At 39.2% G+C, this 144,179-nt stretch overlaps 4 protein-coding genes and 1 long non-coding RNA gene across 6 annotated transcripts; 2 read left to right on the forward strand and 3 right to left on the reverse strand.

Moving 5' to 3' along the window:
• The first annotated feature begins 537 nt into the window (after positions 1 to 537).
• mtbp (MDM2 binding protein) lies at positions 538 to 42,576 on the forward strand. Its single transcript, XM_023287334.3, has 23 exons — positions 538 to 702; positions 1,049 to 1,132; positions 2,459 to 2,532; positions 3,176 to 3,315; positions 3,573 to 3,631; positions 4,424 to 4,568; positions 5,065 to 5,179; positions 11,476 to 11,592; positions 18,600 to 18,694; positions 19,892 to 19,958; positions 20,087 to 20,204; positions 20,925 to 21,104; positions 24,445 to 24,558; positions 27,350 to 27,505; positions 30,660 to 30,753; positions 30,849 to 31,007; positions 31,429 to 31,524; positions 31,688 to 31,951; positions 32,331 to 32,491; positions 34,763 to 34,875; positions 37,020 to 37,133; positions 38,463 to 38,528; positions 38,610 to 42,576. Exons 1-23 carry the CDS (start codon positions 636 to 638, stop codon positions 38,646 to 38,648), a joined length of 2,637 nt encoding a protein of 878 aa, XP_023143102.2. The 5' UTR covers positions 538 to 635; the 3' UTR covers positions 38,649 to 42,576.
• Positions 42,577 to 45,828: 3,252 nt separating this feature from the next.
• On the reverse strand, positions 45,829 to 48,771 carry LOC129349640 (uncharacterized). Its single transcript, XR_008602711.1, has 3 exons — positions 48,638 to 48,771; positions 47,873 to 48,031; positions 45,829 to 46,936 (listed from the first exon to the last, which is right to left on the reverse strand). It is a non-coding gene; the product is annotated as an uncharacterized LOC129349640 (long non-coding RNA).
• Positions 48,772 to 57,743: 8,972 nt separating this feature from the next.
• On the reverse strand, positions 57,744 to 105,858 carry sntb1 (syntrophin, basic 1). 2 transcript variants are annotated; one of them, XM_023287333.3, is made up of 8 exons: positions 105,149 to 105,858; positions 90,932 to 91,184; positions 81,703 to 81,820; positions 81,501 to 81,590; positions 78,396 to 78,532; positions 76,576 to 76,772; positions 65,045 to 65,274; positions 57,744 to 60,752 (listed from the first exon to the last, which is right to left on the reverse strand). In XM_023287333.3, the coding sequence occupies exons 1-8, from the start codon at positions 105,681 to 105,683 to the stop codon at positions 60,663 to 60,665; spliced, it is 1,650 nt and encodes a 549-aa protein (XP_023143101.2). In that variant the 5' UTR covers positions 105,684 to 105,858; the 3' UTR covers positions 57,744 to 60,662. The 2 variants fall into 2 exon arrangements, with proteins under 2 accessions (XP_023143101.2, XP_023143100.2); XM_023287332.3 differs by having other exon boundaries at positions 57,744 to 60,755; positions 105,149 to 105,857.
• A 5,472-nt stretch (positions 105,859 to 111,330) lies between these two features.
• On the forward strand, positions 111,331 to 113,875 carry LOC111579840 (tripartite motif-containing protein 26-like). The gene is made up of 2 exons (XM_023287338.3): positions 111,331 to 111,402; positions 111,779 to 113,875. The coding sequence occupies exon 2, from the start codon at positions 111,781 to 111,783 to the stop codon at positions 112,990 to 112,992; it is 1,212 nt and encodes a 403-aa protein (XP_023143106.3). The 5' UTR covers positions 111,331 to 111,402; positions 111,779 to 111,780; the 3' UTR covers positions 112,993 to 113,875.
• A 16,457-nt stretch (positions 113,876 to 130,332) lies between these two features.
• ccn3 (cellular communication network factor 3) lies at positions 130,333 to 133,523 on the reverse strand. The gene is made up of 5 exons (XM_023294308.3): positions 133,350 to 133,523; positions 132,748 to 132,976; positions 132,410 to 132,664; positions 130,856 to 131,079; positions 130,333 to 130,755 (listed from the first exon to the last, which is right to left on the reverse strand). Exons 1-5 carry the CDS (start codon positions 133,398 to 133,400, stop codon positions 130,462 to 130,464), a joined length of 1,053 nt encoding a protein of 350 aa, XP_023150076.1. The 5' UTR covers positions 133,401 to 133,523; the 3' UTR covers positions 130,333 to 130,461.
• Between the last annotated feature and the right edge of the window lie 10,656 nt (positions 133,524 to 144,179).

Genomic DNA, 144,179 nt, shown 5'->3' on the forward strand with positions numbered 1-144,179 from the left:
AAGCAATGCAGTTAAGACCTTGCAGTATTATTGAGTTATTTTTCAGATTGTGGACGAAAACCTACAAAAATATATAAAATACTACTTTACTACACTATCGTAAATAATATGGCTTATGTAGAATAACCTAACGTAATAATAATTCCAGACACTACCGTATTATATGATGGAACTGACTACTTACTGACTAAAGAACTACTGATCATCTGTTGATAATTTATGGTTTGATTTATAGCTATGTAAGAAACCTAGAGATTGCCTGGACCGCTTGGACTGGAATAAAAGCTGCATTTTCTCAAAAGATTCAAAAACAATTTCAAGGGGTGGGCATGATTATAGATATGACATTTTTAATAATAAAATGAAAGAGTAATAATTAAAAACTAAAATTTTTAAAAATATATAACTATCAAAATTTGGCATGGGTATGAATAATTGTGGGCTCTGCTGTATGCTGTAGTTCAGTGTCTGTCCAGCAGGGGGCGGCGGCGCACTTTGGTATCTCTGAACTCCAGTTCCTAACTTTGTAGAGAAGAAGAAGAACTGGTGGGAAATTTGACAGAGCGGAGACTCGTAATCTCCGAAATATCTCCACAAATTCATAAAAACCGTGAATTCACGAATGTTTACCCGACATGGACCGATATGTGTTGGTTATTTCCTTTTGCCAAACTGATGAGGAGACGACGGACTGTTTGAAATGTGAGTTTTAATCGACATCCAAAACTTAGTTTGCTAAAGTCAACGCAGCTAAACCCAGTGTAGTTAGCTGTTAGTTTAGACAATGTGTAGCCTTAAAATAACTCGTTTTCTTGTAAACATTTCAGGTTGTTCTCATGTCAGACGTTTCTAAAGTAACACAAACAGTGTTTAGTTAAAGTGTTAACTGACAGGACTTTGGAGAATATGAGTTGTTAGCATCATGCACTGCTGTTTTCAGCATGGATGTTTAGCTTTCTCATGCTAACACTAAAAGTGCTGTTGATGTATATTTCAGTCCTAATTAAATCTGTTTTAAGAAGACTCACAGCTCAGTTGTTGTTTGCAGGTTTGGAGCCACTAAAGCAGATTTATGACAAACTTGTGGACATCTCAGCTCAGGAGTCAGTGAGAAACATCTCTGTGTTTCCAGGTACAGTAACTTATCACAGGAGGAGTCACAATTAAGTTTGTTGTTTTCGCAGAGTTATAATGAGCTTACATATGCATTATCAGTCTCTGTACCAAGGTGCAACCCTGATATACTGACAATATCTGCACAATATGAAAAGCAAAAATTAAGAATCATAAAAATTGTTTTACCAGGCTAAAGTGTGAAATATTTATTGTGATTCTTTCCTTGGAACCTAACATGTCCTCAACTTTTTGGCGCAAATAATGAGGTTTCCTGCACCAGTCTCCCGGTGTGTTATTGTACATTATGTTGAAAGGTTTTTATGATTCCGAGTTTGGTCTTAGCCCATGCTATTTGATGTTGAGCATGACATATGGTAAGAGATTAACTCACTAGAATCTTACCAATTTCTAAAATCAAGTTTTAGTCAAATCATTTCATTCCAAATTTTAGAGATTATACGATGTGACAGACGGAAAAACATAATTTTGCATCAGCACAACCTCTCTCGGCAAACATACCGGATAACATGTGGTATTCAAGCTCAATCTGCAGAGGTGAAGGATAAAAACAGGGTAGAAGGCCAAGAAAACTGTCAGTGTCTGATGAGAAGCTTTTTAGAGTTTGTTCTTTGAGAGGGTGAAAGTCTAGAAAAGAACTTTTTCAACATCTAGCAGTTTCATCTTGATGCCCAGTTTATCCCAAATTAACTCAGTAGAAGGACAGCAAAGACTGTAATGAAGGTCAATGGAAATGAGTCCTGTGGAGCAATGAATCAAAGTAGGAAGTGTTCTGAACCAGCTGTCAACAATATGTGAGAAGAGAGTTACAAGAAAGAGTGCCTATAACTCACTGACAGGGGTGGACTGAACTTCGGAGTCCACACCTGAATATTCTAGAAACTGTATGGGATCATCTGGACAAAGGAAAAATAACACACAAAGTCCAAAGAAGAACTGCTGATAGAAGATTTCTATAATTTACCAATAAGTTACTTAAGAAAACTATGAGGCAGTCAACCCAAGAGAGTTGAAGATGTGTTAAGAGCAAAAGAAGGTCAATCTAAATGCTGATCTAAGCCTGTAGAGGTCTTTTTGTTCTGAATTGTTTAATATTGTGTGCATATTCCTGTATTTTCTTGTTGGATCTTAACAAAGAGACTTAAAATACACAAGTGTGCTCATTACAAGCTGACTAAACCAGTAAACCTAATGGGGCCCAAGACTTTTGCAAAATACTGTATAACTAGGAATAATTGTGGACATCCTTTGTCAGTCTGGCTCCCACACAGATGCTGTTGTTATTCCAAACTTTACTAACCTGTTTCTCACTGTGTGTTTCCAGCTTGTTCTCTCAGCGGCAGCCCGGCAGCTCAGAGGTGGTACTTTGCTGTTCAGGCTTGTCTTGGAGTAACACAGGTGAGAAGATTCAACACAGCTTTGACATGAATATGGTGTTTGTGCTTACAGCCTTATTACATGTGTGATGCCACAGGTGACTATAGATAAGAAAAGTCTTCCCAGATCTGAAAATGATTTTTAAGTTTTGAATAAAATACTAATTAACTATGCAGTTGTCTAGTTGTGGTTTCTAGTGAAATAGAACACACTTCCTCAGCTTTACACAAATAAAATGATATATATAAGCCAGTGTTGTTGTTGCCTTTGTGTTTTCAGTCATTCTGATAATACACCACTGCAAATCTGCTTGTTCATCTTTGTCCTTGAACAGTGATGAGTCAAGTGTCAATGTTTTTTTCCTCAAAGCTACCAAAGTCATGATGTACTGCAAACTGCCTGCAAAATGACAAGACACACACCTTCACAGAAAGCTTCCAACACGCTATAAACACTGTTCCTCATCCATCACATCTGTATATCAATGAGGTGTTTAATCCACTTTGACTCTCATGTTCACCCTTTTTAACTGACTTGGGCTAATAGATGCAGCATCTAATAAACAAATGTACAAGGATTTGACAATTGAAACTATTTATACATGTATAAAGAAGAACAAGCTTAAATTCTGTTTTTACACCTAAATGCATGTGGTGTTTTGTAGTTTTGCAGCTCAGACTGGGAAGAGCTGGGACCAGGACATCAGAGAAGTGACAGTGAGGAGGAGAAACCTTCTGCTGTGGAGGAATGTCTCAGTAATCTGGAGGCATCGGACCAAAAGGTCGATCAGGCTGCTCTGATAGAGTAAGTGACTGATGATGTTTCTCCACCTGATGCCAAGATCAACCTCTAATTACATCTTAAAACAGCAGATTTATGTTTAATCTAATATATTGTTATTGTAGCTGAATCAGGAGGTTGATATTTGTGATAATTTTGCTAATGCATGTTTTTGACAGTCAAAAAGATACCATGAAGAACGTATCATTCATGCGTCCCAAACAACCAAAGTCTAAATGTGCCAGTTCAAATGACTTCCTGTGAATATCTTCATTGAACAGGCTGTTGGAGGAGGCTGCAGAAGGTCTACATCTGCTGTCAGACAAGCTGCCACCTCCAGGTACATCTCATTAATCCATAGCTGGCACTTCTTTACATTCAGTAGCTTCGTGTTATCATTGTATTGCTGGTGTTAACTGTGGGCTCATCAGGGCTGTTACAAAACTCATTTCAGTTTATTTGAATTACATGACTTTTATCTCTTTTGTGCTGAATCCTAAATGCTGCCAAACACTACTTCTGATAGAATTCCTGTTTTTATGCTCATCTGTATAGCACAGCTCGTCTGTTGCTTCCATTTTAACAAGCAGAGCAGCGATTGTCCAGTTTACTGGTAGAGAAATGTTTAGAGCACAGAGCAGTCTCTCAAGAGAGAATTTTGTCTTAGCAGTAAGCTGCCAATAAGAAGGATATTAAAACTTCTCCACTGTGTTGTAAGAGCCTGATTTCAAGCAATTAGTTTCTGAAAATCCCCCTGCTGTGTAGAAAAAGTTTCTGTACTTCTGTGCTGCATAAATATGCACTCACCACTGAGAAAATGCTCCAACTTCTTTTTGAACAAGTCTCCCACCTGAAGTGATGTTTCACTTTGTTTAAAGAACTTTTCTTGGCTCACCACCTCCACAGGGAGCAGTTACTCTACAACATTAGGTGGCCTGAGGAGCTGGTGCCACCACTGACTGAAAGTTTGAGTTGAAAACAAGCGATTCTACCGACTTGTTAAAAAGGTGGTGTTGATGTGTTGACCAGCTGACTCCTCTTGAAATCCTACAGAGATGAATGTGGGGAAAAAAGCTGGAGGGGGAGGACCGAAACTCTAATTAAGTCCTCTTTGGTTTGTTCCCTCCCTCAGGTAAAGCCTTGTTGGACGTTCTGGTGCTGGGCTCTGCTGAACAGCCTCCTCCTGTTAAAGACCTGCTGCCTCTGCTGGGAGCCTTAAAACACATGTCCTGCTGGCACGCTGCTAACATCACCATAGTCACACAGCACACTGCCAGGTGTCATGAAAAATACACGTGTTATTACGATTTTAATGATCTTTAATATACTACGGACTAAGTTATTTAATTAATAGTATATTAGTTTGTTCAGTGGAGATAGTCAAAGTATTTATATGAAGAGCACACATACATTCAAGTTTTACGTACTTTTATTTACATTTGTTTTGAACAGTGTTTTGTTTATCCTAAAAAAATAGTGCAGTTTTGTGTGAATTGTCAGTTTTCATTGAAATGCTTCCAGTTTCCCACTAGGGGGAGTTAGATGAATAAATATGAGCCTGCGTCCACTTGAAGTAATGGATGAGAACTCTGAGTAACATTTATACAGAAGCAGGCTTAATGACAAAATAACAACAGAACACAATCCCTCAGGTTTTTATTGCTGCTGTACTGTATTTTTTTGTGGCTAAACTGAAGATTCATGGCATGAATCAGAGCTCAGGGAATAAAGTCACCTCAGGTCACTGAAACATCCTTGTTTTTCTTCTTTCAGATGGCAGAAAGTAGCTTCCTCCCTGAGCGCTGGTGTGGTCGAACCTGACGGCCTTGACAGCTGCATCGACCGCAGGGAGATGTGGAGGGGAGGCCTGGTCATCAGAGAGAGGAAGGTAAGGGTTCGGTCTGAATATCTTTGCAGTGGGGCTGCAACAAATAATTCATCAGTTGTTTACTATGAAACTAATTGTCAGCTGTTTTGATAATTAATCATGTTGAGTAAATGCTTTGAGAAAATGAAGTCTAGTAATATAATAATAATTCTCTAATACAGCTTCTATAATTTGCATATTTTCTTTTTTTTCCTCTTCTATGATAGTATAATTGAATATATTTTGGTTTCAGGCAAAACAACACATTGGAAAATGTCACTGTTTGACATTTTCCGAATTTCTTGTCAATTTATAGACCAAACAACTAATGGACTAATTGAGTCCAATAAAATAATCACCAGGTTAATTGACAGTGAAAATAATCATTAATTTCAGTCCTGCTCCCAGACAAGTCGCTTGCTGTTTCGCACTCAGATGTACACATGAAAGTGACAGAATGGATTGTGCCAGAAAAAACGGCTCTAAAGAGAGACATTCACACTCTGGGAATGACCGAGTAAGTGTCGGATTGTCACTTCCAGAAATGTATTATTAATGAAATTGTGCACTGCATTCCTCTAATCCAGAGGAGAAAGGTGCAGAGATGAAGCGTTCCTAAAGCTATTTGACTGTTTGACGAATAGGGCTTCATCTGAGTGCTAAACAAGAAATGTTCTGCGGGAGAACAAGGCTGATTTTCAGGCTCGATTGTTTTCTCAATTAGTTGTTTGATCCATCAAATACCAGAAAATGGTCAGGTTTTCCTAAAGCTCAAGATGACATCATGGAGGAGCAAAAAAAACAGAACATAGTCAAATTTAAGAAGCTGCAATTAGAGAATTTTGACATTTTTTTCTCCAACTGATTAATTGATTAGCAAAATATTGAAGTTGACAATTAATTAATCGATTATTTATTGCAGCTCCATTGATAAAACATACCAGCAGGAAATGGCGGAGTGTGGAAGCAACGTTCAGGAAATGGTTGTTTTTGCATAATTTATTTCACATTTTTCTTCTGTGCTTAGTGTAGAAAGATGAAGACGGATACAAACAAGAAACTTTACCTAAACTCTCAGCCTCGTGTACAGTAAACATGACCTGCCCAGCAGTGTTAGTTTCTGCTGCAAAAAACTATGTAATTGGTACAGATGCAGCAGAGTTGGTCTTCTGACATACACAGACTGTGGGGGTCCCGAAGGTTCCAGCTTATTAGGGAGAAGAAGAATAAGGATTTTAAGATGGTTGTGTGGACAGACTGTGCAGCCTCCAGTAGAATGATAGCAGCAGTTTTTCAGCTCCACCAATATTAAGACATTTAGAGAAGTGGGTATGTGGGAGCTGGTTTTCCTGCCAAGGAGAAGACAGCAGACATTTATCCAAAAGTCTTTGTGCAACAGTGAAGGAAACAGCCATGTTTGGTAAAGCTGTGGAGAGAAACAGCTGATTTAGTGTTATCAGCTTTGAGACCAGTACTGTAGAGGGCATGAGAAAGATTGCTGTGTCCTTTTGAACTTACCAGCTTGCTTGCCCAGAGCTTTTTATTATGAGCAGTGTTTTCTGTAGGCTGCAGGACATAGCTAGTGTTTCCTTAAGAAGCCTCTCTGGCTAATCATGGTTTGGAGACTGGATTCATGCCTCAGCGTTTGTTCTCTGATCCTTTTCATATGAAATTACTCATGCAGTGCACACAAGGCCACAGGGTACATTTTTTTAAAACGTATTTCCTTTTAATTTGAGTGAATCTTTGACTCACTTTGGAATAAGTTCTCCTCTGCTGCTGAATGAATCTGGAAGAATCACTGCAGGTCATTGAGGGGTTATGGGAATGTCTCCGTCCTGCTGGCATCTCCTTGGCAGAGCTGACCCAGCATCACTCCCTATGAAGTTGGCTGCCATCGATTATTGGGCCTCAGTTATGCCTCCAGTTTCAGTCTGTACTTACTGACATGCAGGTACAGCACTGATCTGTACTTAATTATAAAGTCCATGTCAAGTAAATTCAAAGATTTGTTCCTAAACACGTTTTACATTTTAGAATATAATTGCTGAAGACATGAAAAGATTGTAAAAAAAATAACCACAACATATTTCGCAGGAGTGAGTGTTTTACCTTCACTGTGGGTGCACAAAAATACAAAAGCTGCTGGTTCAGGATTTAGCACTAACTAGAAGGATGGAGAAGAAATTTTAAAAAGATTTTACAATGCAAATTCAGTTCAAGGCTAATCTGACATTTGGATACATTTACCAGATGTCACTGACAAAAACAGAGGAAAACTAGACTTTGTTACACCGTCATGCCAACGAATGCATTTAAAATAGGCTCAAATCTGACCTCTGGGTCGACACGTGCAGTCCTTCAAAGTTAAAGCACTTCTTCCTTCACATATTAAACAAGATACTACTGAGAAATGTATGAAATGTGTTCTTACTGCCATGAAATATCACATTTTTATGAATGTAATTTTGGAATTATAATTCTGCCATGTTATTACTGAAAGGCTTGCATTTCTTTATTAATACTACACAGTATAACTACATGTTTTGAGTGGAGCATGCATTGTGAGACTGGACAGTAATTGTGGGATTAAGAAAACAGAACCACACAGGGTTCTAAAATGTGGCGCTGGGTCGTGGCGTTAAGCTCTTTTTCATCATTTTTGTCTTCAGGGTGTTTTAACTGGCCTACAACCGCTGCTTGGTGACACATCGGAATCATACTTTACATGACTCCTCCCTTAACTCAGTAACAATATAAAAAACTGGAACACACATCAGTAGCTCTCTAAGTTTCTACAGCCAACAGTTTGATAGCTCAAATTCTTGAGAACGATAACATGAGGATGATGAGGATTGAGTCTGTGAAGAGACAACACAATGCAGACACACCAACGACTTGTTTGACATGTTGTCACGTAGTTCTGAGTTCTGAATCTGAGTAAACTTCCACTAAAAGTAAAACCCAGCAGTCTCCATCAGGTTGCATGACATCGGAGTTGTGAAAACATGGGAGTATTTGCAGATAGTCTTTTCCTCCCACTGCCAGAAGCAATGGATTCATAATAGAAGTCTGTTTTTCCTTATGAACATAACAGTGCCGACTGGACAAACTCATTGATCTTATGAGAGCAAATCAACCAGTCAGTCAAGGCCTATTTATTATAATAGATAACTTAATCCACAGCAGCACAATGATTAAATAATTTCATATCTGCAGTGCACATTTGTGGTTTCGCATCTAACCTGTTTGGTTAAAACAAATTCAGGCTAATACGCTTCAATTGGTCTGAAAGCTGAAAGAGAATGCTGCTTTTTTTTCTTTGTTTTTTTAAGCACACTTGGATATATATTTTTTTATTATTAGTTTATTTAAAAATGGACCATGTGCAATATTAAACATAAATGTTTCCGTAAAATTTGGCCCTTTAGTTAACAACACTGTTTCCTGTAGGTAGAACACATGTTTTTAATACTCCACACGGGTTTTAAGTGTAAAATTGTATTCAGATGAAAATAATGGGTTTAACAGATAGCACCTGTATGTGGGGCTGCAGTGGGTCAGGTAGACAGAGGGATGTGCACTAATTACAGGGATAGCAGCTCTACATGCTGACTGTTTTCAGGCAAGACACTAAAATAAAACTTCAATTAAGATTTTTTTTTTTAAAATTGCAATTTAGGTGCCGTCCATTTAATCCTTTTTTATTTTCTAACTTCATGGATGGGAAAGTCTGTCTGTGGCCAAAAATTGTAGATACTCGAGCCCACAAACTATGGTATTTGAGTTCAACTAAGAGAAACCTCAGTGCTATAGAGTAGACTGTATTGTCCTTCCATCTCTGTGCAGCAGTTTGGAGAGAGAGACACTTACCCAGTCCACAAAGCCAGGTCCATAAAGAAATGGTCTTACTGGTTTAGTGTAGAAGAACTCGACTGGTCTGCAAAGAACCCTGACATCAACCCCATCCAACCCAGTAATACAAATCCCTGCAGTCAGAATCCAGAATCTTGTGAGAAAACTATAAAACACACTGTTCTAACAGCAGATTAGTGCCCATTATGGAATTTGAGCTTCAAAGACCTCATATGAGTGCAATGTTCAAGTGTCCACATACCTATTTACATTCATTTACCTTAATTAGCTGCTTTACTCCAGGTAACAGCAGTTTGTTGGCAGAGTGAATATGCTGAGGTGAGATGACAGCATTTCTTTCCTCTGGAGATTACTTGATGCCCACTTGTCTTTATTTTTCATTATGTGGACAACTCTGGCAGGTGCAGTAGTTTTCCGTTTCTGGACAGAACTGGCCAATTTTGTGCTATTCTTTCATGGCTCTCTGGGGAGAATCAGCAATCTGTTTCACAGTGGCGTTTCCCTGCATGTTTCATACTGGTGGTGTTTTTTTTAATCTGGCAGAGACTTTCAATTGCCATTTTATAATGACTGTAAAAATGGATGCACAACTGAGGAATTGTGAAACTGCTGCAAAGTTCCATCTTAATGTGCAATGCTTGCTTTATAAAGAATGTCACATGAATATGTTTCATTTGCGACAGGCCAGAGTCTTGCATTTCTTTAATATTACCATTTATAGAACTAAGAAGGGCAAAGCATGTTTAACATTACTCAGAAAAAGTTTTAAGCCTTCAGGGGGTTTTGCTTTGTTTGATCCAGACCTTTTGAAATGTTTGACTGTCAGCAGTAAGAAAAACAGGAAACATGAACATGAAGTAGAGCCTGACCAGCAAATCTCCTAATATTAGCTCATCCTAGACACTCTGTTATCCATCCATGCATTAATTTTCTTCCGCTTGTTAAGATAAGATGAATTATTCAGAGTTGGGTCTTGGTGGCAGCAGGGTAAGCAGGAATTCCAACTGTCCCTCTCGTCAGCAACGTTTTCAAGTTCCTCCTGGGAGATCCCGAGGCGTTCCCAGGCCAGATAAGATATGTAATCCCCCCCTGAGTTAAGGATCTACTCAGGGTCTCCTCCCAACTGGTTAGGACCAGAAAATCTCCAAAGCAAGGTGCCCAGAAGGAATGCTAATCAAATACCCAAACCCCCTCAGCTGGGACCATCAACGCGAAGAAGCAGAGGCTCTGTTCCCTCTGGATGTCTGAGCTGCTCACCCAGTTTCTGATGCTCATCCTGGCTTCTTCACACTCGACTGCAAACCGGCCCAATGCGCCAACAGAAGCACGTCATCTGCAAAAAGTTAAGATGCGACTCTGAGGTTCCCAGTTTGGACGCCCTTCCTCTCCCCTGGCTGCTCCTTGAGATCCTGTGCATGAACAATACAAACCAGACCAGAGACAAGTGGCAACTTTGGCCGGAAATGAGTTTGACTTTGTACCGAGAACACAAACAGAAAGCTGACTTTGGCTGTACGAGGACTGGATGGTTTGTAGCAGCTACCTCTGTTCTCCTGCATAACCATCACAAGTCCTTCTCCAAGTCCACAAAACACGTGGACTTGATGGCAAATTCTTACGTCCCTTGTAGCAGCCACACAAGTGTACAGAGCTGAGCCACTGTTCTGTATGTTTGATGAGCATAAACAAATTAATGTGCACAATTGCCAAGGATGTGAGATCGTTTCTCTGTCCACCATAGAGTGATGAGAACATAATTTTTCAGCTGTAAAATGTCCCACTCAGCACTCATCTTGACCACAATTCAAATAAATTGCAACGATTCTTATCAAAAATATTTAATGTTGTCCAGATTATTATAAAAGGAAAATTTTGCTTGATTATCTGATTTTCTAATTTTGGTTTTAGCCTCAAATTTTGACTATGAAAGCTGTTGAATCATACCCCGCTGAATGTTTGTCAGAAGTTTTCTGCAGTCGTCTCTGCTCTCTGCTGAGACAAACATGCAGCTTCTCCTTCACTAAAATGACCTTTTCTGACTTGCAGCCTTCAGAAGTTACTGGGCTCCAGCAGTCAGTCAGTAGAAGCTTCACAGCTGGAGAGAGTTGGAACAAAGGAAAATGCTCAAGGAATAAAAGCTTGTCTGAGAACAACCAACACCACTTTATTTCTGCTGTGTACTGTGTGTCTAATGTGTGTGTGTTTGTGTATACCTTTAACTCAGCGGACTCGTGATAAGAACAAAAGACATCTATTTTAAGTTAATATGTGACAAATGACTCCAGATGCATGATGTGTTGTAACGTCAATATCAGTCTCAGTGAGGCTAAACACTTTCTCTGTTCTCTGAGCTCCAACATTTAACTTCTAACTGAAGTTGGACTGACTGAGAGAGTTTGTGATTAATTCATCATCTTCTCTCCTCTGTGTGTTTGTCTCAGTATGTGTCAGAGCTTCGCTTCGATGGCTTTTCTCTTCGCTCTCCGGTGCATCAGGTATCAGAGTCTGTTCTCCTGCAGACTCCCTTCACCACCACGGACCACCAGCTGCAGTCGGAGGTGAGTCCTTCACCATCTCCCAGAATCTCCATGTCACTGTACCTTTTGTTGAGTTTGCCTTCAGACCGGCTCCAGCTGAACTTATGGGAACAGTTCACACTGAATTGACAGTGTGGTTGTTGTCTCCAGTCTGTGATCAGACAGAATCACGATTTTGTTTCACTTTGTGCTTCCGAAAGTTGAATTATTCATAGTTTTGTCCTCTTTGACAAAGATTTGTCCTCCAGCTGCCTCACAGGAGCGAGCAGAGTCTACTGCCAGAGAGCTGCAGGGTTTGTCAGCGAGGACATCTTGTTTTGAAAACTAATGTGTTGGAGAGTTGTTCATTTCTATGGCTTATAAAAACAGCTATGATTAAGGCCTGTGTTTTGTCCTGGGAAGGTTCTGATTGACAGGATGAATAGATAATGACAGAATTTTTGTTTAGGTTGCAGCTGTTCTTTTATCCCCACTTACTTCCATCTTACAGCAGTAGTCTAATAGAATGAGCTCCATACAGAGAGTTTCTTTGGCTGGAAGGAGATGAGTTCAGAAGGGTCACTTCCTGGTTGGCCTTTATTCACACTGTGGAGGATGTGACAGAAGGACCATCAGTCAGATAAATCAGGTGTATTTTGTCTGCCAAATGAGTGCCGACCTCCCGTACGTCTCTCGACCTTGCAGCAAGAAAACGACATTAGAATATAGATTTATTATCTCATGAGGGTAGACCAAGAGATTCACTGCGGGGAATGTGTCACTGCTCTTTTATCAGCTTTTCATCTTTTGACAGATTTTGCATTCCATATTTTATTTAGCAGATTTTAGTGGAGTTATTTGTTTCCACGTGCTCATACTGAAAAGCTACAGTGAGATTGTAGATAGCTGTTATGACGAACACGTAAGTGGTAAAATATAGATGTATCTCAAATTAAGATTGTGGATAGGAGTAATGACGTTGTGGCTGTCTGAAATGTTCTTTCTGATTAGGAAGAATTGTCTGATGTCTGCAGTACATACCTACTGTTGCTTTTAATTGTTATTTGTGTTTGTCATACAGTCTGAGTCATTTCATTTCCAATTACAGAGCCAGGTCTCTGTACATGTGCTAGGTTTTCTTCAGCTAGCAGGCCACGAGGAGATATTCACTGCATTTGACAAAAAAGTCCATTAAATTAGAAATGCTGACTTTACCCTTTCAGCTTCAGACATAAATATTGTGACGTATAGTTACTGCAGTTGTTAGTTAGATAACAATGAGGATGTTGTTTCTCTTCTTTCTAAATTGCTGAGTTGTCCCCTACTTTTTACTTTGCCTCTGCAACAAATCAACAACTCAGAATGAATTGTATTGATAATAAGAACTTATCTATAAAAGCAGAATTAATTGAACCTTCCTAACTGTTATTGCAGTTATAATCTGAGTGTGTTTTTCTTTTCTTTGGAGAATATCTGGTAGTCGTGTGTAGTTTAAAGATGCATGTTTGCAGAGAGCCACAAGGCCTTTTATAACTGTTATTGCATTACATAGTATAGTCCAGTAATGAGTTTTCTTATGCAGATTAATATGCTCAACAATAAAACCACACAGGAGCTGCCTCCAGCAATTTATAGTCTGATATGGGCTATACATGCACCCTGGCAGCCTTTATTAACAATAATTGGATTAGCAATAAAGGCAGTTAAAAGGAGGTGTGATATACACACTAAGGAAATAAAAGAAGCATTAGCTCTTTCTGCAAGACAAATAACACAGAGTGGCTTTTTTATATTGCATATTATGTGTTGTGTGTTTGTCCTAACCATCTTCTGCTGCTTGTGGTTGGCAACAGATAGTATGTTTTTGTGCTGTTGTGTGCTCATTATTCAGTTCACACTACACAGTTTCACACTTTAGGTGTGTTTGTGTTTGCTACTCATTTATGCGTCCACAGAGAGCTAGACGGGGAGACTGTGTGTGATATCATCAGATCGCTGTACAGAGAAACAGATGGCGATGATTGTTTTGGCAGAAAATGTTAAAAACAACTCAGGGGACAACAAAACTATCACATCTCTACACTGCTGGGATAAATGACAGTATAATGACTTGTACTCAGACACAAACACACAATCTGAAGTGTGCTCAGACAACAACTATTAGGACTCCTCACTGTCAGGACTGACTGACAGGATAATTACTTAGTCCCAGAATTATTCATACCCACGACAGGTTTAGATTGAAGTTTTGTTTGACCGTTGGGCTTCTTCTGGCTGGAAATGACATAAACAAGTGACAAAAGAAGATAAGAAGCTGTGTTAAACATGTACTGCTGTTGATGTTTTAGATAAAATGACATGTTCAGAATGAGTCATCTCAGTAATCAATGTCAAAGCCTTTATTTGATGATGCAGTAATCAGATGGTTCCTATAATTACTAACAAGATTTCTGCATGTCTCCTCTGGGATTTTGTTCCACTTGAGATCTTTGAGGTTTGAATCCTTCCACTTTGTCACTGTGGTCGTCAGTTTCCTCCACAGATTCTTGATTAGATTCAGGTCCGACCATTTCTTTGATGCATGTTTCAGATCATTGTCTTGTTGGAAAGTCCACTGCTGCCCAAGTCCAAGTTTTTCTGCAGACTGCTTGATATTTTCTTCGACACTCTGAATGCCGTCCTCTTTTCTCATGATGCATTTCTTTTTCTTGACCCTGCGGATGGTATTCTCGAGGATGAATGCTTCTTCTCTCTTTGACCACGTCCTTGTGACCAAACAACTCAGAAAGGTGAGCATCCTGCACCTATCTTTGAGAAATAGATTCGTGCTTGGAGATCAGCCTTGTTCGGTGTCTGCTGGAGCGTAAAAGAATTGCTCAGACTGAATAGTGTCGGTGCTGATGTCTGCATCAGCCCCGACCCTTGCAATGGCACTAAAATGCTTTCCATTGCAGGAGTCACTTTTATTTCCTGGCAGCCCTTTGAGATGGTTCCACAGTGTGGAACTCCTTGTTCTTTTTCATGATCGTTTGTGCTGTGGCCACTGACCCTTGAAAGCACTTGGATATAACTGTAGCCTTTAAATGTCTTTTGAGCAGCCACAATGTGTAGATTTCATCCTGATGGCAGCTCACTGACATCTTTTGTTTAAGCCATGACTTACATCAGCTGTTCTCAGTTTATAGTGAATTAGAATGCTCTGAAACTTTTAAAAATATGACCGAGACCATTGGAAAACAATTTCAGACATGGAATTGTTACCACCTACGTTTAGAAAAGTATAAATAGTTTAAATTTCTCATTAGTATCTCCAACACAATATCTTAACTTTAATCACAAGTTTGGCATAAATTTGGTTTGAATAATTTAGAGCTGTACATAAACTTGTTGTTAAACTTGTATCCTACGTGCAGATCAACAGCTTGGATTCATTATTGTTTGTCTGTGATGATTAAACGCAGTGACCCAAGGCAACAACAAACATCTTTAAAGCCCCCTTCAGTTATAAATGTGTTTTACTTTATGTTCCCTGACTTGAAGGTTTGGCATTTAATGTGCAAAAGGAAGTGTCCACGTCACTAATGCTGAGAATGGACTTGTCATTTTATTTCACCTGATGGTTTTGCATGAACAGGATAAAACCTTAGCTTAGTGGAGATGTCAGATAACAGAACACTGAGACAGTAACATCATTGCATAAGCAAACCATTTTCTAACTCTTTAAAAGACTCTACTGTCAGGAGGTCAAGTACGGTCTATTCATGATATGTGGGTGTTTATTCATTTGCCATTGATTTTGAACTTTAGTAAGCCAAACAGTTAGAGACATGGATTCTGCAGTGGTGGTTACAATAACAACAACATTTAAAGAGAGATGTGAGGTATGGGAAGAAAATATTGCTTAGCTAAGTGCAATGTTATAATTCCCACAGACTACACTGTCATTATTGGTGCTTTCTTCTCAAAATCAACATAATTATGCTTCTATTTGACAAATTTCAAAGTATATTTGTTGAACCCACTGGCTCCTGTCAATGAAGCCTTTAATTATATTATATTATTGTATTAAAAAAAAATTCACTGAGACAGATCCATCTGCCCTACAACATATTCAAATGGTGATATTTAATCTCTTTGTGTGTCCTTTTTAAAAGAGCCTCCACCCTGTTGGAAGAAATTAATGTGAAACTTTGAGGGTTTAAACAGTTTTCTGACCTTCAAACTTTGTAAACTCCTACATCTTTTATCCTGCAGTGAAAATGGTGGAAATGTCCTTGCAGTTAATATAAAACATTGTTTTAGTTGAGGGTCAACCGATGAGGTTTTTCAGAGCCGTTATCAATGTCAGATATTAGTAAGAGGGATATTTGGAGCTCATATGTATTTGTGTTGAAAATAAAAGTCTTGACAAAATTACAATAACACAAACTCCAACAGAAGGCTTTGCTAAAGTGCCCCTTTTTATTTATTTACTTATTTTTAATCACGTTTTTACATTTGTTTTCTAAATTTTCAGTCAGACTCACTGTCTGACTGGCAAAGGTACTTTTATTTTTTGGAAACCCTAACGTCTCGGCAATAAATGTATTTTTGCAAGTAAGATGGAACGCTGGAGTCTGATTAAAACTTTTGGATATTCCTTTTGGTTAACATCACAACGATTTTTCAGTTAAAAGAACTTTTCAACATTTATCATTTGCCTTTTGCTTTCTGTTGATGAGGCCTATCCACAAGGGGAAATTCTAAAATCTCCCGATATCCTGTGCTATGTTTCTGAACTATCTTGTTGATAAAGCTACCTTTGCAAGTTAGACATTTGATACACTCATATTGTCTTTCACGCCTGCCTCATGTAATAGATGTATGACGAGTTCCTCTGGTTTAAATTACAGCAATTTTTCATTTAAAAGAGAATTTTTAAACATGTACTCTTCAATGCTGATAAAACTAATTAATGTTCCATCATCCACACCTTTTATAACTCATCATTAAAAATCTTGACATTGAAATCATCTCTTTGGAAGTGCTTTGATTTGCTTTCCACTAGTGGGATGTTCTAAATTCTCCAGAAGTCCTGTGCACTGTCCACCCATTGTCCTCGGCAAACCTCATGGATAATAATGGACTGTACCAACAGTCCGTTGATCTGTAACTTTAGTGATGTGACGTACATTTCTGTGTTAACTTGTTAAACAGGAATGAAACATTTCCTTTTGTTTTTAAAGACATTTTTATTGATTCCCAACCAAGTCTTTACCAGTCTATACACACAATAGCTAACTTAAAGAAGAGGTGATTACAGGGGTGATAACAGTGAATTTGGAGGGTTTGTGACAGAATACAGTGCAAGAAGTCAGTGACAGCACCAAATACTCAGATGCATAAGAATACCAGAGTAAGAATACCATAGTGAATTTTCTCAGGCTTCAGACAAGACATTTTGCTCTCTTTCAAAATGTGTGGGTGGGGTAGCTAGCTTCCATCTCAACTGAGCTGTTTGTCAAGAAAAAGTTGTAAAAGCTGCGTCATTACCTAGAGTTACATTTAAATACGTTTTTGCAAAGTGTGAGAGACGTTTTAAATAGGTTCACACCTCTACAATGTTTCTAAACCATCTCTTTGATGCACATGTGAAATCTAATGCAGTCCAATACAACTATGTCTTTAGTTCTACTTTTATGAAGCGTCTCCATTTTCAGTTTTTGTTAAGTTGTCAGAGAGGTGAAGATTCAACTTCATTATTGAGGTGCTGTTGTACTAGACTACATTATATTTATGGCGGAGCAGTTTGAGACTTCACATGTGTACCTGATGATATTTCTGCTTTAGTGAAAGTAGAGTGAATGTTGAACCTCCATAGTAACCTACTCTATTTAGAGAACTCTTGTACAATCTAACAGTGAGCCAATGAACAATAGAGCTAATCATCAGTTGGGTTTTTCTCAGTAAATATCAATACAATAACAATCAGAACAAAGTCACTTTTGCCATAATTACATTGTGAATCACCAGAGTTTAATCATACAAAAGCATTTCCACCACAGGAATATGCAATTTTACATAATTACAAATTAGTTTCAAGTGGTTCTAAGTAATAAGGACAATTAAATATTGGATGTCTTAATGATCTGTGTGCCGCTTGCTGCATTAGTCACAGTCTTCACTGGGTTGGACAGGGAAGTAATAAACATTCTGTAGAAACTGGAATTTTATACAGAGATCATTAAAATGTTCATGTTACTCTGAATTCTAAACAGGTCGATGATCAATAAATTATGAAACTGAAATTTCTCGCTTTCCTCTGTGTTCTTGTAATTTTCTGTATTAACAAATGACCTGTTTTTCATGTGACACATGATTTATATATTATTGATTGCTTGTAATAAAATGAGCTCATTAAATAAGTGGGACGACTGCAGACTGTTGGAATGTAGGTCTTTTTTAAAAATGTGAGCAACAGTGTGTTGATCAGTTGATTAGCTGGACTACACAAAGTCAGCCAACGTCACTGTTTAGTCATTAATTCATCACTTTTCAAGTCCTTTATTGGAAACCTGCCAAACATTTTGTTGAATTTGGGGTTTTGCTGCTCATTTTCTCTGTTTAATGTCATTGTCAATCTTTTGTTGTTCTGGGAAGAACAAGATATCGAGTCATTCTGACTTTGGCTCAAACAGTTAAATGAAAATTAAAGCAGATGAATTGTTAAGGGAAATAAGTGTTTCTTAGTCATCCTAGTAGATGTTGTCAATTAATTGTCCTTAATGACTTATTTCTGCTCAAACCCTCCTCTTCTTCTTTTTAAAACCTGGCCATGTGCATGTACAAAAAAGTTTTTATTGTGAAGATTTGGAACAAAGATCAGATTTTGTGTTCAGTTGCATAACATCTCACTTGAATCTCCAGATCCTGAAGCTGCTGCTTTAGAAACCATTGTGATTGTTTTTTAGTTTTTAAATGCTGCTCTCTGTGTGTTACCCTCGTTGTTTGTTTCCTTCCTTGGTTCATTTATTCTCCCCGTCTCCTCTCTGTGTGTTCTGTATTTGCAGGTCTTCCATTACTTCGCTCCGGTCCTGGACTTGGTTCAGCTGGTTAATCTGTCAGAGCTGCCCAGCTTCCTGATGTCCAGCACCCAGTTTGAACTGTATCCTCAGTGTGAAGTGTGTCTATTTGCGTGCATGTGTGGGAGAGTGTGAATACTTCAAAAGAGAACCAAAGGAACACAATTTCTAGTTCAAAGTGGTAAAAATACCAATGCAGCAAAGTAAAAATACTCCATGGCGGCTTAACGTCCTGCACAAAAAATCCTACTTGAGTACGAGTACATGAATACGAGGAGCAAAATGTAGTTAAATTATTCAAGTAGAAGTAGTGATTTGGTCCCTCTGAGTGATTTATTATTATTCGCAGGATAACTTTATTAGGTTTTGAAGCTTTATAGTAAGAGACATTGCATAAATCTGAGGGTTTGTCAGATGATCCAATGGGAGAAGAAAACACAAAGTTTTGATCCACAAATGTATTTTTAGTTGTACTTTTCTCAAATCTTGGGGAGATATTGGAGGCTTTGAGCATTTATTGAAATAAAACCGTTATCGCTCTTTATTTGGTAAAACTGTCTGAAATATGACCCCGATCACCCGAAGTTTTTTATAAAAAATTTCAAAAAGGCTGGAAATCGCTGGTTTAATCTATAACAATGTGTTTTTCTTAAAAGCTTGTTGTAATAAATCATCTCTAAAGTAAACAAAGCTGTCAAATTTTTCAAAAAAAATATGAAAGGGTAATATCATCCTCTGAAGTAAAAATAAAAATATCAGAAAATGGCATTGTTCCTGTATTTGTGCAGTGCAAGAGAAATGTACTTGTGTATTTAGATTACTGGTTATTGATACTGAGGCTCAACAGTTGATCGATTTCAAATTGAAAACAGCAATTTAAATAATAATATTAGCAAATCAAAAAGACTGTAAATTCTGGCTGTTTGTTATTCAATGTTTAAACTTCATATCAAAGGTTTTACAAATTCAGCCGCACTTTTGATGGTATCTAATGTAGAAATGCTTCATCACATTTTAAATCTATTATACAATGAAAGCTGAACCAAAGCCTTAAAAATGTTATCACAAATGAAACTGCAATCACAATATCTTGTCAGAAAAATCACAGATTTTCCCCAAACTGTTCAGCCCCATACAATACAAACAAACTGCACAAAAATAAAACAGCTGAGAGTGTAAATATATATTTTACTGTTAGAAATTGCAGCTTTTTTCCCCGGTTATGTCTGAAATCTCCCATCTCTTTGTTATTGCACGGTTCCTTCACTACTAACAAACAGAGGCCTGTCTGGGAAGTCGATGAAAGCTAAACTTCTGCTGGACCAGCTAAGGTCACTGCGTGGAAAGGTACCGGCTACTAAACTGTGCTCCGGAAAGTTGTAATTTCAAATTAAGTAAATATGTGATATGACTGCACTCAAGCTTGTTCAGGATTGATAGAAGATCAGATTAGTGTTTTGTGTTTGATCCTACAGGTGGGAGCTCTGTTCAGTCTGTCCTGTATCGTCACTCCCATCGCTCAGCCTGCAGCCGGTCAGCTCAGCTCTCAGCGCTGGAGAGAGTCTCTGTCCAGGAGACCAAAGTCTTTGCTGGGTAACTGTAATTTTCATGACCTCGTTTACTGGCAGCCACATACAAGAACCACATCATCTTCTGCAGATCAATCGGTAACCAAAACCGCACTGATGTAGATAGTAAAGTCTTGGACTGAGCTGATGTGGAAAAAACATGATCAAACAAGATGAAGCTGATAAAACCACAGCCTCGAGGAGATGTTGTTGATGCAGCAAAAAGACAGATTATATACAGCGTTTAGTTCATCAACTGTTTTTAGAGATTTCATGCGATACCATCTTGCTCCCAGTAAAATACTGTCATACCTCTTTTAGGTGCAATATCAACACATTCAGAGCTGTGAATTATGAATATTTTGTGCATTGAAAAACTCTATGCCATATCAATTTTTCTACATATTCAGGAATCTGTGCAATATGAATAAAGTCTAATACTTCTGTGATAGTAGTTCTACTCATGAAAAGATCTGTGCAATACAAAAATACAATTGATGTGCAATATTATTTCCACATCCAGAGGGACTTGGACATCTAAACTAGTATTTATCTAGATTTTCTGTTTATTTTTCTACTGATGTTCCTTAAATGTTTGCACCCTCTTCTTTGCTGCTGTAACACTTCAGATTCCTCAAATGTATGCATGAAATAATATACACTAGGATGAAACCTGCCCTGAAAGCAGCAGCTGTTAAAATGTTCTGTCATGTATTAACTTCAGTTGTGTCCTGTGTCCCTGCAGCGCCTGATGTGGAGGTGAAAGGTGAGAGTTGCGTCTACTTCTTGCTGGTCCAGGGCTCAGACGGTGTTGGTTCTGGAGCCTGCCGGGTCAGGATGCTGCACTCAGACAGTCAGATCAACGGAGCCGCTGCCATGGCAACTGTCTCTGGGCTGCTGAGAGAGAAGTCGCTGTCATCACCAGGTAATTTATGTGCTGCCATTTGTGTGTTTTTTTGTGTGAGCCACTGTCACTTTTAGTCGTCTCTTTAATTTGCAGCAACTTTGGCCTGATGAGCTCTTTGAGGGAGTAAAGATGATGACCATTTTTTTTCCTGAAGTTTTCAAAGCCTGACAGTGTTGGTTCCCCATCATATATAATGAAGATAACTTTGCCTGTGTCTATTTACATATCGACATGTTGACACCAAGTATGTCACTTCACTGTCATTATCTCCACATATGATATTAATAGATAGCCACACAATAACTGAAAGACAGAAAAACTGTTCCTTAACCTCTGCTGCTGCTGCAGACGTCATCCATCTAAACATCCTCGATCTTCGGATAGATTTGAACTTGCTCTTTTGTTGATTCGGCCTCCGTGCTGTGTAGTGAAGTGAGCCTCTAAAATTTCCACCAAAATGCTCTGACCTTTTATCTGCAATTGTCAATGCTGCCTGTGTATGTCTAGAGCAGGAAAGAGGCTGAAAAATACAAATATATATATATATATATATATATATATATATATATATATATATATATATATATATATACACACTACTGTTCAAAAGTTTGGGGTTACTTAGAAATGTCCTTATTTTTGAAAGAAAAGCATTTTTTTTCAATGAAGATAACATTAAATTAATATGAAATACAGTCTAGACATTCCATTTTTAATGGAATATCTACATAGGTGTACAGAGGAACATTTCCATCAACCATCGCTTCTGTGTTCTAGTGGTACATTGTGTTAGCTAATGGTGATGAAAGGTAAATTAATGATTAGAGAACCCTTGTGCAATTCTGTTAGCACATTAATGAATGTGTGAATTTTAATGGAAAACATGAAATTGTCTGGGTGATCCCAAACTTTTGACGTGGGATACCAGTTGGTACAGGTTAAATATTATCAAGGGATCTCTGTGAAATGTTTTAGGTAATTTATGGTAGAATTTTTCTGGTGTAATGGAAGTATCATAACAATACCAAAGTAAATTGTGTTTTAAAGGATAAAATCTTTTTGCAGTAACAACATCAATCAACTCAAATTAGGGAAGAAGGAAACGCTGGAAACTACTCAAACTAATATAAACTAAAGGAGAACTTGTAACTAGAAGTTTAAAACCACACCTACATGTCCTTAAATAACTGCAAAAGAACTCAAAATTAACCCCTGCGAAGCACTTACTAACCAAACAAAAACTACAGGCAGGAGCAGCACTACCAGACCTGCCGTTTTTGCATTTATTTAACCAAATGTGTGCTTGTGACTAAGAGTAGGTTTCAAGTGCTGCACTAATCCAGTGTAGAGGCTTGCACATGCTAATTTACATACATAACTAGGACAAAGTTAATCACACAAAGTGGGCCCTCACATACCAACATGGCATGTGTGTCTCCAGTAAAACCCTGGGGAGGTGAACCACACAGTTTGCAAACCTCCTCTGTCATCAGATCTGTAATCAAATTTAAAGAGCGCTCCAGTATTTTATCAATATTTGTAGTTTTGGGAACATCTAGCAGTCATTTGTTATCTGCCACACTGCAAAGAAAAGCCCTTGAAATGCCCTGTTCTCTTAAAACAGCTCTTCCTCAGTCTGATTGGAGTAGAATTTTTTCTGGTTTCATTGTTTATCCACTTGTCTGCTTTAAAAAAAAAAACTCTCCAACACTGCCGACTGGTCTTTATTAAAAATCTTTTTCTGCCTCGTTTTCTTTGCTGGATAGTTGTGGTTCTTCTACTCATGTTTTCCTTGTCTTTAAAATATGAAAAAAAGCATGGAAGGATATTGATGATAGACTATGAGAGAGAAGGGAGGAGAAGAGGTCATGAGGAATATATTGAACAAATGCATCGATCAGTTATTGGTTGGACTTCCTAGTTATAGGTCAATAGATTGGCATCTTTTTTTGTTTGTTTTGTTCTTTAAACTAAAAGCTGCTTTTCTGATTAAAGTCCTTCATTGTTCTTGTGCTTTATATAAGATTCAGGAGACCCACTGTGATGTTTCCTACTGAGAGTTGCTGTTGTTAACATTTTATGTAACCTTCAGGAGACAGATTTTTTTTTTCTTTACCTCAGATACTTTTAAATGCAGAGTGAGACTATAAAAGGTGCCCTAACTGCTTCAATGACACGGCAGAGTTTTCAATAAAATATAAACACCTGAGGCTTTTTGCACCTGAGAAAAATCATCAAATCTGGAGTACATCTTTGTATATTATACTAAGAAAATGCTTCAGGGTGAGTTTAAAGCCCTAATGCCTGTCAAGGGTTTGCAAATTTTATTAGTCAACCATATGATTTTACTGCAGTATACTGGAGCACTGACTGGAACTTGTTCATCTTTTTGTTAGCTAATATAGTGGTTCCAAACTTTTTAAACGTACGTCTTAAAATGAAAAGTTGTCTATTTAGAACCCTTTGTGATGTGTTATATATGCATAAAGGGAAGAAAAACATTATTGTATGTCTCAGAAGTATGGTTTGTATACTTTTGTATGTTATAAATTATAGAACATTTGTACTAATCTATTAAAACAATTTTTAGATATGAAGTTAAGATAATGTTTACACATACCCGTGCCAAATTTAGTTTTTGAATTAATTTGAATGAATTGACAACAGACATGTCAGACATGATAATAATCAACATCTGCTAGTACTGTGGTCACATGAGACAGAGGAGTTGTTTGGACAGAGATTATAATTGGGTTCTGTAAGAAAACATTAGTCTGCAGAAAAACTTGACCTTGGGCAGCACTGGAGCTTCCAAGTGGCCAAGAAATGGTTAAATGTGGTCAAAAACATCGCAGAGGAGGCCCACAGAAAGCTGTTCAGCAACTACAAGAACCGTTTAAAGGCTGTGATGCCAAAAAAAACCCACTGAAATAGTATTTTCAAAAAATGTGACAAAATATAGAAATATTTTAAATTTATCATTAACATCCCACAATTCTAAACTCACAATGTCTTTGTCTTTTGTCACTCTTTTATGTCATTTCTAACCAAAGGCAACCTTGTCAAATATAAATGACCTTAAAGTTTGTCATGTGTGAATAATGTGGGACTAGACTGTAAATATTGCAAGCTTTGACTCAAGTGTTCATTAAATCCTCTCTGCCTGTTGAATCACATCATCTTTCAAGCCTCTCAGTGCAGATTTTTGACAAACATTTTGAGTAAATTGACCTTTTTATGTAAAATCTCTGGAGTGCCCCTTGAACTCCTGATACCATTAGAGAAATATCAGTATGTTCTGGGAGCTTCATCTAATCCTGTATCTTCTTTCATTCACTACTTATCTGTGTTTGATCAGGAGTAGCTGGAGGCAGCATCCTCCATCCTCTGCCGTGTCTCCAAGGAAACCGGATGCTGCAGAGGGAGAGGAACATGGCCAAGGTTCAGACTCTGGTACTCAAAGAATATCTCAGTAAGTACTACATCTGAAGAACTGCAACACGCTGTGGTTTTCAGGGAAAGAAACAACAGAGCATTGTGTAGACACTGAAGCAAAAGATTGGAGGCTGTTTTTCATCACCACTTTGTGCATTTATTAATTGCCTGCTTGCTAATAAAAATAACCCAGATTAGGCCTCAGCTGCTCACTTAAACATGTCGATCAAAACTTTTAAAGCCCCTCAGCAGGATGAAGAGAGGCCCTCTCACAGAGACAAGGTGGTATGGGAGCTTCATGGGAATTTTTCTCATATTAGACGGAAATCTCCTATTTTTTTTTTTACATAGCTAATAATTGTGGTGTATCTTAACAGCAGGAACTTTGTTTGCTGATTAAAAAGCACAAGAATTGCAGTTTTTCAGGATGATGTTTTGGCCTTTAGTTACCAACTCTTTCCTAACCTTTAAGCTTAATTAAAAAGTGCATCACATCCTTCTTTAACTGATCCCTTAGTTTTCGTCTCATCCAGATTGACACAACCTGTTCTAACATTAAATCTGAGTCGTAGAATTTATTGAGAATGGAAAGTTTTGTCCATTTATCATTCAGTACATTTACCAAGAAAAAACTAGCAACTAGTTTTATAAAATGTCTTAGTTTATCACCAAACATTTGCAGTTACTGAAATACGAACATTTAGTTCTTCTCTTTGTCTTGTGTGTAAATATAGTAAGACTGTCGTGAAGAATGAGAGATACTGTAAAACAAATTAAATACATCTTGTTGGGCTCTGGCTGATTGCAGTTTGCTAATGAACCAACAGTGAAAACAAGCAGTAGCTGCAGCTCTAGCATTTACATCTCCAAGTAATAATGTAGTAATTAAAATCTTTTCTTGAAAGCAGCAAAAGTAGGACCATCTGTGTGCTTTAGTTACTGACTGCACATGTTTGCTTCATTCAGTTACCTGCAGCTACAGAAAAATAGTGTCTAATTTAACAGGAGCCCTCAGTGTTGGCTGATAATATAATGTAATGGAGCTAAGAGACATATCAGCTGTGGAGTCCAGTCAGAGCCTCCTGAACTGTTGTCAGCCTCAAGTTTCAGCTCTCTGCAGCCCATTATTTTACAGACACACATAATGTCCCCTTGGCAGCTGCAGATAGTGAAACAGCGGCAGAGTGGAGCCAGATTAAAGGAAGTGCAGTAAAATTCTTCAGATTTGAGGGAAAGCAATGGGGTTATTCTTTGAAAAGGCCATGAGCAGAATATAGAGTCCTGACAGACCACAGGCCTTAACGAAATTCAGCACAATTTATTCTGATTTGGCATTAAATTGGGAGAAAAGCATATGTGTGTAAAGTTAGAGGCACAGTTGAAAGTTTTTCTGATTATTGGGGAGTGTTTGCACAATCACTGTTCTGACTTTTAGTCTTACGGACTGTAATCAATCTATGTCTCTGCATTCGTGTGATAAGTATGCAAGTGGATGCATGTGAGTGCCCAGGACTACATTTATCATTCTCTGCTCTGTTTCACTGCATCTCTGAAGGCCAATTCATGGTTTCTGCCCGACTATTGTGGACTTTGAAAGTGGACAACAGTCAAACATGCATTTCTATTCATATCACAATGTACATATTCATATTAATAGGTATGCAGAAGGTCACATTGCCTCTAATATTAGAGAAAAAGACTCAGAGGTCCTGTGAATGTTTCTGAAAGTCTGTCTGTACTAGTTAAAAATGGGACTGTAGCACCGTACCAGTATTTTTTGAGCAGCACAGTGGGTGGACATTACCACAGGATTTCTGGAGAACTTAAAACTTCCTGCTGTGTTTGGGCACCACCGATGGACAGCATGTACAAATCAAAGCACCTCCAAAGTCCTGCAGCGACTACTTCAATGACAAGTCTTTTAATGATGAATTATGAAGGTTTTAGTGACCAAGAACTTCACAACGCCTTTGTTTTAGCACCAACATTTGTTTTCCTGGCGCACATGCAGTCAGCGGACAGTCTGCAGCGTCACAGATTTTGGGCTGTACATGGATATTTCAGGAGGGTTCACAGACAAGCAAGATTTGACCACATGTACCTTGACAGAAACTTAGCAAACATGAACTGACCTTTAGTACAGACCTATTGTAGAATAAATAGAACCACATCTGCTGTTTAAAGTTTCCAATGGTCGTGCAAAAACCATAAACACAAAACTTCCAAAAGATCAGTTACTCCCATTTTAGAAATCTGTAGTATATTGCATCTCAGAAAATCTTAAGTTTAATAAACTTGGAATGGTTATCACTGTGTCCTCCCAGCTAGAAGGTTCTGGTTAGATTCTGGTTTTGGCCTTTATGTGCAGAGTTTCCAGGTTCTCCAGCATCCTCCCACAGTTCAAAAACATGCTGAGGTTAATCAGTGATTGTCTGTAGGTGTGAATGTGAGTGTCCTTGGTTGTCTGATGAATTGTTACCTGTTCAGGTGAACCCTCAGTCAGCTGGGATAGACTCCGCCCTCCAACACCCTACAGAGGATTAAGAGGTGTAGAGATTATGGATGGATGGACAACTTTGTTTTTGACTAAAATACGTTTATTCTATTAAGGAAGTTTTAATTTCATCAGACGTAGACGCTATAGAAATGGCCACACATAATTTCATCAGTCTAGTCTGTAAAAATTTATTTATTCAGAACTTAATTTTTAGAGGAAAATGAATCATCAAACTGCCTATTATGTAACAACACCAGCACTGTTTTATATTCTAACTTTGCCATGAAGTTGGAAACAAATGATGAAAACCATCCTGTCTTTGTGTGACCAGGACAGAAGGACGAAGCTTCACCCTCAACGTCGATACACGCCAATAACCTGAAGGCCATCTTGAATCTGGCCAGAGAACAGTATTTGAAGATGGTTGACTCCACTCTGCCCACTGCTGGCGCTTGTCTGACAGAGCGTCAGGCCTCCACAAACTCAGGTATGGACAAAGAAATGGAAATAAAGAAGCAGAGAATACTGTTGCTACAGCTGAACTAGATTCATACAAAGTGGAAAATGGGTTTTTGTAATTTACATCCTTGTGTGATGTTAAATTTATCCACTCCACCATCAGAGTCTCAAAGGCTGCCAGCAGGTTTGAAAGGCATGCTCTATTTTATTGCCAAAAGAACACCACTTATCACAGGCAGAAACTGTAAAAAAATGAAGCAATCATTCAGCTAATCATTTGCTACACACTTTCCCACCAGGAAATATGACCAAATCTAAGTTTGAAATTACGGCATTTCATGTTTCATCCCAGCTGTCTAGGGTAGCCGGACACACACACACACACACACACACACACACACACACACACACACACACACACACACACACACACACACACATACACACATATATATATGTATATATATATATATATATATATATATATATATATATATCGAGAGAGAGAGAGAGAGTGTGCACAAATACAGTCAAGAATGCTGATTTTGTTTTACAAAAACACCATAAACTATCTCACAGCAACACGTCAATATTCGCTACATGCACCTTCTTAGGATGACAGTTTTAGGAAACAATACCAGCTAATAATTCACAAATAAATTGTTGGTAATAAAACAAATCCCATCCTGGAGCTACAGCTAAATGTGCACAGTAAGGGCAACTCTGGTTCTAAAAATATAGCTGAGAGACTAATAGAGCCACGTCAGCCAGTTTTAATGTCATAAATGTTGTGACATTATTAGGAAATTATGTTTGGAGTCTCTGCACAACATTGTCCATCATTATGTTTATTGTCTAATTATCTGTGTTTGTATATTGAGGCATTGAGTCTGCAGCATGTGTGACAGTATTAACATAATCTGCAAACACCTTTAGCAGCAAAAGCACCACTTGTCTAGTTCATTAAAAGTCCACAGAATGGCCCTAATTTAGTGTGTTTCCTATTAATTTCGTACATGCATTTAGCTTTCCCAGACAGGAGGCATTTGAATTTTATGAAATGTAATTCAGCGAAGTACAGAAACACAAGTGTTGATTTGTTAAACACATGTACAGACATGCAGTCTAAAGTCCAAATCAGGTGATTTTTCCCATAATCTTTTCCCACCCTGTGCTCTGGTGATGGAAATGTATTTTACCACTCACTAAATATATTAGGTATGTCTTTTGCTTGTGTGTGTCTGCATAGCCTACAGGTGTAAATGACTCTGTGTGGGCTGTCAGATTCGCTGGCGGAGAGCTTCAGTTTCTTCATACACCTCACTTTCATCCTCAGGCCATTGCCGTGCACGAAACGCCCTCATCTCATCAGTGAACCTGCTGTATCCAGATTTATCACACTCTGTCCTCCTTGAGATAACGTACCATCACCCTGTCCAAAGCTACAGAAAAAGTGCAGAGATGCTGATATTTTGGATGCTGAGATTTCACGAGTTCAGTGTGTTGGCCTGCATCAAGTGAAAGTTCAGATGACTCCTGTAATCCGTCATGCAGTACACGGTGCTGATATAATACAGCAGACTGAGAAAATATGCTGTTGGTCTGTTTATTTACTCTGTAATGAAACAGAAACCTGCTCCGTCTCTTGGCTACGATATGCACAGCAGTCTAGAACACAATGCCACCTTTAGAATGTCTTACTGATTTTTTTTTCTTCCAGCAGCAACGATTTTATTTCCTTTAATGAGCTGTGAACGTTCATCCATCAGCATTTGAAAATGATGGATAACTCCTATTTTGTATGTTATCTGCTGCTGTGTGCCCCCACCTATTATTGAGCAGAGACAAACACTACAGCAGCATGTCTTAGTTTAACAACTCAAACTTGTATACATACAGTTCAGCCCAAAATTATACATAGCCACGCCCAATTTAGATTTTTCGTGATTTTTTTGTTTGAGTAGCGGATTTCTTCTGGCTTGAAATGATAGAAATACAAGATTCTTACAGAGGTTGATGATAAATTTGAACTATTTCTACCTTTATTTTTATCTTTTTATTAATCATACCTCTGAAAATTGTATCAAATGCTTGAAAAAAAAAATGCAGCTTACATACAATTTCATCTGGTCCTGGTAATTTCTACCATGTTCTGGGCTGTTCTAATACACCATGAATGAAGAACTGCTATTTCTCAGTGGCTGAAACCAAAGAGCTCAGTGAGCTGCTATTATGGTCAATTGCTGGGAGAAAATTGCACCTTGTAACTGCTTATCTGCTTTTACCTGCCAGTGTGTAATCAAAAAGTACAAAGAGCTATACAGTGTGAAAAATCTCAAGGGCCATAATAGGAAGTCAAAAGTGAGTGCTGTGCTTAACAATGGAATCAACATCAACACCATGTTGGTCCTCCAGCAGACTCCACAAGTCTGGTCTTCATGAACAGGAACTTTACTTGTCTAAGACAGACACATGAGAGCTCAGCTAAGGTTACAAAAGCTCACCAGGACAAAGAAGAAAGCTTTTGTCATCAATTCTGTGGTCAGATGGAACAAAAATTGAGTTGTTTGTTCACGTTTGGTAAAAAAAAAAGAAGCGGCATTCAACCCCAAACGCTTGTTAGCAACAAGAAGAACATGTTGTTTTTGTTTCCCAGCAGCTTTATTTCCTTTGAGGAGCTGTGAATGTTTATCCACCAATATCTGGGAATGATGGATAACTCTGCTTCCGTTTCTCGTCTTGTCTCCTCCTGTGTTCTTCAGCATCTGATAATCTGAGAGAGAAACAGCAGCCTGAGGCCAAGCAGTGTTTGGATTTTCAGGCATGTCCATGTCTGACAACTGAAGCCTTTCATACATGACGAAGCACATTTCTATTCAAATGAAAGCTCGTTTTCAACTTAACTGGTCTGGAACATAATATACTTTTGCCTTCATTGTTGCCTCATAATGTGAGGCATCTTCTGACTGCAGTTTTAATGGAAATCATCCAATTAAGGGTTTGATGGCGATGGAGACAATAAGTGAATTTTTCAACTGCATATTTTTCAATCATTCGGAATATTTCATGCCACTAGAATTGCTCTTAACACACATCCTTGTTGGAGGGGATTTTTAATTGAAGTGCTGCAGACAGCTCTTATCTAATTCTACCAGAGTGAGTTTTGTTATTTTCTTTCACAGGGTTTCAGACCATTTCCCAGCAGCCATCTGACTGGCCTGAGAGAAGTGTCCTTCACAACATCGAGAACCTGCAGAGGAGACGGCAGAAGAGAAGGTAAATGGGATTGCCTCTGTTTGGCCAATTTTACTCCAAGTCGATTCTCAGTTCCTTAAATATCTGATCTTAATTATATCTTTAATGTGCTTTAGGTTTGGGCTGTTGGGTCCAGCCTCCAGTGACAGTCTGCTGGGTCCTAAAGACAGTCAGAGGGGCTCCACTGCTTTACTAGATGCCAAAGAGCTTCTGAAGCACTTCACATCTGATGGTCTACCCACTGGGGAGCTGCAGCCACTGGCTATCAACAGAGGGTATAGCACCTATATATACCTACTATTCATTTGATATACATTCATTTTCAAATTTACACATCCACATGCTCTAGTCAGACAAACAGTATGTGGTTCAGCAAGTTACTTTCCAGGATGGATCTGAAAGACAAACGCCTAACGAGGCCATAATTAGGATTTGATTATGATCATTAGCCTTTTACAGAGCGCTTACAACCTTTAGAGGGAAATTATCGAGCCGGGTTAGAAAACAAACTGGAGCAGAGCAGTCATCAATTAGAGCTAATAAAAATTCTGTCAGACCAAATTGTGTGTGTTTAATTAGGTCAATTTTGTTCATGTGGTTTAATGAAGTGAATATTAAATGGAGACAGTTTGTTCATCCTCCTCTCTCTGTGTCCTCCATCTCTACTCTGTCTTTCCACTCTCTGGTTCTGTTTAGTAATAATGTGTTTCAGCTGTCACCAGACCTTTCCCCACGGAGGATCAGCCAGATGCCCTTCAACCAGGCCTCCTCCTCCCATTACCATGGCATAGAGTGAGTTCCTGTACAGTCTGCATCAGCTGCAGTAGGTGGTGTTGTACAGAACAGGAAGCTATGAAACATTAATCATGTCAGCAGATACCCAGACTCTCACTGGGACCCTCATCACTCTCCTTATTACTACAGCTTTTAATTTGAAATGTTTTCGTTCCTGTAGGTTTTGCCTGGATAACCGGCGCTCTCTGGACCGAGACCAGGCCTTCGTACGCCTCCAGTCCCGTCTGATCCGGTATGAAACCCAAACCACCTGCTCTAAGGAGCCCTGTGCCCTCCCCTTCGCCCTCAGTCCCGCCCCCTCACCTGCCGTGATGTCAGAACCAGGAAGCGTACCTGACGGAGAGACTCTGCAGAACAACGATGTGGCTCGACTCAAGCGCAGGTCCTGGGAAACCGACATCGCTGGAGGTTATCCTCGCAAGAGGTACAAATATCATCTGTCCCTGCTGGTCAGAACATAGATGATAGAAAAGATGGACTTTGTGACATCACACTTTGGTTTGGATTTTTACATTTGGAGCTCGAGTTTTGCATTTTGGCTGTCGTTATCTTGGTTAGGGATCGACTGATCTGGGTTTTCAGGGCTAATGCCGAATATTGGTAATCGGGGATGAACTATAACTAGTATTTGAAACCAATATACAATAAATGTTATATTTTACCAGCATGTGATAGCTTAACTAGGCTTCTTTATTTATAAGGAATACTATAGCTGAATATGTACGCCAACAGTAGGAGTGATGATGTCAGAGCAAAATGTGAGTAATGTTTACCATATGTGCTTCTTTATGTGTTTGTTCCAGGCTGGTGAAGTCAGAGAGCAGTGATTCTCTGTGTTCTCAGAGCAGTAACAGTAGCGGGACTCATCCTGCTATCAGGTCTTTGCGTCAGCAGCCCAACAGATCTCAGTCTACCTCCTCCTCCATCCGCACTGCTTCCTCCTCAGCCACAAGACGGACATCAGGTAATGTCCATCTTGTCATATTCTAAGACATCAATCATCACAAGACATTTTGGTCAATAATGTCTGGTCATGCATACTAAACAGTATACTAGTATTTCACAGGATTTCTTGCTTTGGCTGGTGCTGGTAAAGATGGAGAACACCTAATAATGATGACTTGACCTGACGATACTGAGCCGAACTTTGCTGTTTAATACATTAAGGCACACCAGAGTCAGGGAGACATCACTGGTGTTTTTGTCATGAAGATACACCTTTTAAAAAATATGCAATGTTTATTAATTTTAAATATATTTTAACAGTCAGCTGACTCTCTTAAAGGCAGTGTAGATTTTTAAAATGTGCTAATCTGAAGCCAGTTTTTACTTGAGGTGTCGTTACAGTGGAAGCATGACAATATTGTCTAAAAATAAAACATGTAGATGTACTTCAGGATGTGGGGCATCCCTGGGAATAATTGGTTTGGATGTAAAATAAACAGTTTTTAAAATAGGGCTTTCCAAAATGAAGTGTCATCTTGTCTCAACTTGCCCCCGGCAAGGGGTAAATTGAGCCTTTGGACAAAATATGTTGGGGTAAATTGTGTCATCAATTATGTTGTAGTAAAATTGAAAATTTCATACCTCATATAATGCAAGATTTGTCTCCATTTGTTCATCTAATCAAGACCTGGTGGGCAGATCCTGTTCTCTTGAACCCTGTTCTAGTTACTTGTGTTTTATTTTTTTTTTGTCCATGAATCGCTTCAAAATCATTTTGTTGATTTTCATCTGTCTTGCCACCTTCCCATTCCTTACTTTTCCTGCAGCTCTGTCCAAATCCTTAAGAGAAGTTGAAGCCCTGCCTGTCTGAAAAATTTACTTTGAACAGCAAAAAAAAAACCCTATTTTGTTAACTAAAATGTGCTTTCTTCTTACTCCATGTGCTCCTTCTCTTCACTGGGAGAGCAGAATAGATACAATTTCTTGCATGGTTTTCTGGAAACACAGGGCGGCTCAACTAACCCACATGTTGATCTGACCCCACTCTCCCCTACTGAGTATTTAAAAAGCTCTTAATTTTTTGTGTTTTAATGTTTTATTTATTATTTCAGTCAAATATTTTTTTTTACACTTAGACAGTGACAATAGGGTATAAGCTGTGAGGTCTACAGAAGACAAACAGTGATTCTTAGCATCTTTATTGGATCCTTTTTTGTCAAAATCTAAACTAATGATAACAGACATCTTTTAATTGTATCAACTTGAACCTACAAGATGTGAGTAAGCAACACATAACTCAAAGTCAGAATACTTTTATTTGTGTCTCTCCAGTTAAAACAGTCTCTTTCTGGCCATTCTGACCTCTGTTCTGAAAAGTTTTATTCTTAGCTGTTGTCAGATTTGCATCAGCTGTGTGCGTCACTGTGAACTCTAAATTTGGCCAAACTGAGCATCTCTGCAGCCAAACCGCTGTTCTTCAGCAAACTAATGAACATGTTGACAATAGTTGAGAACATTTTGTACTCAAACAGCACGGTGTCCAATTAAAACTTAATCTTTATACTTTCACATTTCAGTTATGCAAGTCTTTTTAAAAAAGCATTTTCAGGACCAATTATTATTTATGAAAGACATCACTCCTACACAAAACTTTCTTAAAATGTTTTTTTTCCAAATCACATTTTCAGTATATTCAATTTAAAAGAGAACTTTTCAACATGTGTTCTCCCCTGTTGATAGACTTTTCTTATGATGCGCTCTTCAAGGCCTCAGAGTAAAGACTGTGAATGGAGAGAAATGGCTGCATCAGAGCCAAATATGTGCTTTTATGAATTAATTAAATTAGTCAGGAAGCAGGGGAAAACAGTGAATATCGATAATCAGTTAATATTTATTACATACACTTGAACTGAACTCTGATACATTAAAGTTTCAGGAGACAGCACTGAATGAAACCTTATAAAAGCCAAAGAACTTTTAAAATGAATCTGAATCTGTGTTTTATTGCTGTAAAGTCGTCCTGCCCTTATTGGTACACATAGACAACAGACGTGCAGTGCTGATATTCAGGCAAAAAAACAAAATGAAGAATACCAACTTCTTTTGCTGAGATTATGCTATGACTCATAAACCAAGAAAGTCCAATCAGACACTCAGTCAGCCCATGAGAAGATCTTTAACAAAGTAGTAGAACCTAAATTCAGTCACTGTTTTCTGCCAGTTTGATATCTGTAACTCTGGTTAATGTAACTCTTGTTTTTAGTTGTTCATTACTGTTCATTTCCTGCAGGTTTGGTGACTGTTTCCTGCGCTGACAGACCTAAACCTCAGCAGCAGAAGATTCATGAAAGTCACTCAGAGGACAAACCTGCCAAAGAGTCACGATCCCAGAAACACAACAGGGTGAGTCCACATTATAGATTTTATGCTTGTTTTCTCCTTGCTGCCTTTAATACAATTACTGTCAATATTTTCCTTTTTGTAAGAACACTGATGCTGTAAAAATGGTGAGAAAGAAAAATAAAGTGAATCGAACCCACAATAATAGTAACTATGGAAACCAGTTCTCAGCAGAGCATGTGAAGTTCTCCTGTTTGTTTATTTCAAGTACGCTTCCATTCATGCAGAGGTTTACAGGAACACTGAAGAGCGCTTACTCTGGACCGCTGAGAAATAGTGTTGTAAGGTCTTCAGGTTAAAACTTGAATTAAAGTAAAATAAAAAAGTAAACAAAGTTTTCACATTATTGTGTCTTTTAGAAAAGAAAAACGTGTAAACTTGACCTTTAAAGCCAGATATCACATAACGTCCAACAGAAAAGACTTCTGTATTTACTTCTAGGTTCAGTTGCTGTTAAAGGTATAAATCACATCTTAGAGTAGTATGAGTTTGAACAAGAGACATAATACTGCATTTATCTAAACAACTGCTCAGTGGTTTGCTGTGTAGTAAAGAAAACTGTAATAAAAACTATATTTTATTAGAAGTTTTGCGTCCTCTTGCCAGTTGTTGCACACATTACATTAGGAAAGTGCTCGTTTCACATGTTCATGCAGTGATTTAGGGCTTCACTATGTGTCATCACATCAGAGACAGTGAAACATCAAGTAAAGTAAATTAACCCAAATACACGATGCTACAACTGTTTTGCTGCTTGGTACAAAAAGAAAATCCACTTGGTTCTCATTTTCTGTGACTAATCTACAAGAGAAGTCTGTTTTTTAAACATTATTAAAAGACAGGGTTTGTTGACATGCAGGTTCCACATGTACACATCAAGGAACAACAGTAATGATGAAAAGGAAGATTTGATTGCAAACAAACATGCAATAATTCAGCTTCAGTAGTACAGCATTTACTCATTAGAAGCAACAATAATGGGTTTTTTTCTTGGGTAGTTGTGAAATGTTCTGAATGTGAATAAAGTTTGAACATGAGCAGAAATCTTGCTGAAACCCATCAGAGGTTTTCAAGTCCAGAGGTTTATGAATTTATTAGAATTACTTTATTTATTGTAATGTAAAAAGATGGCAGATACGCATTTAAAGATTCCCAAACAAAAGACTACAGAGGAATAAATCATGCTTATGTGTTGACTCCATAGGGACAGTATTGGATGAGAAAGGTTGACGTACAGGAGAAAAGTAATTGGAATTCAGTACAGAATAATACCGGAGAGCTTTGCTGCTTTATATTCCATTATGTTTTCAATTGTCACCTGATGCCTGAAGTTTGTGTTTTCCTTCACATAAATGAAAACATTTCCTCCATAAATTAATGCATAAAAGGAACAATTTGTACTTTAAGAAAAATGACTAGAATGCAGGACATGAAGTGTTTGATGCTCCTCATCCCTCCTTAATGTTCACACAGAATGTCTGGCTACAGATAAATGTTTTATATTTAGCTGTGATCAATGTGAATGTGTTTGCTGCTTTATAATGTTGTGGCTGAAGCTCATTGTCATCCGTTCTGTTCTCTGTTGTATTTTACTTCTGTGTCCAGTTTGTGGCCACATGAATGTACAGCGAGCAATCTGCATCCGACCTTGACTTGTTCTGATTTCTGATTACTATGCAAACACGCTTGTCATCCAAACCCAGAGTATAGAATAGTGGGTCCTGTTCAAGAATAATGATAGTGGTTTATTCAGGACAGAGATTAAAAGCTGTCTGTCTCCTCCTCATGAGGCTGAATGGCTCCGATGATTCCTCACAATAATTTATGGCGTTTCCTCAGAACAGTCGCAGTGACAAGATTAAAGGCGGATGTATTTGTTTCAAGAAAATGTTTTCCCTGTCGACTCTTTCGGTGAAATATTTGGTACCTGTATGTTCGGGCTGTGAATGTAAAGGCTGCGTCTCGTCAAGGACGTCCCCCAAAGTCAAGGCATTTTGACATCCCTTCCTTTTAAACAGGAGCTGTGCTAAAATTAGCTTCTCTGAACCAGGATGGCATTAGGTGGTTGGGGAATAAACACAACTAGATTTAATGTTCTCATAGTTGTGCTAATACAAAGTGTGTGTGTGTGGCTTTTGTGTCCTCAGATGCTGCAGGAGGTAGTAGCTAAAACACTCAAACACCATGGGATCAGTGCCGAGCATCGCTGCTTTGAGGCCTGCAGCAAAAGACTGTTTGATATCTCCAAATTCTATCTCAAGGTTTGTCTTTTTACTGCCCTCACAGCGTCGGTGTCATCCTTTTGTCTGACAGTTTCTTTGTTTGAGTGTCTGTGCATCCAGGACGTGTGCTGTGTTGTGTTATGCACCATTGTTCCAAATTATCACAATAATAGGAGCCATTTGAAAACAGCGTTTTTCTCTTATTGCCAATACACACATTTTTGTGTTATGTCTTTTCTGCCCTCTTGTGACTCTTAATAAGGTGTTTTTGTTTGATGGAATATAAAAGAAGAGAAAAAACTGCCCCGGTTTACCTGCAGTGGTGGAAGAACTTGGATGCTTTACTTACGTGAAAGTCATGCAGAAATCTTACTTTGTGTAAAGTTGAAGGTAGAATTATTCATATACATGGAAATTTTTGATGTACTGTGAATTTTTATTAAATCAGTAGGTGTCTTTTTAGCTGAAAATGTCATAAATAAATGACATAGGATGATAAATCAGCTGGAAAACAGCCCAAAGTATAAATTTCCCACCATGTTTCACCATGAGGATGATGCTGTTGGGGTTGAGTCTTTCTCCTTTCTTTTGTCAAACTAAAGCCACGTCTCTGTTTCATTTCATCTAACAACTGATAACCAAAAGCTTCCTTTTGACCAGTTAAACTTTCTGTGTCTGTCTGGACATGTTGGTACCAGAACTGCTCACATTCATCAGGATGTTCTTGATGCTAATCTTGGATTCTTCTTGACCTCTCAGGCTACAGTTGTTGTTGGTGCAGGGCTCAGTGACTTCCTATCATGTCTTCTGAGAGTTTTCACAGTGTGGAGCTCCTTGTACTCTTCAGTGATGCTTGAAAACACTTGGATATGACTTGTCAGCTTTTTCTTTTCTTGTGAGAAGCCAGAATGTGAAACTTTCTCAGTGATGGAACCTAATAATGTGTGTTTGGTTTTAGCCATGACGTGCAGAAACCTTCTCTCTCAGTTTATAGTGTATTAAAATTCTGTAGAACATGGCAGATATTAGCAGGAGCATTTTAAATGGTATAGAAGTTGCACTTTCATGAAAAAAAATGTTGCAACAAGTTGAATAGCTCTGGACACTTTAAATGGAAAATGTATATATATATATATATATATATATGACAGTATATATGACAGTAACTGGAGCTGCAGTAGAGTAAAAAGTGCAAAATTTCCCTCTGAAATATAGTGAAGTAGAAATATAATGTAGTAAAAAATTAAAATGTATATCAACATTATATAGTAATTTAGTTCTACTATTACTTGCTTGTTATTCCTAGTTTTACCTGAAAGCAGGTGATCTCATTGAGCTAGAGTAAATATGTTCTCTGGTTGATCTCAGGATCTGAAGACGTCTCGAGGTTTGCATGAAGAGATGAAGAAGGCAGCCGGCAGCAACGTTAAACAGGTGATAACACCAAACATTGGAGCTTTTCTGCTTGATTCACTCTTCTGAATTCAGCTTTTACATCTGTGTTGTGTGCTGCAGGTCATTGACTGGGTGCTGGAGAAGACCTCAAAGAAGTGAAGGAGATAATGAAGAATCAGTGGGATAAAAGACTCTGTTTCTTTAAGAGGATTCTGCATCAAAAAAGTGCATCTTGTGTCACATTTGAACACATTCATGCATGTTTGGTTTTTAAGTCTATCTGATTGGTCTTAAACTGTTACACTAAGCCCGTTTTAATGAACTTAATCCTTTATTGAATTTAGTTGCCTTCACTTTTAAAGAGATCATTTAGCGTTTTAACGTTTTAATCTTTAATTTGTGTGTCTGAAGTCTGAAACAGAAAAACAAACCAACTCGATTCACTCTGCAGAAGCCACAGAATCCTCCATGTTGACTTCAGTTGTCTTTTCTGTGTTGTGGTGTTCAACGCGATTGTAAATTGTTTATCCTCCTTTGTTTTTTTTAAAAGTACATATTTTATCTTTTGTCATTTCCTGTCTTCAACGCAATAAATGTATTTGATATGATGTTCTGCAGAGTAAACCTCCAGCTGAGCAGGTTTCTGAAGCGAAGACGGCGTCTGAGTGGAGATGATCTGTGAGTGTGTGCTCAGTGTGTGTTGTGTCGAGGAAATATGTAATTTATTATCCCTCCTGACAGCTAATGGCCCGTCTGGATGGTGGCTGCTGTTCAGATGCTGATAGAAAGCCACGAGCGCCGCAGCACATTATGCAGCCCTGATGATAACTGACAATCAGATTGCTGCTGTTTGTTCTCAGGACAGAAGAAACCAACATTCATCATTCATCACTGTGACAGAATGCAATGATTGTGTCCACCACTGTGACTTTCTTTAAAGGATTCTGGAAACAAAAAGGCTCCGGTTGTTCCCAAGTAAACACAAAATAATCAGCCTCTTTGTGAACTTCACAACAATCTTCTTTAGACCTGGTCTAATATGTTGCCTGGTTTGAACCCAGCAGAACCTTTGAGGCTTTTTAAAGAGAAATTCAGAGCAACACGACTCCACCAACAAAGGACTTTATTACATAATAATGTCTCTGAAGAACGACAGAATGTGTCTCCAGAAATCTGTGCAACACTGGAGGAGGACAGAGTCTCCTCAAAAACAAAAGGTGATCATGTGCTGAAAAAATGAGATTTTATTCTGAGTAGTGGAAATTGTTCTGACTTATTGCATCAAGTTCCTGTTAAGGAGCCTGAATTTTTAGGACAGTAAATCCAAACTGTTAGTTTCAACTTTTTCTATAAAAGCAAATACTGTCAGAAGTAATGCATTTAATGTGAGGTGATGTTGTTTTGACCTATTTGACATTTAGGTGATATTTTGACAGAAATACTCAATGCTGATTCTGTGTATTATTATCTATTGAGGCCAAATAGTCTTATTTTGTCATGTAGAAGTTCATGAGTAGTCATAAGTCTTTTTATGTAGGTACCAACGGCTGCTAAAATTATGTTCTTCAACTTTTGATGTATCAATGAGTTGCTTACAGTTTAAGTTACATAAGATATAAGATAAGGATACAAACAATGTTCCCTGTAATTTTTCCTGAGTGTGAGCAAACACACAAACTCCCTGAGCGTCCCTTGGACCACTGTGAGCAACATCAGACATGTGCACTGTGGTCACACCAGCATCACATCCATTCAAATTACATGGTTCATTAAAAGAATCAAATTACAGCATTTACATTTCTGTTAAAACACTTTGTCAACAGGAGCCAGTTGAAGGCTGCAGTGATTTTAGTGACACTACAATGTATAAGAGTGAAGTTATTGAATATTTGTCTCTCTTTACTGTTGCAGCGGTTCTTCAAATTGCAGACGGACCCTGTTCACTCCATAGACACCAATGTTATTCCTGTAGCTTGAAAGACAGCTACTTTTGATAAAACTGGGCTTGTAGCACATTGTCTGCCTTGCAACAATGGGAAAGAGGCACCGTTTATGTTTTGACAACCTATATCTAATGAATTATTGATGCTGGAAGTCCGAATCTGTGAATATCTTTCCAACTTTACTGAACTTGGGGCCACTACCACCTAAGGAGTGATATATTTAATTTTGAAAAAAACATTTAGCCATATTTAAAGCTTTAAGTGCTTTATTAACATGAAACTAAAAATTTTGTGTTGTTTTATTATCACAGGTTCTGTCTGAAAAGAGGTGGCATCATTTTAAACAGTGAAATCAAACTAATAAAATGTAATGACCAACCAGTGAGCAATACTGGATTCTGCAAAAACATAAACAACTTTTTTAAAAATCTAAATCTTATCTTAACACAGTTAATGTATTAACTTATTTTTGTATGTATGCATGTATTTATTGATTTATTTAGTACTGTTAACATATCAGAGTTCTGAGTGAATTTTTCTTAAGATAGGCAAAGGCCATTTATTGATTACATATAGGCTATTAAATGTTTATTAAAAACTAAAAAGCATTTAAAAAAAACAACTTAGGCATTTATTGAGTCACTAAAATACTGTAGAGTACAGACCACATCAGCATGATTCTAAGCATCCTCTGGTAAATGAACAACCAGATACTGATGTCTCTCACCATATGGACTTCAGGAGATGACTGGGGGATGATAAACTGTGACCTACTGGTTGGGTTCTCTCTGTTCTCATGTTTCTTACATGTTTGTCCCCTGACAGCCGGGTCCTAATGTTTTTTGAGCAACACACCATACTATGACGTTTTTACAATGATGGTTCTACTATGGAACCAGTTTGACATGTTCAGGTGTTCTTTGTGTGAAAACTCAGAGATTTCAGGGATCAGAAGGTGGTTTTCAACTTTCTTTATTAACTTTCTGCTTCAACTTTAAATTAAATTTCCTTCACTAACCCAGCCCTCTGGACTTCCAGGAAGCTGTGTTCCTATTGGCTGTCCAGGTGGCTGCTTGGTGTCAGGAACACCTGAGCAGCTCAGGATCTTCCTGCTTTATTTAGCTGCAGACAAACATTTCCTCTGCTTCTCTTCACCACAGAACTGGGTTTGGTTCCATTGCTTTAGTCTGTTCTTTAGGCGTTGGCTTGCAGCTTCCAGCAGTAAAATAGGCTTTAATGTGTTTCTTGGTGTGTTTTAGGGCTTTGTACTGGATAGTTGTCTTGGTAAATGTGGTTCTTTAGCCACAGTTAGCACATGGTGCTAATGTGTGCAGTGATTAGTGGATTTGGTGCAGCTGAGTTGTGTCTTTATCTTGGCTGTAGTGAGTCTTTAGAGGTTTTTGGTCAGACACATTCTGTATTCTTGTTTAAGGACCAGCGTTGGTTGTCCAGAAGGTAAGAGTTCCTGTCCTGATTCTCTGTTCTCAGAGGTTCTCTGGTAGGCTGCAGGAGACTTTAGCGTTTGGGTTGTGCTAGTTTGGTTTTTGTACGATTTCATTTAGACGACTATCTTGAGGCCCCTCCATGTGGTTTAGTGAGGTTTTCTGGAACAGTTCTACAAAGCAACCTGCAGCAGAAGAGACTTTGAGAGTTTTTAGGAAGTTCTGGAGAGCAGACTTTAGAGCAGCAGAAACATTTGTCAGCAGTTTGAGCAGGAGAAGGTGAGCTTCAGAGTAGAAATTAGATGGAAACCTTCTTGACCCGTGTGGTGAGGTCCTGTACCAAGAGTTTGAGCAGGTTGTGAAGAGTCTGTAGTTCTTTAGTCTGAAAGCACAAGAAGAGTCGACTCATTAAAGGAGAAAACAGGAGATATTGTTGGTTCTTCTGTCGCTCTGCAGTTTCCTTAGACTGAATATCAAGTTTATATTTTAAATGATTTCCTATGCGAGCCCAAGAAGACTTCAATAAACTCCCTCCATCCCCTGGACACAACATATTTTATTACCATGTTAAATTTTTTTTTTTTTAAAGTGTTTTTGAGTTTTAATCCTAGTTTTAGCATAATTTTTTTTTCTCTTTGCTTGTTTAGTTTTGTCATCTGTGTAAAAGGTGCTAAACAAATAAAGTTGAACTGATAAACTGAATAACTGACTAACTCATGATTGTGACAACAGAAGTATTTTCATTGTGATTTAAGGGTTTATTTCATTTTTAAGGTTGGGGTTAAAATCTTGACAGAAAAAGAAGATTAAAGAAATAAACTACATAACAAAAAGCAATTAAATCAAAGGAAAAAAAATAATACAATAAAACTTTTAAAAAGTTTTATTAAAAAGATTTAAGAAATTTAAGATGTAATTTTCTAATTAAACATTTAATTTTTTAATTAAATGTTTTGTCTTTTAAAAGGTTTAATAATCTAATTAAATGTTTTGCATTTTTTAAAATGTTTAATATTCTTCTTGTTTAATTGTATTTTTTAAATGTTTAATTATGGAAAATATTTTATCTGTAATTTTTAATATTTGTATTTTAAAAATTTTGTTTAATTTCATAATGACGTCTATTGTATCTTGTTGAATTATCTCATTCAATATTTTGTCTGTTTAATATTATTTAATTGTATTTATTGTTTAATAGAGTTAAACAATAAATACAAAACAAAAAGGTGGTAAAACATTTAAAAAGAAAAACCTTAAAGATTTAATCGAAACATTAAATATTGGGAAAGGAAAAAAAACTCAAAGAAGCCGATAAAACATCTGAAAAAACAAACATTAAAAAGACAAAACATTTGGAAATCAAATCAGACATTAGAAAAGAATAAAAGGTGAGAAAAGAGCAAAACTAAACGTTTAAGAAGAATCAAACTAAAGACAAAACATTTGAAAAGACACCAGTTAGACTTTAGAAGATCAAATTAAACAGAAGAGACAATAAAACAATCAAAAAGAGCAAGAACAGATAAAGGACTTAACACGTTTTCTTGTCTGAAACGAAAACATCAAGTTGTTTCTTCAAACATTTCCTCTTTCTATGTTCTTGGTTTGATTGTGGACAGATTTACTAAGAACTCATTTCAGAAAACTGCTTTCCAGATAAAGTCTACTAGTAGTTGAAGGCATTGATCAAACTAATGTTACCTTCTGATCTCCACAAACTTTCCTGTTCAGTGAAGAGAATCAAAGTTTGTTCAGGATTTCTAAAAAACCCACACGTGAAGGTATGAGAAGAACTCAGATGGATGGTCTAAATGTGAAATCAAGACTCATGGTCACAAGTTTTAAGGCTTCTGTTAACCAGAAAGTGCAAACTAACAGAGAAGTACTGAGAAACTTTTAAAATTTCAGTCCTCAGACTGTCTGAAGGTTCAAACTAACAGAGAAGTACTCAGGAACTGAGAAGATTTCAGTCCTTGGACTGTCTGAAAGTTCAATCTAACAGAGAACTACTGTGGGACTTCAAAAATTTCAGCCCTCAGACTGTGTGAAAGCTCAGGTCCTGAGGACTCGGGAGGTCTGGAGGCTTGGAAAGTCTTGGAACTGAGGGTTCAACCCTCCAGCACAAAGGCTGAAGTCCAGCCTCCTGAGAAAAACGGTCGAGTCGAGACTCGAGTTAAAAAAAAATTCGAAAACGAGAAAAAATAGATGATAAATGCGCAAAAAAAAGAAGAATTAGTATCTGAGCGAGTAGCTCAGGAGGATAAGAAGAGGACTACCAAGCGGAGGGTCGCAGGTTCAAGACCCACCACTGGCAATTTTCTTTCTTTGTCTTTGTCAGGATTTTGATAAAACTTAAGAAGGGTCTGGTCTTGAACCAGCGACCTGCAGCTCCATAGGCAAATCCTTAACTCACTGAGCTACAGATCAGATACAAAGAAATAAATTCGTCGTCCCTTTGGCATCGTAGTTCATGAAGTGACCACATGGGTGGAGCCAAGGCGGAGTCTGGGTGGAGTCAGGGCGGAGAGTAGGCGGGGACGTGGGTGGCGGCCTCCCCCCTCTACTCCCCCACCTCCCCCCACCACCCACCACACCTTCCCCCGCCTGACGAGTTCTTCGAGTCTCCACGAGTTCTTCGAGTCTCCACGGGTTTTCCCCAGTTTCTGGAGTTTCCACCAGGTCTGAGGCAGAACAACTTGTCATGAAGAGGTGTTGAAGTCGGCCAGGATGGACTGACTTTTTACAGCAACTAGAAGGAAGACGACTAGAAGAGCAGGTCTTTAACCACCATCCATAAAATCCATGGAGTCGGCTCCAGAGAAATGAAAGAAGGTCAACTTTTATCAACCTCCATCCAGATGTTCAACTTGATATCTTTACTTTGACATTTTTAGCACCACAAACCTTTAGTATCACACTTTATTATCATTTATTAGGACTTTAATGGAATCCACCAGCAGATTTAGTTTTTGTTGACAAACTTTTTTCTTGTCATCGTGGGACTGCAGTATTTAAAACTGTTTCTTCTATTTAACCTCATGTTTAATAGTTTTAGTGGAGAAACTTATTTTAATTGTCCATTAGTCTCTTATAAACCAAATAATAAATTGGATTAGTCAAGAGTTTTAATTTTTTTAATTTGTCATATTTTAAATATGGCAAAAAAATATAAAAATAAAGCGTCTTGAGACAATTTGACCTGTATTTGGCGTTATATAAATAAAATTGAATTTAAATTGTATGTATCTTGTAATGTTGGAGTAATTCAGCCATATATGTTAGAAAACACATTTTCTTTGTCCATTAATCTGTTAATTGTTTTCTCCAGTAATTCATTTCTTGTTTTGGTTTATAAAATGTCAAACCCAAATATATTCAGTTTACCGTCATAAAAACCAAAAAGATTTACATTCATGATGCAGGAATCAGGCAGTTTTTCACTTTTTATCTTAGTTTAGTCAGAAAGATAGTTGATAATGTGTGAATTGTTGCAGCTTGTGAGCCGTAAAAGGTTTTAATCTTTGGGGCCGAGTGTCAAAAAACATTTAGAAACAAACATCAACAAAACACTCAACAAAGATTTGAACATCATTAAAGGGAAATCCAACTTTTGCATGACAATGTCTCATTAAAGGACATTTATTTCCAACATAAATGTGTGATATTCATCCTCTGGAGCTTTCTCTTCACATCGTCTTCCACCTGGACTGGTTTGGTCGGGAGCATGTGCAACAAACATTTGAAAAACTGCACTTTAACATCAATGAATGACACTGAAGTTTAACCTCTACATAAATGAGACTGAGTCTGGATGTGCTGCTCTGTCATTAACTCCTAAGTTTAGGGAAAGTTCAAACAAAAGAGGACAGTTCAGATAAGACTTGAGAATGAGCTTATTTTGAACAAACATCTCAGACTTTCTGAGCTTCAGCACCTACAGCAAGATATTTTAACAACAAGCAAATCAAGAGATCCAGAAGTTGGAGAGAGTTAGCTTTAGCTGAGCCAAAGAACATGTGGGATGCTAACCTAGCAAACATTTCAAACTTTTCTCTGTGAATTCAGAGAAATAATTTACTATTTAATGACAGAGCTACACATCTTAACTCAGTCTCATGAAAACAGACTCTAATTCAGTGTCATCCATCCATATTAAAGTGCAGTTACCCAAAATGTTTGTTGCATGAGCTCCAACAAAACCTGTCCAGGTAGAAGGATACTTTGACAAACAGGAAGTGGACGATTCCAAGCAGATTTATAGAAGTGGGAACCGGACTGTACTAAGTGTGGTCAAGTATAGAGGGGTGTTTTGTGGGTTTTTAAGGCTGATAATGATTATTAGTGAGACATTTGGAGTCGATATTCATTTGCAGTAAATGAAAGTATTTGAAATCTTGGAGTTAAACTTTGAAGAACACAAACTCTAACAGAAAACTTTGTTGATACGTTTTTGTTTTGTTTACAGATGTTAAGTTAAAGGAGTTTTATTCGTGACGTATAACCAATCAAATCACTCCAGAAGACAGAGCCACCACAGGTAGATTAAGGTTCAGAGCCAAAGTAGCGCCATTTTTAAATTGATTTATTACCGTAAATCAGTAAAAAATAAAATACTGATAATCAGTAAATCAGTCAGCCCACAATTACTACAATTCTACAATGTATGTCTCTTTGCTTTGACTTGTTATTTGTACAATATACGATGTATATGATGGTGTTTTTTCATCCCAAAGGCTATACTATGTTGTTTTCTAAGAGACATACGATGCTACTCTGCTTGTTCTGGCTCTGGGCTGCTGCACTCCTCCTCTGTTGTTTTCTGGATTGTACTCAGCTGCATGCCTTCATCCACCAGGCCTCCGTTGACTCGTCCCGCCTGCCGTCTCTGGAGCTGAAGCTGGATTGGAACAGACCAAAGTACAGTCCAGTCACGATGCCAGCTGCCTCTCAAAAGGCTCCTTCATCTGGCGGAACTTCTTCTGAGGGGAAGCTGAGCTGGCCCGGCAGAACTTTGGAGATGTGTTCCAGTGGCTGGTGGATGTGTGGGGAGATAGAGAGGGACCTTTGAATTGTTCAGAAAGGAAAACAGGGAACCCATTGGTAGTTTTAGTTTAGGGTGCTACTGAGGTGTGTTATTGGGTTTTAAGAGGTGAACAGGAAGAATTTCTTTTCGTATTGATTATCTTTTACTTTGTTCCTGGTTGGAATGCCCATCAATGTCAACATGAAGTTCACTTTTAGTTCTGTTGATTTATTTTTATTTTACGAACACCCATTTGTTTTTAACCCCCTCACATGTTGTGTTGTTGTAAACTTACTCTTTCAAATAAATTCTCATCTAACCCTCTGCAAACCAGCGTTTGGACTGTTTTTGTGTTGCTCCTCACCTACTGACAGCTGTGGACTAAAGGCTATACTGTGACGTTTTTAGAGCGACATGCTATACTATGATGTTTGTTGGGCGACACACTATATACTATAGGCTTTTTTAATTGACATATTACTGTGACTTTTTTTTGTTATAGTTTTTTTTTTTTTTTTTTTTTAGCAACATATAAGAATTCGAACAGTTTTAAAAGTTACTATACTTTTACTTGTGCAATGAAATTATTATTCTATGGCATTTTTTAGATGACATATTATACTCTGATGTTTTCTTGAATTACATACTATTTTGACAATATACTGCAATATGACATTTTTTGAACCACATATCATACATGACAATTTTAGGCAACATCCCATCATTTTGCACTTTTTGAACCACATAATAATCTATGTTTTGTTTTTTTTCTTGCCAACATGCTGTACTATGAACTACAGGCCATATCTTGAGTAAAGCATACTATACTTTGACATTTTCTGAACTACATCCTATACTATGGCATTATACACAGAGTGCTTTGGTTACATGTTGATTTATAATCTAGATTTTTTTTCTGTTTTGTTTTTTGATGGGATTACCACAGACCTGACTGTGAACACTGTTGACACCCACCTCAGGGAGACGCTGCCTAAGATCTCAAGGCTGCTTGGTCGTGGTCTTTCTGGCACGTACTCTTCCAAGATGAGCCGGGAAGTTTAACACTGATGGAATGACACCAGGTCTAAGCCGACAAACTTCCAATTCCTCCTCAACCCATAGTCTCTGGGAAACCTACATGGAGTAAGAAAAGTAGACAGAGAAGTAATTAAGTCTGTACACAACATATTAAAAAGAAATCATGCTAATAAATTCAGTACAAAGAAGAGAATTTGCCAATATACTGGAGACCAGAGCTATTTAATTTGATAAGTATAACCTTGTTTAGTAACATTCAATTATTTGAGAGCAGTCCTAAAGAACTGCCTGTAATCCCAATCATAAAATGGGTTTGGAGGAAGAACATAGATGGTAATCTGGATATACATGAGTTAGGCTTTATAACTACTATTGGTAGTATTGGTCGCAGTAATAGCAATGTGACTGCTAACTACTGCTGCTGATACTGGCACTGCTACTACAACTTGTAATACTATTACAAATACTGATACTACTTCTACGACTCTAACAGCTGTTTATTCTATTACTGCTGCTTGTACTTTTAGTATTACTACTACTGCTTGTACAACTATACTACAGCTACTATTAATCGTCTGGTATTTGGTTGTCAAGCTGCTAGCTCGCCTTAGCGTTTTGCTAGTGGCTAACTAGTTAGCTCTCATAGACTGGAAGCTCTCAACAAGATTTCATAATGAAAAAAGAGCCAAAAACTATTCTTACCTATGAAAAGTCATTCCAAGTTTCCTTGTCTCAATCGTACGACGCAGTATGTAACTGTATGCAGCACAGTGAGCCAGCATACTTGTTGTTTCCGTTTTCACGCCGTCCACATCAACGGAATGCACTGAAACTTTGCTCCCACTAGCTTAGCCTCGCTGTAGCACGAAGCTGAAAGGGGCGTGTCCTCTCTACTCATTCATATCTATGAGAACAATGGTGGCTGCACATAAGGACGCCTGACGTTGATTAGCTGCGTAAATACCATTATATACAGTCTATGGTAAATACGTATACGTTTAAATAGTGTGCAAAGTTATCCATATAAGATTTTGGGGTGAGGTAAGATAGAACTTTATTAACCCCAAGGGAAATTCTTGCAGACGTTCTGACAACACTGAAGATCAGTTTATAGTATTCTTGATGACGCTGTGACTGTTATAATTCGAATAGAATAATGTAGGCAGAGACACTTTGTTCAACATCTGCTGCTACTTTCTCGTCAGCTCATATCCATCAATCAGCTTTAGATGATGTTTTTCACTTTGATGATACAGAGTTAAGTGTTAAAGTGCGTCTGAGCAGCAGAGTCTGACGTATTTGGTGTGTTTTTGTGGGAACCAACCTTCACATAATAAAGTGTGTTATCTGCATGTTATGGTTGTATCGCAGTGCAGCAGCAGAGCAGATAAAACAGTTTACATTGTTCTTCCTAGATGTGCATGAGACAAACTGCTTGTAGAAAATGACCAGAAAAGGAAACACTTTGTGCAGAGCAGGAGCCACTTATCAACAGTCCTTGGTTTAAAGTGATAAGAGGAATTAAAACATGTTTTCTTTCTGCAATAGTCAAACATTAAAGCCAGGTCAGATATGTAACAGTTTGAAACAACAGACTGGAGCTGGAGGGTTTCTGTGGAACAACAATCCACAGTTAAATATTAAACCAGCAGGATCTGCTGCAATGTTGTGGTTTCTTGGTTTGAGTTTCAGGAGCCTGAATGATTTACAGACATGTTCTGTGGGAACATTAAATGAATCAGATGAGATGAGTCGGCCATCTGTTGCTGCTTGTTGAACATATAAATAAATGTTATTAATGGCCGTGAGAAGTTCTCGTTTCACTTGAAAATGAAGAAGAATGATGTGAGGAACAGACTGAATCAGATTTATGTAACTGAGGAGGTGAGAGATCTGGATATTTCTGAACCTTTTCATTAAAAACTTGCAGTGAAAATTGTTTCAGCTTCAACTCTGAGAGCAAAAGCAGTTGAAATCATTAGAAGTGTAACCATCTGTTAGTGGTCAGTTTCTTGCAGAACTCTCATTCTAGTTTCTTGTGTGTGTTGTAAACTAGACTCCAGGTTTTTCAGAAAGATTCCTCATGTCTAGGAAGTGATTTTGTCTGAGGGAAGTAGGATGCAGAGTTTCTTAGGTGGTGTTTAAAAATATATCATGAGGTTTCATTTTTTTTCAGTGAGCCAGTAGGAAAAGTTTTGTGTTCACTACTGTGTTATAAATGAGGAATAAATTTAGCAACAATGTGGCAACGTGTTTGTTTTATTGTTTAAGGTGGTCTGAGTGTATATCTGTCCTGCTCAACATTAGTGTCTGCATAGAGACTACGTTACAGGACAAGTGAAACTGGTTTGGAGCAGCAGATTAGATACTATAGTTACAACAACTGAGCATCCATCCTGTCTGCAAGGCAATCTAGTCGAGGTTTTAGTTGGTCTGGGTGTTACGGTTTATACCAGGGGGGTTGGATGGTGTTGGTCTGAGTGTATGAGTCTCACAGGTTGAAGAATGAAGCTGCTGCAGAGCTCATCTGATCCTCTAGTTCATCCTGTCAGAGGGTAGCAGGCTGAAGACGTTGGCTTCATCATGGTGCACTGAGCTTCATAGATCTGTTGTAGGGGGCAAAGAAGTACAAATGAACTTCTCAGTTCTCACCATCCATTATTTGGTCTTAAGGTCAAGGATCTTGGACTTCCCACACCAGAGAGGTGGTCAGGATGCTCTGAGTGGTTCCTCTGAACAAGGTGAGGAGGTTTGATGGAGGAAGGCAACTAAATAAAGCTGAGCTGCCTTAAAACAGACTGAATGTACCAGTGAGACCTAGATATACTGTCTCCTCCTGTAATGAGAAGGAGCTGCTGTAGTCCTTAAGGTGCCACCTGATGTTTAACCTCTTGTATGTTAATCAGTGTTGGCATGATGATTGATTCTGTCCTGTACTGGAACTGTAATAAGCTGAACAGAGTCTCAGGAGAGCCGGCTGACAGTTTGCTGTGTTTGTACATTTATACAGCACTAATTAGACTATAGGAGCCACTCTGACAGTTACTGTTCATGTGTGTTTAATTTTAAACAGTTTGTGTAGGTGGCTGATTTTAAATGGGTTTATTGGAGTGTGACGGAGCTCATTTTGGCTGCAAAAACAGTAATGCAAAGAAACATCTCACCAAATGAGACTTAAAGTGGAGCCATTTAGCTGAAATTAGTCTGATTTCTGTCCAACAAACACAATCAGTTACAAACTTTATTCCAAAAGACAGAACCAGAGTGGACCAACTGTGACCAGACAACGTGTCTCCACATCTGACACAGCTAAGAGAAAGTTCACTTCTTTTTCTTTGTTTTTTGAAAGACTGTATTTGACTTTGGTAAATATAGAAGCATGGTGGTAGTAGCATCATAATGGGAAGCATGATAATATCAGCATCATAACGTGAAGCATGGTGGTGGCAGCATGATGATGAGAAGTATAGTCGTGAAAGCATGATAATGGGAAGCATGGTGGTGGTAGCATGATGTGTGAAGTATGGTGGAGGTAGCATCATAATGGGAAGCATGGTGGTGGCAGCATCATGATGAGAAGCATGGTCGTGACAGCATGAAAATGGGAAGCATGGTGGTGGTAGCATCATGATGAGAAGCATGGTCGTGACAGCATGAAAATGGGAAGCATGGTGGTGGTAGCATCATGATGAGAAGCATGGTCGTGACAGCATGAAAATGGGAAGCATGGTGGTGGTAGCATGATGGTGTGAAGCATGGTAGGAGCAGCATCTTGATGGGAAGCATGGTGGTGGTAGCATGATGTGTGAAGTATGGTGGAGGCAGCATGATTATGGGAAGCATGGTGGTGGCAGTATCATGATGGGAAGCATGGTGGTGGCAGCATCATAATGGGAAGCATGGTGGTGGCAGCATCATGATTGTTGCCAAGAAGAATGAGGTAAAATTCCAGTGTTTAGATATCTAAAGCTCATTTTTCAAAGTTTTCTGTTTTTAACTAATTGACATTACATGGTAGGAATCAGTTTTCACTTTGACGTGAAAGAGTCTTTTTAGTAGGGGCGAATACTTTTTATAGGCACTGTACCTTTAATCAAAAAAGTATATTTTGAAGTTATGTTGTTGGGCCCTTTATCCCTGCATGTTCATCATTCACTCTTCCTTTAGCTTTGTTTTGGTGTGAACTCCTGAAGGGAAAGTCTGACTGCTAGCTGCTAGTTCTACAAACACTTCACATCACACATCGTAGTTTAATTACATTGTTGATATAAAGATTCATTAGTTCCGATTTAAAGCAGAGCTTGAATAAACCGTCTTTTCTTTCATATAAATAGTCGCCGAACTTTTGTCTGGGATTTTCCACATTAACTCTAAGCTAAATCTCCCAAAGCTGCTTTTGAAGCATATTACTGCTCTATGTCCTACCACTGCCACTATAACACTAATTATTTGCTTTGCCCAAATTCTCTTGAATGCAAACATGTTCCTACTCTTAGGTTTTCTCAGATGTTTTTTTTTTCTATCTTTGGTGGAGTCTACTCTTTCCACATTTGTTAACATGCAAATATAAACCAGAATACTGATCGTACACGAGTAAATCCAGCAGAATTCATCTCCTCTGACACCTTCATGTGGATTCTGCATGAACCCTGCTGCTCGTGTTGTCAGTAGAAGGAGATCCTGGAACCAGCTGCAGCTCTGCTCTGCTGATTATCACATCATGTTAAAAGGTTCAAACTCCTGTGTTCATGATAGCGTGTTATACCTGTGGGATCATCTGACATGTGCAGGAAACCAAAGCACATGCCTCCTCTGTTCTTCTGAGCTCAGGTTCACAGTGCTGAGAACATGAAGTATTTGTGTTGGTGTGATGGAGATGGGTGCAGTCAGGGGGAATGGAGGCTCCTGGATCCTCAAACATTCCTTTGTTTTCCACTCATGCTCCCCTTCCTCACCCCTCGTCTCTTTTATCATCGTGTTCCCACAGATTAGTACTTTGTGTGAGAAAGAGGCAGACCCAGAGAGACAGTGAAAGGTTGTGTACAATCACTGATGTTGTGGTTTCATGAGCTGAGTATGGTATAGGTTAGATGTGGGCGTTTGTTTTTGAGATTAGCGGAGCTTGAAGTGCAGCCGTGGTTAAGTGGGAGGGCCAGAGCAGAACATCAGCTACAAACATGCCTCCGTCTGCCCTCTGATGTAGTAATACTGCTGCTACTGTGTGTACATGTTGTGTAGTGTGTAATGTTTCAGGGAAGGTTACTCCTCCTGACTATACAGATAATAACAGGGACGGTGAGGAGATGACCCACATTCTTTCTCCTGCAGCGCCAACAAAGTCTGCTTTTGTCCCATGAATTCATTTCTCTCATCCAATCTGACTTAAAGCTACATTATGCAGCTATTTTTCCCTAAAATAACAGCTTCAGATTTATTTTCATGCTACAATGACTTCTAATGGGGAGTGTCTTTAATTCCTCCCAAACTCTTGTGCTGGAACTCTAACTTTTCCAGAGAAAAGTGCTTTATGACACTGTGTCATCCATCACCAACTAGCTATTACATTCATCTTCATTTCAGTTCAAACTTTTCTTTCATCTTCATGAAGGAATCAATTGGAAACTATTAAATATCAGTAGCAGTAGATGACAACAATGATTAGACACCACGTTTCTTACTAGTATTGTGTTGGGGAATACAAAAACAAGCTCAATAATATGTGCTAAGACAAAATAAAGGAAATAAAGTGGGTCAGTGAGAGCTAAAACTATCCTTTACACCAAACGATTAGCATTGATTACTCCTTTTATCTTATTTTCCTACATTTTCAAAAATGATCATGGTAATTATCATGCACCTAAAATGACTCTGAACCATAAACTGTAAAAAAGATGGTAAGATATATTATTACATCCTTCTGACTGCTTCAAACTTTAAGAATCTTAAAAGGATATGTCTTAACCTAATGAAATTAAAAATATCTTGAACTAGAATTATGACTATGTAGAAACAAATTGCAGACATCTGAAACTAGAATTACAACTAGTTATAATCCAGATGCAGATATCAGGAAATCACATTACAGATATGTGCAGCTGAATGGTAGATATCTGGAAAAAGAAACCTCGTACACGAGTGATAAAAGTGAAATCATTTGAGGAATGACATTGTGTAGAAAGAACTGAATTATGGATATCTGTAGTACATATCCAGACTAGCTATTAAATGTTAAAATGTCTTACCACAGGGGAATCTGAACTTGAAGGCATTTTGCAGCCCAGTCCGGTAACAACTTAAAGATTTTACTCTAAATAGGACCATAATTCACTAAATAATAACTTTGTGGTGTCCAGAGCAGCGATAGTCCTGCTTTTTGTCCTGAAAGATACAAAAAGTCTGGTCACATTATGGCTCAGTTTCCTTCTCTTGTTGGAGGAAAGGATCATGATCAGAGGGAATAATTTTTATCTCATTTTACTGTCCAGATTGGATTTCTGTCCCTCGGTGTATTTAGTTGAAGTTGAAGTGGAATAATAGAATTACAGAGAATCTTCCATCCTGTACTGTTCCTATAAGAGTGACATTAGTATTCATTACATTCTGCTGGTCGTAAAATCATTCAGCAGCAGGGATATGTTTATGTCCAACAAACTGGATTCCTGCTAGTTATTACTGTTGGATGATAATTTGCGTGTGTGAAGAAGCAAAGATACAAACACTCACCAGGAACTGAGATGGAGCTTCTGCCACTGTTTGTAATGAAATGATGATTGAAAAACTCCACTAAGGACAAATCTTCTCCTTTACATCCCATCTGAGCATCAACAGACTACCTCCTCTCATTGTATTAGAGCACAACAGTAGAATGCAACAGTTGTAGAATTTTCTTTCCCTAAATCATGAAAAGACACTGAATGTCACTTTTCAGCCCCTTTACAAATGATTATTCTGCTACTGATGCAGTGTAGTGAGTGTAGACAGATTTTTAACATTCAGAAAAGTCAGACAGTGTCACCTGACCATCACATCAAATTATACTTTGGTAATAATCTAAATAAAACATGCTTCCAGAAATACGGAATGACACCAGAGTCCCACACTGTAATTACCCTTAAACAGAACCCAACTCCAAAGTCATTTGGTTTGTAGAGATGAAAGCAGAAAACAGCGATCAGTAGCTCCATCATTGTTGGAGTTTTGTGTCCACTGAATCCATCATTTTGTTGAAGGCTGATGTGCAGCATCTCAAACACTAAACTGACTTTTCATGTTGTTAAAAATGTCGAGTTTTGTTCTCCTGAAGAGATTCGGTCTGGACGCCTGGGGACACATGAGGAGTTTGATGATGTTCATGAGGACTAATTAGTTCAAAACAACAGCAGTCGATAGTAGTGGTCCCTCAAAATATTAAGCAAAGACAGTCTCTTATAAAATATCTGGGGAAAAAAAATCAGTTTTACAAGTAGACATCTGGCAAGTTGACTAACAGTTTGATAGAAAACAGCTGGAAGATCAAACAGGCTTCTGTTATTCAGGCTGTCTGTGTTCTATTGTAATCTCATTGTTCCATCTGTTGATAAAATGACGCATTTGTCTTGAATTAGCCAATCATTCAGTAATTATGTAATACAGTATGTTTTGAGGAGGATCAGAGATGGTGTCTGGGCTGGTTTCAGGGTGAGATGATGAAATTAAAGTTGAACTGACAGCTAAAACTGAAATGTATAAAGACATAAAAAGAGTGGACAGCTTAGTTAACTTGAGGTTTATCAGTAGGTTGAATATGACCATGAAGGAGGCGACGGCAACTCCCTCAAACCAGTTTAAAGATGGTTCCAGTGAAGGGAAAGAATGTGAGACATGCAGGAGGCAAATTTAAAAATATTTCAGACATTATTTGCCTACCAGTAAATGCACAATCACCCATGTACAAACCTTCTTCTATCCAGGTAGAAAATTCAGCTTTAGTGTAAGAAAACAGTAAGAACTCTGTATCCTGCATACTGTGTACAAGTCTAAATGAAGATATGGAAAAACAGAATATTTTGACTTTGTTGTATTTCTGTAATGATGTCAGCAGCATCGTCCTTCTTGTCTCTGGATGTGGATGAATATAAAGTGTGTCCGGTGTCAGATGTTCAGCAACTTGATGGAGGTACATCACTGAGAAAGAGCAGATCTCTGGAGATGCTCAGATACATGGACCTGTCCAGGAACCAGCGTCTGGTTGGCACATCCATTATTCATCCACTCATGTCTGTTCATACTGTTTGTACACGAGTTAACCAGAACATCCATCTACTTTCTTCAGCTTTTCCAGAGTCACAGCAACTTTTTCCAGTTTCTCCAAAGTGTTCAAAGGCCAGATGAGATATATAATCCCTCCAGTTCTGGTGAGTTCTGGTTCCACCCTGAGATCTCCTCCCAGTTGGACGTCTTCATAAAACCTCCAAAAAAAGTCGCCCAGGAGGCGTCCCGATAAGATGCCAGAACCTCCTCAGCTGGCTTCTTCTGACATACACCAACAGAAACTGATGTCCGAGCTTCTCAAACGATCTCTTTTATCTCATTCTTCTGGTCACTACTCAGAGCACTTGGCCACAGGAGAGGGATGGAGGGGCGTAGATTGGCTGGTAAATGCAAAGTTTTACCTTCTCGCGCAGCTCCATCTTCACCACAACAGTCCAGTACAATGCCTGATGCTCACCAGCCTTTCCTTTTTGCTCTCTTATGTGTTGTTTGTCTGTTTTCTTTCTGCATGCTAACCTCTCCCTAACCAGTCAAGGCAGACGTCTACTCACCCTGAGCCTGGTTCTGCTAGAGGTATGTTCTTGTTAAAATTGAGTGTTTTTTTCCTCCCACTGCTGCTCAAAGGGAATCCTCTCTTTATAATATCATAATGGAAGGTCCTGACATGACTAATTCATTAACCTTCTCATCTACTTTGTGAAAAATGAACTTTTCCTCCCAACAAATCACCTGTAAACATTCAGTTCTGTAGTAACCTGGACCTGTCTTGACTTTCTGCTCATTCTTGTGGTACTACAGGTCACATAGTTCTATACAACCTGGAGCCAGCAGCAGTGAGGACCTGTGAGGACCTGCCACAGCAGAGGAATGCAGCCAGAGCCGGAGCCAAGAGAGAAGCTTTTCATTCAGCCTCCCACACAAACAAACAGCTCAGTGAAAAGTATTTGCATGTCAGTGACAGAACAGCCCACTGTGGACACAGACACACAGTTTATGTGTAATTGCTAATTGATCTGGATCCTTTCCAAGCCTTGAAAATGAAAAGTCTGGATCAATACGACCCTTCAGTCTCTCTGTTAGTGAGCTGCAGGTTCGTGTGTTGAAACTTGGTGTGTTTTCTGTGTCAGAGTTGCTTTGTGTTTTTACTCGCACATGATGCAACACTTGCTTTCTGCTCACCGTCCCGCTGAGGTTCGACACGACACAAAGCAGGAGGAACGGTGGGAAAAGCTGCTGCTGAATAATGTCAACCAGTAAACAGCGTGAGGAGTTACTGCTGTTAGGGCTCTGAACCATGAATGTGTCTGCAACAGGAAGGTCTCCAGCTCATCACCAGCCAACAGCGTCCAGAGTTACGCTTCTGTCCAGAGCTGCTGCAACTCTTCTCCTCCATGAATCCTTCTGCTGAGCTGCTCAATAAGACGCCTCACAAATCAGGCTGAACTCTCACTAATAAGCAGTAAATTCGCATTTCAAGCAAGGAGCTGCTGGTTTCTGAAGCCCTGGATGTGTGTTCTAGAATTAATACAGTATTAAAAATGAACCGGAGCCAGAATCATTAGCAAACAAGTCATTAACATTTTAACTTGACAGAAGTGTTGATTTGCAGTTAATGAGAAGTATGACAATAAAAAGAGACATCATGTCACTGCTGTTAAATACATGATTTATGTGCACCGCTGGATTTAAAAACTAAGCTTTTTCATTCGGAGTGACAGTACAGTAGCTGCCGAAGGCATCAGAGTTTCTACATATCAAAGCAGCTTCTCTCCTCTGACATTATCAGTGACTTCTGGATTCTCTGCTATCATTTAGTATCAACAAAACAGATTTTCTTCTACAGTGTCGAAGGATTACAAAGCATAAATCATTGTTCACAGTGTAAAATGGAAACGTCTCAGTGTGTTGATGAGATAAAGAAGAAAAAACAAAACAAAATTACTGCTGGCTGAGTGTTTCTGCACCTGTAACCCAAAGTGATGCAGCCGTCGGCGCGTCACTGCTTCATCCTGCGCTTCTAAAAACCCCAACATTTATCTTCTTCAGCCGTCTGAAGGCACAAGGAGAAACCAGAGTCCAGACAGATCTGATCAGCTGCTGCAGGAACAAACTCTGAAGGCTGCTGTGATGACAGACAGCAGCTGACGTGTGTGTGGCGTCATTTAATTTCAATGCGAACACGGTGATTTCTTACAATTACTCCTGGCAGATGTTTTCTCAGTTATTTGTAAATCATCTCGAATTAAATGAAGATGGAAGCAGTGATGTGCTGAGTTGCCTTCTTGCTGAGATTTAAATGAAAAGATGAGCTTTCATATCTGCTTTTTAAACACGAAGCCACAGCCAGCTGCTCACTTAAGCACTTGAATCAGGAGAACAGCTTGTCAGGTTATAAAATCCACCTCTAGACTCACTAATTAACACATTATGTCTCACATGTCTAGCCCTAACTATTCAAAGCCACAGCAAAGTTTGATTTATAGTGATTTTATATATGACCAACAAATTTCTTTCTGACTGGAAATGAAATACAATGTGACAAGGGAGACTAAGATGTTGTGTTTGAGATGTTAATGATGAATATTAACTACTTCAGTGTCCAAAATTATTTATTTCACACTCAGTAATAAACAGCAAAGTCTGTATTTGCCATTACACATCCATATGGTTCCTATGGTTTCCTACAAGCTCTTGGCACGTCTCCACTGCGATTTTGGACCTCAACTGTTATACCTCCATGACCTGGAGGTTGGAAAACTTCTTTGCATCACTCTGGCTTTAATTTCCTCTACAGATCCTTGATGGGATCCAGTGTGATCTTCGGCTGTATCGCTCCAAACTAAAACGCAATAGACAGCTGATTAAACTAAAATTTACCCTGGGACTTGGAGTTGACTCGTAGCTGACTAGAGATCAGTGCTACTGCATTAGTCGTTTGTATTTTAGAGTGTATTAGAACATATCGAAGATGGCATAGAAGCTGCATTCCCACAAAAACTTGCAGATTCAATGGTTTCAAGGCATCTTTAAGTAAAATATTTTTAAAAATGTGAAAAAAATTGTTAAAAATCATCATTAATATCACCAACATAATTACTTTTTTCTCTTGTTTATTTCTTTTCCAGCCAGAAGAAATCTATTGGTCAAATAAGAATTCAGTAAATATCACATTTTGCCACTGATATGAATAATTTGTGGTTACATGTCTGAATATTTGTGACAATCTTTATGCTCAGTTTCAGACTGATCTATTTGTCTGGAACCAGCTGGCCTGGCTACATCCAAAGTTAAGAAAACCCACCTCATCATTACAGTATAAACAGGACAGAACCAGAACCAGGCTACTGTAGCTGTGTAGTACTTTATAGGAACACCTGTATAATCTAATGCAATCAGGTTCAACAACTCTGCCATAAAATGTACTTTTATCATGCTTCAACTTTTTCTGTTTTCGTTTGCACTGTCAGATAATGTTTGCATGGTTGAGGTCATTGTGAGTGGTTGAGCTTAATGAGATTCTTCATCTCATTAAAGGAGGCAAAGTATCAGAAGAAACACGTCCAAATGTGTAATATATATTTATATAAAGATGTAGCGTGTGGCAGAGCTGCTGTATCGGGTCGCATTAGACCTCATTGATGAGTCTCAGCAAGAAAATGTCACATTTACCTACAAGATCAAGGCTTTAAATGACCTGGTTCAATTGTGTTTTCTAAAATCTTCTGGATAGTTTAAACATATGCATCCTTTCACTTTGCCATTGAACTCCATTCATACAGTGTCTAATACCTATCAGATACTTAAACACCTGAAGCTGCCGGTGAGTGTGCTGTTACAGAATAGGCTGGAGGAGCTGGGAGGGAATCCCTGCAGCTGGTTGGATGATGAATGCTGACGCTGCTAACAGACGTCTCTGGGGAGCCTAATAAAGACAAATGCACCAAGTTTTTCCCACAGTGTGTCAAACGTTTGGTGGAAGAAAAATGAAGAGTGAAATTCAGAACGTCCTTTCAGAGCCGGCGGTAAATAAATTATGGGATGGCTAAATGGAGGCAGTGTGCCATTAGACTGTGATTGAATTAAAATAGAATTCTTGTGAACCTGCTACAGGAGGCCGATCCTTCCAACCAGGACCTGACAGTAATGCCCAACCTGCTCTATACCTCATATATATAGATCATCCTTCTTCTTCTGTTGTTCTTCAGCCAACTTTTCAGTCCCTGTAGCCCTTCCAGGTTTCATTTACCCCCAAAAATCTGTCTGTCAAGAGAAAAGCACGACTCATCTCCATTGCTTCCTCCACTGTCTAAAAAGTCTGAGACCCCAAAAAGGTCTGTTTCCAGAGAGGCTACATTCACTCAGCTTGGGTTTCCAACTGCAGGAGTTTGAGGTGTTTTGCTGCATGCGGCTCCAGAAAAGAGGAGGAACTACGAGGATTTCTGTTCTCACAGGAGCTGAAATGTTCCTTTAGAGGCTGTCAGGCCACCAGACCGAGGCGGGAGATCTTAGCAGACAGGAAGGAGTGCAGGATGAACACGATCGGCTTCGGACACGAATGCAGGTCCAGCTGCTGGAGGAGGAAGAGAAAGGACAGAATTAAAGCAGAATAATGCAGAACATGTCAGGAAGAAAGAGAAGAGCTGAAGAGAAGGCAGAAAGAAAAAAGAAAGACAGTGTGTAAATCACATAAAACAATAAATCTATATTTGAAACTAAGTCCAGAGTCAACAGATCTCCATTTGCAGGGATCAGACTGAACCCAGCAGCAGATCGCTGAACGCCGCTCTGTTCACTGAATCAACAGCAGCGATTTCACCACGATGACTCACATCCTGCTCTGAGGCCTGCAGGGAGCTTTAACCCAGAAATCCACACTTCAGCTACTGTTCTGTCGCTCACGTTTAACTCTGAGGAACTACGTCATCTCCAGCAAACTGTGAAACACGAGCGGATTTACATATCATGACTGCGCTACAGTTACTGACACAGTTAGATAAGCAGTTTAACCCAAAGTTACTCATAGATTTAGATTTTTAGTGACGTTTTATAGAACCTAACGAAATGACAAACACGAGACAAAAAAAACATGTCCAAAATTATTCAAACTGTTGCAGGTTTTTGAGAAAATGTGGTTTCAAATGTTATTCTAATGACCTGTAAACAGAGAGCAGCTGATACAGTAGTCAGTACTACAAGTCCTGGTTAAAACTACAGAGCTGAGTGAGTTTGACATTAAGATCCATCACAGAGAGAGAATGTATACTGTGCTAGAGGCTATAAAGTCATATCTAAGTGTTTTCAAGGTCCAGTGGTCACAGTGAAACACGAAATCAAAAAGTTTCACACTGTGAAAACTCTCAAAAGGCTGCTAGGAAGACAAAAGGGATCCACGCACCAGAAGAATGATAGTTTAAGAGGTGAAGAAGAACCCAAAGAGCAGCAGCAGGAACATCCTGATGAATCGGAACAGTTCTGGTACCAACATCTGAAGACAGACACTGAACAAGGCTGATGTCTACGAACACAGACCAAAGAGGGCTTCATCAAGAGAGACAGAAAAGCTCAGCTGGACAACGAAGGAAGTTTTTGGTCTTCGGTTCTGGTTGGATGAGACAATGAAGCTGTTTGGACACAAGGACGCAGCTTTAGTTTGGAAATATAATAGATTCAACACCAAGAACATCCTCCTCAGGGTCAAATATGGTGATGGGAATGTGATGCTTTGGGATGTTTTTCAGCCATTTGCTGCCAATTCTGGAGGAAACCATCAGACAGTCTGCAGAAAAACTGGTCCTTGGACATCATTGTAGCTTCCAACAAGACAATGATCTGAAACATGCAGTCAAAGAGGTGGAGAACTGGTTTATTAGAAAATAGTGTCAACATTTTGAAGTCTAGACCTGAATCCCATCAAGAATCTGTGGAAACCTTCATCCTCAAAGACCTCGAGTGGAACAACATCCCAACAGAGACATGAAGAATGACTGTTAGTAATTAGAAGAACCGTCTGGTTGATGTGGTGGCAAAAAAAGGCTTTGACACTGAGCAGGGGTATGAATAATTCTGGATATTTTCACTACAAATCTAAAGGGAAAAAAGAAACCTAAAAATTCCCTATAAATCAAAGTTTGGCATGTGAATGAATAATTGGAGGCTTAACTGTACATCGTTCTGCCAAGTTGACAGTAAAGTCGATACTGTGGAATAAAAACAGAGCAGCTGATTCCACTTTCACATAATGAGCCACCAGCTGGGATTTAATAAAACCTCGTCGAGAACCGAGCTGGGATTCAGAACCGCTACAAACCAAATCTGTCCTGCAAACGAAGCCAACAGACAAGTCTGGAGTCAGAGCTGGAAACTCTTTGGTTGTTTGCCGTCAGCGTAAACGACGAATCAAACATGAGTGAATCTGGCAGGAGTTTTAAACAGAGCTGCATGTGGATTATAGAAAAATCCTCAGTTTAAAACTCCTAAACTCTGTAAGCCTGCACGGTTCATGTTAGTTTCCACTGTAACTCTTCTGCTCCAGCAGTAAATCACAGTTTTTTTGGTTTTATGAAGGAGGAAACAGCAATTTGGTGGTTTTCTGTATCAGGGCTGAGGAGGTAATAAATGAGCTGCTAGAACATTAATATTCATATCAGCAGCGTCAAATAAAACCCTAAACAGCCTCTCAGGACAGAGATGGAGGCGGTGGGTTTTATCACAGGCTCTTCCAGGTATGAACATGGATCGGTTCTGATCTGTTGAGCTGCGGGACCCGCAGTAAACAGATTAAAACTCTTACAGTAAGCGACGGGTTATTTTTAAAGGAAAACGCCGTCAGCCTGTTGGAGCTGAGTGGAGTTCATTTCATTTCTGGTGTGATGGAGTGCAGTAATCTACTCTCCCTCTTCCTGTCTCACTCTGCAGTTTGTGTTTCGCTTCATTTCCCAGAAGGCCTCATGAATCCCCCGAGAGCAGCTATGAACTTGTTCTATTTACTGTGAGCTGCTCATGACCACAGAGAACTCAGTCTCATACTGGATATAGTTTTATTCTCAGTATGAACACAAACGCACAAAGCACATCTGAACAGTTCATTTTAAATGGCTATTGATGGAGATTAAAGCTGGAAAAAGGCACATTTTGATACTTCAGAACGTGTGGGAAACAAGAAATAAATGATGTGTTCAAGGAGAACACATCTTGTTGTCGTCAGTAAATAGGTCATCGCCACCTTCAGACACAGATCAGAGGAAACCATCAAACCAGGCAGAATAAATAATCATCAGACCATATTAATGTGAGGAAGCATATGGGGACAACACTATACAACAAGAAATTAAAGGTCAGATTAATCACTAGATTTCAGTCTTTAGTTTTTTATTAGTGAAGCTGTGAAGTTACTGCCAACGATCCCATGTGTTCTAATTTACAATTAATTCAATACATTATGTGGTAATTGACATTTTAAACTGTGTTTTGAACAGTAACTTTTCTAAAACTGCATTCTGATAAACTGAAGCTGCTCTTTTTCCTTTTGGCTGCTCTAGTTCATCTTTGGATTGATTTTAGGGATCATTTTTAGTTCTTTTTGACTTCACTGGTTAGTTTTCTTTTGGTTTTCTGGATGTTACTGTTTATTTTTTGCACAGTTCTGTCTAACTGTAGCATTTTCTGTTGTCTTTGGTGGTTTTGTTTAATGTCATTTTGATTTCTGTTAAGAATTATGTCATTTACTTCGTGTTTTTTCTCCAAATAGTTGTAAAATTTTGTAGTAATAATCAAAAATGTAAAAAAAGATACCTTTTTTCACAAAAAGCAGCCTCTGTGGGTTTTTGTTTCTTCCAAATTCTGGGGCCTCGACTCTCCTATTATATAAATGTGTGTATAAATGCAGAACTATAAGACGATATGAAAAGTTTCAAAACCAAGACTTCAAATCAATATAAAGTCAATGAACCAATAATTTCCATAACTTCTGCATAACTTTGTGCCAAAGTTTACTGTCTTCACATTTGAAGCTTCAGACCTGAGGTGAAACGCAAGCAGAAAAGTAAATAAATCAGGACTCTTACACAGACAGAGCTACCTATATATTTTAATACAATAGTCCAAATTTGCTGCTCGGTTTTTTGTTTGCTTTTATGGTCAAATATTAAAGTTTCCATTTCTGTTGCCAAAGGTTTTGTCTGAAAAACGAAAAATAAAGAAGGACCTTTACTCATAAAGTCTCTGTAACACAGAAAAACTGAACTATTTACATTTTTATCAAAGCTGTCATCTTGTATGCTCATTGTTTTTTTGGTGTTTTCACATTATTTATTCTCTGAATGTTATGTGTTGTCGTGGATTGTCTAAATGCTGCTGGTGCAGCGCAGATCAGTACTCTGCACAGTTCACCTAATAGCAGCTCATTCAAAAAACACTGTTTGCACAGTCAGCACGAGATAAATAAGCACATAAAATACTGAATTATCACTTTTACTAGTTTGGAAAGTGTCCATAAACACAGCGTTTCTGTGACGGATTACTGGATCGAGTGGAGCAGCTGAATGTTTGCTGCAGCTTTACACTCACAGATTTTATTAAAAGCTTGCAGTGAGAGGACGACTGACGTGACTTCAGAGCGTAAATGTTAGCATCTCCAGAAAGTGATTCCCACATCTCATGTTTCCTCTGTTAAACTATGCTGTAGCAGAATCAAAAATATGATTTCAAGGAGGTCTTTCCCTACTGAGTGTTCACTGACAGTCGCTGGTCTGAGGAGGATCTTTCGTGCTGTTTACTTTCACAGCTCAGAAGACGACTGAGCTCCCACCAGAACATGTCTACTGTCAGAACATGTTGATTGTAAATACAGAAAACACTCACAATCTCCCCCTCCTTCCCGCCGAAGTCCAGCAGCAGCATGCGGACGCTGTCGTCGGAGGACATCTTTAGCTTTTCGAAGGGGTATGAGAGCAGCACTCTGGGTTTGATGGGAGTCTGGACCACTCTGGCCTCAGCGTCCTCCTCATCTCCAGCCTTCGGGTCGGTCAGCACAGAGAAGCCCTGTTCATAGTGGATCACCAGCCGACACTCCTGACCTCGGTACAGACAACCTGGAGGTACAGTACAGAAGATGGAGGAGAGTTGGAGTGTAGGTCTGAATGTGAGACGATGTTCTAAATAAACACAAAGTTATGGACCAAACAGGTTTGACAAAGAGCAGCTGTGAGCAAAAGTTTACATCCACTAATAAAGACCTGATTTATCACAGCAGTCTTGTTTCTAATGACTCATATAATTCTTAATTCAAAAATCATAGATTTATTGAAGGTCTTATGGAAATATGACAAAATCTGCTGGATCAAAACCATACATACAGCAACTTAAATTTCCGTTCTGATGATGTGGAATGTCATGTAAACCAAACGTTCTTAGTTTCATGGCTTCTTAACTTATCCTGAATTATACGACTGACTACAGCTGCTGACTCTGAAACACATGAATTTCTGTCACAAATAACAATCATGTATTTCTATGATTCAATCACAGAAAATTCAGAGTTACAGAAATCATTGGAGACTGTCATGATAAACATGGTGGATAGAAATTGTAGTTCACAGCCGTATAAACTGATAAATGACACTGACAGTATTTTGTCAGACTGAAGTCATCTTACTGAGATCCTCGAGTTCCACGACAGCAGCTCTGAACTCAAATGATGAAGGTAAATGTTACTTATAAGGAAAATCAATCAGCTTCAGATGATTGTGCTTATTATGAAGTCCACAAAGAGACAGAGAAGTAAAGGTTAAAGTCAAGACAGACACACTGAACATCTTCTGAATAAGACAGCTGAAAACCCGTCAAAGATCAAAGACAACACTGAAACTGTCCACACATCCTGGAGGAAATCTTTCTGTCAACGTATCAGTTATCATCTTACTTCTGGCTCGTGTCTATTTGCTTCAAGAACACATTACTGTTCAGATATTTCACCAACTCTCCTCCTCCAGCGGTGTCCATCCTGATGAAAGGCTGGAGGATCATATCTCTGCTTCTCTCACCACTTTCTTCCTGTTTTTTTCTATCTTTCTCCTCAGGAGGAGTCTGGCTGAAAGCTGAGTGTTCGGCCTTCATCACCTCTCCCAATTTAAGCCTCACGTCTGTCTGCTTGGTCTCCATCACACTCCAGGTACATTTAGTCTTAGTTTCCCAGAGAACACTCGCTGCCTACAGCAGACGTCAGGGCTTCATGCTGAAAACTTCATTTGCAGCACGGAGAGCTTCTCTCCGGACCACATCTGATCCAGCAGCAGGTTGTTGGATAAAGACGAGACGAGCTGCTGTCTCTCATTGTTTGCTGACAGTATGAGTGTGTGTGTGTGTGTGTGTCTGTGTGTGTGTGAAGTGTGCACAAGAGGCGGTGGGTGTTTGCTTGTGTACATATGACTGTTAGTGTGCACTCTGCAATGTAATAAAAAAAGGAGTGGATCCTGCAGCGTTGTGAAAGACAGTAGAAATAAGGTACGTTTGTGTGTTCTGTCAGCGAACTACACAATACCACAGCTGGTGTATTTACTGTGTGTGTTTACTGTCACTGCTTCAGTTTATTCTGCCTGACTCCATCTACTTAGCTTCATTTAATTGTCAGTCAAACCCCACTAATCGCCCTATGCACACCTTTTGTTGGCTCTGTATCTAAAGGCGATTATGAAACAAAAGTTGGCAAACAGTAACACACATCCACACGCATCTATGGTCAAATTGCCAAAAAAAAAAAAAAAAAAAAATCTGGCCTAATTTACTACAAACAGGATTCTCCACGTGTCTTCCAGCAAAATGCATCTGAGTCTGTTACTCCTCAGCTGCACGACGGTAAAAAAGAAGTTGGCTGAAGCAAACCGATTATTTCACAGCCTTTAATTGTGCAAACAGATTAACCTTTCAACACACACTGTCTCCATCAGAGTCAAACGGGACAAAGACATGACGCAGATACAGGCAGAGGACCATTTTAAATCTCCAAACTCACAGACTCTGAGGCGCTTATCCTGAAGGTTTAAGGATGTCCAGCCGTCAGATTGTTGGTTTTGGTGTGAATCTTTTGACGCAATTACGCATCTCTTCCGTGTGACGTATAAATGTGGATGTCCTTCCCCAAACAAAGCGTAGACACACCAAACATGGATGGTTTAGGGGAGAAATCTGCAAGGATCTGATCACTGTGGAGGTCATTTATTGATGTTTGTATTTTCTGTCAGATATCTGCCTAACGTTTTCAGATGTTCAGGACTTCCCTGACTTCTATTAGTTTGCTAAAATGTATGAACAGTTTAATGTCACAAACATGAAGAGTTGAAGTGAGCAGGTTATTAAATTACCACGAAAGACGAGGACAAATTCACTTCTTGAAGTTTTTGAGGCTTTAGTGTTCAGGCTTTAGGGTGGAAACTGGGATTGGATCGCTCTAATCTGAAGCAGGCGTACAGCTGTCATTGGATAATTGCATTTTTAATCTACAGGTGGGTTAGTCAGGCCACACCCCTAACCCGGATCATAATGTCAGATTTGTGCAGCTTTAACAAAGAAAAAGTAGAAAAAGTTCCAGAACAAGCATCTGTCAAAGGTGATAACATCCAGCAGCTCAGTCTGCCAGAGGGCAAACATCATGTCACAAACTAAATAAAATCACCAGGAGGGAAACACAACAGTACAGCTGATAATATCTGACAAGTGTGACAACTCACAGGAAACATGATAAAATCAGTTCTGTATCCTACCAAAGAGCTCCTCTGGGTTTAAAATGAGGATCTCTGAGAATCTCTGAGGCTGATGAAGCCTCCACCTGCAGGAGAACAATCCCAGAGCTTAGTGCTGAGCTGAGTTCAGGCAGTAATATAATCCATGTTTCATGTATTTAATAAAGTCTTATGCCCATATGTGTGAGTCTGTAAAGCTATTTTTGTTTGTCCAACATACACAAAACCACTGAAACATTCCAGCACAGAGACAGCATGTGTTGTACTGCAGCTGATAGGATTTAAAGCAGTATTTTGTGTCAGTATGTGTAAACTCCTCTCCTCAGATAATCATTCAATAAACATTAAACCCTGTTCGGCTAATTATCCAGTGACAGCTGTACACCTGGATGAGGCTGAATTTATCTGTCTGCTTCATCTCTTTGTCCACTTCGATGAAAATACACCAGTTTTGAACTATTAGTCTGTTTGCACAATTAAAGGCTGAGACTTAATCGATGTGCTTCAGTCTCCTGTTGTATTCTGGTTTAAATTTGATTTGTCCAATAGAATCTTAACATCAACCTTTTTTCCCATGATGCTGTTTTCTTTGGACCCGTTTTCTGAAAAACTCCCCCGGAGCTTCACATTCTCAGCAACACACCTGACAGCTGGGATGCTGTTCTTGTGACTGAATGTTTCTCTTTTCTTTCACCAAACAAAAGCCACGTCTGTGTCCAAACAACTCCAGTTCCATCTCATCTGACCACCAAACCAACAACCAGGAGATTTCTTCCTTGTCCAGGTGAGCTTCTGGACATGGCATTTTAATTAAAAAGTCTGAAAATTGGAGTAATAATTAAAGTTCATCAGTAGTTTGTCAAACACAGCCAGACAAAACCTCTTGTTAAAATAAAAAATTACAATAAATCTAAATTTGTCAGATGTGTGAATAATTTGGGGCTCAAATATACATGTGCAAAGATAACATAGTTTGTAAAAAAGGTTTGGAGTCCAAAGTGAACATTACCAGTTATCTTGCATCGCAGTATATTTTATATTTAAGCTGTTCTTGAAGGTGTATGTTATTTATCTTTTTGTTGGAAGCCTTATTGTGTCCGACCACTGATCATGAACATGAGAAGAGTTGACCTGCAACAAATTGCTTAATTAAGCAGCTCATTCCAGACAACATCTTTAGTTCCTCCTGGGATCCAGTCTGCCTCACGCTCCATTTTTCTGAAACTAATGAACAAGATCCTGAGATATTAAAACTCTGCCTCTGTGTTTCCAGCAGAGAATTGTGGCCTCGGACCTGGATGTTCTGACGAGTGAAGGTCACGGTCTAATGAAGCCAGCAGAACCACACCATCTACAAGATATCCATCCAGAAATCCACCTCACCTGCTGGAGATCAAATCCATGAACATCACAGACTTTGTGCTGAGAATCTAAACACAGCTCTCACTTTAGATGTACGAGGATTGAACGTCCTGGTACACCGGACTCCAGAACTTTCCTCCTCAGGATTCCCAACACAACTGTCTACAAAACACATGAAACCTGGATGGTTATACTCCCATCAGGCTTCTGCAGCTTCACAAAGGTGAAGATCTGCTCCACAGAATCCATGTCACTGCTGCTGAATCTGAGCCTCCTCTCCTGGACTAAACTCTCCCTGAAGGCTGAGCAGTGACACCAGCCTTCCATAACCACAAAAACAATGTTGTCAGGTGAGCAGAGCAGCACATTATTAATGGAATTCTTACCACCTGTGAAGCCACTAAAACATCACGTCACAACTTCAGAAAACAGTGTTTATACGAAGATCACTTTAAATCAGATAGAAGAATGAGGCGTACGCAACCAAACGTACAGCATAATATCCAGTTTTAACCCCACAGACATCCCAATCAGGATGAAAAATGGGGCTCATAATGTGTAATATTACTCTAATGATGTATAAACAACGTGGCAGGACAAATGTCTCCCTAATGGCAGAAATTGAGATTTAAATGGAGCAGAGTGCAGCTCTTTGTGGTGCTCAGGAATTAACGTCGGTGCTGAAACTCGACTCTTCTACTTCAGAGGGAAACAGCGATTCCCACCAGAAAATACTCGCTGAGAAAAGAGTCTTTTCAGGCTCCAACAAAAGCTTGTCTTTATGTCTGATGGTGAGTGGAGGAGGGCAGGAAGGCAGATAACAGCGAGGCAGAGGGTAAGAGGGAAAATGAAAGAATCAGACACTAACTGTGGAAGCACTCAGAGGTTATTACAGGACAACAGTTGTTTTTGCTGCTATTTGTCTTAAACTATTAGCATCAGGAGACAAACTTCATACTTAGAAACTGAATCTCACTGGACCTAAGAGTCACAGCAGGTTAACTGGTCGATTTTCAACAACCGCTGAGACAGAACTGCTTCTGAAAGTCATGAAGCTGTTTAGGTGTTCATTAGAAATAAACCCAGCCGACCTCAAAGACAATCTAACAGATTCTACAGCTGCCACTTCAACGACAACATTAATGAGAAGCTGGAGACGGAGACGTGGGATTACTGCCTTTAATCTGAAACCAGTAACAAAGTAATGGTTTGAATCCTGAGGTTTGTTCTCGACCTTGAACAGGTTTCTCAAAATGGCCAAACTAATCTCACAGCAAATGAGAGGAAGCTACAAGAACCTAATTTAGAAAGAACAACAGTTCTATATGTTAAACAGACTTCCTCTCACAGAAGACAAAGTCTGAACTTCAGAGTTTTTCCACATTTCAGCACCAACACTGGCATCGATAGTCCAAATATCACTCAGCGTCTTTCATGTATGTTTAGTTTTACCTCATATTTTCAGCAGCTGAATTTCACTTTGTTGCTCCCAGCTGTTTAGGAATCTTTCCTCTAAGTTATCTTTCTACCATTCCTACCAAATAAATAAATATAATGAGCATTTATTAATGTGTAACAGTTATTCCTTGACCCACCTTGAGCAAAATCTCATTGCAACATGTAGCTGAAAACTGGAAACCTGCCTCAGACACTGTTTCATCACAACACTGGTTTGGTTTTTTAGCTTAGAGAACAGTGTCACGATACTCAACTCCTTGCAAATCCACAACCAATTCGAGATTGTTACAATTTGACTTTTCTACTTACACCGACCAGGCATAACATTATGACCACCTGCATACTATTGTGTTGGTCCCCCTTTGCTGCCAAAACAGCCCTGAGCTGTAGAGGCATGGACTCCACTAGACCCCTGAAGGCGTGCTGTGGTATCTGGCACCAAGATGTTAGCAGCAGATCCTTTATGTCCTCTAAGTTGCAAGGTGGGGCGTCCATCAATTGGACTTGTTTAGCCAGCACATCCCACAGATGCTCAATTGGATTGAGATCTGGAGAAACTGAAGGCCAAATCAACACCTCAAATTCATTGTTGTGCTCCTTAAACCATTCCTGAACCGTTTTTGCTTTGTGGCACAGCGCATTATCCTGCTGAAATAGGCCACAGCCATCAGGGAATACTGTTTCTATGCAAGGGTGTACATAGTCTGCACCAATGCGTAGGTAGGTGGTACATGTCAAAGTAACATCCACATGGACAGCAAAACCCAAGGTTTCCCAGCAGAACATTACCCAAAGCATCACATTCCCTCCACCAGCTTGTCTTCTTCCCATAGTGCATCCTGGTGCCATGTGTTCCCCAGATAAGCAACACACCGACTATCTACGTGATGTAAAAGAAAACGTGATTCATCAGACCAGGCCACCTTCTTCCATTGCTCCGTGGTCCAGTTCTGATGCTCACATGTCTATTGTTGGTGCTTTCAGCGATGCACAGGGGTCAGCATGGACACCCTGATTGGTCTGGAGCTATGCAGCCTCATTCATAGCCACAACAAACTGCGATGTACTGTGTGTTCTGACACCTTTCTATCAGAACCAGCATTAACTTCTTCAGCAGTTTGAGCAACAGCAGATCGTCTGTTGCATCAGACCACACGTGCATCAGAGTCTTGGCATGACCCTGTCATTGGTTCACCACTGTTCCTTCCTTGGACCACTTTTGATAGATCCTGACCACTGCAGACCAGGAACACCCCACAAGAGCTGCAGTCTTGGAGATGCTCTGATCCAGTCATCTAGCAATCACAATTTGGCCCTTGTCAAACTCGCTCAAATCCTTACACTTGCTCATTTTTCCTGCTTCTAACAAATCAACTTTGAGTACAAAATGTTCGCTTGCTGCCTAACATATTCCATTCCTGTTTCCTTCTGTTTTAACACAGCAGACTGCTATTAATCTTCTCACCTCTGCAACCAAGTGGATAACTTACTTTCCAAAATGTCCTTTTCTCTGCAGTGGACCAGGCAGAGTGACTTTAATTACTGACTTATTTAGCTGGGTAGAACTACAGTGTAAATCATGCAGTGAAGTGAAGCATCCAGCAGACAGTCAGACCTGAGCAGAGTTTCAACTGTGAATACGTGACGACACGCAGCCCCTTCTCCTGCTAATTGCTCAGAACACCAATATAACCTGTAAAGGGTTGAAGTCACCTTGGACATAATAACAGAAGAAATGACAGCGGGTCAAGAGCTGGTGAAATTTGATTTCAGAGCCGAACAAATGAGTTTCCCCTTTAAACCCCATCAGAACGTCCAGAGAGCCGCTGAGTGATGAGAGTTAATCCATCTTCAGAACAAATCTTTATCATGAGCTCTGACAGTGAATAAACCATCAGAGTGATTTAGAACGTTACACAGATGAACAGCTGACAAGGTCGACATAATGACTGCTGGAACTGACTGAGAGCACTTTGTATGCACCGTCAGATACTTCTCGGGGAGAGAAAATGACTCTCCTACTTCCACTACAGGAAGCCGAGTCCTGCCGCTACCATCAGTATGTTTCACAGAAGTTATCGGATCCATTTTCAGACAGAAACTCAATAAACATTCAAAACCACATTCATCTTCTCTGATGCTGCTGGCCGTACCACTGACCTGTATCCTAAATCACAATTACAATCAAAGCGGCAGTAACAAATGTTTTCAGGCAAACAGCAGCGGCTCTGGGAATGACAATGTGCTTCTGTTTGTTTGTTCACAACTCAGGTCCACAAAAAACTACCAGGTGAACTGATCTGAAATTCTGTATAAGGATGAATACTGCTGATGTTAGTGATCATCTGACCTCCAGCTTCACTGTGAGCTTTAAATCATCAGTGAAACAACTATTCTAAACTATTTGGTATAAAAATCTATGTATTATCAGGATAAATTATATTGGTTTAAGTGGATCTCTGACATTTCCACTATCGCCCGGTCATATTTACTATCACCAATATGCTCATTTAAAGGGAATCTTTGGTTGTTGGGCTTTTTGTGTGTAACTTTGTAGGTTTTAAAGTGTAGTCTTTAAAGCATTCAGGTAGTTTGGTAAAATGTGCAATGATATAAGTTCTTACCTTAATATTAATGTTAGACAGGTATATTTGTATGATAAATATTATTGAATAGTCTGAAACTTAATATCTACAATATTCACGTAAATTTGCATGATAAATAATACTATATGGCTTAAACCTTAATAGTGACATTTTAAATTTCTAACACCAGTCATACTCCTCTATTGGAAAGCACTTTAAAGCCTGTGATATATAGAGTGGCAAGAAAAAGTACGCAAACCTTTTGGAATTTCATGGTTTTCTGCATTAATTTGTCATAAAAAGTCATGTGATCTTCATCTAAGTTAAGGGTATCGACAAATATAATGTGCCTAAAATATTAACACAAAAAAATTCTGATCTTTCATGTCATTTTTGAGAACAACCACAAAAACCTCATAGTGTTAGTGGAAAAAGTATGTGAACCCTTGAGTTAATGACCTCAAAAAAGCTGACTGGAGTCAGGTGTTAGAATACCTGGAGTCTGGTTAAGAAAATAAGTTTGGAGGTGTGGACTAGAGCCAATTTGATGGATAAAAACCACTCAAACTTTTTGAGTTTGCTCCACACAAGACACACTTTTTCTTGCCATTGTAAATAACTGGAACCATTTTAATGGATTTGTGACTAAACATTTGCAGAACTGAAGCTGTTCCCATCCGCCTCTATGGACAGCATCAGTCAGTGACCTGAGAGCAGCTCTGTGGATCATCACAGCACCTTTAAGATCACTGTTTTGGTGTTTAGGAACTGCAGATTGACTGTTTTTCACAGTGTTCCTTCCAGAAATCCTAATTTTGTCGCTACATGCTGAACAGCACAAAACAGACAGAGGAGGTAAAAATCAGAGCAGCTGTTTCCTTCAGGAGTAAAGACACAGAGCTGAAAGGAGAATAAAATCTGGTCCTACATTCATCTGGTGCCCAAAACATGACTTTAAATGAATGTTTCTCCATCTGCTGGATGTTTATAAAAATGCCCAAACTGCAGCATTTATCAGAGCCAGAAACTGTAAAAACAGAAAGAAACACTGGATTTTGAAACTAATTATGTGTGACACAGTCTAGTCAGAAAAATAACCAAATCTAAGCATAAAATCATGATATATCATCAAAATCACTTTTTTCTACACATCGAATTCAAAGAGTTTCCATCAAATCCTGCAAAAACCTACAAATTCTGTACCCCTCAGCGAAACTAAGAAACTATCAGTCATGTTACAAAAAGCCAGAAGTTTTTCAGGTTGAACTGCAGGCAGCATTTCCACAGAGAGCCTGAGAGGAAAATCAAACCTACTGGATCAAAAAAAAAAAACAAATGCAGCATGGCTCAAAGACAGTAAACAGATGAGCAAGTTGTTGGAAGATACATTCAGCATGGTGAAACATCTTTCTACAGCTGATGAGCAGAGTAGAGAGGAAAAGTCTGGAGAGGAAACATGGAGATAGTTCAGCATTTACAGTATGAGGAGACAAGATGAATGAGAAAACTGTACTAGAGAGACATGACACCACACAAACATGACGTCAAACAAGATGACCAAGAACTGAGAAAAATGAGACGCAAAACTAAGAAAAACGGCATGCAAAATAAGGAAAACGAGCCACAAAACAACAGAAAGGAGACAAAATTGTCCCAAATAGAAATGAAATAACAAAAATGGCAAACAGAGCAACAAAAATGAGATACAAGTTGTTGAAGATACATTCAGCATGGTGAGACATCTTTCTACAGCTGATGAGCAGAGTGGAGAGAAAAGGTCTGAAGAGGAAACATGGAGATAGTTCAACATCTACAGTATGAGTAGACAACAATATTTAATGTAGGAAAAATGTTGTACAAAAATGTTGCTTTTAGTTTGTTTCAGTTTAACTTTTTCTTTTCTCTCTTCCCTCATTAAGACTCTGCACAGGCTGGAGGTGGGCGGAGCCACACTGAGCAATACAAATTCCTCCCACCAATAAGAATCATAAACATCATTTTCACACAGCTGACAGGAGAAGGAGGAGGTTTTAAACACACCAACACAGTCCTGTCAAGTCCTGAAATCAGCCAGCAGAGGTGAGAAATCTGAATTTTAACTGCATCTGGTTCTACTGCTACTGTTGAGCTACAGCAGGCTGATATTGAGCAACTTGCATCTGTCTAGACAGTGTTCTGGGATGAAGTAAGATGTCCTTGTAACACTCACATTTCACGGTTAACCACCACGACAAACTAAATCAGATTAATGCCACACAGCTCTGAGTATTGAAATCTAAATGAAGCCCTGCTACGGTAATTACAGCCAAACATATACACCTGGATCAGCGGGTGCAGATGGGTTTTAGGAAACTTTTAACAAGACTTTGGTGCAGAAACAACTCTGACAACAAGGACACAGCAGGGGGGTGAGTGTCATTTACTGCTGGATACATACATGAGCAGGAATGAAATTCAGTTTGGTCTAATATATGGGGAGTAGACGGGGACCCAGGGGAGCAGAGCAGCTCCCAGGACACTCTGTGCTTTGAGAGGGAGGCCAAGAGGGGGAGACAGGGGAGGGCTTCTGCTGGAATTCCCTGGACGACCAGTACCCATTGCCAAACACACACTAGAATAGCATTCCTTTCTATAAATAGCCAGCGCTTTGTCCACATCTTCCATATGGCTGTCAGATTACATCACCACCCCTCTTCTATCTGTGCTACAGGCCGTGGGAGTCTGAGCATGTTCTTCTTTATACCTCAGGCTCCTCTTAAACCTCCCTGGATGCTTTACTGCAGCACGTCCGAGCATGTCTGAGGAAACAGCACAGAATGCAGCACTGACCTGCACAGCTTCATCCACAATTTTATCTACAGCTTCATCTACAGCTTCATCCACAGCTTCATTCATAGCTTCATCCACACTTTTATCAACAGCTTCATCTACAGCTTCATCCACAGCTTCATCTACAGTTTCATCCATAGCTTCATCTACAGCTTCATCTTCAGCTTCATCTTCAGCTTCAGCTTCATTTACAGCTTCATCCACAGCTTCATCTACAGCTTCATTCATAGCTTCATCTACAGCTTCACCCACAGCTTCATCTACAGCTTCATCTACAGCTTCACCCACAGCTTCACCCACAGCTTCATCTACAGCTTCACCCACAGCTTCATCTACAGCTTCATCTACAGCTTCATCTCTCAGAGTTTTCACCCATTCTAAAGGTGCTACCAATCTGAATGTTTGGTGCTTGAGGACTCACTCGTAGAAACTTCTTTGATCATCTCGGCTGATGCGTGACATCCGTTGACTATCTGTCTGGTCCACAGCGACAGATCCTTGGTGGTCTCCGTCCGGAACAGGTGGGTCTCGATGCCGAGTCTGGTCCCAGTCCGAGTGGCGAAGAAGAGCTCGGTGCCGGAATGAGGAGACCCTCGGTCAGGGCCCGAGTGGACCAGACTTGAAAAAACAAATACAATCTCATTTAGATTTTTAAGATTTTTACAAATCAAAGATTATTTTACATATTTTACAAATTACATATTCTTATTTTGTCATTGCTAACATTGAAATTTGTGTTGCTATTTGTTTAAGTGCTGGAGTATAGCCATGATGTGCCAGAACATGGTTAAATTGTGGCTTGTTTTATTGAAGGTTATGTCAGTTTGAGACATTTAATTTAGCCTCTGGTGAAATTTAGTCCCAATCTGATACAGCTTTCTTCAATCGTACACACTTAAAGTACATTAAAGTTAATAAAACCAATCCAGTGTAAATGCTTGACAACTGAATAAAAAAAATTGCATTTCTATTTCTGTGTCCAAGCTGTTCCTTAATAGAGATTGCCTGCAGTACTTGGTTGTTCACTGTTTGATATTGCAGAGACCAGAGGAGGCCTCACTCAGACTACAGTTTATGTTGGCAAGCAGAGAGCATTGTGGGAGTTTAGCTAGGAACCATTACAAAGACTTCTGTGATGCTTAATAGCCTCCAGCTAAATCTTACGGTGTTGATTACAAACCAGGGTTAACTAGAACAGCATTCCTACATATTAGACAGAAGATTCACCTGTAACGTGCAGCTGACTAAGACAAAATATCAGCACTGACAAATGTCATGACTGCTTAACTTGTATTTTTATTTAATTAATATGATTTGATTGTGCTGCGATTAAGACAGAAAAACAAAATTGCCAGTTTCCTCATCCTGACTTTGTAATGTCGTAAATGAAAAAAACTATCAGGAGAGCAAATGATGAATTAAAGATTGATGTTCTGTTTTTACATCTTTTCCAGTTAAGGCAAAACAAATAATTTAATTCACTGTGTTGCTTTATATTCTACCAACCTTACGTGTTAACATTGTAAATCAATCACTATACTCTGAATGTCAAAGCAACTTTGACCATTTCATCAGTTTTACTCGTCTTTATGATGAATAGATGTTCAAGCACTTTAAAAAATGCATATGAATTTTAACCAAATTATGTGAGCAGCAAAAATTCTATTTCCTCACTTGAAGAAATAAGATTTCTGTCTTTCTGCTACACTTCTGCAGAAAGAAGTGTAGCAGAAGTGTAGCACATTACTAGCACATAACTGTACCTGTGGTAGTAATGTCAACAGTAAATCACATTTTTATTGACATTAAATTTAGTACTGGCTTTAAAATAAAACTGAAATACTATAACAAAGTATTAATCTCCATGAAATATTTTAAATACATATTTCTGCACATACACTGATCGGACACAACAATAATAAGAACAATCTTGTTCAAATTCAGTGTTCTGCTGGGAAACCTCGGGTTCTGGAGTTCATATGGATGAAACTTTGACATGTATCATCCACCTAAATATTTTTGCACACTAAGCTCAGGGAAGACTCGAAGAACACGACCAAGAGCCCCAAACATAGATGAGACTCCAAACTCTCTAAAACAAGCCTGATGTGCAGAAGTCCACCTCCACAGAACCCAAGATATCTGCTGCCGAGGCCCCGACAGGCTGCAGCTGAACGACTTCATACTGCTGGTTTTAATGTTGTGGCTGATTGTTTGTCATTCTCTGCATATTAAACCTACCGTGTTGCCAGCAGTGGATAAGTATGTGTAGGACTATGCCAGGACTCTCTGCCTCGCGGTAAACTGTCAAACAGCAACAGGTCCTTCTCCGTCACCACCACCAGCACCGGCTTCCAGCTCTGCTTTTCGCTCTCCGTCTGCAGCAACAACAGATGAACATTGAACAGGAGCAGCTGGTCCATCCAGTTATTCACTCTAAACACTCATCTTCTGCAGGCTAATGGAGGACCGTGGTACTCCAAAGAAAAAAAAAAAAGACCCAAAACAAAGCTGGCTGAAAATGTCAGTTATTTCCTTAATGGACTGTTGCGCTTGTTTTTGACGTGCACGAATTGCTTGAAGTATTCTGTCGCTCTTCTTATTCTTCTCTGCAATTATCAGCACAACAAAAGCTGCTGCAGTCGACCAAACAGAGGTGGTTCATGTTTGTTACTTATTCTGACCAGCAGCACAGAACAGTCCTGATAGATGGACGAGACGGATTCATTTAAATGAAACAACTTAAAGAAAATATCAGTGAATAAATGAAGCACTTTGAGTGAGGACTTTGTACTGTTTCTGTTAACTTTGATGTTGCTTATAAATGCTTAAAAAACGAAAACACTGATCAGCCATAAAGCATTATAGCCGCGGTGGTGGTGCCACATACAGGAACGCTGTGTGTTCAGTGTGTAGATTCACTATTGTGCATCCAGGTGGGAATCAGCTAAAAATAAATACAGGTACACTTATTTCACAGCCTGGTATTTCATCTTACAATGCTCCATAACTATTCTCATTATGTGAGCTTATCTGCAGCCCAGCCGAGGAATCCAAAGCTGCTCTTTGAAGTCCTGTCTCAGCCAATCACACTGCAGGATTTAGAGGGTCAGGGGTCATCTTTTTACCATAATGAGAATATGTTGCTAAGTAACAGCATTGTGCCGCAATTCAAGGATCAAATACTAGCAAATTCTCCAGGACTGAAGCAGGTATGGATGTGCAGGTGTGAGGCTGAAGCTTCGCTGTGTGAGAATTTCAAAGATGTGTTTATACAGAAGATGTGCAAAATAACAAATACATAATTCCGGTCTCCTTCTGAAACAAACAGACAGATTCCTGTTTATGCAACAAGTGCAAAGGTGAGAAAGTAGCAAAACAGTTTCAAGTCTGTCTTCACTATACAGCAGGTTTCTGTCGACAGCAGCCTGAGATGAGTTTGATGAATTTCAGAACTGATTATTACGTTTGCTCCTTCTCCATGACAGCTGGCTTTTTATGCCGCCTTCAGCTGTGACACTTTTGAAGTGTTTGGACGACATGCTGTAGCATTGGTTTAGAAATACCCAGCGTTTGCACACAGACAACACAAACGGCATCTCAGGAGGTTATTAAAGCCCATCACAGACATTAACTCCTGTCTGGTAAACTGAACGTGTCTGGATGAGCAGCTTGGTCACTTTTACACAACAAATACAGTGAAAATCTTATAAAGTCGGACCTGGTGACATTAAAGTATCATTTTCAATCTGTCACAAGTCGGATCTGTTGATGTCGCATCAGCAGACAGGAACAAAAACATAATTAGGCTGTGTGAAGTGATTTTGGGAGTTTTTTTTTTCTTTCCACATTTCATCACCAATATTGATCTAAAATCATCACATAAAGAACCAGAGATAGTTTGCAAACTTTCCTCCTTCACTTTCTTCTATAACTTCACATTTATTACAAACTGAAAGGTCTGTAAAACTAAAAATTTACTGGATAAAGACAGAACCGGTGAGATGCTGAATGTCAGTTTGTTGCTTCCAGCTGTTTGTAGGAGTTTTTCCTCTGAGTTTATTAAATATCTGCAAGCATCAGACAGACAGCAGCAGGATCAATATGAAGTTGTACACATTTATGCAGGTTGCACAACAGCAGTAACTTCATTAATTACTTAGAATTATTAATCAGGTTGAGTCCTGAGCTCCATCACAGCTTTTAGAGTATTTTTATTTTACTGTTATCATGCTCACACTGTCTAACGTGCAAACATAAATTTATGAAAGCAATGTACTGAAACGTTGCTTTAATAAATTTATGTTTGCATGTTAGAAAGTGTGTGGGATTCCAGTTTGTGTACCTGTACCTTAGTCTCTTTATTAACCTCTTGACGCCTGTATTTATTTACAATTAAATAAAAAACATTTTTGTGTGTTTTTGCTTTCCAGATGATGCTAAAATAAGTGGAGATTGCTAATTTGTGTATTACACATAGAACAGATATATAATAATAATAACAACAGATATCTAATAATTAGGTCCCACTCTGACAGGTTCTAAGAGAAACCAGTGCTTGCAAAAGGTTCCGAGGTACGTATCGAATATGCACAAACCGGTATTGGGGGAATGGATACGCTATCTCAGCTGCAGCCTGAATGAAAGTGGTATGTTGCGAATTCCTGACAATAGGCATCAAGGGGTTAATTAACGCATATTATGCAGTATTTCACCTGATGTGCTGAGCAATAGTATCAACAATTTTTTTTTAATTATTTGCATATTTTACCTTCAATTGTCATGGTAAGGAAAATATTAATTTTTTTTAGTATTGGAACCTATTTTATTGGATTCCTTGACCCCAAAAATGTACACTTCGACACCAAGTGTCATTATAGCTATAACAAAAGCAAAGATATGGGCCTCTCAGGTATGGTCAGCCATTTTTAAAATGGCCGCCAAAATGTGATCTCACTTGTGTCTTAGGATAAATTTGTTTCTATGGCCCTAAGGTATTTCCATGCCAAAGGGGACCTTTGCATCCTGACTTGAAGTCAAAAATCACTTAACCTCCCTACTAAATGCTTTTTACGTAGTCAAACCTAATTGATTTTAAAGGATTCACCTCAAAACAAGATCAATCAATATGCAATGCAAAGTAAACTTTCCAACAAGAATAACTCATAAATCATAATCCATATCATAAAAAACATTTAAACATACCATCACAGCTGGCAGAGATTAATTGGGTTTTATACAGACACACAAACACACAAAGTCGTGTCTTCACCCTGAAACTGAATTCTTACATTTTGTGAACTTGGACAGATTCCTGTCCTCACAACATGAGTGAAACTCTCCTACCTTCCCTGCCAGCCAGCCCAGGTGTCGGATCTCTTTGCTGCCAGCGACTCCGGTTCTGGACGTGTTCTGGATGACCTCGGCCAGAACCCGCTGTGGTCACATGACAGGGTGTCAGGATGGATGATGCGTCACAACACCGAACACGTGAACTATCTAATGGTGCCGAGAGCTACCTGCATAATGAATGAGAGCAGAGACAGACCTGAGCCAGCGACGAGGTGACGGCGTGCATGGCAGAGAACCAGGACAGGGCAGCCGGCTGGTCGGGGCAGCGCAGCACCACGGTGTGTCGGGCATCAGGAGAGTGAAGCTCCAGCTGTCTGGAGGAACAGATAAGAAGAGTTGGAACAGCTTTAACCTCTCTGCTATCATCAGGGACTTTAAACTTTAATGATTGACAACCCCACATGAACAAAATCCTTCTTTGAATATTGAAAACACAGAGCCGGCCTTATCAGGAAACCCCAATTTGGTGTCGGCTAATAGTTTCCCAACCCCGGCTGTTATCCATTTAGGCTTCAGCTCCAACAGATGCTCGTTTGTCTCATCCGATGATAATGGGAACCCGGTCACAACTATGGAATGAAGTGCATTGAAATCTGAGTTCATTCAAGTCAGTTCGGAACATGAAGCAGCCTCTCTGGGCCATGTGATAGCATCCGTCTCCTCTGAATTTCCATAACTAATCTGCTTATATCATATGGGAGAGTTTCTGGCCTCCAGAGGAAGGCAGATGCTTCTCGATCTCTCTGAATGGCTCTTTGATTGTGTGCTCGGTGAATATGAATTTTAAAAAGGTACGCGTGGCTGCATAAAGCTGAGCACTGGGTCGCTTTATGGTGCAGCATGAAATATTCAGCTGCATAAAGAAAAGCAGGTAAAGCAAAGGTAATCTGCCCAGTGCACTGAGTGGAGGGATGGGAATAATACAGGCACAATAAGGGAGCCCATTATTCCTGTCCTAGACTTTTCAAAGACTAAACATGATAATCAACTGTTCAGTTTGGCTTCATGCTGCGATCTGAACATGTTTGAAGAGTTTAAACTCTGGAGTGTTTATCACATGATGTTCAAACTATCAGAAATAAAGCTGGACTGTAAAAAAAAAAAAAAAAAAAAAACTCATCTTAAGTCTTTATGTAAATTCAGCAACACACATTTGTTTAAGCCTTTGAGTCTGAGGATATTTTCAGGGTAATTTCAATACCTTTACCTCTAAACTCTTGTCTTTGCCATTGTAAGGCTGTTCAGACAGGTTGGGCTATCCAGATCCCTCATCATTTTATAGGATTTTTTTTATATTAGTCTTTATGTCAAAGACAAGCATGTATTATTAAGGGGTGTTGCATGTTTTTACATGTATCTCAGCATGTTTCCATAGATCTACAGGAGAAATATCAGAACCAGGACAGTTGGATGCTCTATGACTTAGAGAATATCTATTTATTGCCTAACAGAAATAAATGTCATTATTGTATTCACAGACAGGAAGCTACTTGCAGAAATGGAAAATCAGGTAAATGTTTTCCCCCAACAGTCACTTTGCCGTTAGACCTTCATTGCTGCCTTTATGTTATTATGACTGGCTCTTAGGCCGCAACAACAGTGGAGATGCACAGAGAGGTTTAACAGCAACAAAAGATTATTTACTAACAAAAACACGGCAATGAGGTGTGGTAGTAAACATCAGTGGTGTGTGAGGGTGGTCAATGTGTGGTACATGTTGTCAGTGTAAAGCAAACCAAAATAAAACAAAGGAGAGCATGGATGGCTGGGTGTGAGAGGAGAGAAGCAGAGAGAGCTCTGGCTCAGCAGGTCAGCTTATATAACCAGGTACACTGAACAGGTGTACCAGGTGAGGTGATTATAGGCTCTGCCCAGCCAGAAACCTGCAAGAGAAGAGCAACAGAGAGAAGACCAAGGCTGTGGGGCCGTAACACTGTGCACAGCCAACCAACTACTCAACCATCACAATGGAAGCAAATCTATTTTTTTGTTTATTTTTCATACAGAGTTGGACGTAACATCAGAGCTGGGCTGGAGACGATGCAGATTTTGCTGTAATTCCAAAACAAAATTTATTTTTTATCCACAGAGAAACAACCATTAATATCAGGAAGAGTAAAGTCTACCGTTTACTTTGATATGTGATTGGCCAACGTTTTAAAACGATACAGACTTTGTGTCTGATGGTACTTTGCAGGAGTGTGAGCCATCTTCATACCATTACTATTAATCTCTCCAGTGCCGTGACATTAACATACACGTGTAATGGCATAACAGCAGTAATGGATGGAGAGCTGTGTGCAGATTTGTACATCTAATGTAAATACAAATTTGTTTTTATCACCAACACTGTTGCACAGACAAGCAACTAGAACTGTTGTCCTGCAATTTGATTTGATAAGTGCCACAGCTGTCTGAGAATTTGCACACAAAATGTGTCTGAAGAAGAAAAGATGCAAAAATTACGTCAACATGCAGCAGGAGAACATAGGAAACACACATGGAGAACAATGGAAACATTAGAAACATGGGGGACACACATTGGGGAACATGGAGGACATGAGGAACATGGGGAACATGAAGAACAAACATGAGGAACTTGAGGAACATACATAGAGAAATTGAGGAACATGAAGAACATACACGAAGAACATGGAGAACATGAGGAACATACATATGGAACATGCAGAAAACAATGGGAACAAAAGGACCATACATGAGGAATATACATGGGGAACATAGGGAACATGGAGAACATGGTGAACATGGAGAACACAGGGAACATGAGGAACATACATGGAAAACATGAGTAACATGGAGAACACGTGGGGCGGAGGAACATGAGGAACATGGAGAACACAAGCAACACGAGGAACGTGAGGAACCAGTGCGAGGACGTCCAGATGAACGCTGTGACTATAGATTACATAAATCTGTTCCTTTGAATGAAGTTGAGTCTCTGATCGATCAAAGCAAAGTCGTTCTCACAGGATTATTACTAAATATAGAAAATATGTTCCAGCCTGGTGGAACAGTTCCAGAATACAGATGATCCACACAGTGACTGGATTATTAATATTCATTCATTAAGTCTGTCTGCAAATACATCAGAACCAGGAAGGAACATGATAAAATATCTGTCTCAAAGCAACAGGGCGAGTGCCAATAGAGTTGAACATTCTTATGTTTTCTGTAAAATAAAACATTATTCTGATTACATTAAAATACTAACTCTAACAGAATACAGAGTGTTCAGGGAGTCTGTTGCTGTCTTACGTCTTTACTGTATTGTTTCTTGTTGCTGTTTATTTTTTTTAAAAAAAGGGCACATCTCCATTAACTTATTTTCTTATTCAAATTCTCATTCTAAGAATAGTCAGTGTTGCATGATGTGTAGATTCTGAAGCACCTCAAGGGTAATTTTGTATTTGTGATAGCAGTCAGTATGAATGAAATTAAGTTTTTTTTAACCTAAAAGCCTCATTTACACCTGATAATAACATGTGATCTGTAACTGAACAAGTTATCTGCATAACAACATCTGATTAAATAAGTTTTCAGCTCAACCCTGGTGAAAAAAAGGTGAAATAACTCTTTTTTACTATTTTTTTCCTCTTTTTTGCCTTTTCCAGAAATTAAGTGAAGTGTAAAATATAATACTTTGAAGGCACAGATTTTATCTAAAAGATGAATATGACGTCTATTGGCCCGTGGAGAACCATTCTGGAGCCACATGATAGTGTCGATGATAAGGACCCTGTTTTACTCAAAATGCAACCATAATTTACAAAATCAACATCATACTATATTGAAGTGGGCTAGAAATGAGTGATTGAAACCAAAACGTTGATGGAAAAATATTCGCTGAAGCAGCCAATCAAGGGAGATTAGGGCCACTTTCTCATTGACTTCTATACTGTCAGAATTCTCTTTGCTACTGGAGAAGTCGCCCCCAGCTGGCCATATGAATGAATGCAGGTTTAAGGCTTATCAATTTTTATGGTCAACTGATTATAATACTAGAACTGACAACCATCATTCTTTGGTTAAGTAATAGCCTATGAAACCCTAAAACACCTTCTGCTTTAACGTCTGTATTACTTTAAACAGCACGATAATTTAAATCAAACATCATTCTGTATTACAAGAGATTTGAAAGTAACAATTGAGACCCTAAAGTCATTAAAGAGATGTTTACTGAGGTAATAAATCAAGTGAGTGTTCTTCTCATGGATCTCTATAGAATTGGAATTATTTTTGCTAACAGTGGAGTCGCCCCCTGCTGGCCATTAGAAAGAATGCAGCACGTTCCTGTAGATATCCGACGCCCCCGCACTCGTCTCTTCATAAAATATATACACTATTGTTCAAAAGTTTGGGGTCACCCAGACAATTTCATGTTTCCCATGAAAACTCACATTTTTATTCATGTGCTAACATGATTGCACAAGGGTTTTCTAATCATCAATTAGCCTTTCAACACCATTAGCTAACACAATGTAGCATTAGAACACAGGAGTGATGGTTGCTGGAAATGTTCCTCTCTACCCCTATGTAGATATTCCGTTAAAAATCAGCCGTTTCCAGCTAGAATAGTCATTTATCACATAAACAATGTGCACACTGTATTTCTGATTAATTTAATGTTATCTTCATTGAAAAAAAACTGCTTGTCTTTCATAAATAAGGACATTTCTAAGTGACCTCAAACTTTTGAATGGTAGTTTGCATATATAAATTTAACCAGTTAACACAGACATTTAAGGTTGCATGTTAAGGTGAAAAACTTTATGAGCACGTTGAATATTTAAATATGAAGATAAATCGAGTCTGTCTTCATCCTAAAGTTAACTAAAGCTCTTGTCTATCTCGTTCTTCATCCTCTGCTCTCCTTCCTCACATCGCCTTTTATGATCTCTTTCATCACTGTACGTGTCTCCCTTTATTCATATCTCACTCTTCTTTATCTCCTCTCAGGCCTAAACACACTTTAAACAGCATCTGCTGGAATGAGGAGGAAACTCTCAGAGGGATTCAATGCTGCAGCAGATTCTCCTGTCACTTAACATAAAGCTTCTTAAAGCATTTTATCCCTGAACCCAAAATAAGAAAAGCATAGAGAAGCTTCGGTTTTGCCTAAATGTTTAACTTCAGCTCATTATCTTAAACATCCGGTATAAATGTCAGCACCTTTTTACAGTTTGATGGACTCAGTGTAACATCTTTCAGCTTGGGCGTTCTTCCATTTAAACATTTACTAAAGTTTTACTGGTAAGTCAAAGGGGAATTTGGCCCGGCAAGGATGAGAAAAGAAGTTCGTAAAAAACATGCTGGTCAAGGTAAATTTCACTTTATCTGTGAATCTGCCCTCAGGCTTTATCAAACCACAAAACAGTGTTATCTGCAGAGTAAAACCTCGCCATCACCATATGAGATATCGACCCCGACTCTTCTGTAACTGTCTCACCAATAAAGTCAATGTTAAGGTCACCAGAGTGAATGTTCAACTCTGTAGAGCTCTTAAATGGTTTAATGCTTCAACCATAACAGTCAGGATTAAACTTTCAGCTGCAGAACAAGGAGGAACATTTACAGATTGGTAACTTTCACATGGCTTAAACTTAAACTGAAACACCAAAGATTCAACATCTCATTTATAAACTTGCCTAAAATAAACAAATTGGCTCCAGATACTTAAAAAAAAAAAATCCGCTCGCTTTCAGATATGAAGAAGAGTCACCCAAAAAAAATCCAGAGAGTTTTCAAATGAATTACAGACTGAATACAGAAAACAGAAGAATCAGGTATGAAAACTACTTAAAGAGACTGAAGGGAAAATCAAACCTACTGGATCAGTAAAATAAATGCAGCATGGCTCAGAAACAGCGAACAGAGGAGCAAGTTGCTAGAAGATACATTCAGCATGGTGAAACATCTTTCTACAGCTGATGAGCAGAGTAGAGAGAAAAAGTCTGGAGAGGAAACATGGAGATAGGAAACAAAAGCACCACAAAGAGACGCAAAACAACAGAAAACAAAAGCCCAAAATGACAAAAACAAGACACGAAACAACAAAACAAGACAGAAAATGACAAAAACAAGACACAAAACAACGCAAATGAAAATCAAAACAACAAAAAATGACAAAGACAAGACAAAAAGGACACCAAAGGGACACAAAACAACAGAAATAAGACAGAAAACAACAAAACAGAAAAAAAGAGAACAAAAGAGATTATATGAAAGTAAAATATCTAGTATGTAGATTTTGGAAACTGTTTTGTAGTTTTTTGTAAAATAAAAAAAAATCTGAAAAATTCCACTTTTTAAATGATTTGTGACATTGTTATGCTGTAACAAATCATTGTCACAGCATAACAACGATTTGTTAAACTGAAAAATGACATGTTTGCATCCTATCTGCTTCTAGCTTATGTTGTGCTGCTTCCATAGAGTAGCAGGACATTATATGACATGTAAATTTCAGAAAAATGCCCAGAAAGTGTTTGGGCCTCAGAAGGTTAACACACAATGAAGGCTAGTATCATTTTCAGTCTCTAATATAAATGTATAATTGAACATAATGACCATCTTAATGCATCTTAATGCTGAATGTGATGCAGAAGCTGCTGTTTATGAACTCTTCAAACTGAAACAAGGAAAGAAGTCTGAGTGTAACAATCATCAGGATGTTGATTCAACTCATCATCTTAAGTTTATTGAACTTTTCCTGCTAACAAAGAACCGCCTGCTGGATAATGTTCTTGTTTTCTATTTTGTGCACAAGTGTTTGTTTAATTGATTTCCTGTGTGTTTCTGTTCTACAGGCTCAGCATCCAACATTAACTCCCCCTGAAGTCGCCACTTTGAAGTTTTCAAGTTTCAACCGTCTCAGACGTCTAAAATCATACATATGCAGAGATGGAGGGACGGAACAATGAGGATGCGGTGACAGAAACAAGGAATAAATCGACAGCGACAATGATGGGAAGACAAAGGAGATGGAAGAGAGAATCGATCCAGACATGCGACAGATAACAGACAAAGCTGGAGGCACAATGAGAGGCGCTGAAAGGAAAGAATGGCAGAGGACAGAAGAGGCCGAAACACACCAACAAGCACAAAAGACTGAAAATGGAGACGCAGAGGAAGAGACGACTGGGACAGAAAGCAGACGAACTGAGGTTTAAAACTAGTGAAATAAAGAGGAAGAGGAGTAACTGTGGCCTGGTGATGTCTGACCGGGTCACCGTGAGATTAACAACCCATCAGCCTGCTAACAGACGACCCCCCGCTGGCTGGAATTATAGAAACACCACTTCAAACGCTGCTCTTTAAGAAACACTGGAGAAGGTCTGAGACACACTTTAAGTAATCCTTCAGGATACAGAAGGAGACGTCGCTGTTGTCTGTCACCGCAGAAGAACTGGTTAATCTTTAGTTCATTAAAGCATCTCTGGGTTGAACTTTGGAACGTTTGTCAGTGAAGAAAAGTCTGTCACATGACTCACAGTTAAGCCCAAAATCACTCATCCCCGTTATTTATAGGTTTCTGTTTAATCAATAGACTTCCTCTGGCTGGAAATGACTTTAAGTGACAAAAGACAGCAAGACACAGTGTTAGAGATGGTGATGATAAATTAGAGCTATTTCAATGGTGGTTTTTTTTTGCCATTATTTTCTTCCACATCAATCGAACAGTTCTTATAATTACTAACGGTCTTTCTGCACGACGCCGCGGGGATTTTGCTCGTCTTTGTGATGATCTTCAGCTCATTCAGTTTGAAGGTTTCCTCTTTGTCACTCTGGTCTCCAGTTTCCTCCACAGATTCTGGATGGATTAAGGTCTGGACTCCAAAATGTTCATATTGTGTTATTTTAATCATTTCTTGACCTGTAATGCTGCACGTTTCAGATCATTGTCTTGTTCCAATGCTGCCCAACGAGCAGTTTTTTCTGCAGACTGTCTGATGTTTTCCTCCGGAATCTTAATGTCGTCCTCTTTTCTCATGATTCTGTTTCCTTTGAGAAGGTTTTCTGGTCCATTGGATGAAAAAGACAGAGCGTTATATTCCCATCATCATGTCTGATATTGCAAATGGTGTTCTTAAGGGTTAATGCTTCTCCTTTTCTTCAGCACATTTGTCCAAACAACTCCATGTTTCATCTCACCCAACCACAGACCTGATGATCAAAATCCTTCTTCTTTGTCCAGATGAGCCTTTCTAAGTTTATCTTGGAGAACTTTAGTCCTCCTAAGTCGACGTTCATAGAGATCAGCCTTGTTCAGTCTGTGTTCAGATGCTCACACTTGGATATGACTTTATAGCCTTTAACTCAAGCTTTAGCCCTTGCAGCAGATTAAAATGCTCCAGAACTTGGCAGAAATTGTCAGGACCATTTGGAGAAGTGTAGAATCAACAGTTCACAACAATTTCAGTGAGTATGAATGAGTTTGGACATGGTTTTTCCATACAAATGTGTCTTTTGTCACTTCTTTGTGATTTCCAGATGGAAAAAAATTATTGGTTAAAGAAAAATTCACTATAAATCAAATGTTGATAAGAATATGAACAGTCGGGGGCTTAACTGTGCTTTTCTTATATCTAATGTACCTTTTTCACGATGCCACTGTCCTTAAATTCTTACCTTTTTTGTAAGAAAAGATAAACTATATTGCTGAGGTGAGTCAGAACTGAAAGAACCGTCAGCTTCCATAATGAGCTATAATATGTGTAGCAAGTCATGTTTCAGTTTGACTCTGAAGGCTGGAAATTGTCTGTGTTCTTTCCTCTTCTCTTTATATCCCACAAAATGGCTTAAAACTGGGGCTGCACAGTGGCGTAGTGGTTAGCACTTTCGCCTTGCAGCAAGAAGGTCCCTGGTTCGCGTCCCGGCTTTCCCGGGATCTTTCTGCATGGAGTTTGCATGTTCTCCCTGTGCATGCGTGGGTTCTCTCCAGGTACTCCGGCTTCCCCCCACAGTCCAAAAATATGCTGAGGTTAATTGATTACTCTAAATTGCCCGTAGGTGTGAATGTGAGAGTGCTTGTTTGTCTTTGTGTGTGGCCCTGCGACAGACTGGCGACCTGTCTGGGGTGTCCCCTGCCTTCGCCCGAGTCAGCTGGGATAGGCTCCAGCCCCCCCCCCCGCGACCCTAGTGAGGATTAAGCGGTGTATAGATAATGGATGGATGGATGGATGGCTTAAAACTTTGCCCTAGACTTTTTCACATTCTCCCATCTTGTGTGTTGCACATCAGGTTGTTCCTACAAAGCAATAAATCTTTAAACTATTAGCCGATAGCCGGCTGGTGGAACTATGTGAGCAGTTAATCAATGAACTCCTCATTAGTCTGTAGAGAACAGGAGCAGCATGCAGATGACGGTCATTTAAAAAAGACACAGAGTCTCGGGTGAGTGCTACCTGTTGTCGGGGTCAGGTGTGGTCATGGCTCTGGTTACGTAACACATCCTCAGCGGGATACACCTCCGGTCGCCGCTCAGAGACAGCGAGGGCTGACTGGGAGAACTGGGAGAGCTGGGAGAACTGGGAGGGTCTGAGGAGGAGATGGTTGGGCTGCCGAGGCGAGGAGACTCTGGAGGAGGCGTCTCCCAGCCGATCTCTGACACCGGAGAGCCTTTCTTCACGTATGGAGTCGCCTCACGCATGTACTTTACTGGAGAGGGAAGAAATACGAAGGTTACAGTCAGGCATGGAGGAAAAGAGTTGAACAGCAACACAAGAGAAGAAAGTTTTGAGATTTTTAATCCTAAACTATACCAACAAATCTGCATCAATGTTTTTATTTTTTGCTTTGTGTATGTCTGCCAAATCTAATTTTTTTTTTGATTTTTGTCAAAATTCAGTACATAAATGAAGTACATAAATGCATATGATGTTGATTTAATTTTCTGTTGCTTAAGTCTGTACATGTTCCACAAAGTCTGGAGGTGCTGATGCTAAAGTATCCCTGAGGAAAGTGCCAGTTAAAATTACTTCTAGCAGCTAGAACTCCCACTTGTAGTAGCAATGGAGTAGACATTGATAATATTATACAGAATATACAGATATTTTCAGAAAATATCACAAGACAACTGACACATATTCCAACCAACAATACATTTAGTGCACACAGCATCATTTTTTTTCCATTTAAAAATGCTTCTAAGTACTTCAGTGTGATCAAATGGGGAATACACCTTTGATAACTGGAGCTCAAAGCAAATAATTCCAAGGTGTTAGAGCCTAACAGCTTAAAGTTTACAGTCAAAAAATGCTGCCATACTGTAGTAAAAAGACATTTCATATGTTAATCAACATGGAGTTAGCAACAAATCAATCATGGGTGAAATTCTAAGTAGTGAAGTCTGCAAAAACGAGTGTCCAGGTGGTTTCACATGTGTGTGTGTGTGGGAGGGTAAAAGTGTATTCAGTATATCTGTGTCAGTGGATAAAACAGAAAATACACATTAACGAAAAGGGGAAGAAAGGACACAACAACACACACATATGCATATATTTATACACTCATACACATATACATAGAGAGTACTTCAATAGGTTCTTTGGGGATATAACTGTTCTATAAAGTCTTATATCACTGTCCAGAAAAACTCGAACGTTTGTCATCATTTCTTTACAAGTAAAGTTTTGTCCTGCTGCAGGTTCAAGCTCTCCTCTGCTTCTTTCTTTGATTGCTTCAAACATTTAAGTTTTGTGGACACTGATAGAGAGGAAACAGTTTCCAGGTGGGGCTGAGAACTTTTCCACTGACGGAAAAACCCAAACAAATGAGTGGAGAAACTCAGTGAATGCAAACGCAGGTGAACTTCAAACAACCAACATGCAGTTCTATTCTGCTTATAGAATAATGCTGAGCAGGCTCTGTTTACTTTCATTTTGAATCTTGATGGGAACCGAGTCAAGCGACACCAAAAGAGGATCTTCAGATTGCTCAAGAGCTGTGACCAAAACAACATCTGCTTTGAAATCCATAGAAAAACACCAGCAAACAGGGTTGAAAACTGCAATTAGGCAAGTGCAAGGAAAAAGACAATAAAAACTCTTTGTCTATGCAGGATTCCAGCAACAACAGTCCACCAACAAACACACAAGAGGAACTACAGTAAAAAAAAAGAACAAAAAACAACCCACTGGTTTCTAAAAAGCAGTGAAAGTCCAGAACATCCAGAAACTCCAGTGTTCATGCTGGAAAATAAAGTAATAAAACCCCCAACTTCCTTGTCTTTAGACATTCTACATAGTTTTATAAAAGGCCTAATTAATTCATTTACTTTTACCAGAAAATAAATCACATCAAGGCCAAATGCACATCCCTGAAGTTGTTCTTTCGCTGCTGCTGGTTTTATATTAACTTCATTTAACACAGAGGCTGATTGACATCGATGTCTGACTGTGGATCAGTCTTCTGGATGAATTTCAGCTCTAAACTGTACACTGGTGTTTAGAAGGTAGTTTTCTGAGAGATGTGGGATCCTGTAGAAGTTTAGATACACAGCCACAAGTGAAACTTTTCAATTCTAATCCAGATGAGTCACTGAGTGAGTGTCAGCAGCAGAACAATCCACCTCAGCAGCAGCTCTGTGCATTAATGATGGAAGGAGTGTGGGCCGACGGAAAACCTGCCAGCATCTAATTTCCTGCAACCTTAACAGAAGTTATGAGAATGTGACTGTTTAATGTCATCCGATGATGGGAGATGGATCGATTCCAGCCGAGCATGTCATATCATCCACTTGTATTTCCTGCCTCACTATCAACTGTCCAATAAAAGAGAAATTAACCTCAGAAACTGTATTCAACTTGTTGCAGAGATGCAAATAAAGCAGCTGGAGGCCCCGTGAGCAGATTAGCTTCCATGTTCTTATTACAATGAGTTGCATGGTTCACACAATAACAGGAAATGTCAAAATGCCAGAAGCTTGAACAGACTCAGGAGGTTCCTCAGCTTTATCAGAATATAATGATGCTTCACACTCCAGAAACCTGACAAACCTAAGATCTACTGACAGCACAGTCACACCTGAAACACAGAAACCTGCTAACCTCTGCAGGATGATAATTGGTTTAAATTCCACAGGTTGGGAAATAGAAAGACGACAGAAATAGAGGCAGAGACAACGTGGGAGCTCAGCTGAATGTTCTGGAGGCTGGGATGGCCTGGATGGTTAATGGGAACATCCACTGTACTGCTGCGTGTAATCGCCATTTAGCTGGTGGCATCTGTAATCCAGCGTGTGACCTGTTCTTGGTGGAAGCTCTATAGAGCCGATGAGACGGCGTAACAGGCCGAACGCCGACCTGTAGAGGAGGATGAGTGCTCAGTACAGGAACCCACACAGTCAGATTAAACCCTGAAACGCAGATCTGTCGAACACATCACAACAAGCTGCAATAGGAGGGAATTCAACCATCTGAAAAGATCAAATCTGCTCCAGTCCAGTGATGACAACCGTGTCTGGTTTTGTTTTCTAAGAGCCGTGCATTCATGGGACTAAAGCGGTAAAAAAGGGAACGTGTGGGATTTAAATTTAGCAAAGGAAAAGGAAGGTTTTGAATCTGACATGCACAATAATAAAGAAACACACTGTCGGCTTCTTTTTATCTAATGCAAACACAACAAAGCTGAAGAACGAATTCAGCTTTAACCCATCATAGTCTGGACATTCATGCTCTGTGAGGTCACATTTTGCCTGATCTTTACTTGTTAACTAGAAAAAGACCCGGTTCTGAGGTTCACGTTAGAACTCTCCAGTTCAAGAAACTCTGCTCCTGAAAATACTGAATTTAAAGATTTGTTTAGGAAGCCCACACATGAACCTTCCATAACTCTGCAGTCAAAATTCACCTCCTCAGAAATGTGACTGCTGCAGTAAACATGAATATGGAACATGAAACCAGCAGAACTGTGGCTGATCAGGATCTGCTGCTTGTGTTTTCTAGTTTACGATGCTGCGACAGAAGAAAACAGGCTCAGATATCTTCTCGTTTTTGGTAACAATCGTCTTCGTTGCAAGACTTTGCCTCGCAAATTTGCAAATTTACCTTAAACTAAAAACATTTCAAATAAAACTGCAATTATCTAGCAGAACAGGTGATACAGTCAACAGGTGACCTCCAGAGTCCCTCCATTCATCTTCATCAGTTTATCTAGACTTGGTCAAGATGACAGCAGGATGAAACATCTGTCTCAGCAGCATCTTCCAGTTCTTCAGCCATTTCCCAGGTAAGATGAGATATTGAATGCCTCCACTGAGTTCTGGATCTACCTCAGGTTCCTCCACCAGCTGGATGTGTCTTGAAAACATCCACAGGTATCAGATGCTGAACCTCCTCAGCTCTACTCTGATCTCCCTCCAGATGTCCTCATCTAATCTTCAAGGCTGAGCGAAGCCTCGTATCCCCAGATCTCTAGATGTCTTTCCTTCTTTGGTTTCATCTCTTCTTCCCAATCCAACACCATCTCTTACTTCGGGTTTCTTCTCTTGCTGGTGGCTGTTGTGTCCTTGTCTGCAGATCATTATTGGCCAGATGACGTCCAGCAATTATAAGAATCTACCGTTTAGAGGATGATTTCTTTCCAGTGACAGGAGGAGCTGTAAACTAATTGGGCAGCATCACAGAGCCCAGAAACAGAGCGGAGAGTTTCCAGCAGAGGGTTTGTCCATGTAATCATTACAGCGGCAGCCGGAACATGTGTGCTTTCCCTCGGGTCGTGTTTCTATTTCGTTACAGCAGCAACACAGAAAGCTGCACAATAACCTCAACAGCACGACAACAACTCACACTGTACGGTTCTTCAGTTAAAATGAGGAGATATAAGCTGGTTTCCCTCCACATTCAGTTCACTTTCTGTTGTGCTTCAGATAACTGCAGTTCACACCAAACTAAACTATTTTTCATTATGACTCCCATTTTCAGCTTCATTTGGAAAAAGCAGCTCGCTGTCAGGATGCAGATGTGTGAGTCACTCCAGCTGTTTTGCTTCCATCAGATCCTCATTCCATCCTGCTGATGACATTTAAACACCATTTTCAAACTGCACTCGATCCATCACTTTACACGTTTTACAACTGAGACGACGCGTTTAAAGTGTGAGCCTTAAAACACATTTACAGTGAATGACACAAACACAGAGTTGTTCAGTCTAACTACTCTATCTGTCTCTGTTTTATCTAATGATCTTTAACATAACCTAATGAGGTCTGAAGTCGTTGGACTTTCTACCAGATGCTCCCAAAGAGAATCTTTTTTTGGTGAGAAAATGGACCAAAGGAAAGAGAAGAAAGAAAAACCTCCTTTCATTAAGTATGTGGGAGAAAAAGCAGACGGTTTAACAGCAGTACGAGCTGGAAAGAGAACAAACCCGAGTAAAAAAAAAGAACAAAAAGGCTCCTCCGACTGCAGAATGAGGAGCTGTGACTCTGTGCTGGTGTCTGGATACTACAGCAGCACAAAGGCCTTTACAAATCCACCCTCAAGGCATCTTTTTGTAGGATTTCGTCCAATATCTCAAAAATCTCAAACACTACTTAAAGTGAAGGTCCTTTTTTTTTACAGTGGAAATTTACATGCTAATGTGGTGAGATGTGCGTAGGTAGAATTACTCAGACACCGAACTTTGAACCTAACGTCAAACAGAAACTAACTTTAAAGACACTAAACTTTCCACAGGTGCAGGAGAGAAGGTGATAAGTGGAAGTCTATAGTAAAAGTTTTGATCTGATAAAGATAGCAAAATAAAAGACAGAGATCAAGATAAAGATGCTTTTTTGTGCAATTTAAGAGACGGAACCAGCAAGTTTACGAAAGTTCACGGCTGCAGTAACTTTTCTCCTGCGTGAAACATTGAACATCACATTTTTCTCCTGTATATTGAGTTCCAATTCCATCTCAAATCATCAGATTCCTTCTGCTCAACCATCTCGATCTTCTTAAAACTTTTTAAAACTATCGATGTTTAAAATGGTGTCTGTGAAACTACCCGGAGATATCAAGTACTTCAAAAAAGAAAGTGTTTTGAAAATCTGTCCGTCGACCTACTGTCAACAGGATTTTGAGGCTGTTTGCACAACAAAATCTCAAGAAAACGGTTTCCACAAAGCCAAGATTTCACAAATGTCAATATGAATGTCTATATTTTATGCTTAAATCAAAGATGGTGGAGCAGAAATTTACCCAATAATTAAATCATTGTAGCTTGTGTGTAAAGTTTATCTCACAAAAAGTACAAAATGTGCTGAATTCTTAAAAAGGGAAGCTTATTTGCAGATAAATCTAACAACTGGTAGCGAATGCAGCATTATTTTAACCACACTGTGTTCAGAACATGACATGTTGCAAATCACTTGCAATAACCTGAACCTGAAAGTTCACAAACGTTTAACACTCTATTAACCCTAACACTAACCCACTTAACTGATGGTTTTAGGACTTAAAGTTGACTATTTGCATAAACGTTTTCCTGAATAATGATCAGATCTGCAGCTGCAAATAAACTCAGCATGTTTCTCAAACTCTGGATTCCTTCTCTTGCTGAAGCCTCAGTCACAATAATGGTAAATCACCTCAAATAGCAGAGAATTACATCCGTTTGTGGGGTTAAACGTTTTGTAATTGAAAGCCTCGTCCATAAGCACATCGTTGTGTAAGATTTTAATCAGTTTCAGCACAAATCCAAGCATCAGGTGCATAGTTTAGATCTAAGGTCTTAACAAGTATTCAGTTAGTGCATTAAAGCATTCAAGAAAACTAGATCCTGTATATATATATTATTCTGGAAGCTGCTCACATGATGAAAGATGAAATAAAGTAATTAACTGTCTCTTCTGATGTTATGGGATCAACTGATTCCAGTTCTTATAATAAATAAGGTTTAATTATGACGTCTGGGATGTCAGAGGAATTTCTTCAACATGTTTTATCCGCTGCTTTTCCAGCGATTCTATCTAAAAACATGCCTTTAGGCTCAGCTTGCATCACATGAAGAACATGAAAGTTACAGTAATGCAGCCACTGGGGGCTTAATTCAACCTTCACAGAGGATAGAGCTGCACAATATATACATGACTGCTACGTTCTACTGTGCACATGAGCAACAGTCCAGCAAACACAGCATGCTGCATTAATTTACCTGCTCATTACATGAAGAAAACTTGCATGGTTCTTATTTTTAAATGACAGGATAAGTGTCGAAATAATAGAACTGACTTTAATTTAAGGCTTCTTGGACACACACAGTGTTTAGTTTTTACTGTGTTCACAAGACACAGCCTTTGTTGACCTGCAGCTCTGCATGTGCACAGCAGAATGAGAGAGGAACACTAAATAAAGAAGATTTGTCTGAAAAAAGGAATGCATTTGTTGCCACTACACGAGGCAACACAACGAATTAGTTTTACAGTTTAAATCAGCATCACAAAGCTCCGCATGACAAGTACAAAGTCAGATCTGGATGGATTTTTTTGGACGCCTTTCCCAGTTTTACACCTGTTTATTTACTTGTTTTTATGCACGTACACTCATCTACAAAACCACCCCAATTATGCTAGAAAATCTTTTTTTTCCACTTCAGGCTCTATTCCAGAAATACAAGAACAAATAGTGTAGATGTAGTATTGACATACTACATGCAGGAAGCTGGTAGTTTTTGTGGTTGTGTCAGGGCCTCCTCCTCTGTTCCAGCTTCAGCCCCACCTGATCTCCCTCCCCTCTGTTGCCCGGCGGAGCGCTTCGTCACAGCTGCCGCCCATCGCCGGTTACCTGCATCTCCAGAACTCTGGACAGCTGTGGTGCAGCACACCTGATGACCATCCTCTCCATAAAAGCCGGTTCCACACGCCACACCCTGCCAGATCGTAAACTCTGCTCATGCAGTCAGTTTGTCTAGCCTCTTTTGCATGTCTGTCTGTGAGAATTCGCCTGACTAATCCTGTTTTTCCTGTCTAGTTCCGCTGACCAGCTGCCCGGTTCCACCAGCCCTGCTCCCCATCTCCAGTCTCCGGATTCCCCCCGCTGACCAGACCTTCTCCCCCTGGACTCTTCCCCCCTCCTGTTCCTGGATCCCCGACCAGTTCTTGGAAGTCCCTGCCTGCAGAACCCCAGCCCTGGAAACATCCCTCTGCCCCTGACACATCCTGCCTGCCGCCCCACTGGAACGAGGCTCCCCTCTATCCTCTCCTGTTAGTGAGTTCGCCTTAGTTATTTTAGTCCCCCGCTGCCTGACAGGTTGTGGTTATTGTGCTGCCATGTTTGTAGTTTCTTTATCGGAGTTGTAGTTTTTTTCTGTGCTAGCTAAATGAAAGAAATTCTGTTTCAGAGATGTGATCCCAGACATGGAGTCATGACCTCTGCTTTCCCTAAGAACTAGATGATATTATATTACACACCCTGCTCAGTCACATTCACTGTTCACAATCTATCAAGGTATTTATTCTGTTTGCTCATGAAGTGCCAAAATCCACTGTGGCAGCTCCTTCTGCTGCCAAAACACTGTTTGCAGAAAGTTAATGACTCACTGCTCACTTGGATAAAAAGCATGAAACGTTATATTCATTATGATCAGAGTTTAAACCAGAAACTTGCGTGAACACGTTACTGTTAATGGAAGCATGCATGGTGACACACAACCACGTACAGTAAAAACAGATGGTGGTTTTACAGTAACCTTCTGACTCACCGACTGATTGCACAGAGAAACAAACCTCAATGTGTGTCATCCGTGGTCAGATCTGTTTTAGAATGTTCATATAAGAAACTTGCTCCTGTTCTGTAAAAAAGTTCAGGTTTATAATGAGAATACAACAGAAGTGTAAAGCTACTTTCTCTCCCTACTATAATTAACTGTGCTCCAGTGATGCTATGCTACAGATACTTGCTGCTATTCTAAATAATAAACGGGTTTATAATGACAACAGCAGCAGCAGAGCTCTTCAACAAGGCCACAGACCCCCAGAGACGCATTAACGCACAGCTTTTGAACATGATTATTATTATCCTTTTGCACTTTGAGTTGTTTCCATTACAGACTGTGTACATTTACACATTCTCTGCCAATTAACTTCCTGCACACTGGAAGCATTTCTAGAACTCTTTGTGACTTATAATTGCTGATAATTAGACTTGCAACACTTTTTAAAACTATATGAGACTTTTTACTGTTATGCACCAGGTTAAGCTCCCTGTATGTGAAAACCTACTGGACAATAAAAAAGTGATTCTGGTTCTGATAAGAAAACTGAAACAAACACATTGAAACACAATGAGAACACCTGGAGGGGAAACAGTTGTTGTCTCACAGAGGAATGAATGATTCAATCTATTATCTGCACCACGACAATCACTACTGCTGTTCTTACTCTCACCATCATCCGCTCTGAGTCACACACTCTCTCACACACACACACACACACACACACACACACACACACACACACACACACACACACACACACACACACACACACACACACACACACACACACACACACACACACACACACACACAGACTAGACCACAGTGCTGATGAGTAAACCTGAAGGAACACTGAAACACACAAGACACACACTGCTGACAGTAGCATGTTCACACACACACACACACACACACACACACACACACACACACACACACTCTCCCTCTCCTCCAGATGTCAGGTGATGACAGGTTGGGCTTGTTAAAGGCTCTACTGACTCACTTCCTTTCTGCCGTATTGAAGCAGCTGCTCTTTATTCAAACCTCTTATTCTGAATTTCCTCTGAAACTTACAAACCAAACTGAAACACCTATATGTGGTGTAATACGTCCTTTATTCAAATCCACTATATTTAAAGTGTTTGGAGTGTTGTGTCTTTTCCCACATTACAATCTGCCTGTGCAGCATAGAGCAGTTTTACAGTGGACAGTCTTGGGTGAGATGGTGTGCCGAGCTGCAGCGAGTGAAGACGGATGAGATTAGACAGAAGATCTGCTCGTTCTAGAAGAGACAGCGGTGTAATCTAACTGTCTAACTTCTACATCAGAGACATTTAAGGCAGGAAGGGATCAGCTTCATGCACAGAGACGAGTTTTTATGGGTTTAATCTACAATGAAAGAGAAACTTTGGGCAACAATAATAAAAAAAAGAACCTTCAATTCAACCTGATAATGTCAGAAAAAGTGGGATTTCATGCTGACTAGATTAGCAATATTTAAGGAACCAAAATGCTTTTGAATAAATATATAATTGCAAACTTTGTGGTACATAAGCTAATATTCTATATTAATGAACCTAACTAAAATGACAAGTGCCTCTGAAAAAGGAGGAAAGATAAGGAATAAAATTAAATATTTCAGCAAGCAGAGTCAATAAGGAGGCAGAGCTAATATAAACAGAAGAAAAACAAGATTCCTTTAGTTCTACACTTCATATGATTTTGATAATACATGCAGTCACATTTGATGAATACGATGAAGTGACTCCCGATTTGTTGCATTGACAAATTAAAAACCAGCTAAATGAATGTTTTGGTCCAGTTTGGATTCAACAGACTTAACTGAATAAATATTTTGCATTGTTCTCGCACATGGATGATAAGATTTCATCAGTGCCTCAGAAAACTATTCTCCCACTGGTAAAAAAAAAACAAAAAACCAAGAAAAAAACTCTCACATTTAGATTCTGAACTCAGTATTACAGCAGGTACTTCTTTGTTCTGATTCCCTGCATATAAATTCACGTAGTTTGAGATATTTACATACAAACAACTAAACTAAAAAAACTTTCTGGCCTTGTTTGGTCACTTGCTCAAAGGGAAACGGTACATATCTTATGTACAGCAGCCAGCTACAGGCTACAGTAAAAAAAAAAAAAAAAAAAAAATGCAGATTTGGCTGGCAGGTTGAATTTCTCCAGCATTTTAACACCTGAACTAAGAAAAAACTTTGAAAGCTTTATATTAGTTTGAATTCTTAATGCAACTGGTGAATAAGACCTGCAGCAACCTGATGTCAGTCATCCAGCCTACACTCCACTACCTTTATAATCAGACACACTGAGCATCACACATATATTCTCTACATAAATAAGCTGCTCTCTTCCTGTGTGAGGCAGACATCATCTGTTCCTCCATTTAGCCTTGAATAAGTCCATTTCTGGAAGCATTTTTCCGTGTTAGACTTTCCGTTTAAAACACCAGTGAATTGAACAGAACAATCCTCTGAAGGAATTCTTTTCATTTCTTTTCATCTTAACCAAATTACGCTTCATGCTGAGGGAAAGAAATAAACTTCACACTCACACGAGGTAGTTTCAATCATCACCGCATGGAACGGACCAAAACTGAAACACCCAGAAAGATTCTAATATAAAAAAGCTTGCTGATTGCTTCTGACTGCAGGACAGTGATGAGGGTCACTCAGGATATTTCACAGGTTTGGCATTTAGAAGGCGGCCTGCGATTGGTCAAAAGAATCCTCAATCCACCTGAAACAAACTGACATCCACCCGAGTCTGACAACAGAAGTGTTTTGGGAGAGAAAAGCCTCCTGATCTCTCTCCAAGAACTCTTTGTGCACGTCTTTGTCTCGACAAAATGAAACATGCAAATGGGACAAACGGCTTCTCCTCAGAGGCTCCATGGTGTTCCACTCAGCGCCGCTGGAAGGGATGGAAGCCGAAAATGAGAGAGAAGCTCCAAATCTGTTTAGTGTCTCACCTCCAACAAAGAAAAGCACAAATATTCAAATCCATTCTGGTATTGAATGAGATTCATTCATCAGGAGTTTAGAATTTAAGCTTCTGTTTTTGTGATGCAGCATATCACAGTGAGCCAGAGCCTCTATCACCCTGACCTGCTCTTAGTTAAAGGTGACCTCAAACAAACTCAATCTTCAGACCAAATGTCAAGTTGTTGTGCAGCTAAACTGTGAACAAACTGTAGCTCTGTTATTCCTGTCCATCAGTATAATGAAAGGCTCCATCAGATCAGCGTCGCTGGCTGCTGGGACCTTTGGGACGCTGCTGCAGAGCTTTGATTGATCCCTTTTCAGAGTTTCCCTTTCGGCCTGTCAGACCCCTGCTGAGCACCGAGCAGAGGCTCAGTGTGAAGCTGGGGATGCTTTAACCAAGCCGACGTTCTCTGACATTGTGGTTTGAACCCGGATTCTCCACCGGGTCAAACCTCTGCCCTCTGACAGCCCACAGCAGGCGGCAGAATGTAGTCGCTGCTTATTTCAGCCACACTGACTGCATGTTCCTGCTAAGAGCCTGTGGGCTCTGAAGTAGACTTTTCCACAGGACATTTAAACAAACGCTGTTGTGGTTATTTATTATGTTAGGAGAGCTGCTTGTCAAATGTCTGCAGAGGATTTGCAGATTTTCTTTTGGTAGTTTGTTAAAATGTATTAACACTGCATTGTGTGCTGCAACAACAGCTAATTAAATATGAGTTCCAGTGATGATGCAATGTTTGTATCGCCTGAATTCCACTTAACTTCCTGCTAATCCAAAAACAAACAAACAGGTGGAGCATGAGTGGAGCAGAGAAAGGCCATGTCCTGACCTGTCACTCAAACTGTCGCCTAAATATGCACAACTTTTAGCCATAATTTAAACAGCTGAGTTATATATAAATGCAGCCGCTGTGCAGGTTTAATTAGTAACAGAGACCAGAATACTGTTTTCTACCACCCTGTAAATGCGTTTATTGTCGCTGTAAAGTTGGACATTTTAACATGCGGGTCGATGGGGATTTACGCTCTTTTTGAACCAGCCCCAAGTGGTCATTTGAGAAACTGCATTTTTGGCACTTCAGAGTTAATTTTTTAGTCTTTCTTGTTCCCTCATCTTCCTAATGACTTTCCAGGAAGACTTGTCAGCGCTTTAGTAAAACCACAGAGTTTACTACGCACGCACAAACATCCACACAAAATGCACAAAGACGCAGCAGCACACTGCGTTCCCCCGAGACAGCCACTATCTCCTCAGAGATCAATCAGACCCTTCCTCTTGATCCTCTTTCCTCGTGTGAAACTGCCAGCGTCTCTCAAAGGTGTCTTACACTCAGGAATAAGAAAGGGAGACATCACTCATTTTGGGCTTTACATAACGCCGCTCGCTGCGTTTCATTCTTGAAATGAAAGTGTACATGCTTGGCTACATGTTCTGCAGCTTTCAGGCAGAGACACATGAAGCTGTGCTGAAGCATGATTTTGTGTTATCTTTAATTTAACCCCTCCAGTCGTCTTTAACCTCCCGTTAGCGCTCCTCCTCTTTCTGCCCATTAAACTCAAATTCCTGCCTCCACCCTCCTGCTGCATATCTCTATAAGTTTTCAGCTGGGACCATATGCTCCCTCTGCAGCTCCCATGGGAAGCTTCATCAGTGTGTGTGTGTCTGTGTGTGTGTGTTAGGTAAAGAGAGAGGAAGGGGGGGCGAGAGACATTGTTCTTGCTATCTCGGGTCCAAGAGTCCTCCAGGAGCAGGAATAAAGAGCTCTGACGCAGACACTCGAGTGCAACAGTTTCCGCTGTGCGTTTGTGTGATTGTGTGTTTGGAGGGTTTTTTAAACAACGTTCAGCCCTCGCTGTGGAATCCGCCTGCCCTCAGCTTTATCTTCATCCACATCTTGTGGCTGTAAAGCACCAAAGTGGCTGCACGTCTGAGGAAGCGGAGGGAAGCTCGGACTTACTGAGCAGCCTTGAGATGAGTCTGATGCTGCATAATAATGCTTCCACTAGAAACCTGAACTGTTCTCTTCTGCATAACGGAACCAGAGGATCACCTGGTATGAAGTAAACCTGGCATGTGCAGGCGCTGAAGCTGCACTGCTTTAGAGTTGCAATGAATAAACTGATTGGTTATATTGTAATTGGTTTGAGTCCTCTATCACAGTAAATTTATTATCTTTGGGTTGTGGTAAAAATTAGACATTTCAGAACATTTTCTTTGGATTTGAGAAACAGTAATCAACATTTTTGCCCATATTCTGACTTTTATAGACCCAACAAATAATCGATTCATCAAGAAAATACCTCATACTAGATCAAGTATGATGCATTTTCGTATTCTGCTGTAAATCAAATACATCTATCCATTATCTATACACCGCTTCTTGTCATCCTCATTAGTCTATCCCAGCTGACTTAGGGTGAAGGCAGGGGACAGCCTGGACAGGTTTTACACACGGAGACAAACAATCACATTCACACCTACAGGCAATTTAGAATCACCATAAATTAAATACATGTACAGGGAAAAAAATAACTTTTTTTCAAACTGTGACTTAGTAACGCAACATGACTGTCATAATAAAAACACCTTTCCTTCCTCTCTAATGCTGGGTTTTATTCTCAGGCTTCAGAGTCCTGCTGGGTTCTGTACTGAGTCAATCAGCTGGCGCCTGGAACAAATACTTCCGGACCACTGGACACATAAACAACCGGGAAACATGAGGACTGGAGCTGTGCAGGGGTTTTACATCAGTGTTTCCTTCAGTGAGACTCTGAGGTTCTTCAGCTAAACCTGATCAACATGTGACAGAATGAACCAGGTGACTGACTGACCTCCAAACACTCACATCCAGAACCAGACCTGATCAGCTCAGTGGACCTGCTGGACAGGTTCGGGGTCTCTGCCTACCTTCCAGAGTCACCTCCTTTCCGGCCCGTTTCAGCGCCTGCACCGCCTCGTCGTGCGTGGCGTCCCGCAGGTTCATTCCGTTCACGGACAGGATGGCGTCCCCCACGTACAGAGCCTGGGTCTGGTCCGCCGCCAGCCCCTTGAAGATCTTGCTGATGAGGATGGGCATCTTGTTCTCCTTCCCTCCCTTGATGCTGATGCCGAGTCCGCCGACTTCCTGCTTGCTCACCTTGACGCACCGCTTTCTGTTGGCGATCGCCTCCGGGACCGTGTCCGGGAGGTCGGTGAAGACGGTGCGCGCCGCGTGCGGCCCGTTGTTGGAGTTGGTGTTGCTGTTGTCATGGTAAGATCCGTTGGTGACGCCGTTGAAGTTGACGCCGTCTCCGTCGCTGCTCTCCTCGCAGCTCAGCGTGAGCGCTTCCTCGTTCAAGTTGACCAAAACTTTGTGCCAGCGCTCCCGCACCAGAACCTCCGCAAACCCACTTTTCTGCACTCCGGAGCCGCGCGGAACTCCCGTCGCTGCCACCACCGCCATCTTTGGAGCATTTCTGGACAGCTCACATGTGCGTCGGTTCCCAGCGCGCCCTCACACGGTGCTGCCAGCCTCCTCCGAGCTCCGGATGGACTTTGGTCCCTCTGAAGTTTCCTGCGTCCCGTCCAACCAGCCCGAGCCTCTCGGCGCAAGCTGCCCTCCGCTCCGCTCCGCTCCGCCCGCTCAGATCCTGCGCTGGGTGGAGTTCTCCTCCCCCCTGCCGGCAGCTGCTCCAAACCTGCGCTCATCATTTCCCAAAGTGTCTGAGAGCAGTAGCGGCACATTTACACATTACTCATCCATGATGTTTATCATATGAAGTGTGATGTTGTTATGGGATGTATGATCCACACCACTGGCTTTACAGGAAACAGACTTTATGAATTAAAACTGATTTTCTGCGCTTTTTGGCCAAATTACGCACGAGTGTCTACTTTCTGTATCTATATGAAAACCTGTTGTAGATCAAATCTGAATCTAAAATCTGACTCCAGCTCATTTCACTCTTTAGTCTTCTGTACACGACCGCGTTCACGGCGCTGGAGTGAGGCGGTTACGCACGTACAGGAATGCGCTTGTGCCGGTTTTGACGCTTCAAAGAAAGAAAGAACAAGAATTTTGTTTGACAGGGAAATCTTCCCCTCTGGGCTGGTTTCTCTCCATCTCTATTTTTTCATTATTTCGTCCCACAGGATTCTTTACGCTCCGTCAGTCTGACGTGATCCTGACGGTGGCCTCTCACCGGGAGGTCGGCCGATACAATAACCGGTCTAATAACCAGAGACCCGGTGGACAGAAAGGCCCTCAGACAGACTGACAGACGGAATAGATTCAGATCATAGTGATGTTAGGAAACATGCCGCTGATCAAAAACTTCAAAGCTTCAACATTTAGTTTTGCTCAGGTTTTTTATTCAACAGCTGTTTCCCTGAAACTTCCGCTCAGCAACCAATCATCTATCAGCAGTGCAGCTACGACACCTGCTGGTTAAACTGAAGTGAACCTTCAGGTGAGTCCACTCAGGTGAGCGCGAAGATATTTGATGAAGAAATAAGACAAGAAGAATCAAATTAATGAGCAGCAGAAACACATTCTTTATGTTTCAATTAAATAATTCCATTCAACATTTGCACTGAATTGCTTTTTTGTTAAATATTTCTGTGTTTTTAAGCTATCTGATCTTATTGTTAATACAAAGACACATTTACTTCACTGGTGCAGTAAAGATTATTCTTTTGTAGAAATGCAACAGTGAATAATGTTGTATTTTGACATTTATATACTGCTGACAACTAACATGAACTGGCCTTCTTCACTTTCATCCCAATAAACAATACTGTAATTTAATTAGATGCAAATTAATTTTCATTTGTGTTTTTTCTTTCTTTATAAAAAAAAAACAACATTCAGATTGTAGGATTTCCCAGAATATTCAAGTTCAACAGTATTTACAGCTAAAGATTTTATCAGGACCTCTTAGATTTATGAATGGATGGAAGAAGATTTCTGTAAAATCTCATTATTTTTGGAGGTCAACATGGAAAGGATGAAGGAAACCAAGTCATAGCTCAACCAAATTCTATTTCTGATGCAAACTTTGAATTAAAATTATCTTTTATCTGACCAAAAGGTTTATTCTGGCTAAAAGTTCAATGAACAAGTGACAGAAAGACAGTGTGTTAGAGATGTTAAAGATGGATTTTGACTATTTCTGTATTGTTTTTGTAATTAATCAATAAGAAAATTCTAAACACTCCATGTCCACAATCATTCATGTAAAATGTTGGGAATATGCAATTTCCTCACTTTTCCAAATGCTCCAGGTCATTTATATCATGTTCAATAGCTTTTTAATTCATTATGAACTCATGCAGACGTTCTCTGGTCAACTACATGTCATTATTATAAGCAAAAATTAGGAAAATTAATAATTTGGAGCTCAGCTGTATGAATATTCTATATAAGTTGCCTAGTTAGATTATTGTTATTATTTCATTATAATGAATGAGAACAACTTCAAACAATGACCTCTCTAGATTTAAAGTAATCTTTAATGACAAATATAGTGAGAAATAAAGGCTGTTTATTAATTTTTGATCTAATTTGTGTCACTGAGTGAACTGAATTGTGTAATTATGGGATGTTTGGTAGAGAAACCATGTAGCAGCTTCACTGCATCAGATCATTACCACTGAGCTGCACCAAACCCTGGATTAACGCATTTATTCTGAGAAGGAGTATTTTTGGTTTAATGAGGTGCAGAAGCTACAATTGATTTTTACTTTTATATGGAAATGAGGCTTCAGATGAAATGTTCATTCTTTGTTGTGGCGTCGACCTTCAAAGCAGACAAACAAACAGAGTGTAATCTTATCAAAGGTATTTAAAGGTGATTAATGAATCTTTTTTAATCCTCAGGCAGCACGTCGGTGGTTTCACACTGCAGAGAGCTGAAGTTACACAAACGCACACACTGCTGGTCTGAGCTGGTTCAGTGGATCATTAAACAGAAAGAGGTGTGCAGGTGAAGAGACGAGAAGCTACTCTCTGCTTTCTGATTAAAATGTGAGATTGGTTAATTAATAAATGTTTTGACCCAGTTTTGTTCTGCTTGGAGAAAAATCAGCTTTATTCTCTTACATAATTCTTACTCTCAACTTTCCTTCCTGTGTTGCTCTTTTCATCTTTCATCACTGATTCCTTCCTCTTTACTTGTTGTAATCCTCATTTAATATGTCAGTCGTGTGTTTTGTGTGTGTGCCATTTCTATAACAGACTCATTATTTGTCATATATTGTGCAGCTATCTGTGGTTTTGCTTTTTATTTTCCACCAGTTCTGTGAAGTTTGCAATTTTCTTGTTTCATAGTATCAAATTTGTGACTCAGCAGACTCGGGTGAAGATTATATTTACAGTACTTCTTAATTCAGTACAAGAAAAGTAATTACAAGGAATAAATCATTTCAAAATGAACCTACAGCTCCTCAAACAACGACACAGTTCTGGCAACACAGCCTCTCCTCTGCTTCTAAGGAATGAAACTTGATCTCCTTTTATATGGGTTCAGTTGACACCTTCATCACTTCAGCTCCACCATCAGACAACATGGCAGTACACTGCTACACAAATAAAAATACTACACAACCTAGACGTAAAAAAAATTGCAAACATCTTCATACAAACTACAAATTCACTGACATTTCTAAACATCTCTGTATGAGCTGAATATTCAAAGTCTCCACTCAATGATGTATTTTTACATAAAACAAACATTGAGAAAGAAACATGGATTTATGATGTCACTGTGACATCTTAAAAGGAAGTGCCGGGCGACCTGCTCCAAAACAGGACGGTCCTGCAGGGTGAGCCACAACGAAGGAACAAACAATGAAACCACATTTGATCTATAAATAAGAAACTAAATAATGTCCGTTTGTTGCTTGAATCCCTCATACGATGATATTAACCCTAAATGTTGCACCAACATGGTTAAATTCAAGCAAAACACATAGAGAAAGTTGTGAGAATAAAGAGTTTTCATCACTTTGTCACAGTATTTGTCATATTTTAAGAATAACTGTGTTTCCATCTTCTTGCAGTGACCTAGTGAGTGAGTCTATATTTGGTCAGAATCTGCCTCTGGAAAGTAAAGATATATTCTGACCATTTATATTCATAGTTTTCAGCCAGAAAGGTATGACCTGTGTTTGAGGTTTGGTTTAGTTCTTGCAACATTACAGCAAAGTTTTTTTTTCATCATTGATGCTACATGTTTATTACCTTCATCATGATGCAGAACCACAATATTTAAAAAGTATTTTACTGGGATGAACATCAAGTACATTAGATAGTAGTGAATTTGCTTTTGAGAAATATCTCTCTCCAGTAACCTTCACCACCAGTTATTAGTTTTTTAAAGATTTAATGGCTTGCTGTGGAACTTTTTCATAAAAATATAGAATTCTCTCCAAAACTCCTCATTAATACCTTGCAAAGCCATTTTTCTTTTAAACATTGAAGTTATTGCATTATTCACATGTCTAAAAGCCTAATCTCTACTCCTTTTTTTGTTTGTTAGTTTGCTTTATTTGGCAGTTTAACACTCAAACGTCTTTGTGTTTTACCCCCAGCAACTGGTGAGCAGAAGAATGAAACTTGGTGCAGGATCATACTATAGACTGGCATTGTGCTCGCATGTTAAACTCTCTTTTATGTGGCTGATGTAGGACTCCTTTATTAAATTTTCGCACCATGAGAGGAACATTACATCTACAGGCAAAGAAAACCACTACTAGTGATCTTTTTAGTTGAATATTTATACGTTGATAAAAGTTTGAAGCTAATTCTTTGCCTATTGTCTTAAGATTTCCCTTGATAATGTGGTAAAGAGGCTTCATTTAGGTCAATATTCACCAAAATAGTCACCAAATTTACTTTTCCTCAGTAATATTTATATTTAAGTGTGAAATCATTTTAAATAAGATCAAGCAAAACATCAGAAATCACATCAGAAACCTCAGAGTACTACAATCAAAGAGCTCCTGAGATGAAAACCGGAGGTGTTAAAGAATCAGATGAAAGCAGTGATGCAACCCCTGTGAGGCTTCTTTCCTCACATCATACAGCCTCCTCACTGTGCTATATTTGTTTAGAAGGAGCCCACATGTTTTCACTTCTTCGTGACATTTGGTTTAGCTTTTATTTACGATTATGATAGGATTCAGAGTTCAATCAGACCTGTCCTCAGACTGATCCACACAACTCTCACTATTCTGCGCACACTCATGCTTGTGCATAAATGTTGCACAAACTATCTACCTAAATATGTTAACTCGATCAATGATTTCTCTCCAGATTTGCAGACTCTACCTTTAACATTAATTATAAGAATAAGAAACTAGCTGACAAGGGTTAGCTTTGTTCTGCTGTTTCGTTTTTTACATTTTGGCTTTAAGAAGCTTTTCTTTTCTTGCTGATCCTCGAGTTAAAGTGAGTGAAGTTTCTGCTGTTGCCAATCTTTATTAATTACAGAATGAATTAGTGATGAATAACCCGCATGCATGAATCATACAACAATAATAGCCTAGTTTTCTACATGGAACATGAAGACGAAAAAAGCTTTATTCTGTAGAGGGTCCCGGCTGATAGGGAGCAGGAGAAGGTTCGGCCTGGACAGACTGATGGAGCATCACACACAGTTCAACTACCATGAGTGAGTTTAGACTGTAGGAGGAAGTTGCAGCTTCATAGAAAACAACACAGACACATGGACACATGCAAACTCTATCAGGTTGGTGATGATTCTAAGAGCTGCTTCTCCATGACAAAGAAACAGAAAAGTAGAAACACACTGCAAAGATCTGTCCATTTTCCTCCTCCCTCCTGTCTTCCTGGCGTTTTACATGTCAGTCATTTGACTTGCAGCAAAATGCACATGAAAAAAAATTGGTTCACTAAGTGTCCCAGTGAGGCATCAACCCTGAAACTAGGTCACCTACATAAATGTTATCAGCTGCTTTAACAGGCCAAACTCTCGCCCGTCTCACTGTTCAGGGTTAATGAGAGAGCACGAAACAAATAAGTGAAGCATGAGTCAGGAGAGGAGGAGCATCTCTACATCTTATACAGTGAAATGAAACCTAACTTTGTTTTTGTGCACCAACACAGCTGGTAAACAGTCCAGTGGATACAAAGAAACAGCAGAGCTTCCTCATCCAGCAAGGTGAAGTTCCACTGTAATAATATTTCAACCATTTTATAGTTGTTTGGTGAATAATCACAACATTTTAATGAAACTTCAGTTTGCAGCAATGTCAGAGTCATACTAGTTCTTTTATGATCTTTTTGTTCTGTTTGAAACATTTAGACATTTGCATTGCAGTGCTTACATTCTTGTTTAGCAGTCTAATCTTTACTTTTTAAAGTTTTTTATTCATATGCTGGCAAACAAACTTATTTTTGGCTCACCTCAAACCAGCAGCAGGAGTGTATCTGGTGTTTAGTTATTCCTGCTGTGTAGAATGACTCACACCAGCAGCCCAGAGGAGTTTAAAAAGTTTTAGTCGCTGCTGACTGACAGCTTTAAACGTGTCCTGCAGGTATGGCCTCCACCAGCAGCTTCTTGTCTGAGGAGCAGTTCCAGTGCTCCATCTGTCTGGACGTCTTCACCGAGCCGGTTTCTATCCCATGTGGACACAACTTCTGCTTGGCCTGTCTCAGCAGGCACTGGGCCGACAAGCTGCACTGTCAGTGTCCGCTGTGCAACGAGAAGTTCACCAAACACCTCAAGCTTCGTGTTAACATCGAATTCAGGGAAGTTGTGGAGAACTTTAAGAAACATCATGCGGATTCCCCAGTGAAACCTGGACAGGTGCCGTGTGACTATTGCCCTGGCAACAAGATCAGAGCCTCCAAAACCTGTTTGGTGTGTCTGACTTCCTACTGCGAGACACACCTAGAGCCTCACCACAGAGTCTCTTCCCTAAAAAGACACAAACTGACTAATCCTGTGCACAAGCTGGAGGACAAAATATGCCAGAAACACAACAGGATTCTTGAGTTCCTCTGCAGGGACGACCAGACTCGTGTTTGCTCCTTGTGTGCTGAACATAGCGCTCATGATACCGTCCCTCTGGAGGAAGAGTATGTAGACAAAGGGGCTCAGATGGGGAAGAAAAATGCAGAAGTGCAGGAAATTAAACACAAACCAGGAAAAAAGGGTCAGAAGAAGGCGTCAGTGCAGAGCAAGGGGAAAAGCAAAGTGGAAGCAAACAGTGCGGATTCCAATCAGAAGCAAGATCCTTTCATGAGCTGTTTTCCCAACGAGGGCCCTCAGTGTGCCAGTGAACATCACATCCCTGTAGATAACAACTTGTCTGAGGGGAGGTTCTACTATGAAGCTGAGGCCGGAAGGAAAACTTTGCTGGACTTAGGACTAATCAGAGTACTGATGTATTTGGGTGGGGCAATTTTACCAGACACTGCAGAGGGACATTGGATCATCATGTTGGAGTGTAAAAGGTGCAGAGCTCCTCTTCACATTCCTGTCTGGATAAACCAACCCGTAGGCATCACCCTGTTTGTAGATCACGAGAGAGGATTTGTGTCCTTCAGTAATGCAGGCATTTTACTCCAGACATTCACTTTTAACCGCTGCAAATTCAGTCAGAGACTCTCTCTTTTGTTTATCCCGCATGTGAGCTGGACACAGAAGCTGCTGAGGAGTGCTCAGACGGTGACACGGTCTTCAGTTGACTTCCGCTACGTCATTGCTTTCATCTTTGTGCTTGTGTGTTTATTTTGGCCGTCATAACTGACCATTAAAGAGGAAAGTTGATCTCCTGGCTGGTTAGCGGGCTGCACAGTGACTCTGTGCTTAGCGCTGTCGCCTCACAGCTAGAAGATCCCTGGGTCACATCCTGGCTTGGTCCTGGGATCTTTCTGCATGGAGTTTGCATGTTCTCTCTGGGTACTCTGACTTCCTCTCACAGTCCAAAAAATAAACATGCTCAGGTTAATAGGTGATTCTAAATAGTTCATAAGTGTGTGTCCCCTGCCTTCACCCAAATCAACTGGGATAGACTCCAGCACCCCCATGCCCCTAATGAGGATTAAGTGGTGTATAGATAATGGATGGATGGATGGATGGATGGATGGATGGATGGATGGATGGATGGATGGATGGTTAATACAGCTCACCTGGTGGCTCTGATGTAAAGGTATCAGTCAGTCAGACTCTCTGGCTGACATCTTGTTTGATTTTGGTTCTGTTTGTGCTTCGGTTTTGTTAAACAGACTTACTTTTCGTTGCAGCTCCTGTCTGGGTTGGTCTGTGTTGTATAATATATCATAAATATACTATAAAATGGTGGCCGTCAGCCAGTCCATTTTTCTCTTACTTCCACCGTGTTTAATTTTAGTTTGCCATCAGGTTATTTTCCTCTTTTAGTTCTGTACAATAAGTTTATTTTTAGTTGTAACTCCAGCTATGTTTTCACATTATCCTTACTTCAACATGTATTCCTGCAGTTATGATGATTCCAAGCATTTAACAGAAACTTTTTAAAAACAAGAGAAACCTGCTACAGTGGTAGATGTCCAAGCAGAACCATGGGGGTTAAGAAATCAGGGACAGAAAAATAAAGTTTCATACAAAATGAGTCTGTAAATCTCAATAAATGATGCTGAAGCTGTAACTATGTGTGTTTCTGTTGGTCATTAGTGAGCAGATTTTAGTTCAAATCCTAATTGACATCATCATAGAGCTTCATTAAAGCGTTGACTGAAGCATTATTTAGGATTCAGAGCAGACAGACACTAGAGGGAGCAGTTCACCATCTTTCTTTCTAACAGCATCTGTCAGACCACCACAGACTGAATCTGCAACATTAAAAAATGCATCTGCACTTTGTCAAGTTTAGTGATTTACAGAAAATGCATTTTAAACCGTTATATTTCTATCTGTCATGACACTACAAAGCAGCGGCAGAGAGAACTAGCTGGAAAGAGACGTGTAAAAATACAACCAATACTGACAAAATCGTTTGATCAGTACAGCATCAAGACTAAATATCTCTCAGTGAAATGAGAGAATAATGGATTCTAGAGAGAGAAAATCCATATTAAACCAATGCTTTATAATATTGCCCCATAGTTCCTGGAATATAAATAATCTGAAGTAAATTAAAAGATAAAAATAGCAAATCTTTATCACACATGTTTATGCAGCTCTTGGACCCTGAAAAATAACTTTTGGGTTTGGAACCATTTGCATCAGTCTTTTTGAGTTAAGGGATTTTAAATCGTGACCTCGAGGTGAAGAAAAATAACCAATTTCATTAAGTTACCTCAACTTGAATACACTTTAAAATCAAATAACACCGAAACAAGTTTTATTTACACACAATTTTACGTTGATGCAATTACTATTGACATGCTGTATTATTTGCAGCATAAATAGTTGATCTAAATCAGTAGATTCATTTGTTTATTTGCAACCATGCATTTAAAGAACTGGTGGGAGAAAGTTCCTAAAATTACTTTTCATGTCATGTTTTATAACTCGGCTCTTCTGTCCATGATCTAACTCAGGGGTCACCAACCTTTTTGAACCTGAGAGCAACTTCAAGGGTACTAAGTCGTATGAAGGGCACCTTGTTTGATGCAAACTTCCTCAATAGCAAACTTGTGCCATCATCTTTAAACAACAATAATAATGATGAAAACAATACAAAAAAAGACTGTCTGATCACATTTATGTTGATTATTCCTTAAATTATTAACAATGATTTCCACAACAATGACGGTAGGAAACACACACACACACACACACACACACACACACACACACACACACACACACACACACACACACACACATATGGAAATCTGTTCCAATATTTAAAAGTCAGAGGTATCCCATCTCTGAAACTTTTATAAATATCTTTCTTGGCAGTTTTGTATGAATCAGCATATTTGCAGCATTTTGTTCAAAATCACACCAGTTACATTTCTGTGCAAATTATCACTTCTAACATTTTTAGGAAATCATTAACTGTCATCAAATCATGCCTCATTTGTGCAAACCACTACCTTTGTAACATTTTTGAACAATTCATGAACTCTGTCCCATGTTTGCACAAATTATCAGTTATGGAAGAAAAAAAATCAACTCTTTCACATTTTGAAATCAGTCCTATCACATTAGTACTAATCACCAGCATTTTTCACCAGCATTGCAACATTTTTAGCAGATCATAACAACAAATCATTACATGATTTCAACAAATTATTTTTCACATTTCTGTGTAATGGCATGGTGTTTTGAATGACAACATATGTTACCTCTTTCTCTGTCTGTAAATGTGTGTTAGTGGGAAGCCTGGCATTGCAGAGCTTATCATGTCTTACCTTTACCTTGTAGCTCACGGTTCAGATGGTTCAGTTTCCCTGTGATGTCTGTTAAAAATACAAGGGCAAGAATCCACTCAGTGTCCTCAAGCAGCGAGATTGGACTGCATCAACTCTTTGATTTCGGCCAAAAGTGACAAAAAAAACGCTGCAAAACTGGTCTCCTGCTGATCCATGGGGTTTCTGTGTGTAGTAACAGGTCACCATGTTCAGCTGACAGCTCCTCCAGCAGCACCTTCAATGTCCTGGTTGTTTGGCTTTGGAGCCATTTATGATCTTCATGACACGAGTCATCACATGATCAAATCCGGCCACTTTTGTACATACATATGTCCTGCTGGTGAATGATGCAGTGGTAATGTAGGAATGTTGGGAAGTCTGGATCACCTCTGCATCGTACCATGAAGCCTGCATGGCGACCCGTCATGGAGGAGCCCCGTCAGTCCTCACTGAAACAAGCTTTTCTAATGGTACATTTTTCTCCACGAAGAAACTTTTCGCCGCGTAGTAAATGTCAAAGCTGCCTTTAAGTCCCGGCTTTTCCTGTCCGTAGTGCGCATACAGTCTATGTGCTAGCAGGTGGCTAGTTAGCATGGAAGCTTTGTAGCGGCTAAAGCAGCGTCTCTCCACATTGTGCCGCTTTGCCGACGCAATAGTCGCCCCGCAAATAGGACACATACTTTATCTTTCACTGTCGTGAAAAACAACTCTTCCTCCCAGTCATCGTGAAAATGGTGTTTTCTCTTTCACTTCTCTGTAACGTTTTGGGGGTAAGAACTAGTGATGTTACGCTCGAGCCAGTTTGCTCGACACAGTGCGGAGCGTTTGAAGCGGAAGTGTTCCGAGACAGTGTTTCGATCCCTGCTTCGGCATGCTCAACAATCACGCGACTACCGAGAGCGACGCCTCGTTACGTCACAGCGTGTGTTGCGGTGCTCATAGACTGTACATGGCGGTGCTTTGGGAATAACGAAGGGGTTGGACATTTCTATCTGTCCAGGTCTTAAAAGGGGTCCAATTCACTCCTCAAACGGTGGGTTTTTGAGAGGAGATTAAGCTATTACATTTGCCATTTGGAAAGAAGTCAGAGAGTGAACACATTTAGGTAGAATTAAGTTTAGATAGATTTGTTTACATTTCATACACTAAATAACACTCATAGATACATACACATAGATTCACTCATACACAACACATATTCATTCATTCATAGAAACACACTACACATATAGTAGAATAGGTTATAGATAGGTACATAGAGAGTAGTTTGAGTGGTTGAAAGAGTGTGTTGTGAGTTGTGAGAGTGCAAGGTGTCTATCTGAGCCCTACCTCTCCAGAGGAGAAGACCCGTTCACCTACTGGGCATCACATTAAACTGTATCCAAACCTCTTCAGGATGGCCAGAAAATATCTCCACATGCCAGCAACATCTGTGCCATGTGAGCGGGTCTTCTCCAAAGCTGGAGAGGTAGTCAGCCACAAAAGAAACAGACTGAAACCATGCACTCCCTGGTTTACACCCCATTTATACTGCCACAATGGCAAAGTTGCAGAAGCACTACCATTCACTTCCACATCACATAATACTAGAGTCCCACACAAAGTAGCACAAGCACTTTCCTGTCCCCCAGTACCTCTATACACACCATATGCATGTATATCTACACACACACACGCACGCACGTGCGCACACATTTAAATATATCTATATTTACGTACAAAAACACATATACATGCATGCAAACAAACATATATACAGTTTTAAAACATTTATTGCAAGTACAAAGCAGTGTGAGACAAGCAGTCCTGAGGCTTTTTCAGTTTTCTCCACTTAGATGCAGTTCTGACACAGAGCCAGCAGATGTCCCTCTTCTGGTTGTGTCAAATGCTTCGAAGCAGTGTGTCGTTCTTGATGCAGTTGTGTCAAAGTGGTGAATTCATTGCTTCATGAAGCTTCGATTTCACCATCACTAGTGAGAACCACATCTAGCTTCCCAAAGTGTCTGCGTCCGGAGGCTTCAGCAGAATGACGTGGTGGTTGGACATGCGCAGTGAACTCTGACTCGGACAAGTTCAAAGTTCATCTACACTGAAGACATTTTTGTTTTTTAAAAAATTATAATAAATATTGTAATTCAAAATCTGCATTAATGTAAGTATTTTTGATTTAAAAAGAACAGCAACTATAATTTTTTATAAGGAATTTCATGGTGACCAATGTTCCCTGTAATTTTTCCTGAGTCTGAGCAAACACACAAACTCCCTGAGCGTTCCTTGGACCACTGTGAGCAACATCAGACGTGTGCACTGTGGTCACACCAGCATCACATCCATTCAAGTTACATGGTTCATTAAAAGAATCAAATTACAGCATTTACATTTCTGTTAAAACACTTTGTCAACAGGAGCCAGTTGAAGGCTGCAGTGATTTTAGTGACATTACAATGTATAAGAGTGAAGTTATTGAATATTTGTCTCTCTTCACTGTTGCAGCGGTTTTGCAAATTGCAGACGGACCCTGTTCACTCCATAGACACCAATGTTATTCCTGTAGCTTGAAAGACAGCTACTTTTGATAAAACTGAGCTTGTAGCACATTGTCTGCCTTGCAACAGTGGGAAAGAGGCACCGTTTATGTTTTGACAACCTATATCTAATGAGTTATTGATGCTGGAAGTCCGAATGTGTGAATATCTTTCCAACTTTACTGAACTTGGGGCCACTACCACCTAAGGAGTGATATATTTAATTTTGAAAAAAACATTTAGCCATATTTAAAGCTTTAAGTGCTTTATTAACATGAAACTAAAAATTTTGTATTGTTTTATTATCACAGGTTCTGTCTGAAAAGAGGTGGCATCATTTTAAACAGTGAAATCAAACTAACAAAATGTAATGACCAACCAGTGAGTAATACTGGATTCTGCAAAAACATAAACAACTTTTAAAAAAAAAATCTAAATCTTATCTTAACACAGTTAATGTATTAACTTATTTTTGTGTGTATGCATGTATTTATTGATTTATTTAGTACTGTTAACATATCAGAGTTCTGAGTGAGTTTTTCTTAAGATAGGCAAAGGCCATTTATTGATTACATATAGCCTCTTAAATGTTTATTAAAAACTAAAAAGCATTTAAAAAAAAAACAACTTAGGCATTTACTGAGTCACTAAAATACTGTAGAGTACAGACCACATCAGCATGATTATAAGCATCCTCTGGTAAATGAACAACCAGATACTGATGTCTCTCACCATATGGACTTCAGGAGATGACTGGGGGATGATAAACTGTGACCTACTGGTTGGGTTCTCTCTGTTCTCATGTTTCTTACATGTTTGTCCCCTGACAGCCGGGTCCTAATGTTTTTTGAGCAACACACCATACTATGACGTTTTTACAATGATGGTTCTACTATGAAACCAGTTTGACATGTTCAGGTGTTCTTTGTGTGAAAACTCAGAGATTTCAGGTATCAGAAGGTGGTTTTCAACTTTCTTTGTTAACTTTCTGCTTCAACTTTAAACTAAATTTCCTTCACTAACCCAGCCCTCTGGACTTCCAGTAAGCTGTGTTCCTATTGGCTGTCCAGGTGGCTGCTAGGTGTTATCAGGAACACCTGAGCAGCTCAGTGTCTTCCTGCTTTATTTAGCTGCAGACAAACATTTCCTCTGCTTCTCTTCACCAGTGAACCGGGTTTGGCTCCATTGCTTTAGTCTGTTCTTTAGGCGTTGGCTTGCAGCTTCCAGCAGTAAAATCATCTTTAATGTGTTTCTTGGTGTGTTTTAGGGCTTTGTACTGGATAGTTATCTTGGTAAATGTGGTTCTTTAGCCACAGTTAGCACATGGTGATAATGTGTGCAGTGATTAGTGGATTTGGTACAGCTGAGTTGTGTCTTTATCTTGGCTGTAGTGAGTCTTTAGAGGTTTCTGGTCAGACACATTCTGTGTTCTTGTTTGAGAACCAATGTTGATTGTCCAGAAGGTAAGAGTTCCTGTCCTGATTCTCTGTTCTCAGAGGTTCTCTGGTAGGCTGCAGGAGACTTTAGCGTTTGGGTTGTGCTAGTTTGGTTTTTGTATGGTTTCATTTAGACGACTATCTTGAGGCCCCTCCATGTGGTTTAGTGAAGTTTTCTGCAACAGTTCTACAAAGCAACCTGCAGCAGAAGAGACTTTGAGAGTTTTTAGGAAGTTCTGGAGACCAGACTTTAGAGCAGCAGAAACATTTGTCAGTAGTTTGAGCAGGAGAAGGTGAGCTTCAGATTAGAAATGAGACGGAAACCTTCTTGACCCATGTGGTGAGGTCCTGTACCAAGAGTTTGAGCAGGTTGTGAAGAGTCTGTAGTTCTTTGGTCTGAAAGCACAAGAAGCGTCGACTCATTAAAGGAGAAAACAGGAGCTATTGTTGGTTCTTCTGTCACTCTGCAGTTTCCTTAGACTGAATATCAAGTTTATATTTTAAATGATTTCCCATGTGAGCCCAAGAAGACTTCAATAAACTCCCTCCATCCCCTGGACACAACATATTTTATTACCATATTAAATGTTTTTTTTTTTTGTTTTTTTTTTTAAATGTTTTTGAGTTTTAATCATAGTTTTTTTCTCTTTGCTTGTTTAGTTTTGTCATCTGTGTAAAAGGTGCTAAACAAATAAAGTTGAACTGATAAACTGAATAACTGACTAACTCATGATTGTGACAACAGAAGTATTTTCATTGTGATTTAAGGGTTTATTTCATTTTTAAGGTTGGGGTTAAAATCTTGACAGAAAAAGAAGATTAAAGAAATAAACTACATAACAAAAAGCAATTAAATAAAACTAAAAAAACTAATACAATGAAACTTTTGAAAAGTTTTATTATTAAAAACATTTAAGAAATTTAAGATGTAATTTTCTAATTAAACATTTAATTTTTTAATTAAATGTTTTGTCTTTTTAAAGGTTTAATAATCTAATTAAATGTTTAGCATTTTTTAAAATGTTTAATATTCTTCTTGTTTAATTGTATTTTTTAAATGTTTAATTATGGAAAACATTTTATCTGTAATTTTTAATATTTGTAATTTAAAATTTTTGTTTAATTTCAAAATGACCTGTATTCTATGTTGTTGAATTATCTAATTCAATATTTTGTCTGTTTCATAGAGTTAAACATTAAATACAATTAAATTATATATACATATACCACCTTTTAATGTTTAGTTTTCTTTTTAAATGCTTCATTGTATTTTCTGTTTAATTCCTATTTGAAGTTTTATTGTCTTTAAGATGTAATTTTCTAATTAAACATTTAATTTTTTAATTAAATGTTTTGTCTTTTTAAGGGTTTAATAATCTGATTAAATGTTTTGCATTTTGAAAAATGTTTAACATTCTTCTTGTTTAATTGTATTTTTTAAATGTTTAATGATGGAAAATACTTCATCTGTAATTTCTAATATTTGTATTTTAAAAATTTTGTTTAATTTCATACTGACATGTATTGTATGGTGTTGAATTATCTCATTCAATATTTTGTCTGTTTAATAGAGTTAAACATTAAATTACATTAAATTATATTAAACAGACAAAATATTGAATGAGATAATTCAACACCATACAATACATGTCAGTATGAAATTAAACAAAATTTTTAAAATACAAATATTAGAAATTACAGATGAAGTATTTTCCATCATTAAACATTTAAAAAATACAATTAAACAAGAAGAATGTTAAACATTTTTCAAAATGCAAAACCTTTAATCAGATTATTAAACCCTTAAAAAGAAAAAACATGGGTGCCCATATAGCTCAATGGGTTAAGCAGGTGAACCATGTACAGGGGCTGGTCCCTGACGCAGCGTCCCGGGTTCGAGTCCAGCTTGTGGCCCTTTGCTGCAAGTCTTCCCCCGACTCTTCTCCCCCGTTTCCTGTCTGTCTCTCACTACGCCTATCCAATAAAAAGACAAAACATTTAATTAAATGTTTAATTAGAAAATTATATCTTAAAGACAATAAAAGTTCAAATAGGAATTACACAGAAAATACAATGAAGCATTTAAAAAGAAAATTAAACATTAAAAGGTGGTAAAACATTTAAAAAGAAAAACCTTAAAGATCTAATCGAAACATTAAATATTGGGAAAGAAAAAGAAACTCAAACAAGCCGATAAAACATTTGAAAAAACAAATAAACATTAAAAAGACAAAACATTTGGAAATCAAATCAGACATTAGAAAAGAATAAAAGGTGAGAAAAGAGCAAAACTAAACATTTAAGAAGAATCAAACTAAAGATGAAACATTTCAAAAGACACCAGTTAGACTTTAGAAGATCAAATTAAACAGAAGAGACAATAAAACGATCAAAAAGAGCAACAACAGATAAAAGTCTTAAAGCGTTTTCTCGTCTGAAACGAAAGCGTCAAGTTGTTTCTTCAAACGTTTCCTCTTTTTATGTTCTTGGTTTGATTGTGAATGTGAATGTGAATGTGAAATCAAGACTCATGGTCACAAGTTTTAAGGCTTCTGTTAACCAGAAAGTTCAAACTAACAGAGAAGTACTGAGAAACTTTTAAAATTTCAGTCCTCAGACTGTCTGAAGGTTCAAACTAACAGAGAACTACTGAAGAACTTTTAGGTTTTCAGTCCTCAGACTGTCTGAAGGTTCAAACTAACAGAGAAGTACTCAGGAACTTAGAAGATATCAATCCTTGGACTGTCTGGAAGTTCAATCTAACAGAGAACTACTGTGGGACTTAAAAATTTCAGCCCTCAGACTGTGTGAAAGCTCAGGTCCTGAGGACTCGGGAGGTCTGGAGGCTTTGAAAGTCTTGGAACTGAGGGTTCAACCCTCCAGCACAAAGGCTGAAGTCCAACCTCCGGAGAAAAATGGTCGAGTCGAGACTCAAGTTAAAAAAAACCTCAAAAATGGCAAAAAAATAGATGATAAATGCGCAAAAAAAAGAAGAATTAAAGCTGCAAGCAGCGTTGGACGGGTCCTCGCATCCGTGCTAAACTTTTGTAGATGTGTCTATGCTATTGTTTGTTTGTGAAGGTTAGCAAGATTAAATAAAAAATTAAACGCCAAAACATTAAAACAGCTGTTTTAAGAAAATTCCAGTTTGATAAATCAGTATTGCTTTGGTGTAATTCAGTCACCGGAATTATGAACCATAAAGGAGTTTGTGTTAAAACATGTTAAATCCCATTAAACACAAATACATTATTATGGAATATAGAATTGTTTGGTTCAGACTGTTGACTCTTTTCCTACCAGTGTCTTAACAGACAAAATGAGAAGTTATGATGCAATCACATAAGTCACAAAATAGTTTATTAGTCAGCAGCAAAATCAAAACTATTTACAATGTGCAAAGTACAAACTGTGGTGGGCCTCTCCTACAGTGGAGGGCTAAAAGTAAAACTATATACAAGTACAGGTGCTGGTCATATAATTCGAATATCATGAAAAAAGTTGTTCAATCTTCTGTTTGAGCTTTATCATGTTTAGAAAGCAGATCAGATAATGACAGTTTGTTAGTGCTGAATACATTTATAAACCACAGTAAAAATCCGTTTTATTGTTTAGAAACAACAAGACTGTTGGCACAAAAGAAAAACAAATGGGTGTGTCTTTGGCTTCGGCGCAGCTCGTTTTGGATCAACTCCATGAGTATTAGTGTGGTTTTTTTTTTCTTCTTCTGGTGTTTCAGGTATACCGCAGAGTAGTAATAAAACTGGGCCTGGATTGGAGCCATCAACTGGTGCCATGCTGGTGAGAGAAACGCTTTCATCAATGTTGGGGCTCTTCACACTGATTTGGAGCCCATCAGTCAGGGTGACTACAGCTGTCAGCCAGTAGACTTATGGTGCACAACATGGGGGCAGATAATAATGACTGATTGCATTAGGAGGAGTGTGTGTGTTCTTGTGCACTGCCATAAAATCTTCCCCTTAGCGTGCCAGCCATGGGAAACCAAATGAGTGGCTGTTATTCAAGAAGAACATCGCCCTGCCTTTACGGTTTTTCACGTCAGTATGAAGTGTGTATATGATGCCTTTCTATAATTAGAAACAGCAGAGGGTGCTGTGTGCAGAGGTGTGTTGCTCTGCAGTTCTCAGTTGTCTTTGACTGAAAATTAAGTAAATATAGAAAATGATTGACTGTGTGAGGCCAAGAAGGTTTCAATAAATTTCCTCCATCCCCTGGGCACAACAGATTTTATGAACATGTTAAATATTTGGTTTTTATATGTGTGTGAGTTGTCATCATAGTTTTAGCATAGTTTTTTCTATGTGCTTGTTTAGTTTTGTCACCTGTGTCAAAGGTGCTAAACAAATAAGTTGAATGGATAAAGTGAATAATTGACTAAGTTGTGATTGTTACAATAGAAGTTTTTTCATTGTAATGTAACGCTTTATAACATTGTTAAGGTTGGTGTTAAAATCTAGAAAGAAGAAGAAGAAGATTAAAGAAAGAAAGTACCTAAAAAAGAAGCAATTAAATAAAAGGGAAAAAGTTAAGACAATCAAACTTTTATAAATTATGGGGAAAAAAAGATGTAAGAAATTCAAGAAGTTTATTTAATAAATAAACAGGAAATTTGTAAATAAGTGTTGTAGTCTTTTTCAGTTAAATGATGGATAGGTGTAGTGAGAGACAGTCAGACAATGGGGTAGAAATAAGAATGAGGGCAGCTCATATAGTATGGGGTTGCGAACGGTAATCGAACCCGGGCCTCAGTGTTGGAGACTTAGTACATGCGTCAGTGGCTTAACCCGTAGAGCTATATGAATACACGTGTTTTCAGTCATTAAAGCTGTATTAATCCAATAGAAAGTCTAGTGGTAGGGTTAGGGTTGGAGAGGAAGGTCCTGACAGTTGTAATGTACCAAAAACATGGATATTAAATTTTACATATTTTCATAATTTAATATTAAGCCGAGCTAGCCAAAACATTTTTAGAATAAAGTTGGGGTTTTTCCTTCTGGCTTTTGGCCGTGCTATAGACCGGCCAAAAGCCAGAAGGAAAAACCGGGGATTAATTCCGCTTAATATTCGGCTGCTTCGTATTAACATTAAAATTAAAATTCTGTAATATTAAATAACCCTATTTTTTGCATTACAACTGTACGGACCTACCTTTCTAACCCTAACCCTACCCCTAGACTTTCTATTGGATCAATACACCTTTAATGACCGACAACATGTATGCTCATATAGCTCAACGTGTTAAGCTTATGACATATGTACTAGGTCCCCAACGCTGAGGCCCGGGTTCGATTCTCGCTCGCAACCCCGTGCTGTATGAGTTGCTCTAACTCTTATTTCTAGTCTGTTGTCTGGCTGTCTCTCACTACGCCTATCCAAACAAAAAGTGAAAGACACTACTACACTTTTTTAAATAGTTCAATGTTTATTTACAAAAAAACATCTTACAGACTATAACACTTTTACTAGGAATTAAACACAAATTACTATGAAATCTTTAAAAATACAATTACACTTTCAAATCTAATACAAGTTTTTAAAATTACTACCTATACGACTTTATCTACAGATTTAATATTGAAAATCAAATTTAAACTCATAACAGCCAATAATACTTTTCACTCAACAATTACACATTAAAAACACAAAACATTTGGACATCTAATCTAATATTATAAAATAATAAAGAATGACAAAAGACCAACACTAAACTTTTAAGATGAATCAAATTACAGACAAAAAATTTGAAAAAACACCAGTTACACTTTTGAATATCTAATTACACAGAAGACACAATAACAAATTCAATAAAAACAAAAAAAAACACATCTCTTCAAACGTTTTCTATTCTGAAACAAATACATCTAGTTGTTTCTTCAAACATTTCCTCTTTCAATGTTCTGGGTTGCACTATAGATTGATTTACTAATAACTCTTTTCTCAAAACGGCTTCCCTCATAAAGTCTACTAATAGTTGAAATCATTGATCAAACTAATGTTACCTTCTGATAACCACAAACTATACTTTTCAGTGAATACAATCAAAGTTTCTTGACCATTTCTAAATAGCACACAGGTGAACATCTCACCAAAACTCAAATGGATACTCTAAATGTGAAATCAAGACTCATGGTCACAACTTTTAAGGCTTCGATTAAACAGAAATTTCTAACTAACGGAGAAGTACTAAGAAACTTTGCACATTTCAGTCCTCAGACTATCTGACATGTCAAACTAACAGACAACTACACATGGACATAGAACACACGAGTCCTTGGACTATCTCAAGGTTCTAGTTTACAGACAACTACTGTGAAACTTCGAAAATTTCAACCCTCAGACTGTGTGAAAGGTCATCTCCTCAGGACTCAAGACATCTGTACACTTTGAACATCTTGGAAAACAGGGTTCAACCCTCCAGCACAAAGCCTAAAGTCCAACCTCCTGACAAAAACTGTCGAGTCAAAACTCAAGTTAAAAATTAAAGCTGCAAGCAGCGTTGGACAGGTCCTCGCATCCTTGCTGGTCGGCGAATCCACGCACGTCCACCAGGTGGCGCTGCGACCGAGAGTGCATGTCGGCCTATGGATGTGATGAGGGCTGGACTCTGATGACACGTGTAAAATTTCAGGCAGATTGGAGCATGTTCAGGCTACTTCTAGAGCTTTTCCTGTCCATCCACCAGGTGGCGCTGCGACCGAGAGTGTATATTGGCCTATGGATGTGATCAGGGTCGGACTCTGATCACACATGTAAAATTTCAGGCAGATCGGACCATGTCCAGGCTTGTTATAGAGCATTTCCTTCCATCCACCAGGTGGCGCTGCGACCGAGAGTTTATGTCGGCCTATGGATGTGATCAGGACTGGACTCTGATCACACATGTAAAGTTTGAGGCAGATTGGAGCATGTTTAGGGCAGTTACACAGCAGTTGATGTTTCATGGCGAAGCACCAAAATTCAGGAGGCTGCCATGGCCACGCCCTCAGACTTAAGGTGAGCATTTTGATAACTTTTGATCACCCATGCCTGGAGTACATCCTGGCCAAATTTCATCTCTCTTGGTGTTACCCTGTTTGAGTTTATAGCTTTTGAAAATGTCTAAAAATGACCCAAAATCGTCAAAACATATGACATATAATTCAAAATGGCCGACTTCCTGTTTGGTTTTGGCCATGGGTGTCAATTACATTTTTGTGCGTCTTGATGAGTTACATATGCCTACCAAATTTCAGAACTGTAGGTCACACACACAGCCCGTAGTAAATGTTTGAAATTTTCCAGGTGGCGCTATCGAGCCATTTTGCAACAGTCATGGACAATTTGTATAAAATATCAAATATTTCAGCAGTCCTGATGTGTGTGGCAATTTTGGTGAGCATATGAGCGTTCCTAACCTGTCAAAAAGTATTTTGTTTATTACGGCAACGATGCGTTGCCACGGCAACAGAATTTTATGAATTGTCAAAATCTTCATACTGTGGCATCATCAAGGGGGAAACACTGAGCTGACCAATTTACAGGATGATATGACAAAGTTTCTGGCAATGGCATGTGCAAATGTAATGACAATTTCTTCCTGTTGCCAATAGGTGGCGCTATGAGTATTTCTAAATTTATGAATGTGGATGTGTTCAGAACCGGACTGGTGTCCATCACATCAAGTTTGGTCCGGATTGCATCATTTCCAGCTGAGATATTAATAATTCAATTTTCATGGCGAGAAATCGAATTTCGCCGCGCCGCCACAGACACGCCCCTTGACGACGAGTCACCATTTTCTCTGGGAATCATCATCAATGTGTTCTGGCATATGTCACCACATTTGAGGTGAATCTGATCAACGTGCTAAGAATAGTACATCAAAGTGTAAAAAATGTCAATTTCCTGCTACCACAAGGTGGCGCTATGACTGTCAATGTACATGACCACATGGATGTCGTCAGGGCTGGACCCAGATCACACATGTAAAATTTCAGGCAGATTGGAGCATGTACAGCTGAGTTAGACACCACTTCCTGTTTCATGGCGTAGGATCAATATTTCTGGGGGTCGCCATGGCCACGCCCTTTGACTTTTGCAGAGCATTTTGATAACTTTTTATCAGGTTGGGCTGTTGCATATACTGGCCAAATTTGGTGTCTCTCGGACTTACCCTCACGGAGTTATTAATCTCAAAAAATTTACAGCTAATTCAAGATGGCCGACTTCCTGTTGGATTTACAGTATGGCCGTGATTGACTTTTTTCGGTTTCCTGATGTGCTGAATATGCCTACAAAATTTTGTAGCTGTAGATGAAACGTCGTGCAAGTTGGCCTAATGACCAATTTTTCAAATTTCCAGGGGGCGCTATGGAGCCATTTTCCCACAGACATGCACAACTCCCCTAAAATATCAAATTTTTCGCCAGTCCTGATGAGCATGCCAAGATTGCGCAGATTTTCTGTGCACGGAGACCGTGTCAGCAGTGCGCAATTGCGCACGCGCGCAGCTTAGAGGGAACAGTGATGGTGACTAGTGTTATTTTTAGAACATGGTAGTGGGCAAGTCACATGGTCTCTGCGGGCAACCAGGCGCCCGCAGGCACCATGTTGGCTACCCCTGATCTAACTGATACTACGCTGCATTAATACTTTAAACAGCTGAATATCCAAAACAAGTGTTAAAAATCTTTATAAGAACTGAAAACTCAAATTAGATTCATACATTTAAATAAATTCTTATTTCCAGGAGCCCCTGCTGCTGCTACAACATTTAAATCTGGATTCTGGTTACCACAGAGTAATTTGGCTCATGTCCCAGCAGACTGAGTAGTTTTCACTGTTCAGATGCTTCAGTGTTTCTGTCTTTTCATTTACTTACTCTTCAGGCTGCAGAGGTGTTTAGTGTTCAGTGTTAACAGACCAGCCTGGATTGAAGATGTTATTTCCAGTATTGTGCACCTTTTCTTGTTCAGATGCATTTCGTTGTCAGGTTTTAATGTTGTTTCAGTGCTTCACTATTATGCAACACCAGAATAGAAAACATCACTAAACACCTCCTCAGAGCTGCAGAAACCAGATGTTCCGACGTCTGTGTGAATCCAAACTGATCCGAGCTGTGACCTGAAGTTTCCACTGAGGTGCTATTTTAAGAAACACTGTCAGTCCCAGAGGGAATATTAAGGTTTTCCATCCTGACCTCCCACGTTGGGTTCAGATGTCAGAGGGTCACCACCCTCCAGCGGCAGGGTCCGGACCGTTTAGTAACGCCTGGCTCCCATGTGATCACATCTGGACGGTTAATGTGTCCAGTTAGTTCTATGGATTTACCACTATCTGAGAGGAACCTGTATGTGTTTAAATATATGAGAATCCTGGACAGTTACTGGATAGAACTGTCCTTCAGAGACGAAGCCACTGCTGATAGATGTAAAGCAGCCATATTGTTAGTATAAGGTAACACTTGACATACATCTGACTGACCTAAAACCCACTTAACACATGCATGAGGAGAACATCTCTAACAGAACAGTGTGATGTAGGTCACTGACCGACCCCACGTTAGAAACCTGGAGGTTTAATGCAAAGTTTATCTAACATTTAATCATGAAAACGGCCTCATTTTCTCTCCTGACTTCACTTATTTATTTCCTCCTTCTCAGCTGCATTGCTTCCCTCCAGTTAATTCATAAAGTCATCCTAATACACACATCATCTTCTTCCTGCACTCTACTATACATATCCATTCATACTGTACATCCATTCAGCAGTACAATCTACAGTTTCCATTAGTGCAATAAGAAGATTAGAACCTTCGTTCAAAAAATACACATTTATTTCAGATGCTTTGTGTTGCAGACAGATACAGGAACCAGCAGAGTGAAGCATAATTCAAGTCGACAACATTTATATCACAAACCAATATATACAACTTACATTATTACTGATTAACGCTGTGTATTTGATACACACTCAGTCTATACAGCAAGTATTTACAGAACTTTTGTCAGTACAAACAGCTGTTATGTGCACTACACTAAACAAAATAACATATCAACCTAAACCTAAAAAAAGGTACATTTATTGATGGGAACTTTATGTATGTGAGGGTGAGATTCCAGGCAGATGTTAGAAATGACACCACAGTGACCTTAGTTTCATTGAAGGACTCTTTGTTTGGAATCACGTCAAAGTCCACAGTTCAGTTATTTCAAAAATGTGTCCCATAGTTGGAGAATTTCCAGAGCGGAGCGAGTTACTGATCTCCTTAACTTCTGCTCAGCTGCTGCTCCATCACCATTAATACTACTTTCATTTCTAGATCAAGGTGTCATTAATCTGTAGTTCTTAAATCTACCAGCTACATTACACCGCAAAACGCTGTGTCCTCTTAGTTTATGCAGAACAAAATGCTCTGGCTTAGTGTTCTTTGTCTAAAAAAACATGCTAAATTATGTCTGATTTGCTACATGCAACCATGATATAGTATTTGAGCTCTTGAATAGTTTTAAATGAAAGTTGGTTGGGAATTGACTGCAGTATAAACTCCAGAAATAAATGTCACAAGTGCTTTGATTGTACTTAGTAAAGGCAGCACTAATTTGTCCACAGGATGCAAGGTTAAATATTAATATTGAAAATTTCAGTGACTCTAGAAGAGGATTCTTCTTTTATGGATTAAATATAAACTACATTGTTTTTAGTCCTCCAGATCAAAGCAATTCTAGGAGCTGCAGTGGAAAGCAGCTGGACGTCTCTTTTAAAAGAGACGTCCAGCTGCTTTCCACTGCAGCTCCTAGAATTGCTTTGCACTGTGTTTATGTTGTTTTAATATCATTTTAGAGTTAACAAACTCATAGTTTAAACAGAACTGTCCTTCAACCCAGCTAAAGGAATCTACGGTGTGCTTTCTCAGACTCTCATGCCGCTGTATCCCAGCTCTGACGGCGGCCACACGGCGTTGTCTCGAGGGCAGTGGCTGTGGCAGGCGCAGGTCAGGATCACCATCACCGGCCTCCTGGAGGTCTTACCGCCAGGACACTGCATGTCCACCAGGGCGGTTCTGGTTCTGTGAGGCGTGCAGCAGCGACCGTCTGTGCAGGAGCCACAGTAGCGAGGCTTGTAGGCCTGGACGCTGGTGCAGTTCTTATAGGAGAGGTGGACCGCCGTGTCGCTCCGCACCATCCTCTGGCACTTACTGCCTCTCTACAAGACAACACGATCCAGTTTTAGTACAAAAATCCACATGCAACTGAGCAGAAGTGATCAATTCTGGTGGCTAAAAACGATCAAGCCTTCCACGTACCTTAAGTGCCAGCTGAGTGAGCTGCTCCTGCTGCTGCTCACAGGGTCGGATCGTGCACAGCCGACTCTGCTTCACCATCTCGCAGCGCTGGTTCTTGTTGGTGACCCTGGTGGAGATCCCCACGCCGCAGGTCCGAGAGCAGGCGCCCCACTCGGTGGTCTGCTCGATGCAGTTCAGGCTGGGATCCCAGCCGTCGAAGCTCACCGTCTCCTCCTGGCGAAAGGCTGGAGGAAAACAGAGGGAGACAAGTCTGCACATCAGCCAGGAAAAATGCAAAAAAAATATTAGAAAACTCCAAAAATGCTCAACTCAAATGGATTCATTATCCTGCAAAAATAGTGCAGGTAGAACCAGAAATTCTACTGGAGGTGATGTGGTTCCTTAGTTCAAATAGACGGATGGTGGTCCAGCTGCTCTCTCAGTTAAAGCAGTAAAAAGTGGAATTCATCCCCACAAACATTAGAGATGCAGGAAGCAGAGTTTAAAACAGCTTCTAAGTTTGGAAACAGGCACAAAACTGTCCCCACTAATGATGACTTTTAATTTATTGTAGTTATTGATTTTATTTCTTTTCTCACACTGATGGACTTTTGTATTGTTTTATGTATTTATTGCTCTGTGATTGTTCTCTTATATATTATATTATATATTATATTATTCTGTACCTGCTCACAGACAACAGATGTTAATTAGCTGCTAACTCTAGTGTAATCAGTGTTAACTGTGTTCTGTCTGCAAAAATAAACTAAAAACTAAAGTGAAGATGGAGCTTGTCTCTGTGAGCAAACCTTTGCAAAATCATCATTATAAAAGTATACTCTATAAAAAAAACTAGTGATCAGTGTTAACCTTGAAGTACACGGAGTAATCTATTACATTACACAAGGATATAATAATACGTGTTCTTTCCTCTAGTTTCCTCCTTCTTGCTGCCTGAACTCTGAGCAGGTCAGATCAATGTACATAACCTCTAGTGGCTCACACTGTGGTGACACTGATGTCAACAGGAAGTGTATGTGTGTATCTTTGCATACAGTGTGTATTTGTACATACAGTGTATAACAGTATATTCAACGTGTATCTGTGCATATACAGTGTGTTTCAATATATATGCAGTGTGCAACAGTATATACAGTGCATATCTGTAAAAACAGTGTGTAGTATATGTATTGTCTATTTGTGTATATACAATGTGTATCTGTACATACAAACACTGTGTATTTCTACATACATTGTATAACAAAATATACAGTGTGCATCTGTGTATACAGTGCGTATCTGTACATACAATGTGAATCTGTATATATATATATATATATATAGTGTGTATCTGTATATATGTATATACTGTGTGTATCAGTATACATACAGTGTTAATCAGTATATATGCAGTGTGTATCTATAAATACGGTATGTATCAATATACACTGTATTGTATATATATATATATATAGAAAGATAGATATATAGATATAGAAAGATAGACAGATAGATATAGATAGATATAGATAGAGATAGTGTATAATAATATATGAAGTACTATGATCTACTGACCTGCCATGGCGAAGCCCCCCAGGGCGCTGGCCTCTGTCTGGGTCTCACAGACCCACTTCTCGCAGCACTCTCCAGGCAGCTGGACCCGGCGGGGCCTTGGACAGTCGGGTCCAGGCAGCATAACGTCCAGGTTGCAGCGTGGCACACAGCCGATCTGTCCGTCCCTGCATATGCACTGGTACTTACAGCTGGGGAAGAAGGTCTGACCGTTCTGGTAGACAGAACCGTCCAGAACACACACGCTCCCCTGGTGAGCTGCAGCAGATGAACCAGGAATAAAAGTTAGAAAACAGACAGATTCAGAGGCAGCAGCTGCAGATGACTGAGGTGTAACCCACCGGTACAGACTCCGGTCCTCCTGTGGACGTCAGCTGAGTAGTCACACTGCAGCCCTCTGCGGGTGTCACAGGGGTTCAGGTCTGAGCAGACCTGGCCTTTCTGAGCAGCACAGACCAGGCAGCAGGCGCAGTCATCCAGGACCAGAGGAACCCCAGGCAAGCACAGAGGGGGCTCCTTAGGACAGGGACACCTCCGAGGACACACCTGGGACCAGACCTGGGCCAACACCTGAAGGGGAGGAGGAGATGACCAGATTTACCTGCTGTGAAATCACTCTAAAGTAATGAAGGACAGCTAGGAGTGAATATTACAGTAGAAAAGAATAAAGCAAAAGCTGTTAGATATTAAACAGGCAGGTACAGTTTTCAACTTTCAATAAACTTTTTTGACATTTACTTGCTTAGTAACAGTAAAAAGAGGCTAAAACACATTTTCTAAATCAATAGAAGATGCAATTTAAAACTTTGTGTTTTCACTAAGGTTATCTGCAAAAAAGAAAGCAACGTTATCGTGCATTCTCATCTTAAATTACTGTCTGAAAAAGATTTTTAAAATCTGCACACTCATATTTTTCTCGTGATTAATCAGCTGTGTTTCCTACCTGTGCTGTAACAAAGACAACAAACACACTTCTATCTGACAGACTGGTCATCTTCCTGTAAAGCAGAATCAAAAATATCTGCAGTCTACAAAATTCTCTTCAGTTCAGATGACTGAAGTATTATGGTTCAGGGTTGATCTTCCCTCCTCTCTGGTGTTGCAGCAGAAGGTTGTGTCTCTTTGTCGTTGTGTCTCAGCTTCTGCAGAGGAGCAGCTTTTATATCCAGCCGGCACCATGACGACAAACAGGAAGGAATGCTAGAGACCAGAGTCACATTTTATTGTGAGATCCTGTCAGAGAGGGAACCATAAACACGAGGGAGGCTTCAGCCAACAGAGCTTAACATCCCTAAAAACGATTATTATTATGTGCATGAAATCCAATTCATGATTAATCCACTACATTATATTATTATATTTTTTATTTGTAGTTGACTGTAAAAACAGTCAGTAATGATGTATTTTCTGACGCAAACTTTATTTTTTCCTATTTTTCCTACATTCTGTAGCCTGATAGCTTCTTATTACTACATGAGGTCTGCTGATTCCTTTACTTGTGACCTTGTGACCTCTTCCCTTTAACCCTACCTGGGAGGTTGTAGTGGAAAACCAGTTTACTCCCAGTAGAATTGGCTCTACTTCTTTAAATAGCCTCACAGTGGAAACTTTGATCCATCAGTAGCTTTGAACAGTCGACACATCTGGTCAGCTTCCTCCGAGCAGAGCCATTTCAGCAGATCAGGGGTGAACCCAAAAAATGCTGAAAAGATCTGTGAGTTTCATTCCAGTCGCTCCAACATGAAGTGTTGCTTTAGTGACTCATCCTTTGAGGCTCTGCAGAAAAACAGCGAGAGAAATCCAAAAAGCAAGAAGAAAACAAGCTCTCCTGTTGGACGGCAGATCATGTTCTCCCTACTACTTTAGTAGAAACTAGCTTTAAAATGACGTGAATCAATCAAAGCACATTCTTTACAGACTTGGAAACAACATGAAATATTATTTGACATTAAAAAAAGATGGCAGCTTGTATTTTATATCAATAACTGGTGACCTAATATGATAAGCCATAAATACTCGACTGTTCTGCAAACAACAGCCTCAAGATGCTGATAAAGGTGAATCATTGCCTCTCTAAAAAAACTAAAATTATCGCTAACATTTTCAAAAGAGTAGAATTTCTAAAGAGTTATTGTACTAGACTGCATTTATTTTAGGTAGTTGTATTTTTAAAAGTATTCTAAAATTGCTTTCTGTACTTAGTATGGGACTGGAAGCAAAAAACAAATAAAATCAAAAAATAAAAGCCATTATATATTAAAACACAAAAAGTATGCAGTGTTCTTGAAATATGTAACATTTTGATTGTTGTATTTATTATGAAGTGTGTTCAGACGAAAGTACAGCTACTAATTTAATGTTTTTAAATTACAAAACAAGAAAAGAAAAGTGGCAGAGTTCACCTTTTTATTATATACATGGAATTTATTAATGTCCCACTTTGGCGCCCCCCAGGGGTCACATGGCAAAAGGCACCTAACTGATTTACACCAGTATTAATCACAGAAACTTGACCCAACTTTCAGCCAACATGAAACGATACAGTCACAATTATCATATGCGGTCAGAAAGCTGATGCACGTATAGAAACATACAGACAGTGGTTCTATTACTGCACTACTGGACGGTCTGTTGAGGAAAAAGGTCACATCTGCAGAGAACAGGTTCACATCCAGGAGCTATTATTGTTCTGGCAGAACCTTTTTTTTTTATACCCCAGAACTGTTTCTCTTTTGCCATAAATATGCATTTTACCACTCCCATTTATATACAACCAAGAAGTTCTAACAAAGCAGGGCATGTTAACACTGATTCAAAGATGTTGCATGATTTAGCTGTGGATTTATTTGAAGCTTCTCTTTTCAGGGGTGAAACCTATTTTGCAGCTGTCTGGAAACATCCAAAGTGCTGAACTATCAACACTGACCCTGAACCTGCAGCCAGACAACAGAAAGAAAGAAAAGGCTCAAGAAAAAGTTTTAAGTTTAACATAAGAGTCTTCTGTGTCCTTATTTGACTAAATTTAAACAATAATTATCTTGAGTTTGAGCAACAATTTAAAAAACTGATTTTTAGTAACTGTTTCAGGTTTTAATCCAGTGAGAGACACAAATAAGCCTAATAAGCTGCAGTATGGATGATAATATAATTATGTATGAGTTGTTCTGTTTGCTGTACAAACACATGATAAAAGCCAGTAACAAACAGCTCTCAGCCTCCGTTAATTAACCTGCTGACTCCACCTGTGCAGGTGACTCAAGGCAACATCGGATGCTAACTGCTAGCGTGACGTCATCCTGCAGGCGAGCTGATCACGTGTGTGAGCTTCAGTTTTCACGTTGGACAGTCAGGAAAAGTTACCAGTTATAAGTTACAAGTTGTCTTTATTAAATTTCCCAGGAGTTTAGCGTCATGTGGATTTCATAACGAGCCCACCGTTTAACGGCAGGAAGGACTCACCTGGACCAGGTAAGACGCTGCTTTTGTTGCTGCAGGATAAATGTTTGCTGGCCTCTAAAATGACTCGTGGTCTGTGTGAAAGAAAAAAAAACATCTGTTCGATATGTAATTTATGATTACAAACCAGGATATTAATGAAAAACTGCATTTTATTAGGATTTAATGACGCACATAGCTGCTGGTTGCTGTGTTCTGTTCATCTGCAACTGAATTATTTTTATTGATTTACTCCAGTCTGCATGGAAATGCTTACAATTGAGATATGTGATGTAGTTCAGTGCACGTGTGTCAGATCAGATTTCTTAAATGTTTCTGCAAATTCTGCAGAATTCAGTGTTTGCTCTGTTTTTCTCTCCTATGTTAATTGAAAGTATCTGGGAGTAACTGGATGACAGACATTGGCTGTATCAGATGTGGACATTATGTTTTATGGCACTCACCCAGGTTGTTTACTCCTGACTAGAGCCTTGCTTGTGTTGTATCTACTCTCAGAATAGATACAATTGGATAAATCTGGCATTGGATAAATGTGTTAATAAAAATTGTAGAACTGTAGGACGTTTTTAAATTTGTTGTAGTCTTAAGGTTAAATTCTCCAGAGATTACAGTTCACAGTGTGCAATATGATTGAAAAATGTCAATTATTCAAAGTTCTATCACTTGCATTACTTCTAAGTAAAAACAAGATTTACCATAATAAAATACAGGCAAGACCTTTTATTTTTTCAGTATTTCATATATCTATCCTTATTTTGGATTATGGATTTAATCATCCTCAGCACAGAGGATACCAGTTTTACACAAATATCTGGATTTAATTATTTCAGCTGCTCTTTGCTGATTGGGTTGTGTTGCTCTACCTTTTTAAAATATTATAAAATTGTTCTGTTTGATTTAAGTCAGGCGATAAATCTGGCCAGGTCACAGATTTTACATTTTTAGACTTTTTCTTTATGATCTTTAGAGACTGTCATAGAAATGTCATCAACACTTTTTTGCACTTTACGTCACTGTGGTAGTTGAGAGAGTTTGGTGTTATGAACTGTCCTTTTCACTGTGTCTCTTTAGGTTCTATTAGCATGTGTTTGTGGTTGTTTTGTGTGTTTTTGTGTTACTTTTGCATCTCCATGCTTTATTGTCAGGACTGTGCTCTCACTGTGGTAGACAAGAAAGGCTGATGAAATGTCCTTCACACTGTGTCTCTTTATGTTTGTTTTCCAACTTTTTGTTGCAAAACATCTGAGCCCAACTAATTTATCTTCATCTGACCAAAGAATGTTCTCCAACATTCATCAGGCTTCTTTTCATAAGTGTTATCTTGCAGCTTTGTGAAAGAAGTTCACTGTCCGTGGAGTCATTGTAGGAGCTCTGATTAGTGGTATTATAGCTCCTTCTATACCTCCTGATCACTGCTGACACTGTACTTCAGTGATTTTTAGTTGAATTTAGAGCAGATCAGGCTGAAGATAGATGGTACAACACAGTCCTGAGTAGATTTACAATTGGCCAAATAAATAGTAGGCATATGTCAGGTTTTAGTATGGATGAATGTGTCTTTGAGAAAAGATTTTGGTTGTTGTTAGAAATGTAGAACACTAGATGCAACTAAAACCTGCTGAAGAAAACTTTGTGAAAATTTTATTGTGAAAGCAGTTTCAAGTAGTGTTTTTCTTTCTTCATGTTCAACATGCTCCTGTTTTGATATCTAACATCTGGTTGTACTTACTGCCACAAATGCTTTTTCTTTTTGCACTATTTGTTGTCCGTTGCTATAGCAGAATCTTGTTTTCCTCAAAGCTATAGTTTGAAAGATATATGACCCAGAAACTGCTGACAGGTTCTACATCACAACAATGGTTTGTCTAACATTTAAAAGCACGTTCCAGCATTTTCCTTTATTATTGAAGGTTTCACCTCAGAAACCTTTTGTTCTGGTTTTTCTGCTCCGTCTCTGAGTCAGTAATAAAAAGGAAGTGAGGTTCAGCTCGGCTCTCTAAATAACTGGAGATTCTAGCGAGTGGTGGAAGGTTCTGCCAGAATCTTGATTCAGTGCTGTTCAAACAGTTTTGTTGGTGGAAGTTGAAGAATGTCAAACTTCACTAGATGTCTGTGTTTGCTTGCTTTGTCTGGATTTCTGCTTGTCGGCCTCCTCTGTTTTGGTATTTCCAAAGCAAATCTATTTCTATTCTGAGAGACTGAGACACACGGTGATTATTCCACACATCACATCACATCACATCAAGGGATCACATATGGAGGAGGATTCTCATTTCATTAATTGTAATTTATATGCTATGACATTGGAAAAAGTAGTCACTGAATTCAACTCTGAACATTTTGTACCTAAACTCCTCTTTTCTCCATCTTTTCTCTCTGTTGTCACAGATTTTCATAATTAAGTCCACAATGTTGCCAATACCATGAATCATCATTGACCTGTTGCTCCAGAATATCCTCCTACTTCACCTAACAACAGGACATTTGCTTGACTAAACAACACATAAAGCATTTTATTGTAATCTCCCAGTGCTCCAGACTAACTTTACATGTTGGTGGCACTAGTTCCTTTTTGTCTCTTTCCAAATGCACTGGTAATTATTTAACACATTATGTCAATTTGTAGACTGTAAACAGAAATGAAGTACAGATGAATGTTTTGTCCCTGTGTTCTAGGATTTAGTGAGAGGTGTTTCTTCTTGGGTTCTGTTATACATTTAGTGTTAAACTTTCTTAAATTCTTATGGGTTTGCTGCTGGCTCGTGCTGAAACACTATGGAGAAGGGAGCTGCTCTGTTTGTTTCTAGACATGTTTTAGCTGTAGCCATTGCAATAAATGGAACTCATAATATTGGACATTTGAGCATATTGCAGTGTTTCTCACAGCTTCAGAGTTTACTTGTGGCAGTGCAGTGTGACTCCTGCAGCATTCTGAAGCCATAATTTACAGATTTCCCTAAATGTGTCACATGCACAGAGAAGCCTCTAATCCATATGTGAATGCTGCAGTTTCTGCTATAGTTTACTGTTATTCCATAAATCCACTCAGCCAGTGGTAAACTTTCAGCATCTGCAAATACTCCACATGGAGCTGATGCTACAAGAGCAGCGGTGCATGCTGGGTAGTAGTATTTATTTAATACATAGATGAGACTTCCGTCACGTGTATTGGATGTTGTACTCTAAGTGGACTTCAAGAGTTTAGTATAAAAGCAACAACTGTGCATCCAGTGTGTCCACAGCTGTCTGTCCACATGGAACTATAATCAAGGCTTTACATGCATGTCTGGATGTCTGGACACTACAGTTTAGCAACGTTCACTAAATGCTTCATGAGCCGCCGTACTTGCTACAGGACAGCTGTGCACAGAGAAGCATCTAGTCTCCACTCAGTTACTGCAGATAAATGTGCAGCAAAAATGGAGTTTAAAAGAGTGTAACTAATACGTTGAACTAAGTAATTTTAACCAACTGAGCAGGTCACCTCCAGACAAGATGTTTGATTATTAGTTGCCTCTTTGGCTAGTTTCATCCTTTGCTTTTCCTATTTTCTAAAATACATTTGATGAGTTTTAACTGTCAGAAGAATGCATTTCTGATTCTTCTGAGACTCCTTTTCTCAGTCAGGTCTGGTTGATCTCTGGTAGCAACAGTTGGATCTAAGTTATTCAATTTTTTTCTTTCTTTGTCTCTACGCCCTCTTTTACTGGCAATGTAAAGGATAAAAATGTATTCGTGAACATTAGCGAAAAAGCCTAAAATGCAAATACATCCCGGTAAAAGCTTGTTTGCTTGTGTGACAGCTTGGCACAGTATGTCCAAGTGAGATATCTTCCAGGAATGAGGTGAGAAGTCTGCATACGCACATTCATGGTATCTGCGAAATATTTCCACTGTGCTGCAGGTAGGAGTGAGGACGTATGGATGACAGACAGGTGGATGGAGATGGAGAACAGAAATAATGGAGCGAGCCACGTATGGCTCCAGTTTTTCTGCTTCCTTTTTCCAGGCAGTTATTGAGGTTTTACACCTTCTGTTATCGTCACTCTTCCTTTGTTTCCTGCTTCCTGTGGTGGTCGGACTCATTTCAGCACCACTTTAGAATGAGGTTTGACAGATTCTTTTCTAAACAAAGACAAATCACACAGTTGAAGCTTTTTACTGTTCTGTGGTCAGGCCACACAGTGGAGCCTCCATTGAGTTTACAGGATTAATCCAACGACATTCAGGACAAATCATACAGTAACGGTGGTGGTCACCTCTCTGTGTGGCTCAGCGGATGCAGCATCTCTGTTTTAAGTGTTTATGTCTTAGAATATTCTGCTGATGACATGTCTTTTTATATCTATACAGTTTATGGTCAGTATTTTACAAGTTTTACTTCGAAGTCTCACATTCGTTTTGGGCCCGTTCTTGCTTAAAAAGCTTGTTTTGGCCAGAATCTATTTCAGTAGAAGTTCAGTTATGTTTTTCTTATAACGTCTGAATAGATCTCTGATAGTTTCCATAAACTCGTTCCTCAAAAGTGACTTCACTGTTTGTAGAAACATGACAGCTGAACACCATCTGGGCCGAGTCTAATCTATGGATCCATGTTGGATGAAGTTCTGCAGTACAGTAGAAACCTGGCTTAAACTCAGACTCTCTGCTGCAGAATGATGGAATTATAGGAACAGGCTGTTGTTTGCTGTAACTGTGTCTTGAATACACAAGAAGAGCTGCATATTTCTTGAATGATTTCATGTTTTTCTCCTTTTTTTTTTGTTAAAAAGATCCAACTCAACACACAGAGTTCAATTTGGGTAAATGGTCTCTGTTGAATGTGATTTTATGAACAGAACAGACAGTTTAGTGTGGAGTGTAGTGAGAGTTTTAACACCAGGGACTGAGCTGTTTTGATGAAACTTCCTCCAAATAAAACCCAGATTATTCTTTATGGGCATATTTCCACATTGTTAAAAAGCGACATCCAAATATCACCTCCGATCTTTAATTATTGACTTCTAGTAGGCCTGTAGCTCCAGCTCACAGCTGACATTTACTGAGAGGAATTGTTGATTTCTAAGAGCTGCTGGACACAGAATGGAAATGTCAGCGTAATGTTCAGTACAGCCGGTGAGTTAAAGCTGCTGATGTTGCCTCGGGGATCCTCTGGAAAGGTTTTAATGGGAGTTCATCTCGTTCTGTGGCAGAGTTCAGGGAGGATTTAAAGGTCTTAAAGAAAGTGGCTGTTTGTCGCCTCACATAATTGGATAATTTGCTGAGGGCCATAAACTGTATGTAAGAGGTGTGAGATAAATGTCTTTCACTGTCTAACAATCTTTTCCTTTCTTTCCCGCACATGTACCAGTTTACAACACAGCCTCGATGGATTTATGTATGAAGTTGAGAGCTCGTCATAATTTTCAATTTCCTCGCCAAGTGGCGGTCGGTCGGTGGGTTTAACAACCTGGGAGGCCACACAAATCTCTCACTCTGAGTTTATTTGCAGTACGCTGCTGTACATGAGCTGAATCACTGGTCCAGTGGGTGGCAGCCGATGGACACGATATGGAGCTTCCACTAATAAAACATGTAATATGGAAAAACCTCGAGATGCATTTCAGCAGGATGTCAGATGGATTTAGCAGACAGACTTAAGCGTGGAGAAGGTTTTATTGAAGAAGAGGGTGACATTCAACAGTGCAGTTTGTTGGAGCGATAATTGAAACTTATCGTGCATATCCCATACAGTTTACCTGCCTGAAGTTTTCAAACTGTAGATTGGTCCCCTTTTGTTTAGTTTATGCATGTGCATGAGGACATACATGTGTGTGTGCGCTCAGGTGACCTGATACAATCATACATCCAAACATTTGCTATTCCACTAATGCAGGAGCAGGAAACAGAAAAACTGCTGGTCCATGGATGCAGTCATGAAATGTGTCTGAAAAGTTGGATTTGCAAGTGTTTTTTTGTGAAAGAAAGTGTGTTAATCCTCAAAATACTTTTTGTAGGAAAGCACTGAGTGTAAATGTAATTTTAATTTGTTTCCTGGAGACTTTGCAGGGAACGTTGAACTTTCTCCAGCATCATCCTCGGGTTGAAGTTTTTTTATTTTATAGCCCAGAACCAGCAGAAGGAATCCACTGTGGTTCTCTCTCTGTGTGTTTAATTTGAGATCGTTTTCTGTTTGTTTTGACCAAGTGTAGTTTTCTCTGAGGGAATCGCCTCTTTTTTTTGAGTCCTACAGTATCTGATCGCTGTTCACAGGCTGCAGTACTGCTACTTCCACAGTAACATGTTTATAGTCATTCTGTCTTTGTCCTGCTGACAGTCACAGTTTTCAGCAGAGACGACTGACTCTTTGCCACAGTGATGTTTGTTTGAACGTCTCCTCGGTTATAGAACTGAACACATGGCTGCCACTTGGGGGAGATGTTCTGTGCAAATAGAGCAAAAGAAAGAAAAAAGAAATTTACAGCCATGTTTGTAGAGGTATTATTTTTAGCAGAGCACAGAAAGAAAAAACAGAACAAACCAGGGAGGTCTGAGTGGAAAAGATGAAACACGACTTGGACTTTGGAGTCCAATGTTTGAGATGATTAATTATCACTGAATTTCATTCATCATTATTTTATTATTTTAATTAGTTTATCCATAGTGTTTCTTGAATAATTTTCCTATTAATGAAGCATTTGAAGGTTTGTTGCTAAGTCCTTGTTTGAAATGAACTCTAGATGCCCAATAAAAACAAACCTTCCCCAGTGGTTTTAACTGTGTTGCTGCTGCTGTGTTGGAGTCGGTGAATGTAAATCTGCTGTTTGTCAGACACATAATAGTTTAAAGAAAGTGACGCAAGTTCAGAGACGTTTCTCAGACGGCACCAAGACCACAGAGTTTAAATTATTTACATGGTGGCATTTTGAACACAAAACCTTTGACACAGTTCACAAGTTCTCAGTTATCAGTGTGATGCACTTCGACTTTATGATCGTACGTAGAGCTGCAATGATTAATTAACTGGTTGTCAGCTGTTCTTTCATTGAATACTTGACAAAATTGTCTGATTTTAGCTCCTAGAATTAGAATATTTTCTCTTTTCTTTCAAGACATATTTGTCATGTTGGGCTGTGGGAGACAGAGCAAATTTTTTCACCATTTTCTGACATTTTATACCAAACAATTATTGATTAATTGAGAAAATAATTAACACATTAATCAACAATGAAAAAAATCGATAGTTTAGGCCTTAATTGTGACAGAAATAGTCTTTTACTTGTTTATACTTTTCATTTTTTTTATCTTAGTTGATGAGGACATCATCTGTTCGTCCTCGGGTTCACTTTATTTATCACGTCTTTCATGGAACAGATATATATTTATTTTTTTAGGCAGAATTTTTCTTATTTATTAGAAATATGATCAGATATCATATCTATTGATGGAACACGGGAAATGCAACAAATGTCTACATTTGTTAAAAGGACACTTGAAATTTCAGATAAATCAGTTAATCAGCTGCCAGAAACTAGAGAGAGAAAAATGATTAAATTAGAAAAATGATTAAAGATCTCCTGAGATTTCTCAAAAACAAACACCAGCAGATTTAAGTACAAAGATTTTTTAATTTTTTAAAATTAGCTTTGTGACATTTTTGTCTCTGAGCTTATTTTTGACTTGATTCATGATGAAAATTAATCAGAATTTCCTGGGAGACATTTCACAGGACTCTTGTTTCTCAACATATTTTTCCTCCGACTGACCTTCTGTCGTGAAGGTCATAGAGGTGCTCAGGTGTATCCATGGCAACCGGTGACCTGCAGATCCATATATTGTGAATTACATTTATAGTCCTGTGAACCAGATTCTGGCATTCTGGGAGCAGGAATGTTGGGTTTCACCGAGGAGAGGGACATACGGAGACTTTAAGGGTTACAATTTACAGCAGCTTCCTTATTTGTTGTTTACTCAGCGAGGACGACCTGAAAGCCGAGAAGAAAAGAGGAAGAAGAGAGAAAAGCATGAAATAGGAGCTGAGGTCAGCGGCGCGTCTCTGCTGCCGTCGGCTTTAGAAATTTAACTACCGATTGTTCTCAGCATCAGCAAACACATCCAGCTTCATGTTTTAAATAGCTGCTAACTTCAAGGAATAACTCTAGAGGAAATGTAGGAAAATGCAGATTTTCTTCTTCATGGGGAGAAAAATGAGGCTGTTGATGCAAACCAGCTGCAGAAACATGCAGCAGGTTTTAGCTGTCGGCTGGATGCAGTCACAGCTTTCACAGCCACCATCTGCACATGTGTGTAAATTATACATTTGAGGTCAAGAATGACA

The sequence above is a fragment of the Amphiprion ocellaris genome, chromosome 9, assembly GCF_022539595.1.
Source record: "Amphiprion ocellaris isolate individual 3 ecotype Okinawa chromosome 9, ASM2253959v1, whole genome shotgun sequence".
Taxonomy (NCBI): domain Eukaryota; kingdom Metazoa; phylum Chordata; class Actinopteri; family Pomacentridae; genus Amphiprion; species Amphiprion ocellaris.

What these genes read in the sequence shown, in the direction of transcription:
- mtbp (XM_023287334.3), top strand. Translation starts at nt 636, where the DNA reads ATGGACCGATATGTGTTGGTTATTTCCTTTTGCCAAACTGATGAGGAG. An exon ending in AGACAAGCTGCCACCTCCAG is followed by an intron (nt 3,632 to 4,423) that starts GTACATCTCATT and finishes TCCCTCCCTCAG; the next exon opens with GTAAAGCCTTGTTGGACGTT. An exon ending in TAAGGTCACTGCGTGGAAAG is followed by an intron (nt 19,959 to 20,086) that starts GTACCGGCTACT and finishes TTGATCCTACAG; the next exon opens with GTGGGAGCTCTGTTCAGTCT.
- sntb1 (XM_023287332.3), bottom strand. Translation starts at nt 105,683, where the DNA reads ATGGCGGTGGTGGCAGCGACGGGAGTTCCGCGCGGCTCCGGAGTGCAG. An exon ending in TATCCACTGCTGGCAACACG is followed by an intron (nt 76,773 to 78,395) that starts GTAGGTTTAATA and finishes TGTTTTTTCAAG; the next exon opens with TCTGGTCCACTCGGGCCCTG. An exon ending in GATCAAAGAAGTTTCTACGA is followed by an intron (nt 65,275 to 76,575) that starts GTGAGTCCTCAA and finishes CTGTACCTCCAG; the next exon opens with GTTGTCTGTACCGAGGTCAG.
- LOC111579840 (XM_023287338.3), top strand. Translation starts at nt 111,781, where the DNA reads ATGGCCTCCACCAGCAGCTTCTTGTCTGAGGAGCAGTTCCAGTGCTCC.
- ccn3 (XM_023294308.3), bottom strand. Translation starts at nt 133,400, where the DNA reads ATGACCAGTCTGTCAGATAGAAGTGTGTTTGTTGTCTTTGTTACAGCA. An exon ending in GAGGACCGGAGTCTGTACCG is followed by an intron (nt 132,665 to 132,747) that starts GTGGGTTACACC and finishes CATCTGCTGCAG; the next exon opens with CTCACCAGGGGAGCGTGTGT. An exon ending in TCACTCAGCTGGCACTTAAG is followed by an intron (nt 130,756 to 130,855) that starts GTACGTGGAAGG and finishes GTTGTCTTGTAG; the next exon opens with AGAGGCAGTAAGTGCCAGAG.